The following is a 144,179-nucleotide window of genomic DNA, read 5'->3' on the forward strand; positions in this document are numbered from 1 at the left end:
GTTTGGCTGGCATTTGAGGATTATCCAGTGAACAGATGTATTGACTGACGAATGGCTGCAATATGAGGGCTCGTCATGTGATTAAACCTCCAGGAAGACATTTAATCACAGTTGGCAATCATAGTCTGTCTATCCTTGGCAGAGGCACAGGATCCTACAGACCAGCAGAGCACAGAGGGACAGAAAAGACCAGAAGCACTGGGGAAGCAAGAGGATCAGGGTTGGTGGGGTGGGAGCAGTGGTTGGGGGTTGGACGAGGTCAGCAGAGCAGGGTTACCAAATGTCTAACTGTTCTGCATTTTAAGGAATGTGCCTTATTTTGACTGACCAAGTATATACATTTATCGAGCACCTTGAACACGTGAAAATATCTGAAAGTGCTTCACTGCCAGAGTCAAGCCATATATATTTATATATATATATATGTGTGTGTGCAGAGTGCAAGATGACTGAAGTCATCATCAAAGAAGGAAGTTTTAAAGATTTTTTAAAATGAGAGGAATTTAAGCACAGAGTTCAGGAGCATGGGTTAAAAAAAAGGCTATCAATAACTGGAGAATGAGGGAGGGAGGGGAGATGGAGAAAATATACATAGGCCCATGTTAGATGATACAGCAAGAAGGACTGTGGGAAGTTGCTGAATCAGACTGAGGTACAAGGATTTGCAGATGAGAATAAGGCAAGCCAGTGGCCTGAGGAATAGGCAGCCAGTTGAGATCAACAACAATCAAGGCGATTGATAAGCAGAATGCAAGCAGTAGAATTCTGCATGAGATGCATTGTTTAAGGACGAACCTGGAAGGCTGGCATGAAAAAGTCAACTCTGGAGACAGGAGAAGCAACAATACAGGTAGCGAGATGTATTATTTTACCAGTGGAATTCAGCATCCTTCAGATTTATTTTGGGAGCACAGACAAGGCAAGGGGATTCACAATGAATGGTAGGACGCTAGGAAGTACAAAGGACTAGAGGGATCTTGGGTTTATGTCCAAACAAAGGTTGCTGAAGGCAACAGAACAGGTAGATAAGGTGGTTAAGGAGGCATCTGGGATACTTGCCTTTATTAGCCTTAAGATCGAATATAAGAGCAGGGAGGTTATGATATTGCTGTAAACTTTAAAGTTTATTTATTAGTCACAAGTAAGGCTTACATTAACATTGCAATGAAGTTACTGTGAAACTCCCCTAGTCGCCACACTCCGGCGCCTGTTCAGGTACACTGAGGGAGAATTCAGCATGGCCAATGCACCTAATCAGCATGCCTTTTGGACTGTAGGAGGAAACCGGAGCACCTGGAGGAAACCCATACAGACATGGGGAGAACATGCAAACTCCACACAGACAGTGACCCAAGCCGAGAATTGAACCTGGGGTCCCTGGCACTGTGAGGCAGCAGTGCTAACCACTGTACCACCGTGCCGCCCCATATATAACATGCTCGTTAGATCACAGCTAGAATATTGTGTGCAGTTCTGGTTGCCACACTACAGGAAGAAAGTGATTGTATTGGGGAAGGTGCAGAGGAGATTCACCAGGATGTTACATGGGCTGGAGCCTTTCAGCTATGAAGAGAGGTTGGTTTGGCTGGGGTTGAACCTTTGGTGTGGAGATGCCGGCGTTGGACTGGGGTGAACACAGTAAGAATCTTTGAATCTTGAATCTTTGGAGCAGAGAAGGTTGCGGGGGGACCTGATTAAAGTGTATAAAATTAAGAGGAGCATAAATCGGAGGGTCAGTAACCAGGGGGCATCGATTAGAGGTAAAGGTGGTGGGAATCTTGAACTCACTGCCTGAAAGGGGGGTAGAGGTGGGAATCCTTACAATATTTAAGAAAAATTTAGATTAGCACTTGAAATGCCACAGTATACAAGGCTACGGACCAAATGCTGGAAAATGGGATTAGAATAGATGGGTGCTTGATGGCCGGCACAGACGTGATGGGCTGAAGGGCCTCATTCCATGCTTTCTCTCCTTTTTGAAATATCATACATGCATCCAATATATGGAATGGTACATTGCCTTAGATGTTATAACATTTTGACTGAATTTACCTTATTTACAACAAGATTGAAGTTAACAACTAGGAGAACATTTTAAAAATACTTTCAAAGGACATGGATGTGGTTGGTTCGAGCAGAATTTTCATTTCCCATCCCTAATTTCCCTCAAGAAGGTAATGGTGAGCTACCTTCTTAAACTGCTGCAATCCACGTGGTGTAGGTACATTAACAGTACTGTTGTGGAGGAAACTTCAGGATTTTGACCCAGCGACATTGAAGGAATAGTGATACAGTTCCACGTCAGGATGCTCTGTGGCTTGGAGGAGATTGTGGTGTTCCCATGCATTTGCTGCCCTTGTCCATCTACGTGGTAGAGGTCATGGGTCTGGAAGGTGCTGTCGAAGAAGCATTGGTGAGTATCTGCACGGCATCTTGTAGATAGTGCTCACTGCTACCATGGTGTGGTAGTGGTGGAGGGAGTGAATGTTTGTGGATGGAGCGCCAAACAAGCAGGCTGCTTTACCTTGTAAAGTGTCGAGCTTCTTGAGTGTTGTTGGAACTGCATTCATCCAGGCAAGTGGAGAGTAATCCATCACACTCCTGACTTGTGCCTTTTAGAGGGGGAAGAGGCTTTGAGGACTCAGGAGATAAGTTACTTGCTGCAGAATTCTGACCCTGTAACATGCTCGTGTAGCCTCCAGGATCATAGAAGGCTCCCCAAATGTCCAACAACCCTCCTTTGTTCCCTTGCACCTCCGGCCTTCCCCCCTACCATGTCATTCTTCTACAACTTGGTGCCAACTTAGTTCTGGAAAGACCTCAGACTCATCTGCTGGGCTGATCTGGTGTTACACACATCTTCACAGCTCCAGTGCGGCACCAGTGTGGCCATTCTTCCAGGCAACTCTCCCAGGGCTTCCTGTTTCTGAGGGGTGGATGTCCTGCCTAAACTCAATTAATGGCCAATAGACCATTTAATGGCTGCAGGAAGATATCTGAAGGGAAGTGGTCTACCCACTGACTTTTTAACCAGGCCAGGCAACTGGGGTCGGCGGAGCTGGGGTCGGGGGACTGGGGTCAAGGGGCTGCGTAGATGATGAAGGGAGATGGGCAGGGCCCACAACACCCAGTTAAATCCAACCCATGTTAGAAGTCAGTCATTTTTATATTTTACACAAACTAACAGTCACAGAATGAATTACAGGTATATAATTGTATTCCTGATCCCTAATTACCGACATATTTGTCCTCCTTCATTAACTTCCATCTCACAATTCCCTTCTTGTTTGCAAGATTCATACACAAACAAAACAAAGGTGGTCTGGTCTTTAATATACAATACAAAGAAGAAATGCTACAAAATGCAGAGTGATAAAAGTCCTACATATTATAAAACCACCTCCTTACAGAGACACTTATAGGCACTCGGCCTCAGAATAGGCCATGGAATACAAACTGTACTTTTTGTACTGTACTTTTTATAAAACCTACTTTAGAGCACACCCACCCAGCCCCCTCACGTCACCACCACAAGGTGCAATCCCTTGCATGCATTTTACACCTCCTCTGGTTATCTATCACATCCCACCTTAGTTTGTGGTTCTTCACGTGGGCAATTTTCCAAACTGAGTTGCCGTCTCTGTGCCTGAGGGACACGAATGGGTGTGGATGGTCTAATGTGTGCAGCCTCCTACCTTAACTTCCCTACTCCCTCCATTTCAGAGAGAATGTCATACTTCAAAAAATCTTCAGTCCATATAACCACCGCAATAAGCTCATCACTTCCTCAATCAGACTCTTTGCACTGGTGAAATAAGCTTAATGTGCAGCTGTCTGGAACCCACAAAGCTGAATGAGATCTTTTCTGAAAATAGTGTTGAGGTAAACTGATGTCAATAACATGATCCTTAACAAAGCATGTTCCCACCACCAACAACGCTCCCAATTCCAAATACTGAGTCCCTGCCTCTCCTGAAGGCACTGACCAGGTCTATGTTTCTGTAGGTGCTGGCTGGCAGGCATCAAGATTTACCACACCCCACCCCCCACTCCCCCACCTCCCTTCCCCCGACTCCCACATGATGTGGTTCATGGTGGTAGAGGTGGCCCGTCATTGGCCAGCAGTGGGAATTTCTTCTCCTCCGTTGTCAATGGGGTTTCCCATTTTTTATGCACATCTCCACCACCGGAAAACCTGCGGTGGGGGTTCGCTGTTGGCAGGACCAGGAAATAGCTGTACATTCCGGCCATTACTTCAGTGGTCACTTTTCTTTTAAGGAGCTTTTTCTTGGTATCTGAGTGAATTTTCCCTCCTTGAACCCGGGCTTCTGTCATTCTTAATGCAAAGTCTTCCAGCATGTTCCAGTTGATTTTTTTTCTCAATCCTGAAAGAATGCTAATCCAACCAATGTTCAGTTCTGATCAACTAATAAAGCAATGACCAAGAATTAAACCTGGATCCTTCCTGTTCTGTGTGATTTAGTATCACATTAAAATCCCAATTTTGTGACTGTGGCCTGTTTTTAGTTTGTGTTCGAGTTTATGGTGAAATGAGTAAACCTCCCTGTTTAATTGTGAGGCTCTGGTGTCCATGTAGGCCGTGCTTTATGAGGTGCCACAAAAGAGGGTAGATTTCTCTGGAGCAGAAGGCCATCGCCGTGAAAATAGAAATGTGAGCTAACTGGACCTGTGAATTTTACAGTGAATGAACGGGGTCACTGGACTTGGGAATCAATGAGAAAGAAGCTTTCAGGTATCAGGATAATCAAATGTAAAGATACATTGGCCTAGTATTTTAGCACCACCCAGGAATGAGGCACATTACTGGACTGGTGGCGGGAAGGAGGGATGGGAGGGGTGAGAATTTTGACCATCACAGACTGTCCCAATGATCCTGGCCAAATTTCTAAGAGTAACTTTCTCAGAGTAACTTTCATTACATAGTTAGTTTCTCTGGCCTTTATCAAAGAATGGACTTAAACACTTGAGTATGCAAAGCATGGGAATCTACCACAGGTGTGAATGAAGACTACCTCTGAGCTGTCTGTTAAGGGAACCGTTTCTTCAATAAACATTTTCCATCTCCACACCACCCCCCAACCCGCATGTAAAACCGTGCACCCTAATTGCTCACATAGATCTCAGTTGCTTCCCCTTCTGCCTACTGTTAAATGCTGGATGGTTGGATTTTAGTGACCAACCACGGCAGGAACCACAACAAATTTAACTGTTATGTTTAAAAGCCTACCCAGTATTGATGGGTGGAGATGGTGGCATAGTGGCAATGTCACTGATTGGTAATTCAGAGGCCCAGACTAATGCTTAGGGAACTGAAGATTTCTGTTTCAGAAAAACATGAAATAGGCTTTGTTGTCTTGAATATATTGACAGCAACTCATATCTTTGTACAGACATATGGTAGGGGCACAGGTGTGGATCTGACTCCATCCTAGATTTTTACACATCTCTGTACTTCTCTAGACTAACCCTGGCTCTGCGTCATGTATCTTCCTATATAATTGTATGGTTGGTACTGTACTCAGTCCCACACTAATCCTGTACTTACCAGACTACTACTACACCTACGCAAAGTCTTTATCCCATGATACAAAATTAATTTAGCTTACTTTACATCTTACATTTTTATAAGTTGTTTGTATTTATCTTTTCATTACAGCATTAATGCTATTCCAACATTAAAGCATTAGTATTAGCAACATTCTCACTACCCTATCACTCCACATAAGGGCCTTGAATTTAGAGATTCACTCAGTTTGTAGACCTTATAATCCTTCCACATCTCACTCATGGTTCTGTTGGGAGAGTGGTAGGCTCTGGTGGTTCTGGTTCTCATTGTCGGCTTGGAGGTAGAACTGGGGTTCATCCATTTCTTCCATTGCTTGGTGTTAAACCCTGCTGTTTGTTCTGACTGGTTTGGTGGTACATGGTTATCATTACTTTGAAATATTTGTTGCGCAGTGGATGAAAATTACACTCCATATTTCCTTCTTTTTTCTTTTTCAGCCATCGGGAAGTTTTCTGAGACTGAGGAAGGGCTTTCCTGTGGTGAGAAAAAGATTGAGTAGCCTGCTCACCTCTGTGTTTTGCTGTTGATGATGAGAGACTGCCTTGAGGTTCCACATACCTTTGGTTTTGACAGGTTGGCTGGAAGTTGCTGGATGTGTAATGGTTGGTGTGTCTACCAACTATACCATCATTGGAGTGAAAGATAGAGGCTGCTCAGACTGCTGACACTTTCCTGATACTACTTCCACTTGAGGTGCTGTGATAATCTCGTGTTCAGAAGGTTGGTCTAACCACTGGAGACTTACCTAGAACTGAAATGATGATTGACAAACGTGCTCCACAATAAGAGAAGAGAGATTGCAGGTGAAATCAGAGTCTGAATACACTTTCGTATTGGAGAACTTAGGACAATGCTGCGTTATAGACAGGAGAGTGATTCTCCTCTTACTATCCACCCATAAATAGAGAGGTCTTTGAATTACTTCCCTCTTTATAAGCAGTGGCATATTTCCCAACCCCTCAGTTTTGGTGGGATCTAATTTCCTTTTAGTACCTCCATAGCAAGCTCAAAATAGGATTGACTCAAAGGGTTAGTTTATTTGCACACATCCAAACCATGGGAAGAGGGCGGCAACATTGCCTCTTTTGCATTCATGGAGTAAAAGAAGAATAGGGAAAATAAAGATTCACAGGACAAAGACCACAGAGAAAAAGAAATATTGTTTCATGTGGGTCCAGAGTCCAGAATCAAAGTACATTCATGGAGATCGGTGGGTTGAAAACTGATGCTGTATAATTCACTTTTCTGGTGGTGTTGACTTCACACAATGAGATAAGCATGAAGAGATCCATCAGTCTTGTAAGCAAAAGTACAGGAGTTCCAGTCAAAACAGTGTAGATGGAGTCAGGTATTCAATTTGGGCAGAGTTCCTTTTCTGTGATGCTGCTAGTTAGATGCAAAAATGGCAGCCTGTGTTTGCAATACAAAGCAATATAACAGGTACCACCAGTTAAAAGTCCATGTCACTTGACTTCCAGCTCTCTATATTGTACTTGACAAGGGATGTGCATCCTTCATTTGGATCCCTGAAATATGTAAATGTCTCAATCATTAAGGAATGAAAGGAAGGTTGTCCTTTGTTCTAGCAGATGGGTAGAATCTGGTTGGCCAATTTGGGTTATGAAATGCAGATGGCTAACTCCCTTTGAATTTGGTCTGTGCAGCCGACAGGGGAAGTTGTTAGTCTCTCTTCAGGGTTAACGAGGCGCAAGTTTCTGTGATACTCCCAGCTAGCTTCTTTTCATCGAGGGTCACAGACAGATATATTTTCAGCCATTTTCCAAAGTATTTGTCCAATTTTTAAATTTTAGAAATAGGAACAAGATGTTTAGATATATTTCACAAAAATATATAGTGTATGGTCTTACTTCCTTCACAGCTGTTTTTTCTGGCGAATGAAAATGGTAGTCTTGACTTCTTCTGCCGTCTGGGGATCTAAGTAGGCTTCCCTGTTCAGAAGAGAGAAAGACTGATTCGAAACAACGTACATCAGTTCAAAGATCTGTTTGTTGCCATATCTCAGTGGTTCAAGGAACATGCCAATGATCGGGTGTCAGACTCATCCTGCTCCAAAATGTGGAGTACCCATCGTTTGAATGCAAAGGCCTTGGAGCTGTGATTCCTTATCTGACAGGACTGTCATGCTGACACCTGGATTTAATTTCAAATTTGTTCGATGACCATTTACCAGGATGTTAGCTATCCAAAACAAAGAACTGCATTTTCTCATGTCACCCAAGAAACATTGTTGCGTGTCCTCAGGATCTGCAGTCCGGTGGATAATCTTTGGGGTGTCCGTGTGATGCCGGGATTTTGATTTGCACAGTTTACTAAATTGTCCCTGTCAGTTGCAGTCAGAAGCATTGGGCTATGCTCACAGATCTTTCCTGTGAGGGTGCTTTTCACTGCAGCGCTGGCAAGGTCACTCTGCAAGACTGTTCAGGAGTTGCTTTCTTTGACTTGGATGGTCCCTGCATTTCTGTGACCACCTGAGGGTTGGTCCCTGCTCCAAGTAGTTTTCTGTCCTGTTTCTGAGTCCCACATTAACACTGTCTGTATCAGATGCTGCAACTGCATAGGGTATGTTCCTCTTGTTGTCTCAAGCTCGTGAATCACCAAGGGATTCTCTATACACTTTGATGTTTTGTCTTTGCACAGCTTTTGCAAGAGACCTATGTGGCTATAATAAAAACACAGCATTGAAATTACCAGAAATCGATTACTCCTTTGGAGGAGCTTTCCTCCACAGCATTGGCATGGTTTTCCATGTTTTTAATTTTCTGCTGCAATCTCTGTTTTGGCTTGTTCCCTTCATTTATTATGGTAGACATAGTTGTAATTGCTGCGAGCAATTGATGACCAACAAGGCAGGTAAATGGACAGGGGTTTCTTTGGGGGAAAATAACTATATACAAGACAGATAAGAATATTCCTGAACTTCACCACTATCGGACTCCAACTGCCAGAAAGCCCATGGTCCCATTCTCGATTCACAACTCCTTGCCGCAATAGGCCCAATGCATCATTGGTCCTGATAACTTGCCCCTTAAAGGGGCACCCTACCACATCCCCCACACTTTATGTCCTTACTTAATATTTCACAATAACAACAAAACTATTTACAATATTTTACAGAAAAGGGGAATCTTAATACAATCGCTCATAAAATAAGTCTATCTGGAGACTTTCTAATTATTTGGGAACATTGTGACTCTTTAGCAGCTGTTTCATCTGTCAAGGTAGTTTTCTCTTGAAAAACAGAGAATTTCAGCGACCCTTAAAAAAATCAGAGAGGCTCCAGATATTGGACTCACTGCTCTGTTTCAGGGTCAAATGGTTCCAACTTCCCAATAAAGTACATTTTTGCACTCATAAATTATTGCAGTAGTATTCCTCAAAAGGATTGCGTTTTGAGAACTGCTCTCCCGACCTGCAACAGATGACAGAAAAAACTTCAATTAACTTTATTGCCAAATGTAATAGCTGTGAGAAACGGACAACCAACAAGATAAATGAACATGTTGTATTTGGGCTCCTCATCTCGACTGACTCAATGGGTCATGTGATTCCCCCCAATACTTTTCCCCTTAAAGGGGCATGCTACCACAACATTCTTCGGTAGTTCAGCATTGATTAACTACTAATAGCCAGTACATCTACAAGTCTAAGCTGAGAGCTATCTCCACACTTGCTCCTACACATGGCTCTGTTGAGTACTACATTGACCATAAGGTGTGGGTCATGTGTTCTCTTACATCACTGTGTGAGTGTTACTGTACTTAGTCCCATGTTAACCCTTTATGTGTGAAACTCTTAAAAGACAGTCACGGCCTTTTGGCTAAGATCAAGTGTAGTATGGATCGGATGCTGCACTTGGTTGAGGTCATTAGGTTACATTTAAGCTTCATTTTCATATGAAGCAATTTTTTAAAGCGGCATCTCGGCCTATTGGCTAAGATGCAAATGAGATCAAGCCTTGGAGATGGAGATGTCTGCCTACTCCAATCAGCTTGGCTCATGTAGATCAGGCTCAAGACAGGGTAAAGGGTCACATACCCTGTCTTGTCAGCCTGGATCGGAAATGTCTCAACTTGTTGAGACTCTGAATTGGACTTGATTTGATTGAATTGGAAAAGTATTTTTAAAATTTTTTAAAAAGACAGAAGCTTTGTCAGTTTGCTTTGTGTAGTTCTTTGCAGCAGATCTGTGGTTCAGATGAGGCGCAGAGATATGTTAATGAGATACACCGACAAGCTAAACTGCAGGAAATTAGGAGGGTGACTGATGAACGGAAAACCAACTTTAGAACATGATGAAAGAGAGAATAGATTTGGCCATCAAGCAAATAAAATAACCAGGAGTTTGAAAGAATTAAATTTTTTTGGTGATGGCCACAAAGTCAATGCTTTCTGTGAAAAGCTATAGGGCAAACTTTTACCGGCTCAATGGGCGGAGTGAGCCGTAAAATTGCACAGAGCCGAGAAATCAGGATTACGCCAGATTTCTCAGCTCTCGCGATCTTACGAGAGCCGGATTTTAGGCAGGATCAGTCTCTCACCGGAAATGTGAGAGAGGCTGAATAATTTATTTAAATTCATGATAATATTCATTACCATGTGATTAGTGAGTCTGGTGCTGAAACGTCCAGGCTCACTTGCCTTTATGGCCTTGCAGGGAGAGGTTCTCTCCGGTGAGGAAAACACCTGCTCCCCATTAATGGGGAACAGTTGTGTTGGCCTCGCCAGTGGAACCGGAGGCCATTGAGGTCCCCTGGGAACGCTGAGGGCAAGGGGTGCCCCTTGGGCAGTGCAGGCCTGGCAGTGCCAGCCTGGCACCTTTAGCACTGCCAGGCTGGCACCTCAGTAATGCCCACAGGGCACTTTGGCACTGTCCAGAGGGGGCAGGAACTCTTGGGGTGGGGCCTGAGGGGCGGGACCTATGGGGTCAGGGACAATTGGCGTGTGGGGCCTATGGGGATGGGGACTGAAGGGGCAGTCCAAATGGGGGGGAGGTGGGCTGCTGCTGCTCTTAGGTGCGATCGTGGTGGGGAGGGAGCACAATCGGTCAGAGCAGCGGGGGCTACATCACTTGGTGGTGTGTGGCTTGCGATCGGCCATGGGCCCCCATGACTGTAGGCCAGGGGGCGAGTTTGTTGAGGAACGGAGATTCAAAGGTCTGCACATGTGCAGTAGCTTCCTCTGCAGTTGCTATTGCACATGTGCAGACACAGAGGTCTGTACATGCACAATAGCTCCATCTACAGGCTGGCTGAATTAAGCCCAGCCCACTGCTTGCAGCAGCGAGAAATTATCTAGACCATTTTTCCATGCACTATGTACACAAGATTGGGTGTGAAAACGGATCAGGAACTGTCCCATTTTCATGATAACTGGATACTTAGAATCATTCACATAAAATTCCGGCCATTGAGTCATAGAGTTACAGAACAGAAAGAGGCTTTCGGCCTAACGTGTCTGCACTGGCCATCAAGCACATATCCATTCAAATCCCATTTTCCTGCACTTGGCCCATAGATTTGTATGCTATGGCATTTCAAATGCTCATCTAAATATTTCTTAAATGTTGTGAGGGTTTCTGCCTCTACCATCCTTTCAGGCAGTGAGTTCCAGATTCCCACCACCCTCTGGGTAAAAAAGTTTTTCCTCACATCTCCTATAAACCTCCTGCCCCTTAACTTAAATCTATGCCCCTAGTAATTGACCCCTCTGTTAAGGAGAAAAGTTCCTTCCTATTCACCCTATCTATGCCCCTCATAACTTTATACACCTCAATCAAGCCCCCCTCTCAACCTTCTCTGCTCCAAGGAAAACAACCCTAGCTTATCCAGTCTCTCTTGATAGCTGAAGCACTCCAGCCCAGGTAACATCCTGGTAAATTTCCTCTGCACTTTCTCTAGTGCAATCACTTTCTTCCTAAAGTGTGGTGACCTGAACTGCACAAAGTACTCTAGCTGTGGCCGAATGAGTGCTTTATAAAGCTTCATCATAAATTCCATGCTCTTGTATTCAATATCTTGGTTAAGAAAGGCAAGCATCCCATATACCTTCTTAACCACCTTATCTACCTGTCTTGTTATCTTCAGAGATCTATGGACATGCACCCCAAGGTCTCTCTGATCCTCTGTACTTCCTAGGGTCTGACCATTCATTGTATATTCCCTCAAATGGAGAGAAATGTAAAGGAAACAGCCACAGCCAAAAAAAAAAGAACTGGGGGGAGGGCAGGTGCTGTTGTACAAAGCTGATCTACCTTATCAGATGTTCCACAGGGGCACAATAAACTCGCCTCTCCTTCACCACCTCCCTTCATAGAATTTAGACAGGAAGCTGACCACCTGAGGGGATATATACACTCTGCTTTTCAAAGAAATGTTAGATCTCTCACTTCAACGTGGAAATCTATTTTGAGAAAATGAAGCAAGTTCCTGTGCTGATTAGTCTCAATATCATCATCTTCACTGTGCCAGCAGGTGAGAGAGAATTCATTGCAATTCATTCCTTTTAATAGCCTATACGTAGAATATAAGAGCAGGGAGATTATGCTGAAACTGTATAAATTGTTAGTTCAGCCACAACTTTATGTGCAGTTCTGGTCACCTCATTACAGAAAGGATTAATTTGCAGAGGGTACAGAGCAGATCTACGAGGAGGTTGCCAGCATTGGAACAACGCAGCCACGAGGAAAGATTGGGTAGGCTGAAGTTGTTCTCCTTGGATTAGAGGAGGCTGCATAGAGATTTGATTGAGATGTACAAAATTGTGAGGAAGAGCCTATTTACTTTGGTAGAGAGATCAGTGATGAGGGGGCACAGAATTAAAGTGATGGATCGAAAGATTAGAGGTAAGAAAAGGAAAAGCAAGCACTTTCCTCAGAGCTTGGTCGGGGCTTGGAACTCACTGCCTGAAAGGAGTTTTTTTATTTATTCAAGGGGCATATGCATCACTGGCTGGCCAGCATTTATTGCCCATCCCTAGTCACCCTTGAACTGAATGGCTTGCTAGGCCATTTGAAAGCACAGTTGAACGTGAACCACATTGCTGTGGCTCTGGAGTCACATGTAGGCAGACCAGGTAAGCACAGTAAGAAGTCCCACACTACCAGGTTAAAGTCCAACAGGTTTATTTGGAATCATGAGCTTTTGGAGCACCGCTCCTTCATCAGGTGGGTCACCTGATGAAGGAGCAGCGCTCTGAAAGCTCGTGATTCCAAATAAACCTGTTGGACTTTAACCTGGTGTTGTGAGACTTATTACTGTGTCCACCCCAGTCCAACGCCAGCATCTCCACATCTTGACTATCATCGGGACCTGGTCAGGACAGCAGATTTCCTTCCCTAAAGGACATTAGTGAACCAGATGGGTTTTTTTGACAATCAGCAATGGTGTCACAGTCATCAGTAGATTCTTAATTCCAGATATTTTTTATTGAATTCAAATTCCACCATCTGCCGTGGCGGGATTCGAACCTGGGTCCCCAGAACATTGGCTGAGTTTCTGGATTAATAGTCTAGCGATAAAACCACTAAGTGATCACCTCCCCAAAAGAGGCAGAACCTCTCAATTCATTCAAAAAGTATCTACATCTGCACCTCAAATGCTGTAACCTTCAGGACCACGGACTAGGTACTGAAAAGAAGGATTAACAAGCTGCCCAGCTTGTTTTTTTGGCCGGTGCAGACATGATATGCCAAGTGGCCTTTTTCTGCGCCTTAAACTTTCTATGATTCTAAGATCTCTATTATTTTGTTCAGTTTACTGTCTGTTTTTATGAAACCTAGTCACTTAAGTAAATCTTATTATGGAACAACTTGCAGAATCCTGTCAAATTGTTTGACTTTAAGTCAGATTTGAATATTGTTCCGAAGCAAATTTCAATACCAATAACAATGCCACTTATAAGACTGTACCGACATATCAGTAAATGTAAATAATTTTGGAATGAAGGAGTGAAAATGTTTCACTCAATAGCCACAGAATATATTCTAATCCTTGGTTATGTTTTTCAATGGTTTCATATCTTTCATGGGATTGACAATTGATTGACAAACATGAAATAATTACTCGGAGGTAATAAAGTATTATAAATTTGTATACCATACAATTCAGTCATGTGTTATTGGAAGGGCAATATTGATTTAAAGCAATAATAATTGGTGGATGGAGATGGTTAGTTTGGTTACAACATTTAACCATGTATTTCGCAGCACACTAATTCTAATTAAACAAAGCCTACAAGAACTCCTTTAGTTCTCTTTAGAATTAGGCTGGAGGTTCACTGCATCATCTCCACTTGTGGAGTAATTAGCTTATCAATAGCCTGGCACAATGGCCTGTGTGGTTCCAGTAAGCTTCCCCTTCAGTACTGGTCTCTATTGTTGTGAAGAATTATTATAAGTCTTTGGCAAGAGTTGTAATGCGGGATTGGCAATAACCTTTGAAAGACGTAACTGATGGGTCATTTAACGAACAACCTTAATCAACACTAGAATTCAGATGTTCCACAATGCTTACATTTATATGCAAATGCGGTCTTACCATGTCGGGTAGAATCAAAACAAAACATTGAAATCAGAAGTCATCCTGTACCTCCATCAGTCCTACACTGAGTTTAAAAACTGTTCTTTAAAAGTGAACATAATCTAAACTAAGATTTTACAAATATTGATTAGTATTATATTATAGTCAAACTTTTCATGTTTATTATTTTTCTCCCTGTTGTTAAAAGAGAATTGGCAGTCCTGTGACTGTTCACCCATGTTTTCTAAAAAAATACAAGTTATGGTGGGGAATTCTCCAGCCTCCCAGACCCGTGTTTCTTAGTGCTGGGAGGTGGCGCGCTGTTCACAGGTGGTGGGATTCTCTGGGTCCTCGGCTGTCAACGGGATTTCCCATTGATGTCACCTCATGACCCGTGAAACCCGCAGGAGGGGATGCGCTGCCATTGTGATTGGAGAATCCTGTCAGCATGAACGGTCTGAGAATTCTCTCCTTGATCTTCTGAGTTCCATTCTGGGAATCTCCCATCCAGTAGAATCATCAACTGGGATTGTAACAGAAAATTGGGATTGTGTAAATAATGATTAGAAATGTGATCAACAATACATCACTCAGCAAATTTTTAATGGTCATTGTTGTAGGGAAAAATCCCTTGTACCAGTGCATTCAAGGAGGTCGAGTCGCAAGGCAAAGTTCAAAGCGTTTTTCTTTATTGTACAATTATTGGGATCCCAGGGAGAACCGCGTAACCAGCTCAGAAACAGTGGCTTGGCCACGTTGATCTCAATAGTTACACATTTGCTCTGGATATTTATAGGAATCCAAATTCGAGCGGGAACATTTGCTCATACATTTTTACAATACCTAAAAAGTGGCCTGTCTGGTCAGGAAGTTCCCTGGGAGGCTTGTCAATTTGCATCTGTATGGTGTGTGTCTGTGTTAATGGGACTGCCGGTTCTTGCCCTGGTGTTTTAATGTGTTTCCCATTATCCTCTCGATGTGTCCCCTTATCTAAATCGACCTCTGATGTTTTGTGTCTGTATTCTATGCTTGCGAGATTAGGTGTTAATGTCATTTTGTCCTGCTGTGTGTAGGGGGATTTAATCTAATCTTTTATTCGTTTTATCCTGGTTTATTAAGTTTCTTTGCCTGCCTTGGCCATTTTATTCCCGTAATATTTTATTGACAGTACAGTTATGCCATATATCCCACTGCCAGGTCTTGACTCGCAGATATCCCGATCTTCTGGCCAAGGGTCGGTTTAAAATGCAGCTTCGTGCTGTTGCTGGGCAGAATAAGGATCTTTTGTCAGCTTTGAAATTAAAGATCTCTCAGCTGTGCAGAGGGGGATTTAAACGAATGTCCATTCAGGTGTTCCCCTCTGCATTGTGGGCACGTTATGAATGGTGCCAATCAGTCCAATAAATGAATATGTTTAATGAGGTGAATATTGATGAGATAATAAAAATATGGCTTTTGGAAAATCGCCTACTTCAGTCCCTCCTCTCGTCCAGGGGGTCCCATTCATGGCTGACCCCCCATGGACGATCTTCAGAGGTACAGTGACTTGTGCAGATGTCGTCCTTGCCGTTGTTCCTCTTCCTCTGTGGTGTGTTTAAATTCTTGCATCTGGATACTGGCAGTGGGTAGCATTCTTGATGCAATATTTGCACATATCACTTTAATACAGGCTAGGCCCAGGCAGAGTGTGAACAGGATGGCTACTACTAAAATTAATCCCTTCATAATGTATGCTCCCCAAACTGTGTTAAACAGCCACCCTAACCACCCATCAGTCCCTGTAAATCCCTGTTTAAAGCTATCCAATTGCTTTTGTATCCCGGACATGGCTGCTGTTATGTTTAATGTCTCGTCGTGTACATATGTGATGCATTTTCCTTTGATGATGGTGCATACCCCTCCTTGTCTGGCTAGCTGATAGTCTATTGCATATCTCGTTTGCTGTGTGTATAGTCTGAGTTCTGCGAGTTCTTGGTCAATTGCACCCAGTGCTTGTAGGGTGTTGTTTCCTAAAATGGTCAGTCCACATATGAAGAAATTCCTATTACTGGCACTGATCACCCCTGCGGCGCCCCCTAGGGATAGTGTCCCCAGAAATTCATACCCCAAAGAAGATCCTAATGTGACAGGGGCCTGCCAGTCGGCGCAGAATTCTGCGCTGATGGCCCTGGTCACTATGCGTTTCTGGACACGCCCTTCGCTTGGGCACGGAACCGTGAGAGGTCTGATTGTCCCTACGGAAAAGAACCTTGGAGGCCTGTCTGTGGCCGTCATATATACATTTTTGAATAAAAACACATAACCTTCTTTAACCCGATAACATGCATTACCCCGGGGTCGTTTGACCACATGGTCCCATGTTGTGGAACCTTCCCTCCCCCGGGACTGTCCACTTGATTGTACCCCTTGGTGAGAATCAAATGGGTATGTCCCCGAGGCTGAGCTTACGTGGGTGCCGTTGCACTTGCCACACATAAGCTGCCTACCCGCGGTGACTGCAATGCATTTTTGTTGCTTGCAGTCACAAGTGAAGTGTCCTTCCCGGACCCGGCACTCCTGGAGAGCACAATGTGCCTCAGCGCACGAATCATTTTTAGGGACAAAGGCATGCACGCACCCCCATCCCTCTCCCTTAAAACATTGTGGGTAGTTCCCATGTGTCTCCTCCCGTTGGGGTCCCATCCCCCCTAGAATTCCCGGCTCAGTGAGCTCTACACACCTTCCTTGTATCCCTTGTTTAAAGTACCCAATATGTTCCTTGCAGGGTGCCCCCGATGTGTCAATAGTGAATAACTCTTGTGGGAGCCACCCTGGTGTTGCGATGAATAGGGAGTTTACTGATCGCGCTGAAGGGTAACAAGCGGTCCTATTCCCATAGATCTGGATGTGTGTTTTCAGGAATAGGTTTTCTTCCATGATTGGTGGTTCTGCTCCCCTAACCCCCATGTGTTGGAGCGTATTTACAATGGTCATGGTTATTATCAAATATGTCCCTGTTCCCATATCGTTTTTTTTTCAACAGTATTTTTACAGTTATAGTATATACAGAAAATAAACAGGCAATCAAATTAAAAGTAGTTTGTTCCGATGTCTTGATAGTAGATCTGGTCCTGGTTCCTGTGGAATTTGAACGAACGAAAACGGTATCTTTAGTTCATTTGTCTTCATACAGCTTTAATTGGGTCCAATGTTTCCAGACCCCCTGTCCCCTTATATCTATACAGGCACAGGTATCTCCGCTAATAATGACCTCGTAAGGTCCGTGCCATCTTGGGGCAAATTCTGGTTTTGCAGGAAGCACTTTTGTTAAGCTCCCGGCTTTTGGGACCTCTGGTAATATTTCTGAGTCCTCCTCTGTATCGACCTGTGCCTGATTAAAAATTACGGACCGGCGCATCCCCTTCAATTGGGTGCTAAGGTCTTGGATGTATTGACGGATCTTATCCTTTATCGGACCCACATCTGTCCAGCCTGTAATAATGTTTTTGGGTAAGTGCATTGCTCGCCCGGTCATCAGCTCGTATGGAGTCAAGCCGGTAGTTCGATTTGTGGTCGCCCTAAGCCTCATCAGAACTGCAGGTAGGCCTTCTGTCCAATTTCTACCTGAGGATTGCATTGCTTTTGCCATGGTTATTTTTAGAGTCTGATTCATCCTCTCCACCATCCCGGAACTTTGTGGGTGATAGGGGATGTGAAATTTCTGTTTTATTCCTAATAGTTGGCAAATGTTTTTCATACCTTTCCTGTGAAATGTGTTCCCTGGTCCGAATCAACTTGAATTGGCATCCCCCATCGGGGAATGACTTCTGCTGCCAATATCCTGGCTACCGTTAGGGCTGTACAATTGGTTGTGGGGAATGCTTCTACCCACCTGGTGAATTGATCTACTATTACCAGGCAGTATGTTTTCCCGTGAGAGGGGGGCAATGGTCCTATGAAGTCCATTTGTATCTGTTCCCAGGGTCCCTTTGGTCTGGGTTGGTGTCCCATCTTTACCTTTATGGGCTTCCCGAGGTTGTGCTGTGCACATATAGTGCATCTGCGGCAGTACGCGGCCACATCCCGTCCCAATCCTTTCCACCACCACTCTCTCCCCAGGCTCTGTATCATTGCATCCCTGCCTGTATGGGGAAGTCCGTGGTGTAGTTCTAGTAATGTGTTCTGGATGCATCCTGGTGCCAATACCCGGTTATCTTTTCTCCACACCCCGTCAGTCCCTTTAACTGCGCCAGCTCCTCCCATCTATCTCGTTCTTGTTGGGGAATGTCCCCATGTAATTTCTGTATGTCAATTTCTTCCGGTTCTACCACTATTGCTGCAAGGGGCAGGCTTTTAATGTCGCTGTTTTCTAGTGCTTGCTGTGCCGCTGTGTCTGCGGCTTGATTCCCTTTGAAATGAATCCACCCTGGGGTGTCCCTTCCGGGTTCCCGCTGGTGGGCTTTTATTTTAATTACTGCAGCCTCTGTAGGCTGTTCACTAGCTGCTAGCAGCGCCCTTATCTGCTGTTGGTGTTTAATGGGGGTACCTCCTGTGGTAATGAACCCCCTTCTCCCCCATGCGGACATGTAATCATGGATCACACCAAACGCGTATTGGCTGTCTGTATACACATTTACTGTTTTCCCTGCTGCTAATCTTAAGGCTTGGGTGAGGGCAACTAATTCTGCCACCTGAGCGGACTGACCCCCGTCGATCCGTCCTGATTCTAGGGTTTCCAGGTTCTGGTCTACTACTGCCCACCCTGTCCTTGGTGATCCGGATACATATTTGCGGGACCCATCCACATAGAAGGTCTTATTTGCTGTTGGAAGGGGTTCGTCTCTAACCTTTCCTTCCTTGCTATCTTCGTCAATTTCTCCACAGCTGTGCGCTTCCCCAATGGCTAAAATCCCTTCCGCGGGGTTTTCTCCCGTGTCCCTAATGATGGTGACTGACTTGTTAGGTGGTAGGAGTGTGGCCTCCCACCTTGCCCTCCTTATATTCGAGACTGTTTTGAGTTTGCCCGTGTTTAGCGTTTCTACCAATGTATGTTTTGTGTGTAGCACAATATCTCCTGTCATGACAATGGGCTCACTTATCCTCACAGCCCATGCTGCACAATCTAGGGCGGCTATGCACCTGGGCATCCCGGTGACTCCTGGTCCCTCAGCCGTTGAATAATACCCTACGGTTCTCTTTCTATCTCCATGAGTCTGTGCCACTACGGCAGAATAGAAGCCGTCCTGGTTATCACAGAAGATGTGGAACTTCTTGCTTCCATCTGGCAGTCCCAGCCCTGGGGCTGAAACTAACCTAGCTTTCAACTCTGCATATGCTGTCTCTTGCTCTTGTCCCCACTCTATACTTTCCAAGGCTGGCTTTCCTCCCTTCACTAGTCTCTGAATTGGCTCCGCGATTCTTGCGAAGTCAGGGATAAAACTCCTCCTGTAATTGAATAGTCCTAAAACTTTTCGGACCCCTCTTACTGTAACTGGTCACGGCATTTCTTTAATCGCGGTTTTGCGATCTGCGGGCATTTCTTTAATTCCCTGGGAAATTAGGTGTCCTAAGTACAGGACCTGGGGTTTTGCAATTTGTGCCTTATGTGGGCTGACTTTCAGCCCGGCTTTTGCCAATCCTTCTAGTACTGCATACAGGGCTGCCTTGTGCCCTTCTTCTGTTTTGGACGCTATTAACACATCGTCCACATACTGGAGGACCGTATTGTCCTCATGCAATTTCACCCTACTCAGGATATCGCTCATTGTTCTGTGAAATATGGCAGGACTGTTATGAAATCCCTGTGGGAGGCGAGTCCATGTATACTGTTTCTCTCCCACAGTGAAGGCGAATTTGTTTTGGGATTCTGTGTCCAGTGGAAGGGACCAGAACCCATTTGCTATATCTAGCACCGTGAAAATTTTGTGGTCTTGTGCCAATCCGTTTAAAATAGTCGAGGGGTTTGCCACAATGGGGTGTAATTTAGGTGTTACCTTGTTCAAACCTGTGTAATCGATGGTGAGCCGGTAGCTCCCGTCAGGTTTTATAACTGGCCATGTGGGGGAATTGGTGGTACTGGTGGTTTCCCTGAGGATTCCTTTTTCTATTAAACCCTTGACTATTTCTACCACTGCCCCTTGCGCTTCTCTCTTGATAGGGTATTGTCGGGGGGGGCTTGTGTTCCGGTCCTAGGACTTTTATCGGTTCTGTGTCGGTTAGTCCGGTATCTAATTTCGTCCGAGCCCAGGCTTCGGGAATGGAAGCGCAGATGGCCCCGAACCCTTCTTTTTCCTGATCCCAATCTCGGGCCACGATGGTGGCTACCCCAACCGTCCCCAGGTGGCTAGCTAATGTCCCTGTTCCGGTCTTCCTACCGTCAGGTTGTGGCCAAATTAGTTTCCCTTTCCCACAATCTATCAGCACCTGGTATTCCCTCATTAAATCGTTCCCCATGATTGTGCCCTCATTATTCTGACATACGTAAAATTGCATTGGAATATACTTGTGGTTGATTTCTACTAGTGTGGTCTCGCTAAGATAGGCGGGTATTCTCTCGCCCCCTACCCCGGTGATGTGTATTCTTTTGTTGGTCAGTGGCAGGGGTAGGTTTGTAATTGATATGGCTGCTCCCGTATCTACTAACATATGGCATTCCCTACCCCCTACCAAGGCTTCTACATATATTCTCTCCCCCTCTTTCCTGTTTTGGATGGGAGCTACGGGTTGTGAGATTTTGACCAGTGTTGGCCGATAAGTGGGGTGGACGGACACTGGCTTCTGTCGGGATTCACTGTCTTCTGTGGGCGCGGCTACACTAATCCTCTCTTGTCACCCATCTCCCTGGTTTGGGGTCTCTTCTAGTCACCCTAGTGGATTCCGGGAATGTGGTGCCCCGGGGTTGGTCTATAGTTGTCTTGGGGTCTCCCATGTTTCCCCCAACACGTTGCCTCGGTGTGCCCTGCCCGGTGGCAGTGGTCACAGCGGGGCCCGCCATTCTCGGGTTTCCCTTTGAATGGTGCTCCCCTGCAGAATCTAGCCATATGCCCTGGCTGGCCACACGTGTAGCAGCTGAGCCCGGTTCTCCCCTTATCTCCGTTATGGGGGGTTCCAGTTCTCTCTCGTCTGGGCTTTGTCTGGGCAACCTTCCCTTCTTTTATCCCGCTAGCCCACTCGACTAGCTCGTCATAGTCTTGAGATACTATCACCCCCATCTTAAGGATTTCTTGGTGTACCTCTGATAGCCCGTCCTTGAATGCCTGGATAAAAGCCCTGTCTCTCCTATCCACATTGTCCTGTCCTGAACACACCCTATATACCTGGAATAATCTCTCCCCAAATTCCAATGCACTTTCCCCCTGTCCTTGTTTAGTATTTGTGATCCTGCTCCAATTAGTGGGGGAGTTCCCTAAGACCCGTTGGATTTCGGTCTTAAATAATGTGAAGGGTGCCTGCTGGTCGTCTATCTCAGCCGTTGTAGGAACGGCATGTGTCCACCTTCCTCCATTATAGTCCTGTGCTGCTTGGGCCGCTGGCCCTCCTGCCACCAACCTCCATTTATCCGCTGGACAGGCTGCCCTGACCAGCTGGTGTATGTCCCTTAAATGTAACTGGTGTCCTACCCAGAGTGAATCTAATTCGCCCCAAAATCCCAGGTTTGCGCTTCTGAGTTTTAACTTCCCCAGGGATGCCATAATCTGCTGCCTTTCCCCTGGGGTAAAAGGCTTATAGGTTGCTTTTGGTTGTGCTAACATCCCTCCTCTGGTTACTGGCGCTAGATTATCATTTTTTATGTCTCCTTCTGATACTGGAGCGGTTGTATGTTTCTGCACTGACTCGTATGAGCGCCGAGGGTCCGTTTCCTTTGATCTCTGCGTTATCTCCACAGTGTGGCTTCTGTGTTCTAATTCCCTCACTCTCTCCTGCAATACCTTAATTTGTTCTGTCTCTTTGTGTCTCTCCTCCATGGAGGCATTTACCTTCTCAATTAGTCCAGCTAACTGGGTTACTAACATTACTCCCATTACTTTTGTTTTGTCCCGTTTAACTCCGTCTACCCACTTTCTCTGATCTTCTAAAGTTTGTGATGCGTTCCACCCGTTCCGTTTCATCTTTGCAACAATCGCTTCTCTGGCTAACAGATACTTAAAAATGAGAGCTACTGCAGTTTCTCCCTCAATAACGTGGTCTGCCATTTTTCTGTCTAGCAGTCCTGCAACCCCCGTATGCTGGTTCCAACAGTAAAAGTGCCCCAACTCTCTCTCTCTTATCTCCTGTCACTGATACTGCTCCAGCACCGTCTGTATTGCTGTAGGGTCTCGTAGTGGGGTCCCAGTGGGTCTCTGCCCCTGTGCTCCCCCAACTATTCCTGACACCTCACGCTTGGTCTGTTTTGTGTTGTCTTATTGGGATGTGGGCTGGTCTTTTAGTGGGTTTGTCGGCCCCTGTCCCCAGCCCCTTTAAATACAACGCCTCCTGCTTGGCCACCACCTCCCCTAGCAAGGTTGATCCGTTACCTCAAAAAGGGAGTTTCAGCTCCCTGGTACCCTGCTATGGACTGTGGTGTTCCCTACAGACGAACAAGGTTATCAAACTCCGCCCGGGTCCCTAATGGATTCTCCGTCGCTGTGTCTCTTGGTCAGGATGGATCGGGTCCCCTCTTCCTCAACACTTACACATATGTATCTGTTATCAAAGCCCCTGTTATAATTAGTAACTGTATCGACTCTGAGGTTGTTCGTCCCTTCAGAGTCTGTGTTGTCACCCGATTTACACTGTCCGTGCCTTGCACCCTGAGTGCCTGTGCCTCTTAGCGCCCGCTTCAAAACCCAACCTTAGCGTGGGAGATTTCTCCTCTTAACGTCCAGTTTAGGGTAGGGCACCTTGAGTCAAGCACTCCCTTGTCCTATTGCCTTGGCACAGACAGCGGTTTCGTTTACAATCCTGGGTTAGTTACACCAATTAGTTCTGCATGCGGTTCTTATCTTTATATTAGTCTTAATTCCTTATTTCCGTTATCAAATAGCCCAAAACCTGTTATCTTTACCTCTGGTTCTCTATTTCTATTAAAGTTACTTACCTTCTTCCACGCGGTCGTTCTGACCTATACCTCTTTAGTGCAGAATTCTGTTTCAATTTAAAAACTTAGGCAAGATTATACAGTTCTACAAGACAACAATATTTAAAAAGGACAAACCCTCGCCCTTAAAGGTACCTCACTTTGAACGGAGACTTGTACTCGACCTTGACTGCTCTGGATTTTTATCAGATTCATTTAAATTTGATCCCGGCTTCCAGACCGTGGCCACCAGTCAGAAGTCAGATATCAAATCCTGCCGACTACGCCATTTGTTGTAGGGAAAAATCCCTTGTACCAGTGCATTCAAGGAGGTCGAGTCGCAAGGCAAAGTTCAAAGCGTTTTTCTTTATTGTACAATTACTGGGATCCCAGGGAGAACCGCGTAACCAGCTCAGAAACAGTGGCTTGGCCACGTTGATCTCAATAGTTACACATTTGCTCTGGATATTTATAGGAATCAAAATTTGAGCGGGAACATTTGCTCATACATTTTTACAATACCTAAAAAGTGGCCTGTCTGGTCAGGAGGTTCCCTGGGAGGCTTGTCAATTTGCATCTGTATGGTGTGTGGCCGTGTTAATGGGACTGCCTGTTCTTGCCCCGGTGTTTTAATGTGTTTCCCATTATCCTCTCGATGTGTCCCCTTATCTAAATCGACCTCTGATGTTTTGTGTCTGTATTCTATGCTTGCGAGATTAGGTGTTAATGTCATTTTGTCCTGCTGTGTGTAGGGGGATTTAATCTAATCTTTTATTCTTTTTATCCTGGTTTATTAAGTTTCTTTGCCTGCCTCGGCTATTTTATTCCCGTAATATTTTATTGACAGTACAGTTATGCCATATATCCCACTGCCAGGTCTTGACTCGCAGATATCCCGATCTTCTGGCCAAGGGCCGGTTTAAAATGCAGCTTCGTGCTGTTGCTGGGCAGAATAAGGATCTTTTGTCAGCTTTGAAATTAAAGGTCTCTCAGCTGTGCAGAGGGGGATTTAAACGAACGTCCATTCGGGTGTTCCCCTCTGCATTGTGGGCACGTTATGAATGGTGCCAATCAGTCCAATAAATGAATATGTTTAATGAGGTGAATATTGATGAGATAATAAAAATATGGCTTTTGGAAAATGGCCTACTTCAGTCATCATATTAAGTCTTGTATTTCTATTGGTTCCAAACAGGGTTGTCCAATCCATTGCTCGTAGGTAACGGTGTGTGTCTGTGTGCGTGTGTGGACATGTGAGCAAAACACCCAGGCAAGCCCAGGCAGGGAAGATTGTTGTTTTTTTTTCCAAAACTATAAAGGAAATGGCAGGTATGAGTGAGAGGCCAGTTTGCTGCATTCGCTGTGGGATGTGGGAGTTCTTGGAGATGACTTGCCTCCCGGAGGTCCATATCTGTGCCAGATGCGTGGAACTGCAACTCCTGAGGAGGGACCGTGTAAAGGAGCTGGAGCTGCGGCTCGATGACCTCAGTTTAGTCAGGGAAAATGAGAAAATAATAGATAGAAGTTATAAGCAGGTAGTCACATCAGGGCCTCAGAAGGAAGACAAGTGGGTCACAGTTAGGAAGGGTAAAAGTCAGAAGGGTGATGTACCAGAAAGTACCCCAGTGGCAGTCTCCCATAATAGTAAGGGCTGGGCAACAGATGAGAGAGGGGAAGGGAGTGAGCAGTCAGTGGAGAGATCCCCTGTAGTTGCCCTCCAAAATAGGTATATTGTTTTGGATTCTGTGGAGGGGGATGACCGTCCAGGGGTAAGCCACAAAGACCAGATCGTCTGCACAGAGACAGGCACAGAGGCCCAGAAGGGAAAGAAGGGGATTAGGAGAGAAATAGTGGTGGGGGATGTGATGGTTAGAGGCACGGACGGGCGGTTCTGCGGGCGCGAACGAGACTCCAGGATAGCAGTCTGCCCCCCTGGTGCCGGGATACTGGATGTCTCCGTGAGGGTAGGAAGCATATTAAAAAGGGAAGGTAATCAAACCGATGTAATTGTACGCATTGGTGAAAATGACGTAGGTAGAAAGAGCAGGGGGGTCATACGAGAGCAATTCAGGGAGATGGGTGCTCGGCTAAAAAATAAGGCCTCTAGGGTAGCAATCTCTGGACTGCTCCCAGTGCCTCGAGAGGCCAGGAACAGGGAGATTCTACAATTGAACACGTGGCTAAAGGACTGGTGCAAGAGGGAGGGTTTCAAATTCATAGATTATTGGGAAGTCTTCATGAGAGGATGGCACCTGTATGGAAAGGATGGGTTACACCTTAACTGGAAAGGCACAAATATCCTGGCTGGGAGTTTTGGTAGAGTGTTTCGGCAGGGTTTAAACTAGTGTGGCAGGGGATGGGGATCAAAACAGTAGGTCAGTAAGTACTGAGGCTGGGGTCGAGCTGGGGGCCAGGGCAAGGCTAGATAAGAGCATTCAGAATGACCTGAGTGGGCCTGGAGGTCTGGAGTGCATCTACTTCAATGCGAGGAGCGTAACGGGTAAGACAGATGAACTTAGGGCCTTAATGCTTACGCGGAATTTGGATGTGGTTGCGGTGACGGAGACATGGTTAAAAGAAGGACAGGACTGGCAGCTGAATATTCCGGGGTATAAGTGTTTTAGGCGAGACAGAGGAGGGGCTAAAAAAGGTGGGGGAGTAGCGGTATTAGTTAGGGAGCATATTACAGCGGTGCAGAGGGTGGACAATTTAGAGGGGTCATGTAATGAGTCGCTGTGGGTGGAGCTCAGAAACAGGAAAGGTGCAATCACTATGCTGGGGGTATACTACAGGCCACCCAACAGCCCATGGGAAGTGGAGGAAGGGATATGTCAGGAGATTCTGGATATGTGCAGAAAAAATAGGGAACTTCAATTTCTCTTGCATAGACTGGAAAGTGCTTTGGGCTGGGGGTCTGGACGGGGAGAAATTTGTCAAATGCATACTGGAAAGTTCTTTGGAACAGCATGTAGATAGCCCAACTAGAGAGGGGGCTATGCTGGATCTAGTTCTGGGAAATGAGCCCGGTCAGGTCGTCAAAGTTTCGGTTGGGGAACATGTGGCAAATAGTGACCACAACTCTGTTAACTTTAGGATAGTGATGCGCGTCAATTGAACACGAGGCACGAAGCTTCGGTAACAGAAGGCTTTTATTGTCTAACAATGGAACTAATAGAACGTAAGCACACTATCCCAGACTGACGAGGTCCCGCCCGAGCAGGGGGTCTTATACCTCTCCCAGGAGGCGGAGCCCGACTGGGATGTGCCACAACAGTAACAACCACAGGTGTATTAATCCCACCCTAGCCCAACAACAACATTAGAACAATCCCACAGTGGGAACACCCTAGCCCAACAACAACATTAGAACAATCCCACAGTGGGAACCAACGATGGTTCACCACATTCACCCCTCCTTTGAGAACAAAGGCCAGCGGGGTACGAAAGCAGACTAAAATGTCAACAGATTATAAGTTCAGACGGTCTGGAGGACCGCACCGTCGTTGTGACCTCCTCAATACCGGCGGTGACACCGGAGTAGGTGCTTGCGGTGGCGTTCTCCCCAAAACAGCGTCCAGCTGTTCTCCCATGGACTCACAGGCCGGTTGACCCTGATGAAGCGGTAGTGCAGGGGATCCCGGTACATTCTGCGATGGCGCCGATCTCCGGGGCTCAGGCAAGCTGTGCATTGGAGTATAACTGTTAAGCACTGGTCCCGGTGCTGTCCGCGCCACGTCCGGGGGAGAAATAAGGGATTCGTCACTGGGGGTATGGGAGCGACAGGAGTTGCTACGTCCCCTGCGGGCGCCAGGTCTCGGATCGAGACTGTGTCCTCTTGCCCGTCAGGATATGCCACATAGGCATACTGAGGGTTGGCGTGGAGGAGGTGGACCTGTTCGACCAAGAGGTCGGACTTGCGGGCCCTTACATGTCGCCGCAGGAGGACGGGTCCTGGGTACGTCAACCAGGCTGGTAAAGATATCCCCGAGGACGACTTCCGAGGGAATGAGAACATCCTCTCGTGGGGAGTAGCATTGGTTGCCGTACACAGGAGGGAGCGAATGGAGTGAAGCGCATTTGGGAGGACCTCCTGCCAATGGGAGACTGGAAGGCCTTTGGACTTCAGCGCCAGTAGGACAGCCTTCCAGACTGTAGCATTCTCTCTTTCCACCTGTCCATTACCCCTAGGGTTGTAACTCGTGGTCCTACTAGAGGCAATCCCGTATGAGAGCAGGAATTGCCTCAAGTCATTACTCATGAACGACGAGCCCCTGTCGCTATGGATATAGCTGGGGTACCCGAACAGGGTAAAAAGATCACGGAATGCCTTGATCACCGTGGCAGCCGACGTGTCCGCGCAGGGGACAACAAACGGGAACCGGGAGTACTCATCTATTATGTTCAGAAAGTACACGTTCCGATCTGTTGAGGGAAGGGGGCCCTTAAAATCCACACTCAGCCTCTCGAAGGGGCGAGTGGCCTTGACCAAATGTGCCCGGTCAGGTCGGTAAAAGTGCGGTTTGCATTCCGCGCAAATCCGACAGCTCCTTGTCACCGACCTGACGTCCTCCACCGAGTAAGGCAGGTTGCGGGCTTTGATAAAGTGGTAGAGCCGAGTGACCCCAGGATGGCACAGGTCATTATGGAGGGCGTTCAAGCGATCCTCCTGCATAGTAGCGCATGTTCCGCGCGAGAGGGCATCCGAGGGCTCATTGAGTTTCCCTCGACGATACATGATATCGTAGTTATAGGCAGAGAGTTCAATTCTCCATCGCAAGATCTTATCATTCTTGATCTTGCCTCTCTGCGTGTTGTTGAACATGAACGCCACGGACCGCTGGTCCATGATCAGGGTGAACCGCTTCCCCGCCAGGTAATGGCGCCAGTGTCTGATGGCCTCCACAATGGCCTGGGCCTCCTTTTCCACCACTGAATGCCGAATTTCGGGGCCTTGGAGGGTGCGGGAAAAAAACGCGACGGGCCTGCCCGCCTGGTTTAGTGTGGCGGCCAGGGCGAAATCAGATGCATCGCTTTCCACCTGAAAAGGGATGGATTTGTCTACCGCGTGCATCGTGGCTTTCGCGATGCCGTGTTTCAATTCATTGAAGGCCAATTGGGCCTCTGGCGTGAGTGGAAAAGTCGTGGACTTAATAAGCGGACGGGCTTTGTCCGCGTAGTTGGGGACCCACTGCGCATAATAAGAGAAGAAGCCTAGGCATCTTCTCAGTGCTTTTGCGTTAGCGGGCAAGGGAAGTTCAGCAAGGGGGCGCATACGGTCTGGATCAGGGCCAATGACCCCGTTTTCCACCACGTATCCCAGGATGGCTAACCGGCGCGTACAGAATACACACTTCTCCCTGTTGTAGGTCAAATTCAGGCGAGATGCAGTGCGTAAAAAGTTCTGGAGATTTGTGTCATGGTCCTGCTGATCATGGCCGCAGATGGTGACATTATCCAGGTACGGGAAGGTAGCCCGCAGCCTGTTCTGGTCCACCATTCGGTCCATAGCACGCTGGAAGACCGAGACCCCATTGGTGACACCAAATGGAACCCTAAGAAAGTGATACAGACGACCATCCGCCTCAAAGGCCGTGTAGTGTCCGTCCTCTGGGCGAATGGGGAGTTGGTGGTAGGTGGACTTAAGGTCTATGGTGGAGAACACCCGGTACTGCGCAATCTGATTGACCATATCAGATATGCGCGGGAGGGGATACGCATCCAGCTGCGTATATCGATTAATGGTCTGACTGTAATCAATGACCATCTGGGGTTTGTTCCCGCTCTTGACCACCACAACCTGTGCTCTCCACGGACTAACACTGGGCTGTATGATCCCTTCTTTGAGGAGTCGCTGAACCTCAGATCTGATGAAGATCCGATCTTCAGTGCTGTAACGCCTACTTTTAGTAGCGATGGGCTTGCAGCCTGGTACCAGATTCTTGAATAAAGAGGGTGTGGTGATCTTTAATGTAGAAAGATTGCATGCGGGGCGCTTTGGACAATTTGGAGACTGCAGCTGTTCCCCTACTGTCAGCGAAGGGAGTGGCCCACCGTACTGTAGGATCACACTCTTCATGTGGACCATAAAGTTTAGTCCGAGGAGAATTGGTGCGCAAAGATGCGGCAACACAAGGAGCCTGAATCGCTCGTAAATTGTGCCTTGCACTTTCAAGGTTACCACACAACGTCCTAGCACAGGGACAGACCGGGACCTTGATGCCATAGAGATTGTCTGTTTGGCAGGTTGAATCTGGAGTCCACACCTCTTTACAGTGTCAGGGTGAATAAGCTCTCAGTTCTCCCGCTGTCAAACAGACAATAAATTGCACGACCATTCACCTGTATATCCATCATTGAACAGTCAAGCCTGTGGTGCTTAGCCTGGTTTAGGGTGATCGACGCCACCGTTGGTCCGTGAATGTCACTGCAGGCAGCTGAGGTCGATGCTGAGGACCCCTGCTGGTCGCTCATGGTCATCGTCGACCAAAATGGCCGCCCCCATGAATCGCACATGGTTGAGGGCGCCAAACATAGCGACTCCTGGTGGTCATCCTCCTCCGACTCCGCCGACCACAATGGCGTCGTCCTGGACTCGCACGTGGACGAACCCCGTGAGTACTTCGACGTCGATGGTGATGATCACTGTTCCGAAGGGTCACAGGCTGCACTGCCGTTCTTGGGCTTCGATCTGCACACCTTCGCATAATGCCCCTTTTTACCGCATAGGTTACAGACCACCACTTTAGCGGGACACTTTTGTCGTGGATGCTTGGCTCCTCCGCAGAAGTAGCACCGCGGGCCGCATGGGGCTGCAGCTGTCGTCGGGTCTACATGGGAGCACGCCATAACACTGCACTTCGAGCCCGTGGGGCGAGGAGGGGTCTCCATGTGGTCCTCCGGATACAGGACCAAGCTCTTCGAAGCCGCCTCAAGCATTTCAGCCAATTCCATAGCTTGGGTCAGGTTGAGATTCCCCTTTTCTAGCAGCTTGAGACGGATGTATGAAGACCCTACCCCTGCCACAAACGCATCTCGGGCGAGGTCATACATGTACTGCTCAGCCGACACAGCTTTGCAGTCACAGCCCCTGGCAAGCTGCAAGAGCTCATTGGCGTAATCCTCCATGGTTTCGCCCGACTGCCGACGTCGTGTAGCGAGGAGGAACGAGCGTGGATCTCGTGGGGAGGTATCGTGTAGCGCTTTTTTAAAAGCTCGAGGGCCCTCGGGTAAGTGGTGGCCGCATGGATTGCGAGGTAGACTGTGTCGCTTACCCTCGCATGGAGGACCCGGAGTCTGTCATCATCTGTGGTGACCGCTGCGGAGGCTGCCAGGTAGTCTTCAAAACACTTCAGCCAGTGGTCGAAGCGCCCACCGCACGTGGATCTAGCGTCAGACGTTCTGGCTTTAGGATTTGCTCCATACTCTCCTTTCTTTTTCCCTTCCGTCGAGAGCTTAATGTTAGACAATAAAATTGATGCGCGTCAATTGAACACGAGGCACGAAGCTTCGGTAACAGAAGGCTTTTATTGTCTAACAATGGAACTAATAGAACGTAAGCACACTATCCCAGACTGATGAGGTCCCGCCCGAGCAGGGGGTCTTATACCTCTCCCAGGAGGCGGAGCCCGACTGGGATGTGCCACAACAGTAACAACCACAGGTGTATTAATCCCACCCTAGCCCAACAACAACATTAGAACAATCCCACAGTGGGAACACCCTAGCCCAACAACAACATTAGAACAATCCCACAGTGGGAACCAACGATGGTTCACCACAGATAGTAATAGACAAGGACAAGTGTTCTCCTAAGGGTAGGGTGCTAAATTGGGGGAAGGCGAACTATAGCCGGATTAAGCAGGAATTGGTGGCCGTTGATTGGGAGAGGCTGTTCTGGGGTAAGTCCACGTCTGGCATGTGGGAGTCTTTTAAGGAACAGTTGATAAGGCTGCAGGACAGGCATGTGCCTCTGCACCGCTGTAATATGCTCCCTAGGATTCGAGAGCCATGGATAACCAGGGAAATTGAGGATCTGATCAAAAAGAAAAGAGAGGCGTACGTTAGGTCCAGGCGACTGAAAACAGATGGAGCTCTGGAGGAATACAGAGAGAGTAGGAAAGAACTCAAACGGGGAGTTAGAAGGGCAAAAAGAGGTCACAAAATGTTCTTGGCAGATAGGATTAAGGAGAATCCTAAGGCATTTTATTCATATGTTAGGAACAAAAGAGTTGTCAGGGAAAAAGTCGGATCTCTCAGGGACAAAGGAGAGGAATTATGCTTAGAACCCAAGGGAATAGGGGAGATCCTAAATGAATACTTTGCATCGGTATTCACAAAGGAGAGGGACTTGTTGACTGGGAGTGTCTCAGAGGGAGGTGTTGACCCGTTAGAGAGAATCTCCATTACAAGGGAGGAAGTGTTAGGTTTTTTAGGTAACATTAAAACTGACAAATCCCCAGGGCCTGATGGCATCTATCCTCGACTGCTCAGGGAGACAAGAGATGTAATTGCTGGGCGTCTGACGGAAATCTTTGTCTCTTCATTGGACACAAGTGAGGTCCCTGAGGATTGGAGGATAGCGAATGTGGTACCGTTATTTAAGAAGGGTAGCAGGGATAACCCGGGTAATTATAGGCCAGTGAGCTTGACGTCCATGGTAGGGAAGTTGTTGGAGAGGATTCTTCGAGACAGGATGTATGTGCATTTAGAACGGAACAATCTCATTAGTGACAGACAGCATGGTTTTGTGAGAGGGAGGTCGTGCCTTACAAATTTGGTGGAGTTTTTTGAGGAAGTGACAAAAACGGTTGACGAAGTAAGGGCCGTGGATGTCGTCTATATGGATTTCAGTAAGGCATTTGACAAAGTCCCTCATGGCAGGTTGGTTAAGAAGGTTAAGGCTCATGGGATACAAGGAGAGGTGGCTAGATGGGTAGAAAACTGGCTTGGCCACAGGAGACAGAGGGTAACAGTCGAAGGGTCTTTTTCCGGCTGGAGGTCTGTTACCAGTGGTGTTCCGCAGAGCTCTGTACTGGGTCCTCTGCTATTTGTGATATTTATAAATGATTTGGAAGAAGGTGTAACTGGTGTTATCAGCAAGTTTGTGGATGACACGAAGATAGCTGGACTCGCGGATAGCGATGAACATTGTCAGACAATACAGCAGGATATAGATAGGCTGGAAAATTGGGCGGAGAAATGGCAGATGGAATTTAATCCAGATAAACGCGAAGTGATGCATTTTGGAAGAACTAATGTAGGGGGGAGTTATACAATAAATGGCAGAGCCATCAAGAGTATAGAAACACAGAGGGACCTAGGTGTGCAAGTCCACGAATCCTTGAAGGTGGCAGCACAGGTGGAGAAGGTGGTGAAGAAGGCATATGGTATGCTTGCCTTGATAGGACGGGGTATAGAGTATAAAAGCTGGAGTCTGATGTTGCAACTGTATAGAACGCTGGTTAGGCCACATTTGGAGTACTGCGTCCAGTTCTGGTCGCCGCACTACCAGAAGGACGTGGAGGCTTTAGAGAGAGTGCAGAGAAGGTTTACCAGGATGTTGCCTGGTATGGAGGGTCTTAGCTATGAGGAGAGATTGGGTAAACTGGGCTTGTTCTCCCTGGAAAGACGGAGAATGAGGGGAGACCTAACAGAGGTGTACAAAATTATGAAGGGTATAGATAGGGTGAACAGTGGGAAGCTTTTTCCCAGGTCAGAGGTGACGATCACGAGGGGTCATGGGCTCAAGGTGAGAGGGGCGAGGTCTAACTCAGATATCAGAGGGTCATTTTTTACACAGAGAGTGGTGGGGGCCTGGAACGCGCTGCCAAGTAGGGTGGTGGAGATAGACACACTGGCATCGTTTAAGACTTACCTGGATAGTCACATGAGCAGTCTGGGAATGGAGGGATACAAACGATTGGTCTATTTGGACCAATGAGCGGCACAGGCTTGGAGGGCCGAAGAGCCTGTTTCCTGTGCTGTACTGTTCTTTGTTCTTTATCTTCACTCCTGGATTCATGTGCAGAGATGGAATAATTCCCAAATCTCCAAAATCAACCTTTAAAAATGGCAGTCTGCAGTTCCATTTCCCATTCTAGCCTGGAATGGGAGCAGGCTGAATTAGAAGTTGGAGGCTGCCTGGTGCACAGACAAGCTGGGCTTCCTCTATGCTCCAGAACTTTGTTTACGTTCTTTTAAATGATTGAACAAAAATATCCCTCCATCCCTCATCCCCTTCACACTTCCCATTCATACCAATCTAAGCAATCTAATGCATCTCCACCCATTCCCCATAGCTTTTCATACTCCCATGCCAACCCATGCACATGCCCCTTTACCCACATATCTACTCCCCCATTGTCCCTATACCAACACAAGAACCAAACAAATCACCTTTGCCCTGACCCCCTTCATACCAAATCATCTAATATCCTTTGGTCATTTGACAGATTTGAATTCATGCACTTTTTATGCAAAATCATGTTTATTTTTAAAAATTCCATAGAGTGCCTTAACTCTTCCAAATGTATCTCAGGACCATAGTCAAAGGATATCGTACTTCTCCAAAAGAGTATCCTGGCTGTCCAAAAGAATCCACCAAGTTCAAACCAGCTGTTACCTGGTCTAATCTGCACAAGCCAAGTTTCATATTCCTGACCTACCAAAATCCCACTTCAGTGGAGGCAGCTGATGAATTAACTGCCCAGCTTCCACCGTAAACCACACATGTGTGAACCGTAGCACAACTCAAGATCCGCTTCTGTGAAAATAGAAATGGTGGGTGGGACGATTCTCCCAAAAGTGCTGAATTGGTGAGAAAACTGTTCTCGATCATGACTGTTTTTTCAGTGCAGCTTCAGATCTGAATCTCCCCACTTTGTGTAATGCAGGGGTCACAATCGGGAAATCTCATTTAAAAACCCAGGAGTGCGGGGCCTATTCGCGCCAGCGTCTGACAGCTCCAGAACTCTGCGCATGCGCAGTGATCCTGATTTGTCAGTCTCCCCGTTTGCGGGCCAGCTCGATTGCTAGCCAGCTCGGGACCCCCACGGTGCTGCCTCGCCAGCCCCCCCCCAATGGCCCGATCACGGCCCCCACGACAATTCCCGGGCCAGCCCTGACCTCCCCCGCCCCGGAGCGCCCCAATGTCCAGCCCACCCCCCCAGTAGTGGCGGTCCCCCCACCCCCCACATCCCGGCTGACTCCCCCCCCCCCGCCCCAGGTGGCAGGCCACCACCTTCCCCCAGCCTGCCCCAATCACTGGCCTCCCTCCAGCCCAGACCAATTACCATGCAGAGTGGCAGCAGGATCCCCCACCCCCATTGATCACCCCTAGGCCCCACCCACAATAGGCCCTGCCTCCTTGGCACTGCTCGATGCCCGATGGGCAGTGCCAAGATACCCACTGAGCATGGGCACTTTGCCCCTTGGGCAATGCCAGGGGGCGCAGGCTGGCACTGCCAGGGTGCCCATGCCCAGGGGGAACCACCCCCCCGGTGCCTGACACCCTGGGGGGCCCCGATTGCCCCTTCCTTCAATCCGGCGGGGTCTCCCGTTAGTTCCCCGAACGTGGAGAGCTACTCTAAACCCTGCCAGAATTAAGTACTCTTGGTGGGGTGGGAGATTCAATTGGGCCCGGCAAGTTCCCAATTACCATAGGCAAAACATATTACAAAAAGATTCAAATGACTTAACTGCCTTCCCGCCGGTTTCCAGGGTGGTCTGGACTCCGACTGTTCTCCAGCTCTGGGAGCTGCGCATGTGTTCCCGGCGTATCCGCAAATCCCGGAAAAAGGCCAATGACACGATTCTCCAGACCGGACCCGCCAGAAAATTGCGGGTCGCGATGGGAGAATCGGGCCCCATGATTTCTGGATTTATCCACCATTTTCACCAGCCATTATTGTGTGCATGCGTGCGTGCACGTGCATGCGACCAACTGTGTGCCTGTGAGTGATGTATATGTGGGAGTGTGTATGAGAGATAGAGCAAGTATACTGATACTGGGAGTGCGCCATACACATGCACTTGCACATACACACATGTGCACATGCAGGCACATGCATTTACACACACACACATGCGTGCGCGCGCACACATACACACGCGCTTTTTCCTCCTCCTCCCTCCCCAAAAACCTATCCCAAAAGCAGGCTGGAAGAGGAGGCAACCTACATCCAACTCCTACTTTCATAAGAATTCCACTGTGGTCAGCTCGAGATCTGCACCACCAGAGGTGAATGCAAGTTCAGTGTCAGTTAAACTAAACACCTTAGCTCAGCCACAGTCACCATCCCCTGGCGATCACAACTTGGGACTTAATCTGTCTCCCTTTCTAGCTCTGTTTCTTAAGGCAAAAAAGTTTTATTGGTCAGCTCTGCTGTTGGCACTTTTTAATGGACATTCCTATTAATTACTTTTTAAGCTATTAATTTATTGCTTTGGCACTATTTTTGTTTAATGATTCTGTTCAATCTCGTGCCAAACCTGAAATTTGCTCATCGGCCGTTTGAGTGAGAGAAAATAATCAAAATGTGGCTCTCATGCAAAATTACCTGGTAAAAAAGAATCATCATATTGCTTCCAAGGATCATCAGTACTGATTTTCCTTTTGTTTAGTACAAGAGAAAGCAAAATATGTAAACGCTTGTTCATTAAAGTAACAATGCCTTTCAAATTTAGTGTTTCGACAATTGACAATTTCGGATTTCAGGAAACGTGTGCCAGTAAGTTTTTATTTATTATTGTCACAAATAGGCTTACATTAACACTGCAATGAAGTTATTGTGACAATCCCCGAATCACCACACTCCGGCACCTGTTCGGGTATACCGACGGAGAATTCAGCATGGCCAATGCACCTAACCAGCACGTCTTCCGGATTGTGGGAGGAAACCAGAGGACCTGAAGGAAACCTATGCAAACACGGGGAGAATGTGAAAACTCCACACAGTGATGACCCAACTTGGGTCCCTGGCGCTGTGAGGAAGCAGTGCTAACCACTGTGCCACCACTGTGCCCATGTATCAAGCTATCAGATGCAAGACAACCAATCCATCGGTCTGATCTTATTTGGTTGATCCAAACTTTTGCGTTTCTTTCATTGAAGCAGGGAATCACGTTTTTTAAAACTTTAATTTCCAGGTCCTCATCTAATACTGAAGAGCTGCTGCCGGAATTACTCAAGTACAATCCCTCGGTTCGAGAGAATTCAGGAATATGCCATTCAGGAAAAAGATAGTCGCTGAAGAATTAAAGCTGTGGTGTAACTATTGAGTAAGAAGTTTAACAACACCAGGTTAAAGTCCAACAGGTTCATTTGGTAGCAAAAGCCACACAAGCTTTCGGAGCTCCAAGCCCCTTCACCTGAAGAAGGGGCTTGGAGCTCCGAAAGCTTGTGTGGCTTTTGCTACCAAATAAACCTGTTGGACTTTAACCTGGTGTTGTTAAACTTCTTACTGTGCTTACCCCAGTCCAACACCGGCATCTCCACATCGTAACTATTGAGAACAGGGACTCTCTCTGGAATCTGGTATTACATGCCATTATTAAGAGCCTGAATCATATATAATTCACACTGTAAATCTATTCTGATACTTTTCAGATTCAAAATAAAGAAGGGATGGATCTGCTCGAATCCAGATAATTCCTCCTCCTTGCCTCAGTTTGGGCCAGGTTAGCTACAAGGGTGTGCTCCAGTTCTTTGCAATTAAAAGCCTGTTATTTCACTCACTCGCTGGAGTCCTCGTATCGTAATTGATAGTGCATCAATCTGCTCGCAATTCCTGTGCCATGTGGAAACTCAGGATACTTCATGTGCTTTTGGGACCACATGTACAGGGAATATCGCCAGGGGATTGATCTCTAACCCAGGATTACTGAACTGGAGTCACTTCGGCGCAATAGGGAGGATGAGCATTTCCTTGAGTGTTCGTTCCACAAGCAGTGAAAGTTAAGGATAGTTGTTGGGTGGCAATAGGGAAGAGCAGGAAGAAACTGGATGTGTAGGAGTCTTTGGGGTGTGAGTCATTCATGTACTAGTATTCAACTTTGGAGACTGCTGGGAGAGTCAACACATTGAAGAAGTTCAGTCCAGACCATTAGTCGATCAAATATAATCCACACAGGAATTTTCCAGAAGGTGGTCACTTTGCATTCTCATTCATCTTTGGCTCAATGTCTTTGCTTATCTTTCTTTTAAAAAACACATGTACCCCTTAAAAAAGTTCAATATGCCCATAAGTTACAGAAGATGTTATCATATTTTCTTAACAATTCTAGCAGTGCCCTGCTCCTGCTTGAAAGATCTCAGGCCTTGTTCTTCACCCGACACTATTATTACCGGGATCTGGGCAGACTGCTACCCAGAGCTCACATGTTTTATTGTGATGCCTTTTACTTTTATTGATTCTCCCATGTATATAATCAGAATCTGCTTCATGGCTGCCACAATGCTTTTGGCACCACAGCTGGCTGCAGGTTCACACTGCAATTGGTGTATGGTGCCACTTTGTGCGCTCTGCAACTCCTGTGAATCATTTTCCGTGCTTTCCATGGTCAGCACTATCTCCATTGTCTGTTTGAAATTTATGATGACTTCTCTAGCAATTGGCACTGTATGGTTCTCTTGCTCATGCCTCAAACTAACTGATCCTGCAGCATGTCGCTTAGGGTCACTCCAAAATAACAATGATATGATAATTACTTTAGTTTAGCAATGTAAGTCATGATCAATACATCTGGGGCACTCACCCTTGAATTAAATTTGAATTTCTGGATTATGACTGATGATTTGGGATGAAAATGACCCTTCACTAAATCCACAAGCTCATAGAGATTTACAGCACGGAACCAGGCCCTTCAGCCCAACTTATCCATGCTGTCCAGTTTTCACTATTAAGCTGGTCCCAATTTCCCATGTTTGGCCCATATCCTTCTGTACCAGTTTTACCAATGTAATTGCCTAAATGCTTTTTAAAAGACAAAATTGTACCCACCTCTACTATTACCTCTAGCAGCTTGTTCCAGACACTCACCACACTCTGCATGAAAATATGGCTCCCCTGGACCTTTTTATATCTCTCCCCTCTCACCTTAAACCTATGCCCTCTAGCTTTAGACTCCCCTACCTTTGGGAAAATATGTTGATTCTCTATCTTATGTATGCCCTTCATTATTTTATAGACCTCTATAAAATCACCCCTAAGCCTCCTATGCTCCAGGGAAAAAAGTCCCAGTTTATCTAGCTTCTCCTTATAACTCGAACCTTCAAGTCCCGGTAGCATCCTTGTAAATCTTTTCTGCACTAGTTCGATTTATCAAAATGCATCACCTCACATTTTTCTAAATTAATCTCAATCTGCCATTCATCAGCCCACTGGCCCAACTGATCAAGATTCCATTGCAATCCTAGATAACCTTCTTCATGGTCCATTATGCCACCAATCTTAGTGTCATCTGCAAACTTACTAACCATGCTTCCTAAATTCTCATCCAAATCATTAATATAAATGACAAATAACAGTGGACCAAGCACTGATCCTCATAGGATCCTACAGTACAGAAGGCCATTCGGTCCATCAAGTCTGCACCGACCACAATCCCACCCAGGCCTTATCCCCATAACCCCATGCATTTACTCTAGCTAGTCCCTCTGACACTAAGGGGCAATTTAGCATAGCCAATCCATCTAACCCGCACATCTTTGGACTGTGGGAGGAAACTGCAGCACCCGGAGGAAACCCACGCAGACACAGGAAGAATGTACAAACTCCACACAGAAAGTTACCCAAACCTGGAATCGAACCCGGGTCCCTGGCGCTGTGGGGCAGCAGTGTTACCGTGCCACCCATACTCCTGAGGCATACCACTGCTCACAGGCCTCCAGTTTGAAAAACAACCCTCCACAACCACCCTCTATCTTCTGTCATCAAGAAAATTTTGTATCCAATTGGCTACCTCACCCTGTACCCCGTGAGATTTAACCTTATGCAACAACCTACCATGCAGTACCTTGTCAAAGGCCTTGTTAAAGTCCATGTAGACAATGTTGACTGTGCTGCCCTCATCTACCTTCTTGGTTGCCCCTTCAAAGAACCCAATTAAATTCTTGAGACATGATTTTCCACCCACAAAACCATGCTGACTGTCCAAAATCAGTTCTTGCCTCTCTAAATGCCTGTAGATCCTATCTCTCAGAATACCTTCCAACAACTTACCAACCACAGATGTGAGGCTCTCCGGCTTGTAGTTCCCAGGCTTTTCCTGCAACCCTTCTTGAACAAAGGCCCAACATCTGCCAATCTTCAGGCACCTCATCTGTGCTGTTGTTGATTCAAATATCTCTGCTGGAGGACCCACAATTTCCTCCCTAGCCTCCCACAACGTCCTGGGATACACTTCATCGGATCCCAGAGATTTATCTACCTTGATGCGCTTTAAGACTTCCAGCATTTCTTTCTCTGTAATATGTACACTCCTCAAGACATCACTATTTATTTCCCCAAGTTCTCTAACATCCATGCTTTTCTCAACAGTAAATACTGATGAGAAATATTCATTTAGGATCTCACCCATCTTTTGTGGATCCGCTCATAGATGACCTTGTTGATCCTTAAGAGGCCCTACTCTCTCCCTAGTTACTCTTTTGCCCTTTATGTATTTGTAGAAGCTCTTTGGATTCTCCTTTGCTTTATCAGCCAAAACAATCTCATGTCCCCTTTTTTGCCATCCTGATTTCTCTCTTAACTCTACACAAAGAACAAAGAAAATTACAGCACAGGAACAGGCCCTCCGGCCCTCCAAGCCTGCATTGATCATGCTGCCTGACTGAACTAAAAGCCCTTACACTTCCGGGGACCATGTCCCTCTATTCCCATCCTTCTCATGTATTTGTCCAGATGCCCCTTAAAACTTACTATCGTATCTGCTTCCACTACCTCCCCACGCAGCGAGTACCAGGCACCCACCACCCTCTGTGTAAAAATCTTGCCTCGTACATCTCCTTTAAACTTTGCCCCTCGCACATTAAACCTATGCCCCCTAGTAATTGACTCTTCCACCATGGGAAAAAGCTTCTGATTATCCACTCTGTCCGTGCCCCTCATAATCTTGTCGACTTCTATCAGGTCGCCCCTCAACCCCCGTTGTTCCAGTGAGAACAAACCAAGTCTCTGCCATCTCTCCTCATAGCTATGCCCTCCATGCCAGGCAATATCCTGGTAAATCTTTTCTGTACCCTCTCCAAAGCCTCCACATCCTTCTGGTAGTGTGGCGACCAGAATTGAACACAATATTCCAAGCCTAACGAAGGTTCTATAAAGCTGGAACATGACTTGCCAATTTTTAAACTCAATTCCCTGGCCGATGAAGGCAAGCATGCCATATGCCTTCTTGACTACCTTCTCCACCTGCGTTGCCACTTTCAGTGACCTGTGTACCTGTACACCCAGATCCCTTTGCCTATCAATACGCTTAAGGGTTCTGCCATTTACTGTATATTTCCTATCTTTAATAGACATTCCAAAATGCATTACCTCACATTTGTCCAGATTAAACTCCATCTGCCATCTCTCCGCCCCAGCCTCCAACCGATCCATATCCTGCTGTGTCCTTTGATAGTCCTCATCGCCGTCAGCAAATCCACCAACCTTTGTGTTGTTAGAGGAAGTTTTTGCTTCCTAACAGCATAAAAGACAAGCAGACATGAGTACAGTACAAAAGGCAACACAACTTTATTCCCTGTCCAAAATAACAAACCACAGGCCTGGGGGAACACAGCTGCTCGCCAACTGCTTCCCCTGGCCATTGTGCACTTTACAATTTATGGGGTTTTGAACTTCGCGTCAAACATATGGTAATGGGCTCATTCAAAGCGGTTGCTGATAGCATGAATGGGACCCACGTGGGTTATTGTCATTTACTACAAGTTACGCGATCAGTATCTACTAAAACAATCAGCAATTAACACAAAGCGGTGACACAATAGCGAAGTATTGAAAAGCCATTATAGATAGGTGGGGTTGATCTGTGGCTAATGGTGAAGTGATCTTATTTCTTCTGGGCCGATCTCTTTCTGGAGAGTTCCCTTTGTGATTTGAACTCCTTGCATAATCTAATCAGTTGAGTTATTGTCTACGTTTCCCTGCCTGGAGTCCAAAGTGATTAAAACTGTCTGTAGTGATTAGAGGGTGCAAGGAACCTCTCCATGAGTCATCGCATTGCTGTGAGCTGCTGACAATATTTCCATCATTCATTGCCGGGCAAAATAAATGCGATATAAACACGTAAAAATGTCCATGATATTAAGCATAGCAGTCGTCCCCTTCAACCCCTCCTCTTGCTCCTGGGCGCCATCCTTGCGCCCCAATGAGCACACCATCTTGATTGAAGAGTTCGATGATTTCTTAGTGGAGATTCCGGAGTGTTTAAAAGATGTTCAGTAGTTTATCAAAGAGTCTTTGCTTTCCTTTAGTTGACAGACCTGGCGTGATCCGTGCTCCTCCGAGCTCCAACGATGGGTGTCAGCTGGGGGTATCTCCATGGTGGTCTTTAAATAAATGTTGTCGCTGCCTGGGCAGTGTGGTTGCAGAGCTGCGGTGGAGAAGGGGTCTTGGTGCGATACACGGCGACAGCAGTTAGCCTGGGCACAAAACCTTTATAAATTGCACTTATACAGACTGTCAGCACACAGCAAGCAATGACTATGCCAATTAGAACTATGACTCCCTGCATTAAAAATGTCCCCCATGAGCCCCCCATCAGCCATTCCATCCAGCTGCTGTTGGCGATCTCATGTAGTTTTGTCATTTCATTGTGAATGTGTTCCACTAAATTTGTGAGGTTCTCTGAGGCGTCAGGGATGTATGTACAGCATTCTGTTCCTATTAAGGCGCAGGTTACAGGTTAGAGTAAGGCTCCCTTACTCGCAAGGAGATATTCTAAGGCTAGGCAGTTCTGTAGGGCTACTGTCCTAAAGGCTATCAGCTCGCTGTTTACCTCTGCCACAGCCTCCGCAGTAGCATTAGCAACTTCTTCCAGAATGCGAGATTCTTTTTGCACTCGTGCTGTGAGTTCGCCCATCTGTAATCCTAGCCCTCCCAGGGAAGGAAGAAGGGCCCCAGGAACGGAAGGACCCCCCTCCTCTGCCTACCCCCCTTTCCACTGGGGATGGTCTTTTAGGGTGGGGATGTGGTATATGTAGGGAATAGCATAGCCTAGATAGCATGTCCCTGTCCAATCATGGAATAACCAAGGGCATACCCTTTGTCACAGGGCATTATGAGCAGCAGGGCTGTTTAAAATTCCTGGCTGCAGAAGGATCTGCACCGTGCTGTTTGGTGCACACTGGACTCTAAGGGAAATATCAGGTGCTGCTGGCGTAATGTCGAAGGCCTGGTTACAGTCGCTCTTCCCTACTCTGAGGGCCCTGTCTGTCCCTGTTTTGGATATACAGACTGACCCGATTGGGCACCCTATCCCAGTGGTGTTTGTCAGGGTCAGGGTGGGTGGCTGGTGTGTGCGGTCGTAACCCGGCAGTCGCCATTTACCGAGTGTCCCTGCCTTGCACCCGGCAGACTAGTTTCTCCTGTATAGATTTAAGGTGGTGCGTGAGGCTCCTGCCTGCTTCCTGTATAACCCTCTCTATGGTCTCTTGGGCTGTTAAAGGGATTGGCCTGAGGGGGATTCCACCTTTGGAATGTATTGGAATGTGGGCACATATCCAGCATTTAGATGCATTCCATTTCTCAGCATATACACGTGACATATACAAGTACGTATTTACATTCAACTCGTGTCGGTAACGGTTTGAGAGACAATCTCCCCTGCTAAGCAGTAAAGCACAAAAACAAACAGCGATATACATCTTCCTGTCCGGTGCTGTGACCTGCCTGAAAAACAGGTACAATGAGCTTGGAGGTACAATTATTATTATTAGACTCACGTTACTGGATCATTGCTGTTCTTACATCTTTTTAGTTGTGTAAAATGCTTCCATTGCCCCTTTCCCCTGATTTGAACGCAGGCACAGGTATCCCCACTAATGAGGACTTGGTGTGGCCCCGACTACTGGGGCGCTAGACCAGGCCTTTCAAGTAGCAATTTAACCATTACTTGGGATCCTGCTTTTGGCACCGTGGCCTATTCAGGGTACTGCTCTTTTTTATCTTTAAGTTCCTGCTGTTCTCTCGCCTGCTGTCCCATTTCTTTTAGCTGCTCACTCAGTTCTGAGACATATCTGCTGATTTTGTCTTTTAAGGGTCCCAAATCTTCCCCTCCGGTAATTATGCCTTGGGGCAATTGCATGGCCCACCCGGTCATCAGTTTGAAAGGGGTTAATCCCGTAACACGATTTGGGGATGCCCTGAGTTTCATAAGCACAGTGGGTAGGACCTCTGTCCACTTGCTGTGTTTTCCATGTAAAGCCTTTGCGAGTGCGGACTTCAGGGTCCGATTCATCCTCTCTACCATACCTGAACTCTGTGGATGGTAGGGGATGTGGAACTTCTGGTTTATTCCCCTCCACCCGCACGTCTTTTTCATAATTGTTCCCGTGAAGTGGGTGCCCTGATCGGAGTCGATCTGCAAAGGGACCCCCCCATCTGGGAATTACTTCAGTCACTAGGATTTTTGCCACAGTGGAAGCGGTGCAATCCCGGGTGGGGAATGCTTCCACCCAGCGGGTGAATTGGTCAATTATGACTCAACAATATCTCTTGCCCCCTGAAGCAGGAAGTGGTCCTGTGAAATCTATCTGGAGATTTTCCCACGGCCCCCGGGGTCTTGGCTGGTGAGCCATTCGGATCTTTATGGGTCGCCCGGGGTTATGCTGCGTGCATGTGAGACATCGCTGACAGTATTTAGCTATGTCTCTTCCCATCCCCGGCCACCACCAATCCCTACTCAGGAGATCGTTCATGGCGTTTCTGCTGGTGTGATCATGGCCATGGTTTAACTGCAGCAGGGTGCGCCTGATGCAGTCTGGGGCTATTACCTTTCTTTCCTTCCTCCAGATGCCCTGGGCATCTGGTTTCCCGCCCCTTTCTTCCCAGACCTGCTTCTCTGCCTCGGGGGTGTCCCGGTGTAACTGGACTATGTCCACACTATCTGTGGTGATACTAGCTGTTGGGAGAGCATGACTTAAAACCTGCTGTGCTGCCTTATCAGCTGCAGTGTTACCTGCTTGTTCTGGAGTTTCTATTTTTCTATGCGCTTTGATTTTAATTACTGCTGCTTCTTTGGGCAGCTTTGAGGCGCGGAATAGAGCTTCAATCCTTTCCTGGTGCTTTATCCTGTCCCCTCCCGATGTGACAAACCCCCTGCGATCCCAGGCGGTCATATAGTCATGTATGACTCCGAACGCGTACTGGCTGTCGGTATATACATTCACGGTTTTGCCCTCTGCCAGGGTCAGGGCCTGTGTTAAAGCCTCTAATTCTGCAACTTGAGCTGACAGGGTGCTGTCTAATCGTCCTGAGGCTACCACTTCTAACTTGTCATTAACTACTGCCCACCCTGTTTTGGGGGTACTGTCAATATATTTTCTGGACCCATCTACATAGAATGTTAAATCTGCCTGTCCTAAGGGGAGCTCTTCTACTGGGGCTGCGTCTACCTCCAGGTCGATCTCAGCGCGCACATGTGACTCACCAGTGGCTAAAATCCCTGCAGCGGGGTTTACTCCTGTGTCCCTTATTATGGTGACTGATCGATCTTTGGGGAGCAGAACTGCTTCCCACTTAGCTCTCCTTACATTAGAGACTGCTCTGAGCTTACTATTGTTAAGCATTTCAACGATGGTATGCCTGGTGTGGAGGATGATTTCTCCCGTCATGACCGTGGGCTCGCTAATACTAACTGCCCATGCAGCACAGTCAAATGCTGCAACGCAGCGGGACAAGCCGGCTGCCACTGGTGACTGCTGTGTGGAGTAGTAAGCTACGGGTCGCAGGGTGTCCCCATGTGTTTGGGCTATTACTACGGCATAGAATCCCTCCTCATTCTCACAAAAGATATGGAAGGGCTTCCTCGGGTCAGGTAAACCGAGGCTCGGAGCTGATATCAGGGCTTGTTTTAACCTTGCATAAGCTTCCTCCTGTTCGGGTCCCCATTCTATCAGTTTGACCCCCCCCAGGCAATAGCCTTTACTAGCCGCTGTATGGGCTCGGCTAAGGTTGCGAAATTGGGGATAAAGGTTCGGCTGTAGTTGAACAGTCCAACACCTTGCGGACTCCCCTCAGGGAGACTTGCCTGGGCATGACCTGGATGGCAACCCTCCTCTCGTGAGGCATGGTCCTAGTACCCTGGGATATCTCCTGTCCTAAGTACAGGACAGTGTCTCTTCCTATCTGGGCCTTTTTGGGGTTCAGCTTCAACCCGCCCCGTTCTAAGGCTCACAGCACCTCAATCAGGGCTGCAGCATGTCCTTGCCTGTCTTCTGAGGCAACTAGGATCTCGTCTACATACTGAAGGGCAGTGCAGCGGTAGGGGGTGAGATCTACTCCCTCTAATATCTTATTCATAAACCTGGTGGAAGATGGCGGGGCTGTTATGGAACCCCTGAGGGAATCTCGTCCAGGTATATTGCTTTTCACCCACAGTGAATGCAAATTTGTCCTGAGACTCTGTGTCTAATGGCACCGACCAGAAGCCATTTGCTATGTCTCACACCGTAAAAATACTATACTTAGGGCCCAATCCATTCAGGATTGTGGAGGGGCTTGCCACTATGGGATGTACTTTTGGGGTGACTTTGTTTAGCTCCGTATAATCGATTGTTAAACAGAAGGTTTTATCGGGCTTTGCTACTGACCATACTGGGGAGTTCGTGGTACTAGTAGCTGGGTGTATTACCCCCCTCTCTTCTAGGTCCTGTACAATAGCCCGCACGGCTTGGTATGCCTCCGGCTTTATGGGGTATTGCCTGTGGGGTTTGTGGTCTGGGCCGGGGACGTGGACCGGATCCATAGGGATCTTTCCTGTGTCCTGCTTATCTCTGGCCCATACTCCTGTCAGTACTTTGCAAATTATTCCAAAAGGCTGGGGCTCTGTGTCCCAGTCCCTCTGAAACGTTTTAACACTCCCGATCGTTGCGATGTTTTGGCAGGGTTGGTGGAACTTACGTTTGTTCCCATTACTGTGGGGCCAATGAATCTTATGATTCCTTGGGTCTATGAGTATGCTTAATTCCTCTAAAATATCCATTCCTAGCACGGTTCCCTCGTTATTCTGGCATACAAAGAACTGGACCGGCACCAGTCGCCCTGCTACCTCTAAGACTCCCGTCTTGCTCTTGTAAGCCTTAATACGAGTTCCCCCCATCCCTACTATGTGGATGTAATCCTTGGTTATGGGAAGGGGTAGGTTGGTCAGGGATACAGAGGCTCCTGGGTCACTAACCTGGTGGAGCTTTTTGAAGAAGTGACCAAAATGGTTGACGAGGGAAGGGCCGTGGATGTCGTCTATATGGACTTTAGTAAAGCGTTTGACAAAGTCCCTCATGGTAGGCTGGTGAAAAAGGTTGGATCTCATGGGATAAAGGGGGAGGTGGCTAGATGGGTGGAGAACTGGCTTGGTCACAGAAGACAGAGGGTGGTAGTGGAAGGGTCTTTTTCTGGCTGGAGGCCTGTGACTAGTGGTGTTCCGCAGGGCTCTGTATTGGGGCCTCTGCTGTTTGTGATTTATATAAATGATCTGGAAGAAGGTGTAACTGGGGTGATCAGTAAGTTTGCGGACGACACAAAATTGGCAGGACTTGCAGATAGTGAGGAGCATTGGCAGAAGCTACAGAAGGATATAGATAGGCTGGAAATTTGGGCAAAGAAATGGCAGATGGAGTTCAATCCTGATAAATGTGAAGTGATGCATTTTGGTAGAAATAATGTAGGGAGGAGCTATACAATAAATGGCAGAACCATAAAGGGTGTAGAGACGCAGAGGGACCTGGGTGTGCAAGTCCACAGATCCTTGAAAGTGACGTCACAGGTGGAGAAGGTGGTGAAGAAGGCATATGGCATGCTTGCCTTTATAGGACGGGGCATAGAGTATAAAAGTTGGGGTCTGATGTTGCAGATGTATAGAACGTTGGTTCGGCCGCATTTGGAATACTGCGTCCAGTTCTGGTCGCCACACTACCAGAAGGACGTGGAGGCTTTGGAGAGAGTACAGAGGAGGTTTACCAGGATGTTGCCTGGTATGGAGGGGCTTGGTTATGAGGAGAGATTGGGTAAACTGGGGTTGTTCTCCCTGGAAAGACGGAGGATGAGGGGAGACTTAATAGAGGTGTATAAAATTATGAAAGGCATAGATAGGGTGAATGGTGGGAAGCTTTTCCCCAGGTCGGTGGTGACGTTCACGAGGGGTCATAGGTTCAAGGTGAAGGGGGGGAGGTTTAACACAGATATCAGAAGGACATATTTTACACAGAGGGTGGTGGGGGCCTGGAATGCGCTGCCAGGCAAGGTGGTGGAGGCGGACACACTGGGAACGTTTAAGACTTATCTAGACAGCCATATGAACGGAGTGGGAATGGAGGGATACAAAAGAATGGTCTAGTTTGGACCAGGGAGCGGCGCGGGCTTGGAGGGCCGAAGGGCCTGTTCCTGTGCTGTATTGTTCTTTGTTCTTTGTACTAACAGTTCGCAAGGCAGACCCCCCAGGAGGACAGGCACGTAGACACGGTTATCTCCCTCTGTGTCTATGGGAGCTGCCTTTGCTCATGCCTTCCCCTGGTCCCTCAGCCAGTTCAGCAAGGCTTCCTGCATGGCTAAGTGGGTTTCAGGCTTGGGCTTGGGCTTTAACCTGCACTGCTCAGCTGAGTGACCTGTTCTGCCACAGGTCCCACAAGTTTGTCCAGGTTCTGATCGACAGTGCCTAGCTATGTGCCCGGGTCTTCCGCAGCGGAAGCACTTCGCTGTTGGTTTAAAGTTCGGGGCATCTATTTTTGCAGAGGCTGTCCGGGACCTGGGTGCGGTTCAGTTGCTCCCTGCCCTGGCCCTCGTGTCTACCCGGCTTGCCCACTGCACTGTGGTATCGTAGGTGTCCGCAGTGACGATTCCTAATTTTAAAACTTCCTGATGTGTCGGGGAAAGCCTGTCTAAAAACATTTGGATGTACGGGGCATTGTTAGGGTCGGGGTTTTCCTGCCCGGACGACTCACAATAAGCCTCATACAGGCGAGCAGCATAGTTGCTGCTGCATTCTCCCTTTTCCTGCCTACAGGATTGGATTTTTCCCCAGTTGGTGGTAGGGTTTCCCAGAGCTGTACAGACTGCGCGTTTAAAGGCATTGTATACTTCCCTTTGGATCGCTCTGGAGGCATTGTTAGGGACTCCGTTCGCCCATACCCCATCCTGGATGGTGGAGGTGGCAGGGTTCTCCAGGTCAGTGCTGGTTAGAGTCCTCCATTTATCTGAGGGGCGCTTCGCTCTGACTATCTGGTGGATATCACGGGGGTGGAGATCGTGGACATCCCACATCTCCTCAAGGGTCCTCCAGAACTCTGTTTCTTACCTCGGATGCACAGAGTACCTAGCTCCTTTAGGATAGTCTGCTTTTCTAAGGGAGTGAATGTTTTATAGCGATCCTGGCCATTAGCTGTCCTCTGTACCGGGGCACATTCCTGGACGCTGCCGGGTTCGTACTCGGGTGGTGCACTGGGAAGTGCGGGGCACACCGAAGACATGGTGGTCTCCGGGGCACTAATTTTACGGGGTTCGGCTCGTAACTCTGTGATCTGAGCCTCTAAACTTGCAATACTCTTGTTCTTTTCCTCTATCGTTTACTGGTAAACCTGGTTCATACGTACCGTTATCACTAACTGTTTAACTAAAATTATTGCAGCCTTTTTAGAAGCGTCCCGCTGGCTATTCCACCATTCCCTTTGTAGGGGGAAGGACGCACAGGGGTCCCATCCCTCATTGCACATTTTCCTGATTAGTTTCTGCTGTCGCATCCCAAATGCTCGGTTAAGAGATCCTTCTGGCCCCCATTCTAGGGAGAGGCTATCCTCTTGCTCCCTTCCTCCCCCTACGTATGCGCAACCTACTTCGGAATCTCTGTCTTGGGGTAATCTTTCCTCGGGCTTTCCTTCATGGGGCATTCTGTCTCTCTTTCTCTCTCTCTTGTCTTTCTGTACCTTTCGCGCTCCCCCTAGCCCGTACCCCGCTCCTATTGTGAGTGCTTCTAGAATCTGTCAACCCTTTCGGTTCCCTAAGTTCATGGCTCGCAGAGGTATGCCATCCAATAAGGCCTTTTTCTTTATCCCCCTTATTGGCGCACCGGGTGGTTAGCAGGGACATGAAGGCCTGCCATGACAATGGTCCACCTCTTGCAGACGCTTACAAGTCCCTCTCACAATAGGTAGCTGACCAATAGGTAGCCGACAGCAGTGTACCTAACCGTGTCACAAATTTAAAGTTCTCAATCAGTGAAATTTTGTGCAGTAGCCAATCAGTGTAAGTGCATGTTTTGTACCCACTCGGTCTACAGCTGGTATCCAGGTTGGAGGAAGTCCCCTCGTGGTCCCGACGGCGCTCGGAACCTTCCGGACTCTAGCGGTCTGAAATTGACTTCTCACCCACTTGACCCTTGTCACTGTGGGTCCAGCGAGTGGTCTCTTCCTCCTGGGTTTCGGCACCAAACTGTAAGGGGAAGTTTTTGCTTCCTACCAGCATAAAAGACACGCAGACATGAGTACAGTACCAAAGGCAACACAAGCTTTATTCCCTGTCCAAAATAACAAACCACAGGCCTGGGGGAACACAGCTGCTCGCCAACTGCTTCCCCTGGCCATTGTGCGCTTTACAATTTATAGGGTTTTGAACTTCGCGCCAAACGTATGGTAATGAGCTCATTCAAAGCGGTTGCTGATAGCATGAATGGGACCCACGTGGGTTATTGACATTTACTACAAGTTACGCGATCAGTATCTACTAAAACAATCAGCAATTAACACAAAGCGGTGACACAATAGCGAAGTATTGAAAAGCCATTATAGATAGGTGGGGTTGATCTGTGGCTAATGGTGAAGTGATCCTATTTCTTCGGGGCCGATCTCTTTCTGGAGAGTTCCCTTTGTGATTTGAACTCCTTGCATAATCTAATCAGTTGAGTTATTGTCTATGTTTCCCCGCCTGGAGTCTAAAGTGATTAAAACTGTCTGTAGTGATTAGAGGGTGCAAGGAACCTCTCCATGAGTCATCGCATTGCTGTGAGCTGCTGACAATATTTCCATCATTCATTGCCGAGCAAAATAAATTCGATATAAACACGTAAAAATGTCCATGATATTAAGCATAAAAGTCCTCCCCTTCAGTGTCATCCGCAAACTTACTAATCAAACCAGTTACATTTTCTTCCAAATCATTTATATATATTATGAACAGCAAAGGTCCCAGCACTGATCCCTGAGGAACGCCACTTGTCACGGCCCTCTATTCAGAAACAAACCCTACCACTGCTATCCTCTGTCTTCTATGACCCAGCCAGTTATCCACCTTGCCAGCTCACCTCTGATCCCATGCAACTTTACCTTCTGCACCAGTCTGCCATGAGGGACCTTGTCAAAGGCCTTACTGAAGTCCATGTAGACAACATCCACTGCCCTACCCTCATCAGTCATCTTCGTCAGTTCTTCCAAAAACTCGATCAAGTTAGTGCGACATGACCTCCCCTTCACAAAAGCATGTTGCCTCTCGCTAATACATCCACTTATTTCCAAGTGGGAGTAAATCCTGTCTTGAAGAAACATCTTCAATAATTTCCCCACCTTTGACGTAAGGCTCACCGGCCTGTAATTACCTGGATTATTCTTGCTACCCTTCTTAAACAAAGGAACAACATTGGCTATTCTCCAATCCTCTGCGACCTCCTCTGCAGCCAGTGAGGATACAAATATTTCTCTCAAGGCCCCAGCAAATTCCTCCCTTGCTTCTTTCAGTATTTTGTGGTATATCACTTCGCTGTTGGTTTAAAGTTCGGGGCATCTATTTTTGCAGAGGCTGTCCGGGACCTGGGTGCGGTTCAGTTGCTCCCTGCCCTGGCCCTCGTGTCTACCCGGCTTGCCCACTGCACTGTGGTATCGTAGGTGTCCGCAGTGACGATTCCTAATTTTAAAACTTCCTGATGTGTCGGGGAAAGCCTGTCTAAAAACATTTGGATGTACGGGGCATTGTTAGGGTCGGGGTTTTCCTGCCCGGACGACTCACAATAAGCCTCATACAGGCGAGCAGCATAGTTGCTGCTGCATTCTCCCTTTTCCTGCCTACAGGATTGGATTTTTCCCCAGTTGGTGGTAGGGTTTCCCAGAGCTGTACAGACTGCGCGTTTAAAGGCATTGTATACTTCCCTTTGGATCGCTCTGGAGGCATTGTTAGGGACTCCGTTCGCCCATACCCCATCCTGGATGGTGGAGGTGGCAGGGTTCTCCAGGTCAGTGCTGGTTAGAGTCCTCCATTTATCTGAGGGGCGCTTCGCTCTGACTATCTGGTGGATATCACGGGGGTGGAGATCGTGGACATCCCACATCTCCTCAAGGGTCCTCCAGAACTCTGTTTCTTACCTCGGATGCACAGAGTACCTAGCTCCTTTAGGATAGTCTGCTTTTCTAAGGGAGTGAATGTTTTATAGCGATCCTGGCCATTAGCTGTCCTCTGTACCGGGGCACATTCCTGGACGCTGCCGGGTTCGTACTCGGGTGGTGCACTGGGAAGTGCGGGGCACACCGAAGACATGGTGGTCTCCGGGGCACTAATTTTACGGGGTTCGGCTCGTAACTCTGTGATCTGAGCCTCTAAACTTGCAATACTCTTGTTCTTTTCCTCTATCGTTTACTGGTAAACCTGGTTCATACGTACCGTTATCACTAACTGTTTAACTAAAATTATTGCAGCCTTTTTAGAAGCGTCCCGCTGGCTATTCCACCATTCCCTTTGTAGGGGGAAGGACGCACAGGGGTCCCATCCCTCATTGCACATTTTCCTGATTAGTTTCTGCTGTCGCATCCCAAATGCTCGGTTAAGAGATCCTTCTGGCCCCCATTCTAGGGAGAGGCTATCCTCTTGCTCCCTTCCTCCCCCTACGTATGCGCAACCTACTTCGGAATCTCTGTCTTGGGGTAATCTTTCCTCGGGCTTTCCTTCATGGGGCATTCTGTCTCTCTTTCTCTCTCTCTTGTCTTTCTGTACCTTTCGCGCTCCCCCTAGCCCGTACCCCGCTCCTATTGTGAGTGCTTCTAGAATCTGTCAACCCTTTCGGTTCCCTAAGTTCATGGCTCGCAGAGGTATGCCATCCAATAAGGCCTTTTTCTTTATCCCCCTTATTGGCGCACCGGGTGGTTAGCAGGGACATGAAGGCCTGCCATGACAATGGTCCACCTCTTGCAGACGCTTACAAGTCCCTCTCACAATAGGTAGCTGACCAATAGGTAGCCGACAGCAGTGTACCTAACCGTGTCACAAATTTAAAGTTCTCAATCAGTGAAATTTTGTGCAGTAGCCAATCAGTGTAAGTGCATGTTTTGTACCCACTCGGTCTACAGCTGGTATCCAGGTTGGAGGAAGTCCCCTCGTGGTCCCGACGGCGCTCGGAACCTTCCGGACTCTAGCGGTCTGAAATTGACTTCTCACCCACTTGACCCTTGTCACTGTGGGTCCAGCGAGTGGTCTCTTCCTCCTGGGTTTCGGCACCAAACTGTAAGGGGAAGTTTTTGCTTCCTACCAGCATAAAAGACACGCAGACATGAGTACAGTACCAAAGGCAACACAAGCTTTATTCCCTGTCCAAAATAACAAACCACAGGCCTGGGGGAACACAGCTGCTCGCCAACTGCTTCCCCTGGCCATTGTGCGCTTTACAATTTATAGGGTTTTGAACTTCGCGCCAAACGTATGGTAATGAGCTCATTCAAAGCGGTTGCTGATAGCATGAATGGGACCCACGTGGGTTATTGACATTTACTACAAGTTACGCGATCAGTATCTACTAAAACAATCAGCAATTAACACAAAGCGGTGACACAATAGCGAAGTATTGAAAAGCCATTATAGATAGGTGGGGTTGATCTGTGGCTAACGGTGAAGTGATCCTATTTCTTCGGGGCCGATCTCTTTCTGGAGAGTTCCCTTTGTGATTTGAACTCCTTGCATAATCTAATCAGTTGAGTTATTGTCTATGTTTCCCCGCCTGGAGTCTAAAGTGATTAAAACTGTCTGTAGTGATTAGAGGGTGCAAGGAACCTCTCCATGAGTCATCGCATTGCTGTGAGCTGCTGACAATATTTCCATCATTCATTGCCGAGCAAAATAAATTCGATATAAACACGTAAAAATGTCCATGATATTAAGCATAAAAGTCCTCCCCTTCAGTGTCATCCGCAAACTTACTAATCAAACCAGTTACATTTTCTTCCAAATCATTTATATATATTATGAACAGCAAAGGTCCCAGCACTGATCCCTGAGGAACGCCACTTGTCACGGCCCTCCATTCAGAAACAAACCCTACCACTGCTATCCTCTGTCTTCTATGACCCAGCCAGTTATCCACCTTGCCAGCTCACCTCTGATCCCATGCAACTTTACCTTCTGCACCAGTCTGCCATGAGGGACCTTGTCAAAGGCCTTACTGAAGTCCATGTAGACAACATCCACTGCCCTACCCTCATCAGTCATCTTCGTCAGTTCCTCCAAAAACTCGATCAAGTTAGTGCGACATGACCTCCCCTTCACAAAAGCATGTTGCCTCTCGCTAATACATCCACTTATTTCCAAGTGGGAGTAAATCCTGTCTTGAAGAAAAATCTTCAATAATTTCCCCACCTTTGACGTAAGGCTCACCGGCCTGTAATTACCTGGATTATTCTTGCTACCCTTCTTAAACAAAGGAACAACATTGGCTATTCTCCAATCCTCTGCGACCTCCTCTGCAGCCAGTGAGGATACAAATATTTCTCTCAAGGCCCCAGCAAATTCCTCCCTTGCTTCTTTCAGTATTTTGTGGTATATCCCATCAGGCCGTGGGGACTTGTCTACCTAAATGTTTCTCAAGAACCCCAATACCTCCTCCTTTTTGATCTCAACATGGCTCAAACTCTCTACATATCCTTTCCCAGATTCATCATCCACCAAGTCCTTCTCTTTGGTGAATACTGATGCAAAGTACTCACTTAATACCTCGTCCATTTCCTCTAGCTCCATGCATAGACTTCCTCCCCCCCCCCTCCCCCCCCCCCCCCCCCCCGCCCTCCTTGAGTGGGCCAACTCTCTCCCTGGCTACCCTCTTGCTCTTTATATATGTATAAAAAGCCTTGGTATTTTCCTTAATCCTGCTGGCCAATGATTTTTCATGACCCCTTTTAACCCTCCTTACTCGTTGCTTAAGTTTCTTTCTACTTTTCTTGTATTCCACACTTGCTTCATGTGTTCCCAGCCTCCTAGCCTTTACAAATGCTTCCTTTTTCTCTTTGACTAGGCTCACAATATCTCTTGTTATCCAAGGTTCCCAAAACTTGCCATACTTATCCTTCATCCTTACAGGATGAAGGATACTCCCTCTATACTCTTTAAGGGATCCTAGCTATGTGCCCGGGTCTTCCGCAGCGGAAGCACTTCGCTGTTGGTTTAAAGTTCGGGGCATCTATTTTTGCAGAGGCTGTCCGGGACCTGGGTGCGGTTCAGTTGCTCCCTGCCCCGGCCCTCACGTCTACCCGGCTTGCCCACTGCACTGTGGTATCGTAGGTGTCCGCAGTGACAATACCTAATTTTAAAACTTCCTGATGTGTCGGGGAAAGCCCGTCTAAAAACATTTGGATGTACGGGGCATCGTTAGGGTCGGGGTTTTCCTGCCCGGACGACTCACAATAAGCCTCATACAGGCGAGCAGCATAGTTGCTGCTGCATTCTCCCTTTTCCTGCCTACAGGATTGGATTTTTCCCCAGTTGGTGGTAGGGTTTCCCAGAGCTGTACAGACTGCGTGTTTAAAGGCATTGTATACTTCCCTTTGGATCGCCCTGGAGGCATTGTTAGGGACTCCGTTCGCCCATGCCCCATCCCGGATCATGGAGGTGGCAGGGTTCTCCGGGTCAGTGCTGGTTAGAGTCCTCCATTTATCTGAGGGGCACTTCGCTCTGACTATCTGGTGGATATCACGGGGGTGGAGATCGTGGACATCCCACATCTCCTCAAGGGTCCTCCAGAACTCTGTTTCTTACCTCGGATGCACAGAGTACCTAGCTCCTTTAGGATAGTCTGCTTTTCTAAGGGAGTGAATGTTTTATAGCGATCCTGGCCATTAGCTGTCCTCTGTACCGGGGCACATTTCTGGACGCTGCCGGGTTCGTACTCGGGTGGTGCACTGGGAAGTGCGGGACACACCGAAGACATGGTGGTCTCCGGGGCACTAATTTTACGGGGTTCGGCTCGTAACTCTGTGATCTGAGCCTCTAAACTTGCAATACTCTTGTTCTTTTCCTCTATCGTTTACTGGTAAACCTGGTTCAGACGTACCGCTATCACTAACTGTTTAACTAAAATTATTGCAGCCTTTTTAGAAGCGCCCCGCTGGCTATTCCACCATTCCCTTTGTAGGGGGAAGGACGCACAGGGGTCCCCTCCCTCCTTGCACATTTTCCTGATTAGTTTCTGCTGTCGCATCCCAAATGCTCGGTTAAGAGATCCTTCTGGCCCCCATTCTAGGGAGAGGCTATCCTCTTGCTCCCTTCCTCCCCCTACGTATGCGCAACCTACTTCGGAATCTCTGTCCTGGGGTAATCTTTCCTCGGGCTTTCCTTCATGGGGCATTCTGTCTCTCTTTCTCTCTCTCTTGTCTTTCTGTACCTTTCGCGTTCCCCCTAGCCCGTACCCCGCTCCTATTGTGAGTGCTTCTAGAATCTGTCAACCCTTTCGGTTCCCTAAGTTCATGGCTCGCAGAGGTATGCCATCCAATAAGGCCTTTTTCTTTATCCCCCTTATTGGCGCACCGGGTGGTTAGCAGGGACATGAAGGCCTGCCATGACAATGGTCCACCTCTTGCAGACGCTTACAAGTCCCTCTCACAATAGGTAGCTGACCAATAGGTAGCCGACAGCAGTGTACCTAACCGTGTCACAAATTTAAAGTTCTCAATCAGTGAAATTTTGTGCAGTAGCCAATCAGTGTAAGTGCATGTTTTGTACCCACTCGGTCTACAGCTGGTATCCAGGTTGGAGGAAGTCCCCTCGTGGTCCCGACGGCGCTCGGAACCTTCCGGACTCTGGCGGTCTGAAATTGACTTCTCACCCACTTGACCCTTGTCACTGTGGGTCCAGCGAGTGGTCTCTTCCTCCTGAGTTTCGGCACCAAACTGTAAGGGGAAGTTTTTGCTTCCTACCAGCATAAAAGACACGCAGACATGAGTACAGTACCAAAGGCAACACAAGCTTTATTCCCTGTCCAAAATAACAAACCACAGGCCTGGGGGAACACAGCTGCTCGCCAACTGCTTCCCCTGGCCATTGTGCGCTTTACAATTTATAGGGTTTTGAACTTCGCGCCAAACGTATGGTAATGAGCTCATTCAAAGCGGTTGCTGATAGCATGAATGGGACCCACGTGGGTTATTGACATTTACTACAAGTTACGCGATCAGTATCTACTAAAACAATCAGCAATTAACACAAAGCGGTGACACAATAGCGAAGTATTGAAAAGCCATTATAGATAGGTGGGGTTGATCTGTGGCTAATGGTGAAGTGATCCTATTTCTTCGGGGCCGATCTCTTTCTGGAGAGTTCCTTTGTGATTTGAACTCCTTGCATAATCTAATCAGTTGAGTTATTGTCTATGTTTCCCCGCCTGGAGTCTAAAGTGATTAAAACTGTCTGTAGTGATTAGAGGGTGCAAGGAACCTCTCCATGAGTCATCGCATTGCTGTGAGCTGCTGACAATATTTCCATCATTCATTGCCGAGCAAAATAAATTCGATATAAACACGTAAAAATGTCCATGATATTAAGCATAAAAGTCCTCCCCTTCAGTGTCATCCGCAAACTTACTAATCAAACCAGTTACATTTTCTTCCAAATCATTTATATATATTATGAACAGCAAAGGTCCCAGCACTGATCCCTGAGGAACGCCACTTGTCACGGCCCTCTATTCAGAAACAAACCCTACCACTGCTATCCTCTGTCTTCTATGACCCAGCCAGTTATCCACCTTGCCAGCTCACCTCTGATCCCATGCAACTTTACCTTCTGCACCAGTCTGCCATGAGGGACCTTGTCAAAGGCCTTACTGAAGTCCATGTAGACAACATCCACTGCCCTACCTCATCAGTCATCTTCGTCAGTTCTTCCAAAAACTCGATCAAGTTAGTGCGACATGACCTCCCCTTCACAAAAGCATGTTGCCTCTCGCTAATACATCCACTTATTTCCAAGTGGGAGTAAATCCTGTCTTGAAGAAACATCTTCAATAATTTCCCCACCTTTGACGTAAGGCTCACCGGCCTGTAATTACCTGGATTATTCTTGCTACCCTTCTTAAACAAAGGAACAACATTGGCTATTCTCCAATCCTCTGCGACCTCCTCTGCAGCCAGTGAGGATACAAATATTTCTCTCAAGGCCCCAGCAAATTCCTCCCTTGCTTCTTTCAGTATTTTGTGGTATATCCCATCAGGCCGTGGGGACTTGTCTACCTAAATGTTTCTCAAGAACCCCAATACCTCCTCCTTTTTGATCTCAACATGGCTCAAACTCTCTACATATCCTTTCCCAGATTCATCATCCACCAAGTCCTTCTCTTTGGTGAATACTGATGCAAAGTACTCACTTAATACCTCGTCCATTTCCTCTGGCTCCATGCATAGACTTCCTCCCCCCCCCCTCCCCCCCCCCCCCCCCCCCCGCCCTCCTTGAGTGGGCCAACTCTCTCCCTGGCTACCCTCTTGCTCTTTATATATGTATAAAAAGCCTTGGTATTTTCCTTAATCCTGCTGGCCAATGATTTTTCATGACCCCTTTTAACCCTCCTTACTCGTTGCTTAAGTTTCTTTCTACTTTTCTTGTATTCCACACTTGCTTCATGTGTTCCCAGCCTCCTAGCCTTTACAAATGCTTCCTTTTTCTCTTTGACTAGGCTCACAATATCTCTTGTTATCCAAGGTTCCCAAAACTTGCCATACTTATCCTTCATCCTTACAGGATGAAGGATACTCCCTCTATACTCTTTAAGGGATCCTAGCTATGTGCCCGGGTCTTCCGCAGCGGAAGCACTTCGCTGTTGGTTTAAAGTTCGGGGCATCTATTTTTGCAGAGGCTGTCCGGGACCTGGGTGCGGTTCAGTTGCTCCCTGCCCCGGCCCTCACGTCTACCCGGCTTGCCCACTGCACTGTGGTATCGTAGGTGTCCGCAGTGACAATACCTAATTTTAAAACTTCCTGATGTGTCGGGGAAAGCCCGTCTAAAAACATTTGGATGTACGGGGCATCGTTAGGGTCGGGGTTTTCCTGCCCGGACGACTCACAATAAGCCTCATACAGGCGAGCAGCATAGTTGCTGCTGCATTCTCCCTTTTCCTGCCTACAGGATTGGATTTTTCCCCAGTTGGTGGTAGGGTTTCCCAGAGCTGTACAGACTGCGTGTTTAAAGGCATTGTATACTTCCTTTTGGATCGCCCTGGAGGCATTGTTAGGGACTCCGTTCGCCCATACCCCATCCCGGATCATGGAGGTGGCAGGGTTCTCCGGGTCAGTGCTGGTTAGAGTCCTCCATTTATCTGAGGGGCACTTCGCTCTGACTATCTGGTGGATATCACGGGGGTGGAGATCGTGGACATCCCACATCTCCTCAAGGGTCCTCCAGAACTCTGTTTCTTACCTCGGATGCACAGAGTACCTAGCTCCTTTAGGATAGTCTGCTTTTCTAAGGGAGTGAATGTTTTATAGCGATCCTGGCCATTAGCTGTCCTCTGTACCGGGGCACATTTCTGGACGCTGCCGGGTTCGTACTCGGGTGGTGCACTGGGAAGTGCGGGGCACACCGAAGACATGGTGGTCTCCGGGGCACTAATTTTACGGGGTTCGGCTCGTAACTCTGTGATCTGAGCCTCTAAACTTGCAATACTCTTGTTCTTTTCCTCTATCGTTTACTGGTAAACCTGGTTCAGACGTACCGCTATCACTAACTGTTTAACTAAAATTATTGCAGCCTTTTTAGAAGCGTCCCGCTGGCTATTCCACCATTCCCTTTGTAGGGGGAAGGACGCACAGGGGTCCCCTCCCTCCTTGCACATTTTCCTGATTAGTTTCTGCTGTCGCATCCCAAATGCTCGGTTAAGAGATCCTTCTGGCCCCCATTCTAGGGAGAGGCTATCCTCTTGCTCCCTTCCTCCCCCTACGTATGCGCAACCTACTTCGGAGTCTCTGTCCTGGAGTAATCTTTCCTCGGGCTTTCCTTCATGGGGCATTCTTTCTCTCTTTCTCTCTCTCTTGTCTTTCTGTACCTTTCGCGTTCCCCCTAGCCCGTACCCCCCTCCTATTGTGAGTGCTTCTAGAATCTGTCAACCCTTTCGGTTCCCTAAGTTCATGGCTCGCAGAGGTATGCCATCCAATAAGGCCTTTTTCTTTATCCCCCTTATTGGCGCACCGGGTGGTTAGCAGGGACATGAAGGCCTGCCATGACAATGGTCCACCTCTTGCAGACGCTTACAAGTCCCTCTCACAATAGGTAGCTGACCAATAGGTAGCCGACAGCAGTGTACCTAACCGTGTCACAAATTTAAAGTTCTCAATCAGTGAAATTTTGTGCAGTAGCCAATCAGTGTAAGTGCATGTTTTGTACCCACTCGGTCTACAGCTGGTATCCAGGTTGGAGGAAGTCCCCTCGTGGTCCCGACGGCGCTCGGAACCTTCCGGACTCTGGCGGTCTGAAATTGACTTCTCACCCACTTGACCCTTGTCACTGTGGGTCCAGCGAGTGGTCTCTTCCTCCTGAGTTTCGGCACCAAACTGTAAGGGGAAGTTTTTGCTTCCTACCAGCATAAAAGACACGCAGACATGAGTACAGTACCAAAGGCAACACAAGCTTTATTCCCTGTCCAAAATAACAAACCACAGGCCTGGGGGAACACAGCTGCTCGCCAACTGCTTCCCCTGGCCATTGTGCGCTTTACAATTTATAGGGTTTTGAACTTCGCGCCAAACGTATGGTAATGAGCTCATTCAAAGCGGTTGCTGATAGCATGAATGGGACCCACGTGGGTTATTGACATTTACTACAAGTTACGCGATCAGTATCTACTAAAACAATCAGCAATTAACACAAAGCGGTGACACAATAGCGAAGTATTGAAAAGCCATTATAGATAGGTGGGGTTGATCTGTGGCTAATGGTGAAGTGATCCTATTTCTTCGGGGCCGATCTCTTTCTGGAGAGTTCCCTTTGTGATTTGAACTCCTTGCATAATCTAATCAGTTGAGTTATTGTCTATGTTTCCCCGCCTGGAGTCTAAAGTGATTAAAACTGTCTGTAGTGATTAGAGGGTGCAAGGAACCTCTCCATGAGTCATCGCATTGCTGTGAGCTGCTGACAATATTTCCATCATTCATTGCCGAGCAAAATAAATTCGATATAAACACGTAAAAATGTCCATGATATTAAGCATAAAGGTCCTCCTCTTCAGTGTCATCCGCAAACTTACTAATCAAACCAGTTACATTTTCTTCCAAATCATTTATATATATTATGAACAGCAAAGGTCCCAGCACTGATCCCTGAGGAACGCCACTTGTCACGGCCCTCTATTCAGAAACAAACCCTACCACTGCTATCCTCTGTCTTCTATGACCCAGCCAGTTATCCACCTTGCCAGCTCACCTCTGATCCCATGCAACTTTACCTTCTGCACCAGTCTGCCATGAGGGACCTTGTCAAAGGCCTTACTGAAGTCCATGTAGACAACATCCACTGCCCTACCCTCATCAGTCATCTTCGTCAGTTCCTCCAAAAACTCGATCAAGTTAGTGCGACATGACCTCCCCTTCACAAAAGCATGTTGCCTCTCGCTAATACATCCACTTATTTCCAAGTGGGAGTAAATCCTGTCTTGAAGAAACATCTTCAATAATTTCCCCACCTTTGACGTAAGGCTCACCGGCCTGTAATTACCTGGATTATTCTTGCTACCCTTCTTAAACAAAGGAACAACATTGGCTATTCTCCAATCCTCTGCGACCTCCTCTGCAGCCAGTGAGGATACAAATATTTCTCTCAAGGCCCCAGCAATTTCCTCCCTTGCTTCTTTCAGTATTTTGTGGTATATCCCATCAGGCCGTGGGGACTTGTCTACCTAAATGTTTCTCAAGAACCCCAATACCTCCTCCTTTTTGATCTCAACATGGCTCAAACTCTCTACATATCCTTTCCCAGATTCATCATCCACCAAGTCCTTCTCTTTGGTGAATACTGATGCAAAGTACTCACTTAATACCTCGTCCATTTCCTCTGGCTCCATGCATAGACTTCCTCCCCCCCGCCCTCCCCCCCGCCCTCCTTTAGTGGGCCAGCTCTCTCCCTGGCTACCCTCTTGCTCTTTATATATGTATAAAAAGCCTTGGTATTTTCCTTAATCCTGCTGGCCAATGATTTTTCATGACCCCTTTTAACCCTCCTTACTCGTTGCTTAAGTTTCTTTCTACTTTTCTTGTATTCCACACTTGCTTCATGTGTTCCCAGCCTCCTAGCCTTTACAAATGCTTCCTTTTTCTCTTTGACTAGGCTCACAATATCTCTTGTTATCCAAGGTTCCCAAAACTTGCCATACTTATCCTTCATCCTGTAAGGATACTCCCTCTATACTCTTTAAGGGATCCACTTGATCCCAGCTGCCTATGCATCTCCTTCTTGACCTGGGCCTCAATATCCTGAGTCATCCAGGATTCCCTACATCGATTAGCCTTGCCCTTCACTCTGAAAGAAATGTGTTTACCCTGAACTCTGGTTAACACACTTTTGAATGCCTCCCACTTACCAGCTGTCCCTTTGCCTGCCAACAGACTCCCACGATCAATTTTTGAAAGTTCCTGTCTAATGCCATCAAAATTTGCCTTGCTCCAATTTAGAATTTTAACTTTTGGGCCAGACCTATCATTCTCCACAGCTATCTTAAAACTAATGGAATCATGGTCACTGATCCCAAAATGATCCCTCACTAACGCTTCTGTCACCTGCCCTTCCTTATTTCCCAAGAGGAGGTCAGATTTTGCCCCCTCTCTAGCCAGGCCGTCCACATACTGAATGAAAAATTCCTCCTGAATACACTCAACAAATTTCTCTCCATCCAAGCCCTTAGTACTATGGCTGTCCAAGTCAATGTTGGGAAAGTTAAAATCCCCTACTATTACCACCCTATTTTTCTTGGAGCTATCTGTAATTCCCTTACACATTTTCTCCTCAATTTCCCACTGACTATTTGGGGGCCTATAGTACAACTCTATCAAAGTGATTTTCCCCTTCTTATTTCTCAGTTCTACCCATATAGACTCAGTGGGCGAACCCTCAGAAATATCTCCGCTCAGGCCTGGCTGCTGCTGGTATTTTCCCCTCAGAGGCTATCCCCCTCCATATTATCTAAAACGGTAAACATGTTTGAAAGGAGAACAGACACAGGAGACTCCTGCACTACCTGCCTGCCTGTCCTGGGAGTCACCCATCTACCTGACTGAACCTGTGGTGTGACAACCGCCCTATAACTAGTGTCTATCACACTCTCTGCCCCCCTGTATGCTCTGCAGTGTGCTCCAACCGAGCCATGCAGTCTGTGAGGAGCTGCAGCCAGTCACACTTCTTCTAGACAAAGTTGCCAGGGAGACTAGATTGCTCCCTGATTTCCCACATCTGGCAGGAGGAGCATATCACTGCCCTAACTGCCCTTTTACAGTTAAAAGGATAACTCAGGGAATGATTTGGAGCTGGTCATACTGAGGGCTGTGAGACTGAAAATAAGATTGTAGGTCTGATTTCTGCAGACACTCAGGAGAATTGCTTTGCACTTTGCCTCCACCCCTCATTAATTTGCCGGGAAATAAAGTCTGGTGCTCAGTGTATTGACCCCAATCCTCCGTGAAAGAATCAAATGGGTCTATTTGCCTGAAGAGAAGCATTCTGGTGAGTATGTATGCTTTCCTTCAGTCTTTATTTAAAACATGATACTCACAGGTGTAGGGCTAGAGGCAGCACAATCATAGCTATCCTTGTTGCTATATGTGAAGATGTTCTCCCGGAACCTTCTTAAGTTGAATAAAAGAACTTTATATACACAATTGCTTTTCAGCTGCATGCTTTGAGCTGGTTGATAGCACACTCGTTCGAACTAGGAAAAGTCCTCCCCTTAGAGAGATGCCCCACATTATGTGTTGATTGGTTCTTCTGACCATGTGACACTTACTCTGTCAGGCTGGTCTTAAAGTGACAATCGCTACCGTTCTGCACCTCTCTCTCTCCCTGGCTCCACAGCCCCTCTCTTTCCGAGGGCCCCACAATCACTTTCTCCCCAGGCTGTGGACAGTTCGTGCTGCATGCAGCATATTTATCAAGAAAGCCTTCTTTGTTTAATTTTATGTTCGTCAAACAGAGGCTTGTCAGTGCTGGGAAATTACCTTTTAATTTACATCTGCAGGCTACAGAACTGTGGCTAAATTAGTAACTGGCTTGAAACCAGGATGATAAGAGCCCCGCAAACTTGGCTGTTGCATTTTAAGTGCTCAGAAGCTGCTCAAATTGCACAGTTTAGACTGGTGACAAACCTGTAGCCACCTGGGGGGTAGATTTTCCAACGTGCCACCGCTGCAGTAAACTAGCTTCATTGATCAGGCACCCACTATATATATAAAATAAAGTCAAATTTTCATTATGGTCTGCTTTGATTTACAAAGGATGATTGCACAATAACAAACCCACTGACTCTCCATTCTAGTGCCCCTCAACTCAAGCTGCCTTGTTTCTACACTCTGTTATTTTTAAAATTTAAGAGTATAGTCAGGAAACAGGGTTAATTTTTAAGTAATTTACCTTTGTATTTGTGTGCATTACAAATAAGGCATAGCATTAAGTAAGTATAATTTTCCATTTCAGTATCATTAAGGGTTAAAATGTTGATTAGCTTCACACTAAAACCAAGGTCCCTGCATGTCTGTGGGTTTTGTTCAGTTTAAACTGTGTGTGCATTGTAATTAAAAGGTTTACAATGTGAAAGTCAACAAGATTTAAAGGAAAACTAGATTGTTGCTTCGCAACCAGGGTCCACACTAGGTTAGAAACAACTTTTAAATTTAATTTTAAGCTGGACCAAGGAGGAGCTGGACAGGTCCAGGGAACTGGAAAAAATAAATAGATTTGCAAAAGAATGAAATAAAGACCGGAAACCAGGGAGTATGGATAAAAACATTTGTTTCAGGAAGACAGTTAAGTTAAAGAAACAAAAAAGCAAGAATCCCTATCGGGTGAATTTAAAGTAAAAAGCTGAGAAAGTGCTTTGAGTTAAAGAGACAACAACAAGAATCAGATTTAAAGTAAGAAGCCAAGCATTTGAGGTAAATCCAAAGTTTGGTGACATCTTCATACAGTCTGTCAAGCAATAGTGTTCCGTAGGCATGGCTGGGTACTTGAGAGATAGTGTGGAAGCTTGAATGCAAGTGGTAATCTAAGGTAGTGGAATACTCAAAGGAGAGATTGAAACCCTGGAGGTGGTGCCTTGGTGAAGGCATCCAAGATACACACTGGAATTCTACCACCCCGCCCGCCATGGGAATCAGAGTGGGCGAGGGGTGGACAATGGGAAGGTCCAGTGACCTCGGGCAGGATTTTCCAGTCTCAGGTCGAGCGAGGAATTAAAATCCTGCCCATAGTATTTTTTGGGAGAAAAATCTAAGGCGAGAGTGAAGTTTTGAAACACTCATGTGGAAGTCAGAGTCCCAGTGAGACCAGTTGGCTTACAGTGTGACAAGCATCTGAGGGAATTCGATGAGAATCCACAGAAGTTATATTGGTTGGCATCTGCCACTTGGTTTCAGAGTATGGTGCGTTTGACCACATATCGCCTATTGGCTTGCATGGACTGTGTACTTACCGAGACTATTAGAATTTAAGATATTTTGTAACTTGTTTAATCCTTATAAATCTGTATATAACTGTTAAGGTGTGTTGGGAGTGAGGGCATAGTGTATTATAGTTTTCTGTAATACACTATATTTTCTTGTTTAATAAATGTTTTATTATTTTGTTAAAAGTTACTTGGTAGTCCTGTTACTGTGTTCATCCACATCTCAAAACAAAAAATAAAAGTCACAGTCTATAGAGTCAGCGTTCTGTTCTGGAACCTGACTGTCCAATAGTAATGTCAGCTGGATCGTAACAACATTCATTTCACCTTAATGCTGATAAAGTTATGTTCGATAACTGTAAGTCTGATTTGTTGAGTGCAAGTTTTGAAATGCAAATAATGTCATTTGAACTAATCAGTAAAGGTGGACAAACCTTTTGTGAGCTTTCGACAACAGTACCTAATGACATCAAATGTAAATTTACAGCTCACAAAGCCGTTCTGATACTGTCTTCAGCACAGCGTTTCTGCTGCTAGAGGCCTTGCACGTAGCAGGGCTCCTTCTACTGACAGAATTTCAGATTGCATTACAAGTCCATTGATTTAATATTCGATCCACGTTTCAGAAATAACCACCTATCAATGTTGGTATAGTTTTACAGCCTAATTCTGTTTATCAACAAAAAGAATAATTGGCATCTTGCGTGGGAAAAAAATTCACACAAAGTCACTGTGGTGGCCTCTTTAAGGGGTGTTCCCTGAGGGCCATATGGTTGGGCCAGACCCTACAGAGTGTCGTGGCGGGAAGCTGAGCCAATGGAGTGTGAGGGTGCACATCCCAGGTTGGGAAGGATTAGCAGTTGGAGACAGGGAGAAGTAATGCACAGTCATATAGTTATTCTGTTAGACCCTATTTGTATATGACATTATTCGTTGCTTTAGCAATAAAGCCTGTGTGCTCTTAAGCCTCATTGAGTGTACTCAATTATTACAGTCACTGACAAAGAAAAGAAGACTACCCTCTGACCTTTTAGTTGGGGGGCTCGGGGGTTGGGGGAAGGGGAGGGGAGGTGTTGGTGGGGGTGAGGGAGGGTTGTGGAGGAAGGTATGCAGGGCCTACAACACCCTATTAAATCCAACCACTAGGTTGCATGATTGGTACAGAGACAAGGCAAAGCCAATCAGGCCTTCAAAGGTGGTCGGTAAATGTAACCCTGGTCACTAAACACAATGCAAAGAAGAAATGCTGCAAAACACAGAGTGATAAAAATCCTACACATTATAAAACCACCTCCTTACAAAGACACTTATAGACACTCGGCCTTAGAGTGGGCCATGGAATAAAAAACTGTGTTCTTTCTGTACTGTACTTTTTATACAACCTTCTTTCGAGAAGCACACCCACTGGGCTTCCTCACATCATCACCACAAGGCGCAATCCCTTCCAGCATTTTACATGTCCTCTAGTTATCACGTACCGCCTTAGTTTGTGGGACTTTACGTGGGCAATTTTCCAAACTTATTGCCGTCTCTGTGCCTGAGGGACACGAATGGTTGTGGATGGTCTAACGTGTGCAGCCTCCTACCTTAGCTTCCTCACACCCTCCATCTCAGAGAGAACGCCTGAGTTCAAAAAATCTTCAGCCCACATAACCACCGCAATAAGCTTATCACTTCCTTAATCAGACTCTTTGCACTGGTGAAATAAATTTAATGTGCAGCTGTCTGGAACCCACAAAGTTGAATAAGATCTTTTCTGAAAATAGTGTTGAGATAAACTAGTATCACTAACTTGATCTTTAACAAAGCACGGAACAGTCAACCGGTCAGGAACTATTCCTTTATTTCTCGCCACCACCAACAATGCTCCCAATTCCAAATACCAAGTCCTTCTCTCTCTCAAAATTACTGACCAACAGGCCTATGTTTCTGTAGGTGCTATGCTGGTTGGCAGCCATCAGTGGTTGTTTTGCATTTAAAGAGTTAAATCTTGGTATCTGAGTGGATTTTCCCTTCCTGAATCTGGGCTTCCGTCATTTTGCATGCAAGTTCTTCCAGCATGTTCCGGCTGATATTTTCTTGTTATTGGAGGAATGCTAATCCAACCAATTACCTGAAAGTTACCCGGCAGCCATGAAATGGCTTAAATAGGCCATTAATACTAATCCAACCAATGTCCAGCTCTGAGCAACGAATAAAGCAATGACCAAGGATTGAACCTGGACCCATCCTGTTCTGTGTGGCTTAGCATCACACTAAAATCCCAATTTTGTGATTGTGGCCTGATTTTAGTTCGTGCTTGAGCTTATGGTGAAATGAGTAAACCTCCCTGCTTAATCTGCCACAAAAGAAGGGTAGGCTTCTCTGGAGCAGAAGGTTATCACTGTGAAAATAGAAATGTGAGCTGACTGGACTGGATTTTCCAGTGAATCATAGAATCCCTACAGCACAGAAAGAGGCCATTCGGCCCATCAGGTCTGCACCAACCACAATCCCACCCAGGCCCCACCCCCATACCCCCCCACATTTTACCCACTAATCCCTCTAACCTACGCATCTCAGGACACCAAGGGGCAATTTTAGCATGGCCAATCAACATAACCCGCACATCTTTGGACTGTGGGAGGAAACCGGAGCACCCGGAGGAAACCCACGCAGACACGAGGAGAATGTGCAAACTCCACACAGACAGTGACCCAAGCCGGGAATCGAACCCAGGTCCCTGGAGCTGTGAAGCAGCAGTGCTAACCACTGTGCTACCGTGCCGCCCTAACCACTGTGCTACCGTGCCGCCCTATGAATGAATGGAGTCACTGCACTTGGGAATAAATGAGAAGAAGCTTTCAGATATCAGGATAATAAAACCTAAAGATACATTGGCTTAGTATTTTAGCACCACCCAGGAATGGGGAACATAGCTGGACAGGTGGAAGGAAGGAGGGATGAGCAGGGTGAGAATTTTAACCAGACTATCTTATTGATCTTGGCCCCTTTTCCAGCCTCAGAGTAACTTTCAGTATGTAGTTGGGCTCTCTGGCCTTCATCAAAGAGTATAAAGTAAAGTTTATTTATTAGTCACAAGTAGGCTTATATTAACACTGCAATGAAGTTACTGTGGAAACCCCCGAGTCGCCACAATCCGGCACCTGTTTAGGTACACTGAGGGAGAATTTAGCATGGCCAATTCACCTAACCAGCACATCTTTGGAGCATGGGAGGAAACTGGAGCACCTGGAGGAAACCCATGCAGACACGGGGAGAACGTGCAAACTCCACACAGACAGTCACCCAAGCCGGGAATCAAACCCGGTACCTGGCGCTGTGAGGCAGCTGTGCTAACCACTGTGCCACCGTGCCGCCCCAGTAGATGCAGCCTAGGAGTCTACCATAGGGTGTGGAGGAAAACAGCCTCTGACTACCCATTAAAAAACTATCTTCTATAAATAAACACTTTCTCTGTATCTTCTTAAAACTGTGCATCCTAAGTACTTGCATAGGCCTTGGTTTCCAAACAATTTCTTCCTGCTCTTCTGCCTACAATTAAATATTGTATGCTTCAGTTTTTGTATCCAACCTTGGCAGGAGACACAGCAGATTTTACTGCTATGATTACTGCTATATGTTCAATTTTACTGTCCCCCAATGGAACCAGGCGCAATAAGATGGAGGGGAGAGCAGGTGCATGGCTTTGCTCATCCCTCAACACATTTCCATCCCCTACCATCTCTGATGTGTGGAAAAGTTGGCAGCAATAATCAAGGTCATTATTACTACTGGCAATGGATATATGCAGCACATAAAATTGTAAACTGTAAAGCACTCAGAAAGGTAACATGTAAAACACAAAGGCAAACTTTCCAAGCACATTATTCCTGCAGAATATTGTCAGAATGCTTTTTATGGAGTACACAAATAGTTTGCACTGTGACATTTACATATTGAAAGATGTGCTCAGCACCACAATTTCCACCTGAAACTACAAGCACGTTGCTTTGTAATGGACTCACAGATGTAGTAATATAGTCTACTCCGAACAATGACTGTTTAAGTCCTCTAAATCCTGGGGGAAATTAGCACATAATTATAGTATTCTGAAACCCACGACATCTAGTGAGCGGGTGGGGGCGCAGACTGGGATTTGTCCACGTTGCCGCCATCTCATTGGATCATGTTTCTGGCTGCCATATTTATACAGCACCCTCGCACTCATTCATTCTCTACAGCCCAGGACTTGTTGTGTCAAGCACAATAATGGCCCCTGGAAGGAACAAACCATGTGCGTCAAAGTTCAGCAACAAGGGACTGACAACATTCCTCCAGACAGTTGAGGACTACTGGGATGTCCTTTAACCCTGTGATGGAAGTCAGAGCTCCATCAACCTCACCACCAAGGCTTGGGAGGAGATGGGCAGTGCAGTCAGTGCCTGTGGACCTCAGAAGAGGATCACTGTCCAGCACAAGAAGAGGATGAATGACCTGATCCACTCTGCCAGGGTAAGTCAAACTCCTCACTCTCTGTCCACACTCTCACAGGACCCATCAGGCATTCGCAGGGTCATAGTTCACAGGGATCTCGCACACTACCAGCACAAGGGAGATTATCACTGAATCTCTCCACATGCACTTTTACATCTACATCTCTTTTCCCACTCTGCACAAGTCATGCTCTCAGTCATTGCATAGATTCACTCAGCACACACTGAAGACAAGTATGCTTATCATCTGCTTTGATATCTGTCCTGCTCAAAGTCTGTCCATTTGTCTTTATGAAGAACAAAATCAGCCACAACAACAGGGTGAGATCCCAGACACAAGATGGGATGATGGAGCTCAGGCCACACATCCCCATTGCAGAGCAGGTGACAGAGCTTTTTGACGAGGACATTGACTATTCATCTTTGCCCAACTACTGAAACTGTGAGTGCTCTTTAATGTAGGTGACTATCCAGCCAATCATTAATTACCTCTTCTGTTTATTACAGACAGTAGCAAGAAAAAGAGACACAACGCCAGCCAACTCACCAGTCCCAGTATCCAGAGCAGCTCAGGTGAGGATCCTGAGGACCCACTGAATGTAGAGCTGTCACTGCATTTGTTTGTACCCTCCACCAGTAGAGGGCCACACACCTCGGTGGGACCAAGTTTCAGAGCAGGCTCAGGGTCACTACCTGGCGAACATAGCACTGATCTGGGTCCACAGCAGGCCGAGGCAGTGACAGTCAAGGTCACTGGCACTCAGAGGACTGCAGGAGAGCAGGCTCCTGCTGGTTCTGCTGGCAAGCCTCTAAAATCAGCCCTCAGAGAGATGTTGAATCTCCAAAGACAAGCAGGGGAACAGCAGGGAGGATTGTTAGACTCTGCAAACAGATTAAAATGAAGGAAGTAGTCCATCCACACTCTGCCTGATGTCATGGTACTGACAAACCAGCGCAGCGAGGTCGCCATTAGTGGCAACTATCATGGAGACCCTGCTCAGTTTTTGTCAGATATGCACTCGGAGCTGCACCCCATCACTGTAGACATGGGTGGGGTCAATCAGAGGCGATGCAAGAGGGGGATAGGATACCTCAATCTCCCTTCCGCAACTCCCTCTCCTCAGGAAGTAAGGGAGGGGTCTTCGGGCACCGACAGGGAAGAGAAGCATCAGCTGCACACCCTGAGGCAATCCACACAGGCTTCTCCTGGGCTGTCCCCTCTGCCTGTGGCCCCAGCAACTCCTGCTTCTCTGGCTGAGAAGGATGCACCTGCCCCATGGCAGGAGACCCAAAGTAGGTTGGTCCCGCCATGTTTTGGCCCTCTAGAGGACAGTCAATCAGTGATAGCAGTTAGCAAGCTGTCTCCACCTCTGCTGTGGATGCACCCAGGTATGGAGGAAGAAAAATTAAAATAATTTAAGAACACAATGGTGTTCAAAAACTGTATCTACTTTGCACATATGTAAATATATTTTGCTTATCTGTAACTCTCATCCAGTGATGGCTCTTCTATCTGATGAAATGTTCTGAGGTCCATTCTAGAGTGTAGGATTGAAACAGCTGAAGGCAAGGTTGCCAATGATGGAGCTATTAAAATCAGGAATGTGCAAAGGAACAGAATTGAAGAGACCTAGTTGCATTCTGGGGATGGGAGTGGCTGCAGAAATAAGATGGGGTGAGATCGTGGAGGGATTTGAAAGCAAGGATCAAGCAAGAATTAATTTTTTGAGAAAACCCTGTTATATGCGTGGAGGACGCGGAAAGTCTGCAGAGAGATTTGGATAGGCTGAGCGAGTGGGCGAGGATCTGGCAGATGGAATATAACGTGAGCAAATGTGAGGTTATCCACTTTGGAAGAAATAATAGTAAATTGGAATATTATTTAAATGGAGAAAAATTACATCGTGCGACTGTGCAGAGGGACCTGGGGGTCCTTGTGCACGAATCGCAAAAACTCAGTCTGCAGGTGCAGCAGGTGATCCAGAAGGCGAATGGAATGTTGGCCTTTATCGCGAGGGGGATAGAATATAAAAGCAGGGAGGTCTTGCTGCAACTGTACAAGGCACTGGTGAGGCCGCAACTGGAGTACTGTGTGCAGTTTTGGTCCCCTTATTTGCGAAAGGATATATTGGCCTTGGAGGGAGTGCAGAGAAGGTTCACCAGGTTGATACCGGAGCTGAGGGGTGTAGCTTATGAGGAGAGATTAAACAGATTGGGTCTGTACTCGTTGGAGTTTAGAAGGATGAGGGGTGATCTTATAGAGACATATAAGATAATGAAGGGGCTGGATAGGGTAGAGGTGGAGAGATTCATTCCACTTAGAAGGGAAACCAGAACTAGAGGGCACAGCCTCAAAATAAGGGGGGGCCGGTTCAGAACAGAGTTGAGGGGGAACTTCTTCTCTCAGAGGGTAGTGAATCTCTGGAATTTTCTGCCCATTGAAGTGGTGGAGGCTTCCTCGTTGAATATGTTTAAATCACGGGTAGATAGTTTTCTGATCGATAAGGTAATTAGGGGATATGGGGAGCAGGCAGGTAAGTGGAACTGATGCGCTTCAGGTCAGCCATGATCTTGTTGAATGGCGGGGCAGGCTCGAAGGGCCAGATGGCCTACTCCTGCTCCTATTTCTTATGTTCTTATGTTCTTATATCTGAGTATATAACCCTGTTATACCTGTTATATCTCACTGGAGGGGATATGCAACTCCATCTGGCAACTTACTGCTTCTTTGGTGCGCCAGGTTATGCAGAGCACAGCTAAGCACGTTGATGGAGGACATCCTTTGGAAATAGTACTGGAGAGCATCGTCTGACTGGTCCAGACATTTGAAATGCATCTTCAGCATTCCAGTGCTCTGCTCAATCAAGAAATCACACTGTAGTTTGTATTTTGTAGTTAGTATTTGGCTGCGGAACAGGCCACATTAGCCACGTCTTTTGGAGGTAGCCTTTGTCAATGAGCCAATCCTGAATGCATTGAGGGTGCTCAAAGATCTGTAGCACCTGTAAGCAGCTCAAGATGTAAGAGTTCTGTGAGCTGCCAAGGTATTGCATAAACCTCATAAGCTGCTTTTGGTGATCACAGATCAGCTGAACATTGAGAGAGTGAAAGTCTTTTTTATTGATGAATCATAGCGGCTGCTGCCAGGGAGCTCTTCATAACACATTTGTGCAGTAGATGGCACCCTATCTCTGGGAAGCCAGAGATCACTGCAGGTTCCAATGTTCTGGCAGTTTGGCTGGCTTCATCCAAGGAGAATTAGACATAATTGTGTGCCTTACTGAATAGGGTATCAGTGATCTCTTGGAAGCATTTATGAATGAAGGATTGTAATATTCAGCAGTGCTCCCCAGCCCTGGAAAAGCTACTCAATAGTTGAGTGCGGTGGTTACTTTTAGAGCCACTGGCAATGGGTCGTCTCCCAGGTCATGCAGCGTGAAATTCTCTCGAACAATTTGGCAGATATAAGCCACCACATCCCTTGACAAGCAAGGCATGTTCAGCATTGTTTCTCTCTCATATGAAAGTATGAGCGATGTCTTTGGTACATCCTGCATCGCACCAAATGCCTCCATGGAATTGGTCTCTCTGCCTCTGCCTCTGGGCCTTCATGGGGCCTCGCTGGTCCATGTTCTTCAGATGAGGCTCTCCTCTTGGCCTTGCCTGTCTTCGATAGACCTTTCTTCTCCTCCCCAGAGATATGAAAAAGATAGTGCTACCTGCTGCCTCCATTGTGCTCCCTTCTCTCTGTGGAAAAATTGAACAGATGTATTAATCAGCATAACCCTGCAATGATCGTCTTCCATCACAAAGCTAGGGAGTCAGTGTAAAGCCCTTGGGCTGTCCTTATTCCGGGAATTCCATCCCCAGATCCTCCCTTGCAACTTTAGCACAGCCTGAAAGACCACTGGACGCTGATCCTTCTCCCACCCCAGCATCTACATGGCCACTTCATTTGGAGTGGGAGCATGTTTCTCACAAGTTGAGTTTTAATGAGCATTCATGCAATGTAAAAGCATGCAAGTGCAGTTCCCGACATGATGCGGCAATCAATCCCACCAGCCATAAAAATTGCAGCTCAAAATATCATTAACTGTGGTCATACAATCACCAGAAGCAGCCAGCACCTATGGCTCTAGATTCTTCTTCCGATGATCAGTTAGCTCTCCCTTTTAGATCTCCTTCTGAAAATTAGCAGGGTATTCTTACTTTGATTGCAGTACAGGTTTCTGATGTTTTCAATCCTTTATACCCTTTTTCATGGCATAGTTTATTATATTCACAGGTCATACCATCCAGTGATTGTGGCACAGTGGTTAGCATTGCTGCCTCACAGCGCTCGGGACCCGGGTTCAATTCCAGTCTCGGGCTTCTGTGTGGAGTTTGCACATTCTTCCCGCGTCTGCGTGGGTTTCCTCCGACTGCTCCAGTTTCCTCCCACACTCCAAAGATGTGTAGGTTAGATGCATTGGCCATGCTAAATTCTCCCTCAGTGTACCTGAACAGTCACCGGAGTGTGGCAACTAGGGGATTTTCACAGTAACTTCATTGCAGTGTTAATATTAGCCGACTTGTGACTAATAAATAAATAAACAATAGCTTCTCTGGATGTGTCATACAATTCAGAGAAACCTTCAAGCATAATAGTACTGCCAGCCAGTCACCACAGGATAGATAATCCTGGACACAAGATAATTGTACTTGTGTCGTACCCTTTAACATATTAACATTTCCCAAGACACTTGACAAGAGCATTTCCAAACAAGATTTGACACAAATCATAAAGGACAGGTCACTAAAAGTTTGCTCAAGAAGGTAAGTTTTAAGGAGTATAAGGCAGGAGGGAGGGATAGATAAGTGGAATGTTTTAGGGAGAAATTCTGGAGTGTAGGATCGAAACAGCTGAAGGCAAGGCTGCCAACAGTGGAGCTATTAAAATCAGGAATGCGCAAAGGAACAGAATTGAAGAAACCTAGTTGCATTCTAGGGCTGGGAGTGGTTGCAGAAATAAGATGGGGTGAGATCGTGAGGGATTTGAAAGCAAGGATCAAGCAAGAATTAATTTTTTGAGAAAACCCTGTTATATCTGAGTCGTTTGAATTTGCAGTTGAGATCGAAAGCAGGATGGCTATTTGCCCTCTTCATGCACTGCCTCCATCTGCGCTGTGCCTCCCCAACTACCTACACCCTTTGGGTAGAAGATGCAGTTGTGGTTGTAACATCTGGCACGAGTGGTGTACATTCTCTGAGGAGCTGACATTTTGTGAGGTGTGGGCATGTTGACACATTTGATCTTCTGGGAATGCAACTAGAAGGTATATGAGGCAGAAATAGAAGGGTGAGAAAGGTCAGCGAGATGTTTCACGCTGCATCACTCTTTGACAAAATGTACCCTTTAGGGATTACCATGTCATTTATTTCTTGTTTTCATTGCAAAGCTTTATTTAATGATGTGCTTTTCATTTTGATTCTTTGACGTTTGGTAATAGTAACTCAAAAAAAGCATAAAAGTCCAAAACTGATTAAAGTTTCGGCAGTAACTGATTTTGAATTGTTTTGTCATCGATCAAACAGAGTGAGGACATATTCCAATATATGTACTAATGTTTTCCCCTCCCCAGTATCAGTGATTAAACATGACACAATGTGTTTACCAGCCTCCTGTTATTTCTGACGCTTCATCAAGTGCTGACTAATACAGACAGTGAGCTTGGTGAAAAAACTTTCTCCACTTTGGGCAGACTATGCGAAGAACAGCTCCAGGCTGTGTATAAAGTTTCCTTCCTTTGAATATCAAAGATCAGAAAAATCCATAGTTTATATGATCAAAATAGATTTTGTAATAAAGGCAAAACTGGTTTTGCTGTGACCCATGTCACGTTCTGGTTGTCACTCTACATCTGGATCCCAACCTGCTGTCAAATCCACCTGTGATTCTGCTTCCAGTCTCCCTGTGATCCTGTTACCATTTCTGTCAAAATCCTGTTGCAATTTCAATTGTGATCCTGGCACCTGAAAGAGCAGTGAAAATATAGATGGCCCCTCAGGGCATTGCAGGTTATCATAATCCCAGAACGCTGTGTTATTTACACAGGTCTTTCTTCAGATCCATTACGTTATAGAGTCAAGTCAACAATCCCATGCTCCTGGAGTGAGTGAGGGGGAACAGTAATAGAGGAGGGTGGAGGTGACTGTGATGGGGAATTGCTGCACTCACAATGCATATTCGTGTGGCCTTAAAGTGACAATCACCACATTCAGTAAAAGAATATTTTATTCATAAAATATCTAAAAGAGCGTTGCAAAACATTTCAAAATGGCCATCACAGAAACTGCAATGATATCCAAATTTTCTACATCAATCATGCTGCATTCTGAGGTGTTTCAATACAATTGTGATACATGTAAAACTTACTGTATGTATTCAATGTTAGACATTCAGCCCGAGGGGTTCTGTACAATTCCCAGCTCCTTGGTGCACTATGACTGAAAGGCCTTGGACAGTGACCTTTCACCATTGTATCTCCGCAGCAACTGCCCCAAGCTCAGTGTGTTCCTCTTTGGAATGCACCAGTCTACAATACTTGGTCATGGACAACATTTTGCACTGGAAGACCAAGGAGTTTCAGGTAGACCAAAGAGCGTCATTCACAAAGTTCATGATCTTCAAACTGCAGCTGATGTTTGTCTTGGTGTGTGTCCCTGGGAACAGCCCTTTGAGCACAGAGTCCTGTGTCACAGAAATGCTCAAGATGACCTCCTGAGAAAAACTACTACATCTCTCTCCAGACCTGCTTTGCAAAAGCACATTCCACAAGGGGGTGGACAACAGTCACCTCCACACCACAGCCAACATGAGGGCAATGTACAGATGGAGTGAGACTCGGGTCATGTAGAAAGGATCTAATGGGCTGGGCCATTCTCACTACCATCAAGTTATGTTTTGCTGCTTGTTTGAAAGCTCTGGTGATGAGGCATTCTCCCAAATAACTTTGACAGTCTGCTCAGAGAAACATCCGACAGGATCCAACGTCTCTTTTTTCATAGGGCCTCTAGGATGTTACGTGCAGAAACAGCCTGATGGACTTGTGGTCTCATGCACCATCAATTTACAAGGACTCCAGCGAGTGAGTGAAATACAACAGGCTTTTAATCGCAAAGAACTGGAACACACCCTTGTAGTCAGCCTGGCCCAGACTGAGGCAGAGGGGAGGAACCGTTACCTTTATACCTCGATCAGGTGGAAAGGGAGGAGTTTCGGGTCAGGCGCAGCAGGGGTGTATCCAGGCATATAATACGTAGTTACAGTGGGTCACCACATTCACCCCCTGTTTAAAAAAGAGTCCGGCGGGGGTGAGATGGGTGGAACAATATATACAAAGGCACGAAATATATACAAAAGTCACGGCTGAAGTAAGACGTCGACACCTCACAGGTTCAGCCTGTCGGGCGGTTTGATCCGTCGCTGCGACCGCCGTAGTACCGGTTGTGGTGTTGTTTCAGGTGGCAGGGTGAAACCGCTCGAGTCCGCCGTCATCCCGTCTGGTTGGGTACTGCATGGTGTCTCCGGGGGCTCAGGCGAGCTGTATACAGGGGACAAAGAAGTAAGCGGACCTGGTGCTACCTGAACAACAGAGGGGTCTAGGGATGTGGGGTCTAGGGATGTGGGGTCTAGGGATGTGGGATGGGGGGTCATAGAGACCGTGTCCTCCCGCCCATCGGGGTACGCCACATAGGCATATTGGGGGTTGGCGTGGAGGAGCTGGACCCTTTCGACCAGGGGGTCCGACTTATGGGGCTGCACATGCCTCCGGAGCAGAACGGGGCCTGGGTACGTCAGCCACGACGGTAGTGAGATCCCCGAGGAGGACTTCCTAGGGAAAGCAAACATCCGCATTGGTAGCCGTACACAGGAGTGACCTAATTGAATGCAGTGCATCAGGGAGGACCTCTTGCCAGCGGGTGACTGGAAGATCTTTAGACCGTAGCGCTAGTAAAACAGCTTCCAGACTGTCGCATCCTCCCTCTCTACCTGTCCGTTTCCCCTGGGGTTGTAGCTGGTAGTCCTACTCGAGGCTATGCCTTTAGAGAGCAGCTACTGACGCAGCTCATCACTCATGAAGGAGGATCCCCGGTCGCTATGGATGTAGCTAGGGAAACCGAACAGGGTGAAGAGGCCATGCAGGGCCCTGAAGACTGTGGCTGAAGTCATATCCGGGCAGGGAATGGCGAAAGGGAATCGGGAGTACTCATCTATAACGTTGAGAAAATAGATGTTGTGGTCAGAAGAAGGAAGGGGCCCTTTGAAATCAATGCTGAGGCATTCAACGGGGCTGGTGGCTTTGATGAGGTGTGCCCTGTCCGGCCGATAGAAGTGCGGCTTACACTCCGCGCAGACCGGGCAGTGTCTGGTTATAGACCAGACGTCCTCAACAGAATAGGGCAGGTTACGGGCCTTAATAAAATGGTAGAGTCTGATGACGTCCGGGTGACAGAGGTCATTGTGGAGAGTCTGTAGCTGGTTCACTTGTGCGCTGGCACATGTTCCGCGAGACAGAGCGTCCGGAGGCTCATTGAGCTTCCCGGGCCGGTATAAGATATCATAATTGTAGGTGGAGAGCTCAATCCTCCACCTCAGTGTCTTATCGTTCTTAATCTTGCCCCTCTGCACGTTGTTGAACATAAAAGCCACAGAACATTGGTCCGTGAGCAAAGTGAACCGTCAGCCAGCTAAGTAGTGGCGCCAGTGTCACACCACTTCGACAATGGCCTGAGCCTCCTTCTCGACAGAGGAGTGTCGAATTTCCGAGCCTTGGAGGGTTCGTGAAAAGAAGGCCACGGGTCTGCCCGCCTGGTTAAGGGTGGCGGCCAGGACGAAGTCAGATGCATCACTCTCCATCTGGAAGGGGATTGACTCATCCACCGCGTGCATCGTGGCCTTCGCGATATCCGCTTTGATGCGGTCAAAGGCCAAGCGGGCCTCTCCCGACAGGGGAAAAGGGGTGGATTTGATAAGCGGACGGGCCTTATCCGCATAATTAGGGACCTACTGGGCGTAGTATGAGAAGAAGGCCAGGCATCTCCCCAGTGCTTTGAGATTGGTGGAAAGGGGAAGTTCCAGGAGGGGACGCATGCGGTCAGGATCGGGGCTGATGACCCCGTTTTCCACTACATACCCCAGGATGGCGAGGCGGTGAGTGCGGAAGACACACTTCTCCTTATTGTAGGTCAGGTTAAGGAGAGCGGCCGTGTGGAGGAATTTATTGAGGTTTGCGTCGTGGTCCTGCTGATCATGGCCGCAGATGGTGACGTTATCCAGGTACGGGAAGGTGGCCCGCAGCCCGTTCTCGTCCACCATTCGGTCCATCTCACGCTGGAAAACCGAGACCCCGTTGGTGACGCCAAAGGGGACCCGAAGGAAGTGATAGAGGCGGCCATCCGCCTCGAAAGCAGTATATTTGCGGTCCTCTGGGCGGATGGGGAGCTGGTGGTAAGCCGATTTAAGGTCAATAGTGGAGAACACCCGATATTGCGCAATCTGATTAACCATGTCAGATATGCGCGGAAGGGGATACGCGTCCAGCTGTGTGTACCGATTGATGGTCTGGCTGTAATCGATGACCATACGGTGTTTCTCCCCAGTTTTGACCACCACCACTTGTGCTCTCCAGGGGCTAGTACTCGCCTCAATGATCCCTTCCTTCAGGAGCCGCTGGACCTCGGACCTAATGAAGGTCCTGTCCCCCGCACTGTACCGACTGCTCTTGATGGCAATAGGCGTACATTCGGGGATGAGGTGTTCGAATAGTGAGGGAGGGGTGACTTGAAGGGTCGAGAGGCTGCAAGTGGTGCGCGGTGGGCAGTCTAAGAACTATGGGTTGCAGACGGAGAGCGGGGGAAGAGGCCCGTTGTACTGCAACGTGACACTCCTGAAATGGGTCAGGAAATCGAGCCCCAGGAGTACAGGAGCGCAGAGGTGTGGCAGCACCAGGAGCTTGAAATTTTCGTACTCGGTACCCCGAACCGTAAGGGTCACCACACAGCACCCGAGGACATCCACCGAGCGGCACTGTGAGGCCAAGGAAATTGTTTGTTTAACTGGTCGCACGGAAAGGGTGTAGCGGCTCACCGTATCGGCGTGGATGAAACTCTCTGTACTCCCGCAGTCGAACAAACAATTTCCCACATGGCCGTTTACCTGGATGTCCATCATGGACCTGGCGAGTTGATGCGGACGGGATTGATCCAGCTGGACAGCTGCCACCGTGGATCCTGGAGGGTGGTCGACCGCAGTTGCCGGTGTCCAAAATGGCGGCCCCCTGGTCTCACACGCGGCCGATGGCGTCCAAAATGGCAGCCCCCTCGTCTCACACGCGGCCGATGGCGTCCAAAATGGCGGCTCCCTCGGGTCGCACGCGGCACTGTTGGGCTTCGAGGACGACTTTGCCCTGCAGACTTTAGCATAGTGGCCCTTCTTCCTGCACCCGGAGCAGAACACCTCCCTCGCCGGGCAGCGTTGTCGGGGGTGCTTCGCCAGGCCGCAAAAATAACACTTCGGACCTGCAACAGCCGCAGCAGTCGAGTCGTTGGTGAGGCGCTGTGTGGCGTAAGTCTGCGGCCCTCCTAGATACTGGGGTGGCAGCGGCTGTGGTGCCCACGATGCAACCGCGTGATCAGGTGCGTAAGCCTCGAGGTTACGGGAGGCCACCTCTAAAGATTCTGCGAGCGCCACTGTTTTCGGGAGGTCCAGCCCACCCTGCTCCAGCAGTCACTGCCGAATGTAGTTGGACACGATGCCTGTAACATAGGCATCGTGGATTAAGTCCTCCGTGTACTGCGCGGCGAATACAGCCTTGCAATTACAGGCCCTGCCGAGTATCCGTAGTTCGTGGAGAAATTGTGCACTCGATTCTCCCGGCCATTGTCTTTGTGTAGCCAGACAGTGTCTGGCGTAGACTTCGTTCGTCTGTTTACTATATTGGCTCTTTAGGAGCTCTAGCGCGTCCCTGTACATCTCAGCGTTGCAGATGGTGGAATATACCACATCGCTTACCCGGGCGTGGAGCACGTGCAGCTTGTCTGTTTTGGACTGGACGACAGTGGAGGCTTCGAGGAAGGCTTCAAAGCACTTCAGCCAGTGATCAAAGCTGTTGGAAGCTCCCACAGCTTGAGGATCCAGGTCTAACTTGTCGCACTTCAAAATTTGTTCCATCCTATGAGTTCTGTTTTTCTTTGCGATTAAAATTGATGCACCATCAATTTACGAGGACTCCAGCAAGTGAGTGAAATACAACAGGCTTTAACCGCAAAGAACTGGAACACACCCTTGTAGTCAGCCTGGCCCAGACTAAGGCAGAGGGGAGGAACCGTTACCTTTATACCTCGATCAGGTGGAAAGGCAGGAGTCTCAGGTCAGGCGCAGCAGGGGTGTGTCCAGGCATACAACCTGTAGTTACAGTGGGTCACCACATGGTCAAAGGTGTTTCTCTTTTCCATGAGGGACAGGTGATACAGCACAGTCCGTGACTTGGAGTATCCTCTGGCAATGTGGCCAGACCCATCCTTTTCAACACTCGGAACTCCAACTCATACTGACAGTTGGTGTTTACATAGCAAGGGTTTGCACACAGGTGCTGCAGCCACACACAAAGGTGGCCATCAGGATGAGGTTGATGTTGGGCATGTTTTTCCCCCTTTATTTAGAGGTTTGTACATTGTGTCCCCGCAACCACGGTCCTTTTCACCTCGAGATAAAGCGGAAATGGCTTGGGTGATTGCCACAGCGCAGGAGTGAGGAATGGGCCAGATCTCTGTCACATCACGTACAGTAACACCAAAAGTGACTCACACCTGGTGACCACTTCTTACCCGTAATGGAGAAGGAGTGTTGCCTCCACATGCCCAGTTTTTGTTTGACCATAGCTACTCGCTCCTTGAATCCTACTCCCTCTGAATCCTACTCCCAGTACCTTCAGGCAGACTGATCTGACAGTGAAGGGTGCAAAGGATCAGTCAGCTCAGTTCCCAAGGAACATGGTGGGATAATAACCAAAACTGATAATCCGATTTAAGGTATTACTTTATATGCCAAGGCCCAAGGCCAGGAAGATGTACAAAGCCACAGGCCTTAAGGACATTTTGACTGCAGTAGGTAGAATCGCACTGGAAGATCTGTTGAAGGACTGACCACTTGGGATGGACCTAGCTCGTAGGATTCCTAAGCAACCAGTGGCATTGTGAGTATGCACTATTACTGTGAGATTGATCACACTGAGTGAAACAGAATCCAAATTATTGTGCACTGTTATCTCAAGAGTTAAGATAAGAACCTTCAGAGCAGAAATGCGGGGTCTCACACTGTCTTGTTCCTTATAATGGTGAACAGACCTTGGGAGTGAGGAAGTGCGTTGCTCACCACAGAATTTCCATTTCTGACCACAGTGTCTACATGTCTTGTCGAGTTCCGTTTCTGACCAATTGTAACCTGAGGATGTAGATGGTGGGGGCGGCACAGTGGCACAGTGGTTAGCACTGCTGCCTCATAGAACCAGGGAACCGGGTTCAATTCCCAGCTTCAGTCACTGTCTGTGTGGAGTTTGCACATTCTCCCTGTGTTTGCATGGATTTCCTCCGAGTACTCCAGTTTCCTCCCACAGTCCAAAGTTGTGCGGGTTACATGCATTGGTCATGCTAAATTCTCCCTCAGTGTACCCAAACAGGCGCCGGAGTGTGGCGACTAGGAGATTTTCACAGTAACTTCATTGCAGTGTTAATGTAAGCCTCCTTGTGACTAATAAATAAACTTCACTTATTTTAATGGTAATGCCCTTGAACATCAAGGGGAGATGGTTCGATTCTCTCCTATTCAAGATGATCATTGCTTCACACTTGTGTGGCATCAATGTTACTAGCCATGTATCAGGCCAATCCTGTCTTGTTGTATCTGGTAAGAAGTCTCACAAAACCTGGTTAAAGTCCAACAGGTTTATTTGGTAGCAAATACCATAAGCTTTCGGAGCTCTGCTCCTTCGTCAGATGGAGTGGAAACAGGCAAAATCAAGTTGCAGAATACTGATTAGAATGCGAATCCTACAGCCAGCCAGGTCTTAAAGGTACAATACAAGCCCTCCAAATACACAGGATCTGCACAGATGAGGAGGATCACAACAGACATCTCCAGACGCTGAAAGATGCCCTCATAAGAACAGGATATGGCGCTCGATTCATCGATCAACAGTTCCGACGCGCCACAGCGAAAAACCGCACCGACCTCCTCAGAAGACAAACACGGGACACGGTGGACAGAGTACCCTTCGTCGTCCAGTACTTCCCCGGAGCGGAGAAGCTACGGCATCTCCTCCGGAGCCTTCAACATGTCATTGATGAAGACGAACATCTCGCCAAGGCCATTCCCACACCCCCACTTCTTGCCTTCAAACAACCACGCAACCTCAAACAGACCATTGTCCGCAGCAAACTACCCAGCCTTCAGGAGAAGAGTGACCACGACACCACACAACCCTGCCACAGCAACCTCTGCAAGACATGCCGGATCATCGACACGGATGCCATCACCTCACGTGAGAACACCATCTACCAGGTACACGGTACCTACTCTTGCAACTCGGCCAACATTGTTTATCTGATACGCTGCAGGAAAGGATGTCCCGAGGATGTAATCAGCAAGTTTGCGGATGACACAAAGATGGCTGGACTTGCAGATAGCGAAGAGCATTGTCGGACAATACAGCAGGATATAGATAGGCTGGAAAATTGGGCGGAGAGGTGGCAGATGGGAGTTTAATCCGGATAAATGCGAAGTGATGCATTTTGGAAGAAATAATGTAGGGAGGAGTTATACAATAAATGGCAGAGTCATCAGGAGTATAGAAACACAGAGGGACCTAGGTGCGCAAGTCCACAAATCCTTGAAGGTGGCAACACAGGTGGAGAAGGTGGTGAAGAAGGCATATGGTATGCTTGCCTTTATAGGACGGGGTATAGAGTATAAAAGCTGGAGTCTGATGATGCAGCTGTATAGAACGCTGGTTAGGCCACATTTGGAGTACTGCGTCCAGTTCTGGTCGCCGCACTACCAGAAGGACGTGGAGGCGTTAGAGAGAGTGCATAGAAGGTTTACCAGGATGTTGCCTGGTATGGAGGGTCTTAGCTATGAGGAGAGATTGGGTAAACTGGGCTTGTTCTCCCTGGAAAGACGGAGAATGAGGGGAGATCTAATAGAGGTGTACAAGATTATGAAGGGGATAGATAGGGTGAACAGTGGGAAGCTTTTTCCCAGGTTGGAGGTGACGATCACGAGGGGTCACGGGCTCAAGGTGAGAGGGGCGAAGTATAACTCAGATATCAGAGGGATGTTTTTTACACAGAGGGTGGTGGGGGCCTGGAATGCGCTGTCAAGTAGGGTGGTGGAGGCAGGCACGCTGACATCGTTTAAGACTTACCTGGATAGTCACATGAGCAGCCTGGGAATGGAGGGATACAAACGATTGGTCTAGTTGGACCAAGGAGCGGCACAGGCTTGGAGGGCCGAAGAGCCTGTTTCCTGTGCTGTACTGTTCTTTGTTCTTTGTTCTTTGAGGCATGGTACATTGGGGAAACCATGCAGACACTACGACAATGGATGAATGAACACCGCTCGACAATCACCAGGCAAGACTGTTCTCTTCCTGTGGGGGAGCACTTCCGCAGTCACGGGCATTCAGCCTTGGATCTTCAGGTAAGCGTTCTCCAAGGCGGCCTTCATGACACACGACAGCGCAGAGTCGCTGAGCAGAAACTGATAGCCAAGTTCCGCACATATGAGGACAGCCTAAACCGGGATGTTGGATTTATGTCACATTATCAGTAACCCCCACAGCTTGCCTCCTGGGCTTGCAGAATCTCACTAGCTGTTCTGTCTGGAGACAATACACATTTCTTTAACCTGTGTTTAATGTTCACTCCACCCACATTGTCTGTACCTTTAAGACCTGGCTGGCTGTAGGATTCGCATTCTAATCAGTATTCTGCAACTTGATTTTGTCTGTTTGCACTGTTTGAGAGCACATTTCCACTCCATCTGATGAAGGAGCAGTGCTCCGAAAGCTTATGGTATTTGCTACCAAATAAACCTGTTGGACTTTAACCTGGTGTTGTGAGACTTCTTACTGTGTTCACCCCAGTCCAACGCCGGCATCTCCACATCTTGTTGTATCTGGACATGGACTGTATGATTATCTGAGGGTGATCATGCTTCCTGTAAGGACTGCATTCCATTCTCCCAGTTTCTCCATCTGTTCTGATGACACTACCTTCCATAATGATGCTTCTGTCATGTCTTCCTTTTTCCTCAGCCGAGATCCCCCTACACACTATGGTTGACAGGACCCTTAACTGTGTCCAATGTATTTCCCACACTTCTGCCCTCACCCCTTCCCCTCTGCCCTAGAACCACAATAGGTTTGCCCTTGTCCTCACTTACTACTCCACCAGCCTCAGGTTCAAAGGATCATTCTCTGTCATTTCCACCAACTCCAGCATGATGCCACCACCCAACTTGTCTCCACCTCACCTCCCCTGTTATCATTCTGTGGGGACTTTTCACGCTGTGATACCAGGGTCCACTCCTCTATCACTCTAACACCTCATCCCTTTCCCAAAGCACATTCCTATGCAAAGGCAAGATGTGTAACACCCATCCCTTTACATCCTCCCACTTCAACGTCCAAAGCCCAAATCACCAATTTCAAGTGAAACAGTGATTTACTTGCACTCTTTCAATTGAGTCTACCATATTTGGTGTTTACAATGTGGTCTCCTCTACAATGGGAGACCAATTGCAGACTGGATGACCACCATCGACAAACCTTCACTCAATCTGCAAGCATGACCCAAACCTTCAAGTTGCTTTCCCGTTCATTTACCATCTTGTTTCCATGCTCACATTTCTGCCCTCAGCCTACTGCAATGTTCCAATGGATCCCAATATAGCAACTCATCTTCTCAACAATCTTCTAGACTCAACATTGAGCACAATAACTTCAGGCCACAAACTCTGCCGCCCCCCCATTTTGAATTTATCCCCCAAGTGTCAGTCCATATCTTAATCTCATGTTTTGACTTTCAGACAGTGCTGACCTTTATTCTGCTATTAACACCTACTCTGGATCAAATCTTTATCTTCAATACTATCATTACCAGTCCTTTTGTCTTGTGTTCCATGACATCTTGCCATTTAATCTCTCCTATCCTCTGATACATCCCTGACCTTCTATTTTGCTTCACCTTCTCCTTCCCCCTTTTTCAACAGAATAAAACCCATCACCTTTCTACCTCTCCCTGGTTCTGAAGAAGAATCATATTGGACTTGAAATGCTAACTCTGTTTCTTTCACCACTGATACAGCCAGACCTGCTTGGGTCTTCCAGCATCGTTTGCTTTTATTTCAGATTTTCAGCATCTGCACTGTTTTCACAACTTTCTGAGAGGTCACAAATGAAACTGAACACCATGAAGATGTCAATGCACATCCTGACTTATGGTCTTATGATGGAGCAAAGATCATTGATGAAGCAGCAAAAGGTGGCTGGTCCTAAGACATTGTCCTGAGGAACTCCTGCAGTGAGGTAGTGAGGTACCAGGGCTGAGACAATTGGTTGCCAACAGTCACAACCATCTTCTTTTGTGCTAAGGATGATCCCAAAAAGATTGAGAGTTCTCCACCTCCCCCATACCGCCGCCACCCCCCCCCTCCCCCCCACCCCCCCCCCCCACCAATCCTCACTTACTTCAAATTTGCATTGGGTTCCCTGATGCCACGCTTGGTGAATTGTTGAAATGTTGCCTGATGTCAAGGGTCATCTCACCTCAGGGCTTCAGCTCAGGACCAGAGCTGTAAGGAGGTTCCCTTAATCTTTGAAATCTTGAAATGAGAATCCCATAAGTTTGATTTTATTTTCAATTTGTCATAAATGTTCATATCCTCTAATAAGTAACTGTTATCTTGCTAAAATACACAAAAGGTCTTACACACAATGTAGACCTTTGGAAATTTTTCCTCCATGTCACACGCCAGTCAACAGAATTCATTGACTGATTGAGAGGAATCTCTTGCAAATCAGAATTGGAGAAACTATGAAGCTATGAAACGCTTAAATAACAAGTGAGGAAAGTAGCTAGAAAAATAAGTCTCTCAAATAATACTTCTTGTTTTATTCATTCAAGGGATGTGGGCAGCACTGGCTACATCAACATTTATTGCCCATCCCTAATTGCCCTTGAGAAGGTGCCCTCTTGAATTACTGCAGCCCATGTGGTGTAAGTACAACCAGGGTACTGTTAGAGAGGGAGTTCCAGGATTTTGACCCAGTGACAGTGAAGGAACAGTGATGTTTTTCCATGCCAGGATAGTGAGTGGCTTAGAGGAGAACCTCCAGGCGGTGGTCTTCCCATGCATTTGCTGATCTTGTCTTTCTAGATGTTAGTGGCTGTAGGTTTGGAAGGTGTTGTTTAAGCAGCCTTGGTGAGTTCATGGCATAAAGTTCCTTCTGTTATAAAAAGCGCATTGTTATAAATGTGAGGCGATTCTGTTTTAAACCACCACTTTTAATTCAAGGTAAAATGGACCTCATATGGTTATACCAGAGAAATGTTGATGTGACCTGGTTTCCATTAGGGATGGGTCCCAAGGCAAGTCCTATTTAATCTCAAGTACCAGCTTTTACACCTGGACACAAAGAAAGGAATAGTTGGCTTGTAGTGGAAAGAATTTCAGAGTTTCGTATTTACTGATTCAGAGGCTGTGGGAATTGAGAGTTCTGATGAAAAGACAGGAAAATGCAGCTGCTACAAACAACGGGGAAAAGACTGTTCTTGGTAGGCCACCAGGCAGAATATGGCTTGGAGCTGGTTCTTTGCTCAAAGAGATGGGACCAGTCGAGCATTTGGACCTACTCACAACCTGTCTTCTGCCGACCGATCAACCTTCTGCAGCTCTCTCTCTCATCTCCTCCAACACTATTCTCTCAATCAGGCCATTCTCCCCCCTGCCTCTGAATTGGGCCTCTCAGCTGAGATTCAGTTTTCCTTCTGCTTGGTATCATTAACACGCTTAGTGTGTTTTTACTATACTTGATAACAAAAGGAGTAGTTGCACACTCCTAGCTACAGGAACCACCTCTTCCTCCTTGGCCCTATCCTTCTCGATTTCATTATCCTTCCATCATCACACAACCAATGTATTAACAATCTTCTCCTAATGCTGGCACATCCTAGACTCCTTCATAAATCACAGTACCTCTATACCCCACTAGCCCTCACTTTGCTTACAGACAGAATGACCACCTCCTCTAAAGATCCCAGATTCCTCCCCTGCTCCCACATAGCATGGCCACAATTCTATATTCTGCATTCCACTCCCAGAGCTCAAACATGCCTATCAGCACCCCATCTCCCAATCCTGGAGTTCCCTTCCACTCCTTCTAGGTCACACCCTCCACCAACCAAGGCATGTGACATATCACCTCATTTCCGACAAGGACAATATAATCTGTTGCATATCTACAATCTTATCTCCATCTTCTTCCTCTACGTCCAGGGCTTTAGAAAAAGTTAAGATATAAAATTCTGTAAATATATTAAAATGGCATAAAATAACGTGCTGCCCGATTTACATTGAGCAAATGCCAGTCGGGAATCTATTAAATGCTGAAGTTTTCCTTTTGGGATTGGGAGTCAAATCAAGGCTGTGCTGACTGTAAGAGTTCTGCCTCACCCCATTCTGAACATTCTCTAGAAGAAGCTAGAGGCAATGACAAACAAACAGGAAAAACAAAGTTTAAATTCATGCTATGTTTGAAAAAACATACGTCAGGAAAAACTATTTTTATTAGTCTGTGCCTGGAGGATATATATTTATGTTTGTCACCAAAGGAACGTAGCAGGCTAAGCAGAGATCGTTTTCTGTAGGAGTGTTGTAAGAATATTGAATGGAGCAAACACAGTATTACAATAGGTTTTTCATAAAGATAGGTATACCAAAAGTCTGTGGCTGAAAAGCGGAGGAATGGAACAAATTGGATGGATATTTCAATGATGGACCAAATGACCTTTACTGTGCTGTATTATTTAATCATTCTGAAAGGCCACAACTCTCAATAGCTCATCTTACTCAGAATGAATACAAATTGTCAATTGGTGTAAATGGAAAAACTGCAGCAGAGTATGTACTGTTTTGAGGTTGGGAAAGAGTAAAGGAAGCTTTACTCGTCATATACATGCATTAATATTTGTCGTGGGAGTAGCTAATTTTAACATAGGTTGTGGATACAGTCTCATTCTGAACATCACATGGAGGGAAAATGCAAAACAGGATTGGTCAGAGGTGCCTGCAGAACATTGCAATGGGGAGATTGCTGATGCTGGCAAGGCATGTCCTTCGCCTCCCTGCCAGAGTGGCAGTATAGTGGACACCACCAGGATGGGTCGGCCAAAGAAGACCTAACAAAGTACATTCAAGGAGGACCTCCAAGAGGGGTGGAGGGAAAGAGATTGCAATGGACCAGGACCAGAGGCAGGTTGCTGCCTATTGTCCCACATGGGACTGGAGGACCGAATTTTAAAGGATGTGGGCATCACCGGCAAGGCCAGCATTTTTTGCTCATCCCTAATTGCACTTGAATTGTATGGCTTGCTGGGCCATTTCAATGGATAGTTAAGAGTCAACCCCATTATTGTCTGGAGTCACATGTAGGCCAGGCTAGGTAGGGATGGCAGATTTCCTTCCCTAAGAGGCAGATGGGTTTTAATGACAATCACTGCTATTTCATGGTCACTATTATTATATTCCAGAATTATTAATTGAATTTAAATTCCACCAGCTGCCATTGCTAGGATTTGAACCAATGTCCCCAAAGCTTCAGCCTGAGTCCCTAAAAGTAGGAAGAGGGGAAGGAGGAGGTGAGAGAGGAAAGGGACTCAGTGAGGGGCATCAAAGGCACTTCAATCGGAATGGCTTGTCAATGAGCGGATACTCTGACTCCCATTCCTCTAAGATCTCAGCCTAACACCACAGCTTCCTCCTGAGAGTCAAATCCTGAAACAAAAACCAGCACAAGAATCCATTTTATAAAAACGCGATCAAACAATATGATTTACAAAATGAAGCTAATCACCGTTGGGGTACCATTGCCATGCCTACCTTGTGTGTGCCTTTGCCTGTCTTAGTACTCCCACGCAAACATCTGCTCTGTCATGGCTGGGTCTGCAAGTGCTGTCATGGAATTGACCACCACTTACACACTGGAGAGGATGGATTCTACATTCCAAGCAAAGCTGTGTGCCAAGCTAAAGCTAGACTATTCCATGCTGCTTGACAATGACAACAGCTTGTTAGCAATGTAACAGAAGGATTTGGTACCTAAACATACCAGACTGAGAACATAGGAACAGAGGAATTAGGAGCAGAAGTAGGCAAATTCAGCCCTTTGTGCCTGCTCTGCCATTCAATCAAATCTTGGCTGATCTCTCCCTAGTCTCAAATCCACCTCCCCACCTGTTCCCCATATCCCTTTATTCTTTTTTTAACCATCCACACAGTGATGTAAGAAGGCACATGACCTGTATATAAGTCTAGCCTAGAGATAGGTCGCAGCATGTGAGGACCTCATATGGGGTTATCTCCATACCTTTACCCTCTACTGTAAATATGTACCTAGTTCAGTGACGTTAATAAAGACTGACTTGTAAATTCAACAAGATTGCTTCATGTTGTCCAGGCAGTACACATCATAGGTAGCAACAACAGAACAGATCACCTGAGGCCTGCCAACGCACCAATCATCTTCAATGTTCTTCTGTATCCCGCCCCACCCTACACCAACCCCCTTTGAAGTCCTCATCTAAGTCCTCTGCAATAGAACACATCCTCCAGGGAAATGGAATACAAACTGTTCTTTCCCCCTGACCTGGTTACAGGATTCGGGAAGGCAGTGCTGTAGTGGTATTGTCACTGGATTAAGAATCCAGAAACCCAGGGTAATGCTCTGGGGACTCGGGTTTGAATCCCACCATGGCAGATGGTGAAATTTGAATTCAATAAAAATTAAAAGTCTAATGATCGTGAAACAATTGTCAATTGTTGTAACTAGCCTTCTGGTTCACTAATGTTTTTTAGGGAAGGAAATCTGACATCCTTACCTGGTCTGGCCTACATGTGACTCCAGATCCACAGCAATGTGGTTGACTCTCAAATGTCCTCAGGGATGGGCAATAAATGCTGACCCAACCAGCACCACCCACATCCCCTGAATGAATGAAAAACTCACGCCTGCTTAGTAACTCAGAATGTGCAGCTCCCTGTTCTATACTACCCTCCGGCTCTGCTTTTCTCCTTCCCTCCTGTCATGGGCTACTTTGGTCTGCAGGAAAGAGGGGAGAATATGAGTGGTTGTGCGCTGTTGTGTTTGGGTGATGTGTCTGCCACAGCTGAATAGTTAGAGGTTTGTAGGAGAGACGAGAGGCAAATGTGAAGCTGGCACCTTTTGTACATGACTGAGGGCGAGATGGATGTCAGGCCTTAGCCATGATTGCTAGAGGTGGCAGATGGATGGGTGATGGGCTGCGGTATATTGAGAAGTTTGAGAGGCTGGTGAATAGATGGGTAAAAGATGTAAGGTTAAGATACATTCACTGACCTTGTTCACTCGTTGTTGAACTTCTTCCAGCAATCTTTGCAAGGTCCTTGAGATCAGACTCTGGGAATTGAACACCCATGCCCATTCTCCTCTAGGAATTGCCCCTAGATCCTCTAGACTAGCTCCAAGCGGAGATATTATCTCTCTCTTCCTTTCCACGTCCTGTTCTAGTGCCTCCAGTGTGGCATCAGAAAACCTGGGAGCAGGCTCTCTCACCCTTTGCTCCATTCTTTGCTCCTCTCCAAGTCTTCCTCAGAGAGTTTGCACAACCTTGGTAAATCATAGTTTGCAAATCATAGAATCTGCAGTACAGAAGGAGGCTATTTGGCCTATCGAGCCTACACCGACTACAATCCCACCCAGGTCCTATCCCTGTAATCCCACATATTTACCTTCCTAATCCCCCTGACAATAAGGGATAATTTAGCATGACCAATCAACCTAACCTGCACATCTTTGGACTGTGGGAGGAAACTGGAGCACCTGGAGGAAACCCACGTAGACACGGGGAGAATATGCAAACTCCACACATACAGTGACCCGAGGCTGGAATTGAACCCGGGTCCTTGGTGCTGTGAGGCAGCAGTGCTAACCACTGTGCCACCGTGTTGCCACATCCCCTTTAAGAAGGCCGGATTATCTCTCAAAGAAGTTAAAACAGACTTTAGCCACAAATGTGCTGCTAGTTTGGGTGCGGTCTATTTCAATGGAATCAGGTAAGGGATGATTGCACATCGCAGCCCCTTTGGGTTGAAAAACGGCCTTGACGAATATTTCTTCGAACAGTGTTTTGTTAATAAAGATTTTGTCTCAAAGTTCATGTGACCAGAAACCACTCAACAGAACTTCCTGATACCATATATCCTGTTGCTATTAAGAGTATAATTTCCTTGTAATCTTCTGTGTTCACAGATAATCAGTGGTTAATCCTTCCCATATCATTACACTTTAATTATGTGAGGCCTGACAGTAAAATAATGAGATGAAAACTAGAATAATATTGCCCAGTAGGCTTAACGGTATAAATGTTGTTAGAATTAACAGATATATAAAAATGATTTGAAGTCTGCAGATGCAGATCAGTTATGAAACGCTAGAATTTTGTGATGTGAACCCCTCAAAGAATTAACAGTTTCTCTGATCATTCCTGAACATCCTTTATTCTGTGTTCAGTGAGATCTGTTACTGGGAATGTAGTGTGTATGTAAGGGATTGCTACATTGCAACAGTGAAATGACTTCAAACATATTTCATTGACTGTAAAATGTTTTGAGATATCCAGAGTTCATGTAAAGCACAGCAAGACTGTTTGCCTTCCTTTCTGAAAGCTCTCATGTAGAACTGGTCGTGTGCTCTATGTTTCCCAGCCCTTTTTCTGTTTTGGCACTGAATAACGTATCAGAAATTGACCTGATCCGATCCGTAGTATTGAATAACCATTGGCACCATTGTGAGAGCACCCATGGTACACACATTGCAATAGTTTAAAAAAAGTACAACCAATAACATTTGCAGAAGTTGTCAGCATTACCCATAATCACCAAAACGGTTTCTTTATATTTATATAGAACAGATCCTGAAGCCGGATTTAGTCACTAAGATGCCTTTCTAAACATATTGTTTCTCTCCAATTTCTTATCACCTGTCCTTTTCCTTACAGTGTTAACTGCTTTCTAAGGGGTACTTAATACTTAAATGTCCTTTGAAATGAAACAGAAAGCCATTAAGCTCATCAAACTGCACCAGCAGAAGGCTCACCGCCTTCTTTTCAAGGCAACCAGGGATGGACAACTTTTTTAGCGTATCTTCACACCCATACTGTTTTGTTACACAATTGATGGGGGAGTGGTGGAAGGATTCCTGAGCTGATTAACAGCCTGATGAACGCTCCTTCCTTGACCAACAAGTCCTGACATTAGACTCAAACCTAGAGCTTTTGGTCCAGCGATAATAGTGATGCCACCGCTGTGGCATCTCCCGGATGCTTGAGGTCGCTTGAGGTCTCCTGGATGGGCAATAAATGCTAGCCTTGCCAAAAATGACAACACCCTCAAAATGGACAAAAAAGCAACATGACCTCTCCTGATATCTGCATTGAGTAGGATTTACTCAATAACCCTCAGGAATAAGAATGAGTTTAGATTTGTTCCCTCTTTAGTTCAAGAACATGGTTTAAGTTTTCCATTACTATAAGGCTAAGATAAGGTAATCAACACAGACCAGAGACTAAACCTTTCTGCTATGGTTTAAGGAGTGCAATTTAGGAACAGTAATCCCATTCCCACTGCGAACTGAGTTCGAGACTACACAAAGTTTGTTTCACGTAGGACCCTGTGAAGCCAGGAGACAAAAGGGCTGCAATCTCATCAGTGTGAACAAGATTTGAACATAAGCTCCAGTGCTAGAATGCCAGTGTCCAAACCAATATTCCACCAGCTCCTTAAGGTTAAAATGCCTGGTTTAGAGGAACTTGATGAAAGACAGATCAAATATGGTCTTAAAGTGAGTATGTAACTGAATTATCTTGCATGTTACATGTAAGGAAAATGACAATGACTAAAGCATGAGGTGATTACACTTTCACGCTCAGTCATAATGATTCATTCATTGGTGACCACTAGGATCGACACAATATCTTTCTCCATGGTAGCGTCATAGAAACTGTGACTACCAGTCGGTAGTCACCAACAAAGTTGTAATGCAGGCAACAGTTGTAGACAGCAGGTCCTGCAACCTTTGTGGTCGCATAGTACACAGGAAACTGTTTCTATAATGGTACAATAGACTAATGTTGCGGCGCCTCGTGTGGGTGCAAGAAAAAAAACCTTCCTTGGCAAAAGGTTTTGCATTATGCAGCAGCTATGTACAAATGAAAGGATTTGCAGCCCATTTGCTTCACAATGAACACAGCTTTTTAATCTAGTTTGAAAATACCTGTCTGTCATGGAACAAACCTTATGCTTTTTAAGGAAAAAGTTTTTAAATTTTAATTGTGCTAAACTCATAAAGTTCTCATTTATGAACATCTTACTAGTTTTTAACATTTTTGAAGCACTCAAGCAAAAGTTTACTTTTCTGTTCCTGCATCAATCCAATGATCAATTATCCTTCTTTTCTATTCCCGACTGTTGCAGGAGGGAAGGTCAAGTTGTGCGCAATGGTATTTAGAGTGGATATATTAAGGATTTTTGAAATTTCTGCACACAATACATTCACCAGTGTGTTAATCCACTCATTTTATATGGGTCAATCATTCTGTAATTGTAGAATACAGAGGAATTCAACTTGACCACTTACGGAAGGCAGGTTTCATTGACCAGGTGTGTATCCCACTGAATATGCTAAGATGAAGGGTTGATCTAATTGAGCTGTTGAAGAAAATCACAGGAGCTGATACAGTAGGTAAAGATAACTTATTTTCTTTGGTGTTGGGTGGGGCACTGGAGGAATATGGGGGGTGGGGAGGAATGTTCCAGAACAATGGCATAACCTTAGAACTAGGTCATTCAGGAGTGATGACGGGAAGCAACTTTTCATGCAAAGGATACTGGAAATCTGGAACTCTCTCTCTCTTTCTCTCTCTACCACCTCCCCCACCATCCCAGCAATGCTGTTGAGACTCAGTCAATTGAAAATGCTAAAACTGAGATTGATAGATTATTGCTAGGCAAAAACATTAAGGGTTAGAGAATCAAGACAGGTTGATGGAGTTGAGTTATTGATCAACCATGATCTAAATAAATGATGCAACCCTCGAAGGGTTGAATTGATTATTCCTGTTCCTTTGTTCTTATATTTCCAAACTGCTGGCAGCAATTTCACCCTTTAACTCTTCATTCACATTAACAGAACACAGGAGGTAGGAGTAGGCCACTGGACCCATCGAGCCTGCTCTCCCATTCGATAAGATCATGGCTGATTTGATTGTGGTCTCATCTCCTGTCTTGCCCCCTATAATCTTTTACTCCATTGACTATCAAAAATATATCTGTCTAGCAAAAATCTATCTAACTCAGCCTTGAATAAATTCAATGAATGCTGTCTGGGGAAGAGAATTCTTTGATTAAAGACCCTTTGAGAGAAAAGGTTTATCCTCATCTCCATTTTATTCTTAAATTGTGTCACTAATTCTAAGCTCGCCCAATGGAGGAAATATATATCCTCCTGGTATTTACCTGAGCAAGTCCACTCAAAATTCTTAAATGTTTCAGTGAGATCACTTCTCATTTTTCTAAACTCCAGTGGGCATAGGCCTAATCTGTTCAACCTTTCTTCATAAGATAAGCCCCTCATTCCAGGAATGAGTTGAGTGAACATGATTTGTAACAGTGCTCCAAGCTCGGACTCCAGATCATTAACTCTGAGCTGAGATTCCACAAGCTGAAAACACTTACTGCCGGTGTGGTTGCTGTGAGTCCCACGTGCTACACCTTTAACACATCAGATATACAGCCATCTAATAGCCTTTTTATTTAAATAAAAATGTTTCAAATATTAATTTCCCAGCACTTAATTTAAACAAATACTGTAGTTTGGAAAGCAGAAAGAGAAAGAAATACTCAACAAGCATCCATTTACCTTCTTTCCTATTACGTCACACTCTGATTTTCTTCAGAATGCAAATGGTCCACTCCTAGCACATAGATTCATCCCAAAGCTCTCTCACTGCTCCCTCTCACATTCTTTAAAGTCTTGCCAATGTCTGCCATTGTATAAATGCAAGTTTTTCTTTTCGTAAATGTACAAATAGTTTGGTTACTCATGCAAAAAATAAACCTCAAAGTTGATTTCCCAAGGGGACACACATGATTATTTTATCTAAGTAATCTAGTGTGAAGGAAGGATGGTTGATTGACTCATTAGCAACATGAGTTCCATGGTTGCTTATATTCCTGTATAAGCACCATATTTATTATAGGACAGAGATGTATGGATAACTGGGACATTCATTAAGTAAAAACTTGGAGGTAAGCTGATATCTTAAAGGTTTGGTCTAATTGGAAGTGAGATAAGGACTATTATAAGTCCCTAGTGTTTTCAAAATTGTTAATAGTGTGCTGCATGCTGCGTAATATTGCCATGGAGTGAGGTTACGCCAAGAATTTAAATGAGGAACAGTCACAAACCATGGACTATGTATGCTGGACTGCAAATTCTCCATAGCAGCTTTAAGAGCACTTGTACCAAGTTCTATGTACTGTGTTGTTGGGGTCTCCACTGAAGATAAGATTTGGCGTAACCACATGTTAAAAGGCTGCCTGCAGCGACGGCAGACATCCATTAGTTCAGTCTAACCACACTGCTGTGTATATGCAGACAGGTGACTGGTGAATATTTTACCACAAGTTCTGGAGCACTCTAATACAGAGCCCTCCAGTGCTCAACTGGACAATATCTGCATAAAGAATGGCTTATGCCCAAATAATTACTGCAGCCTATTGAACAGTAGTCCAAGGCATTAATCACCATCTTCAGGAAAGGAGGAAGACGGATAGTAAATTGCCGGAAACTAATGACCCTCTCTAACACTTTGAGAACTGAGAGTTCTTTGTGGCTTTTAAAACATATATATTTTCACTTTCACCCAGTGTCTGAAAAATGATCTTCTGCACCTTGTACATATGAATATATCATTAGCATTTGAAAAACATACTGAGGTGTTATTTAAAATAAACAAAACATAAAATGGAATATCTGATAAACTTCTCAGTATAGTGCAGGAATATAACCAAAGGAACAAAAACTGGTTGTCACTGTGAATTCACAATAAATTACACAGGGTGTGTCCTTGTTAAGTGCTTGATATATTGATAGTCTCAGGTTTACCAGTATATTTAGATGTATTGCTACCAAAATTAATCATTTGTTGGAAAGAAACACAGAACTCAATGAACCTAAAACAAGAAACATCCGTTCAGTCCATCCACTTCACAGTATCGCCCAGTTCCTGTTCCTGTTTTTAACATGTGCACTCCATCAAGAGTACAATTGAAATACAACTTCAAAATCCTCTGAATCTCACTTGTGATATTCAGCTTGCTTTGGTATTTCTCTGATTAACATGAACATGAATATGAATATGCAAAAAAGACAGCAAGGAGAAGTCCAGCTGTTCCAGAGGCGTGCCCCACACTCGATACCTGGAAGATCCTGGCTAGACAATTATAATCCCCAGCCCCAACCTTGGAAGCCAAGTAATCTCTGGGGAGAGGTTAAAAACCAGACGGGCTCAGGTCCTATAAGGAAGGTGTGGTACCATGGCCCCTTTAAGGGGCGATCCTTGGTGGGCCATTTGACCGGGCCGGAGCCAAGGGAACACGAGTGTGAGAACCTGGCCCAACCAGGAGTGAGGGCGAGCAGTCCTGGGGCTGGAGGGGTTTGGAGTTGGAGTGTTGTTAGGAATAGACCTGTATTAATTGTGCTGTTGAACTCTTCGTATATATATATAGTTCTTCTTATCAATAAACCTTTAAAGTATTTTTTTGCTACATTGTGTCACCTCAAGTTATTATAGAAGGGAAAGAGAATGGCTCACCCTCCAAAAATACAGGAAGTGAAAACACACAGAATTTAAAGCTACTTTTCTGTTGATTAATAAATGGCTCTGGAAATAGTTTTTATGCCAAGCGCTGTGTGCGAGCTTTCTTTTAATCAGTATTTGTAACACCAACAGGATGAAGGCTATAAAACAAAAAATTCTAGATAAACTCAGCAGGTCTGGCAGCAACTGTGGAGAGAGAAACAGTCCTTATTAGACCTAAGTCTGTCTGGTGTCACTCCATCTTTGAAGTGATTGCATTATAACACATCACCCACCAGCCCCCTCTCACACCATTCAGGCATGAGGGTGATCCGACCTGACCCTTCCATCAGCCCCCCCCCGTCAGACCCTTCCCCCTCAGACATGCACTCATTCCCCCTCAGCCCCCCCATTAGACCGCTCCCCCCTTAGATGCCAATTCATGCCCATCTTCAGGTCATGTGCCTCAGCAGTGTTAACGGTGCCCTGCCCCCTGCCATCGTGGCATTGACCTAGCACCTTTAGGCTCCAAGGAGCATCAAGGAGGTATGTCCAGTATCCATATGCTCCCTGCCGCTGCCAAGGGTCCTAGGGGTTAGGTGGGCTTGGACAGGGGACAAGGGTTTGACCATGGTACTCTCCCCCAGGATAGGGGTCTCATTGCTGGATTTCCCCTTCTAGCCCTGGCAGACCTGAAGATCACCCCTGACATAGTGATTTCCTGTTAACCTCGTGTTGTTAAAACTCTTATAGTGATTTCAGGCAGCTCTGTGATCAACAGCTTCATTCTGCTTGTCAGCTGTAAATATTTGAAGTGGCCAGGTCACTTTATTCTCCCTGCCTCCCAGTCAGCTAGCAGGCTTTTAAATTATTGCAGCATTTGTCCCTGTCAGAAGGTATAGGCGTGAGCAGACCCTTCGAATTCTTCTGACAGAGAGGAGATGCAAATTTCACTGTGGGGGTGCAGGGGGGAAGGGAGTTGCTCACTCAGCCTCAATGTATTCACACAGCTTTTATTTCTGAGCCTCACGAGAAAGCTGAAACCTTTGATATCCTCTCTATTCCATTGAAAACCTTTGACCTCTTTCAATGTCATAGTGCAGTGCTTTGAAAAATGCTTTCATTGACAGCTTACTGGATTTCTACTCAGCCTCCAGTCAGCTGTGCTTATTTACCTTTCCCTTCATGCTTGAATGTATCTCTGTCATTGTGCCTAACCGTGATGTTTACAAAAACTCTAAGCCTAATTGACAACTATGTTTTTTTCAAAGGTATAAGTGGCTTGCAAAACAGGAAGTGAAACCACTTAATCCCTTTGAAGAAACCATAGCCTTCGGGTTGGGGTTTCATAGAATCATAGAATCATAGAAACCCTACAGTGCAGAAGGAGGCCATTCGGCCCATCGAGTCTGCACCGACCACAATCCCACCCAGGCCCTACCCCCACATATTTACCCACTAATCCCTCTAACCTACGCATCCCAGGACTCTAAGGGGCAATTTTTAACCTGGCCAATCAACCTAACCCGCACATCTTTGGACTGTGGGAGGAAACCGGAGCACCCGGAGGAAACCCACGCAGACACGAGGAGAATGTGCAAACTCCACACAGACAGTGACCCGAGCCAGGAATCGAACCCGGGACCCTGGAGCTGTGAAGCAGCAGTGCTAACCACTGTGCTACCGTACCGGGTCACCCTTATGCCTGCCTGGTGTGGGGTCGAGTGGAGGTGACATATTATTTCAGTGGTTGGGAGGGGTGGGGTGGGAGGATATGCCCCTCTTTGCTGAGGGGTTGATGGTGCTACCCTGTTCAGTGGGCGGGGGATGGGTGGTGGCACCACTTACATTTTTGGGGTGAGAATTGTTGAACAGCGGACTGGCAGTGGGTTACATTAAGTTGCATTTTTCAGGTGGGTGGGTTCCACCTGAGAGACGTTGCCAGCACCAGCAGGAAACACTTTGGTTTTCCCAATGTCATGGACATTTAGTTCCAATTTGGGAGAATCACACCCAATCTCTTGTCAACTATGATTAGATTAACCTGAACCATCTATGTCTCTGTAATGGCTATCATTGCATACTCATTTAGTTCTGTTTTACCTGTCTTGTTATTAATGCTTTGTATATTCAGATAAAGAGTTTTTGATTCTGAGCAGGATTTTTCTCCCTCAACATGATGAGATTAGTGGTGGCTGGATGTGGCGTGGCAATGATTGGTGGCGGGATCTTATGGTCCCACCATTGTCAACAGGGTTTCTTGTTGAACACACCCTCAGTGTCGGGAAACCCATGGAAGGGGTACGCCATCAGTAGGACAAAACAAATCCCACCAGCGTGAATGATAGCAAGATTTTGCAATTATTCTGACCTTATTTGCTAGTGAACTCTTATATTTGCATGCTTTGTCCTTTCGTGTCACACTCTGGTTATCATTACTGCTATCACTATCTTGCACTGTTTCATTGTCCTTTCCTTTTTATCTACAAGTTATTGAATGTCTCTTTTACATTATCTTGACTCAGGCAAATTCAAAATAATTCAATAGAATTATCTGGTCAAGTTCATTTTGATTTGAAAAAACCTGAGTGGTTGTGACAAATATCAGGCCCAATAGGATTCTTGCTATTTGTTCTGAACACCCTGGAGGTTTTTGTTGATTCGATTTGTATTTTTTCTTTGTTGATGGTTTTAACTGATACATTAGCATAGTTTGATGGTTTAGTTTTTTTACTCACATTCTTTCCTACTTTATTCTCAAACACAATCCACTCACAAAAGTAATTTTGCTTACTCCAAACTGGCCAGCAGTAGACAGTACCATCACCTACAGAGTGATTACTTTCTTGCAATCTTACATATACAGCCGGTTCTACATTTAACCTTTTCATGATAGGGTTTCCCAGTGCAGGTGCGAGCAGAACAATGTTTGTAATATTGCATCATTTAGATAATGTGCACATTTCCATCCTTGGATGACTCAAAGTTACATTTTGCACACACTTGTCTCTCTTCCATTACCTCTATCTTTTTTTACCAAAGATAAATTACCTTTACACCTGGGTGCCCATTTTTTCAGAGCTTTCATTACTGTCAAATGGACATGCCTAATACCACTCCTTAGAGCTTATTTCAGTTTCACCCATTTTCCCAGCTAGGTGACCTCCAATGAACATCAATCAAGTTTGGAGGGCATACTTTTGCACTGCACCATTCCCAGGAAGAGGGTTAATACTCTTCGACTTTTCTTTCTTTCCCTTCTCTTTCTTGTAAAATAAGATAAACAGAAGTTTAATTCTTCAATGGCCCTTCTACACCAGCCCGGCTAGCAAGTCTGATTGGTTAATAAAGCAACTTTTTCATTGACAGAGTTTACCTGCATTTCTCAGGATCTGCAGTTCTTGTCTGTGCAACAGTTTTGGGCTTGGCACAAGGGAAAATTAAAACAATTACCCTTCATACATTAAAGAGGTTACTGAGGTGAAGAGTGAGGGAAATGCTCGACTAAAAATTGATTGATTTCCAACATTTGAACAGGTTATGGTGAGGCAAACAGCTTAAGCAATGAAGGCAATGGATTTCAAAAATGTAACATGACAGTTTTCAAGAACAACATGGCACCGACAAAAGAGTGGAACAGGTCATACCAGATATAGGGATGAGGAATGAACCAAAATTACTCAACAATCCAATGGCAATGGGGCAGCATGGTGGCACAGTGGTTAGCACTGCTGCCTCACAGCTCCAGGGACCTGGGTCCGATTCCCAGCTTGGGTCATTGTCTGTGTGGAGTTTGCACGTTCACCCCGTGTCTGCATGGGTTTCCTCCAGGTGCTCCGGTTTCCTCCCACAGTCCAAAGATGTGCAGGTTAGGGAATTGGCTATGCAAAATTGCCCCTTACTGACATGGGGACTAGCTAGGTTAAATGCATGGGGTTATGGGTAGAGGGCCTGGGTGGAATTGTGGTTAGTGCAGACCCGATGGACTGAATGGCCTCCTTCTGCACTGTATGGATTCTATGGATTCTATGACAAGAGAATGTCTTACAGATAGCAAACATAATGAGTGAATTTAATAGTAGGTTTGATGAGGAAATCCTAGTGTCCAAAATTGTAAATTTAGGGAAGGTCAATTTCAAAGGGATGATAAATGAATTGATTATCGTAAACTGTTTGATCTGAATCCACTTCAAAAAAGAGTTGTTACACTTCCTCAGAAAACATCAGGTGATTTGCGTATGTCTTTGAGTAATGAATTAACCACCTTCCAGGATTCTCTTCATGCTCCCGATTCCAGCATCAGCTCCTTTATTCAAACATAACAGAGAGATTAGGACTTCAAACCTCTGCCTCTGTGCCAGGGCCCCCTGCGATATCACTACCCACCTCCCTACCCATCCCTCCACACACCCCCTCGTGGCACCAAGCCCCACCCACCAGTGATGTTAAGACCTTCCCAAATGACATTATTGCCGTCCTGACCCCACCCAAGCTCAGCTCACACACTGCAAGCCACAAAAGTACAGAAAAGTACACAAATCACGGCTTCACTAGTTCAGTGCTTTGTAACTTATGAAAACAAGCCTCTAATTAATTAATTCAAATCCATAATGCAAGTCACAAAAATACAAAGAAAATACACAAATGACAAATAACTGCTTAACTATTGTGGTGCTTTTCAAATTATGAAAACAGCCTGTAATTCATTAATTGAAATCCAAGCCTACCTGTTGTCAGCATGACAGTAGAGATGGTAAATACTCCAATCTATCGGTGGAATTTTCCCGTCCCATCCGGCACGGGACTTATAGCATGCGGTACAGGACTATGCAAAGGTCCATTGACCTCCGATGTGATTTTCCGGTCTCGGACTGGGTGCAGCTGAAAAATCCCGCCACTGTATCTTGAGGTGAACAAACATAGAATTAGCTGATGAAATCAAGTTGGAGAAATCAGCAGATAATATATCTGCAGAACAGCACAGGTCAGTGCAGGACAGAATGAGCCCTAAAATATCCAGTGCAGCAGCAAATACTCCAATCAAGTGGAGACCAGTGAGTCCATATTTAATATAAGTGGCTTTACTGGCAACTATTTGGCAGGATTCCATTCTTTGTCCAGAAGCTGCAAACCATCATGTACAAGTCTGTACAAATTAGTTGGTGATCTTGAAGCACAGAGCTCATCATGAACAATGTAATGAATTGTTGCATCTTCAAAAAGATTTGTGTCAATGTCCTCCTGGAAGAATTCAGTTAATTTTTTACTACAGGAGCTCTTAGCATTCTCATCCAAATTCTGTCGAAAAGCATGAAAAATAATTCAACGGTTTTCTTCAGAGATTCACTTTTACTCAGCGACTGACCATTATTATGTTACAAATAATATTGACAGTCTCAATGATGATCTTCTCTTTCTCTTTTAGAGTGATTTCATTATCTTTAGTTTCATCAAAAAATAACTTCTTGCATCTTGTACACATCATCACAGGGGCCTGTAGTATTCTTTGTTAATGTCAGTGCCTCTGCATCCACTGAGATATAGAAAATGCTAACAATTTTGAAGCATTCAATAAAGTTGTATCAACATTTTGCAGTGATTTGATGATGGCATAGATTCTTTGAAGCAAATGGTTCCACAAAACCATTCCAAATGTGGAAACCATTCTGAAAATACTTTTAACAATACCTGCCACAAATGCTTCTGGTGAATGTTCTTTCCCTGTATTGAAAAGAGTTAAAAATTATCTGCGAAGTATGATGAGTTAGTAACATTTGACAAGTTCCGCAATACTGACGATTGAAAATGCATCCAAGATTTTATCTATGATGATGTTTTTGATAATTTTTGTGAAGAAAAATTGCAGAAGGAAAACTATCTAAATTGCCATAGATTGCAAACAATTGATGAAGAAAGAACCTTTAAAAAAATGACCTTCTTCTATAGTCTCTTGTTCAGAGTAGAGAGTGTAATATTTTACCTTTCAAACTTCTCTGCTAAGGATTTTGCTTCAGCTTTCACACGTGGTTTCTCTGAATTTAACGTGGCTTTGTCTGATAAGCAATCCTTTATATTGGCAAAGTTCAGTTTCAAAACCAAAACAGCATCTGGTGTCACAAATCCTTTTGGCCGCCAAATATTTTCCATATACTTGCTCCAAGTTTGATGGCAGTCTATTTCAGCAAAGTATGGAAATTGAAAAAAAGGCATGCAAGTTTGGAACAAAGTCAAAAAAATGTACGGCTGCCTCACCCAATTCAGCTGCTGCATTGCAAATTAAATTCAAGGGGTGACTGGAACATGCATTGAATAATACACAGGGGCTTGCATTGTTCAGTCTTGCTTGTAGACCTGAATTATTCCTGCCACATTTGCAGCATTATTGAAGCTCTGCCCATGAGAATTTTTGGTCAAAACCTAAATTTACAATGATTTCCAAAACAGTTGCCTCCAGGCACTCAGAAGTGTGGGATTGTAGCTGGACAAAACAGAGAAATCGTGCTACGACTTCATCATTGCTTGTCACATACCTTAAAACTAATGTTAATTGGTCCACATGACACACATCTGGTGTTGAATCAACTATTACGCAATAGTATTTGGCATCTTCAACTTTGTTAATGAATTGGTTTCTGAGCCACTGTGCCTTATAGTGATCAAGTCATTGCAGGTTCTGTGCATTAAAAAAATTAGCCTTTCCTGAGTCACAATATTGATAGCTGTTCAAATGCTGTTTGAGAAGTTCGTCAAATTCACTGAGGTATTCAAGACAGGCTAAAAAATAACTCTTCGACTTGACACCGATGACTCATCATGTCTTCTTAAAGAAAGTCCCAAGGAAGACAGCAATTTGATTGTAGCAACAATACGTCTCATCACTTTCTTCCAGTAAGAACACCCCATAAGACCGTAAGACTGCAAGAAATAGGAACAGGAGTAGGCTGTTCAGCCCCTCAAGACAGCTCCATCATTCAGTGGGATCATGGCTGATCCACCATTCCTCACATCCACTTTCCTGCCTTTTGCTCATAATATTTGATTCCCTTACTGATCAAAAATCTACCAATCTCAGGCTTAAATACAGTGGCAAGCACTGTTGCCTCACAGTGCCACAGACTCGGGTTCGATTCCCGGCTTGGGTCACTGTCTGTGCAGAGTTTTCACATTCTCCTCGTGTCTGCGTGGGTTTCCTCGGGGTGCTCTGGTTTCCTCCCACAGTCCAAAGACATGCTGGTTAGGTGCATTGGCCATATTAAATTCTCCCTCGGTGTTACCGAATGGGCGCCAGAGTGTGGCGGATTTTCACAGTAACTTCATTGCAGTGTTAATGTAAGCCTACTTGTGACACTAATAAATAAATTTAAATTAAATACACAGTCCTTATCAAACTGAGCCAATAACACAGAATCAATTATTTCCGACTATTTAGATCCTTGAACAAATGCACACATAGTCTTAATATGACTTTTGGAAATTTGATGATCAGCAAGATCTCTTTCAACATTTCTCCAGTTAGAATACCTGTCAACTATTGTATGTTTCTCTTTACTAAGGTCAGGGAATAATTTGCAAACATAACAGTAGACTGTGTTAGAGGTCTTGAAAAGAATCAACCACTTCCTCCTTACTGTCCTGCCACTTCTCTTCACCCTCAGAAAATGGGACTCATGAAGACGGCTAAACTGCTTTCGGCCTCGAATCTTAAACCCTGTTCTCAAATTGTACGTATTACCTATGTTCCCTGGTCAATTTACTACAAAATATTCAATCATACACACAGTGGAACAGATTTTGGCCATAAGGCAATATCTTCAGGGTAGCTTTCTTCCCTCACTTCAGCTGCAGAAGAATGAGCTTGAGCAGTATCTTATAGTTCCATTCCCATTTCAGAGTCCACTTTATTTAAAGATTTTCAGGCGATGCCTTATCTTCGGAAATCAGCAAAGTGAAGACATCAGACAAGTTACCAAAACGTTTGGTGGATGTTTCTGTTGAGGATGAATGTGCAGCTTGGGCACTGCTCAATACTTAAAGTAAAGAGCCAAACTGTCCTTTTGCCTAGATTCGTCTTCTTGCTTCATCTTCAACTTTCTGTATTTCTGACTGCCAGATTGATTTACTTCATGTTGACCGATGTATCTTGATTTCAATGAATATGAATTTTCAGAAAGAGCAAGATTCTTTGCCCTCCTTCACCCTGGGGGTCAAGTTGCCTTTGCTGACCTCGACAACCTCGCCTCACTGCTGGCTCAGATTGCCTGTCTATGGTATGGCCTCACCATTGCTTGCCCAGCCTTCCTCAGCCCTGGCCTGGGGGTTGAGTCATCCCTGAGGCTGCTCCCCTTGATGACCTAAGCTTGTAGGTGTGCTGGTGGCTCACTGGCTGCCTGGCTGCTGCTGCTGGTTATCTAGCCTGGCCTCTGCTCTCACCCTCGCCAGTCCTGTTGCCCAGTCCTGTTCACTGACAACCCTGGCCTCTGGTCGAGTCACCTTGCTGCTTCCCCGAAAACCATGCCGGTGCCCACCTAGCCCTCGCACCTCCATAGTGCACATGCTTAATCCATGGCATCTAGTACATTTTAGACATGAGTGTTTGGTGATTGTGCCTTGGCCAGGACTCTGTCCTTTCTTTGGTTGGTTGGTTCCCCACTCGGCTCCTCAGCCCTGACCTGCAGGTCAATGGTCATCCTGCTGCTCCCCTCAACAGCCATAGGCCAACGCCTCCTCCTCGGTCCTCGCTGAAAGCCTCACGCTCACCCCCGATGTAAGGTTGCGGACCTCACTATTGCCTCAGGCTGCCGGGCCCAAATTTCGGAAATGTGTTTGCTGCTTTATTAACAGGATTTTCAGAAACATCAGGCCAGACAATCAGGAGGTCTGCCCAAACTGCTGTCATGTCAACACCATCCCTCAATGTCAGAAACAGCGTTTTCCCGCTCTAAGGGTCTCCACCAATCAGAATCTGATGTTGTTTTGCATTGACTGCTTATAGGCTCAAGAAATTTGAATGAGCCTATCAGCAAATATAGAGCTCTGACTGGTGCTCCCAAAGCCACCTCTCTGTATGGGCCTCCCCCATTGGCCAGGGCCTTGCGCTGCTGTGCAGTATGCTTCACTGTGAGTCCGCCTCTGCTTCGCACAGCCTAATTTTCAGGATTTGATGGTCTTCACATCTGCTATTGAAAAGAATATTAGGAAATTGCCGGTGTTGTCATATTTTCAAAACATTCTCTAGATTCAGGGTTGGAAAATGTCAAATGTCACTTCATTAATGAAGAAGGAATGGACAGGGAAACTAGGGCCACAATTTTCCCAAAAGTGCTGAATTGGTGGGAGAACTGTTCTAAATCCCAACTGTTCTGTCAGTTCAGCTTCTCACCTGAACCTCCGCACTCTGTGCACTGAAGAGGTCCTAGTCGTGAATCTCATTAAAACCCAGGGGGGTGGGGCCTATTCATGCCAGAGTTTGACAGTTCTGGAACTCTGCGCATGCACAGTGGCCCCGATCTGTCAGTCTCCCCGTTTGCTGGCCAGCTCGATTGCTGGCCAGCCTGGGACCCCCACAGTGCTGTCCCTGCAGCTGTCCCCCACGTCCCAATCGCGGCCCCCACAACAATTCCCGGGGCAGCCCTAACTCCCCCGTCCCGGAGTGCCCCGATGCACAGCCCAACTCCCACCCCCCAGCAGTGATGATCCCCCCACTCCCCTCACCCCGGCAGACCACCCCCAGCTGACCCACCCCTGGGGTCAGACCCCCGCCTTAGGCAGCCCACCCCCCAGCCCACCCCAATCACTGTCCTCCTTCCATCCCAGACCGATCCCCATGTAGAGTGGCAGCGGGACCTTCCACCCCCACCAATCGTCCCTAGACCCCGCCCATTTGGCACTGCCCGATGCCCTATGGGCAATGCCAGGGTGCCCCCTGGGCATGGGCAGTTTGCCCCTTGGGCAGTGCCGGGGACACAGGCTGGCACTGCCGGGGTGCCCATGCCCAGGGGGCTATTCCCCCCACCGCCCAACCCTCTGGGGGCCCCGATTGTCCCGCCTTCATTCCGGTGGGGTCTCCCGCCAGTTCCCTGAACGTGCAGAACTAGTCTGAACCCCGCTGGAATGAAGTACTCCTAGCGGGATGGGAGATTCAATCGGACCTCAAAGATCCCAATAATTAACTAACAATTATTAATTTCAAATACATGCAAAAAAGATTTAAATTGCTTATCTGCCTTCCCGCCAGTTTCCAGCGTGGTCTGACCGGCGACTGTTCACCAGCTCTGGGAGATGTGCCTGCATTCCCGGCGCATTCACAAATCCCTGTTCAAGGCCGGAGACGCGTGTCTCACACTGCGACCCAACAGAAAAGTTGTGGGCCGCAATGGGAGAATCGCGGCCTAGATATCTACAGGCCCATCAATTTATCATCGGTTGTCGGGTGGTTACTTGAAGCTGTCATCAGGGACAAAGTGACCAAGTACTTAGACAAGAATCAGCTGAACAAAAAGAATCAACAAGGTATTGTGAAGAGTAATTCATGCCAGGCTAATGCAGCTTTTGTGGAGGTCACTATGGATAGGGACTATTTAATGATGTTGTCTGTATGGATACAGAGCAAAGGTGGGTAAATTGAGATGTGGGTAAATGTAGGCAAATCTACGGGTCAAATCTTCTGAGGCGTGGCAACCGTCATCAGTTTGCCACTTGTCCTATATTTTTACACAATGTCGGAGCTCCATATTTCTGGCCCAGACTTCCAAACTTCTTCAGAAATGAGGAGTGTACCTGTTCTCAGAGTCCTTGCTCGTAGGGCAGAATTAACAGGGAGGCCCAGCCATGCTCCCTTTTTAGTTCAGTAGCTGTTGTATTTTGGTGCGTCTTCTCAATTGCTAACACACTGAAAAGTTATGGGACATTTAAATAGATGGTAGGTGGCAGGATGTCATTTTGGTAGATGGCAGGGTGGCAAGGTGAGTAGGCTGGTAAGGGGCAGGTGACAATGTGGCATTATCCAATGTGACAGGGTGGGTAGGATGGCAGGCTGGGTAGGGCAGTGAGATTAGGTCATGTCAAAGGACTTTGGAGGGTTGGGGGAATCAGAGAGTCGGGAGTAAGTCAGATAGTCAGAGGTTCAAGGAGACTCAGCGGGTTGGAGATCAGTGAGGATCTGGATGGTCAATTGTATTGTTACCCAGGAGTTATATATGATTTTTTTCTTATCTAACCTCTCCTCGATAACTATCCAAGTAAGTGAGTCAGAATCCTTCAAAGGCTCCGACTCTAATTCAGTATTTGAGACACTTTCAGAGGGTACTCGATGTAGGGCAATTGTCCATTGGAAGTTTAAACATCCCGGGCAATCCCCATGGAGTTCTTGCATTGGGACTTCCAAGGAGTCCCATAGCACATCTTCCGGGGTACATCTGGGGCACACCAATCTTGAGACTGGAAGATCTGAGCCTCTCTGACTCCATCTTTCATGTTTCTGACAAGTCAGAATAACTTCACTCAGCGCTGCAGTGTGTTTGTAATGTTGACTGATTTGGTTTGGTCAACAACATGCGCTAGGATGACAATGTTAGTTAGGATTTCTGCTATGCTTCTAGTGAAGATCCTCAACAAAATGGTGCAATTCCAAGGAATTTGTTAGCCAATCTTTCAGCCTATGGAGAATTATGTAAATAACTTTAGCTGAGCTTATTCAAACATGGTACATGTAACCCTAAACATAATGTTAGATCGTAATCTAATTTTCTATCAAAGGTATCGTTGAAAGGGGAAGAGGAAGTTCATCTCATACCAAATGGTATAGGTTATCTATTAAGATCTGTCACCACAATATTTCCTGTATATTGTGAGTATGATGCAGAGTTTACTGATCACATTTTCTCATGGCATTCTGTGCGATGGGCATTGGCCCTTTACTTTCATGTCTCAATGATTGAGACATTAGAAGAAAGTATAGCTAAACGTATGAGACAGAATAACTAAACCATCAGAATCCACAAGCAGTAACTTGTGTCTGAAGGGGAAATATAGCAAAATCAAATACAGCTTCATTTTAAATGCAGATGCAAATAAAGAATATATTAGCTGCAACATTAGGTTGCGCATCCCTCCCTATTTTCATTGTTCCAGGAGCTATTTTGGATCTAAAATGGCATCCACACAATATATGTATATTTCCAATCCTAGCCACACTGAGGTTCATTTGAGCAAATGTCATTACAGGGGCTGTTCTATGTGATGATGTGGAGATGCCGGCGTTAGACTGGGGTAAGCACAGTAAGAAGTCTCACAACACCAGGTTAAAGTTCTCCAAGACGGCCTTCACGACACACGACAGCGCAGAGTCGCTGAGCAGAAACTGATAGCCAAGTTCCGCACCCATGAGGACGGCCTAAACCGGGATGTTGGATTTATGTCACATTATCAGTAACCCCCACAGCTCGCCCCTGGTCTTGCATAATCTCACCAGCTGTTCTGTCTGGAGACAATACACATCTCTTTAACCTGTGTTTAATGTTCCCTCCAACCACATTATCTGTACCTTTTAAGACCTGGCTGGTCTTAAGAGATTTGCATTCTAATTAGTATTCTGTAACTTGATTTCTGTGTCTGTGCACTGTTGGAGAACAGAGACCACTCCATCTGACGAAGGAGCAGCGCTCCGAAAGCTTATGGTGTTTGCTACCAAATAAACCTATTGGACTTTAACCTGGTGTTGTGAGACGTCTTACTGTGCTCTATGTGACCCAGAATGTGGTGTCAGTCAGCATCTAACAATGATTTGATGGCAGTTGTTGTAAAGATTGTTTTGTGTTTCAGGGAGATATCTGAAGGCTTGTCTGGCTGAACATAACCTGTTTATTGGTAACCTATTATTATATACATATTCAAGGTAGTGTCATATATGGGAGCTGTCTACATGCTGCCTCCTGCCAGATGCTACTCCACATTAGTTTCTGATTGTCTGGCTGTTGCTGAGTTAGTGGAGTGTTTGATGATTTGGATTGCTGCTGAAGTCTGCAGCAAGGTTCTCAATCGTTTTGATTCTGAAGTATGCTTCCCATATCAAAAAGCTCAACTCACACACTGTAACATCCTTTTCCATATAATAATTAGATACTCAATTAAACATATTTATTACTATTTCTGTTTTACTTACTTAATGTCGAACATGTTGGTGCTGAGCAGCAATTCTTTCAAACATGGATATGTCGAGCTGCGTTTCCTGGGGGCCCGTGTTAGGGAGCTGGAACAGCAGCTCGAGGATCTTAGGCTGTTAAGGGAGAATGAGGAGGTGATAGACAAGAGCTATCATCAGGTGGTCACACGAGGGCCACGGGAGGAGGCCAAGTGGGTGACGGCCAGGAAGCTCGGGTGATTGAGAGCACCCCGGTGGGTGTGCCCCAACACAACAAGTACTCCTGCCTGAGTACTGTTGGGGGGGACAGCCCATCTGGGGGAAGCAGCAGTGGCCGTGTCTCCGGGGTGGAGTCCGGCCCTGTAACTCAGAGAGCTAAGGAAAAGAGGAGGAAGGCAGTGTTAATCGGGGACTCGACAGTCAGGGGGACGGACAGGCGATTTTGCGGAGGCAGGCGGGAGTCTCGCATGGTGGTCTGCCTCCCTGGGGATGGGATCCAGGATGTCGTTGGGCGAGTCCCAGAAATCCTGAGGTGGGAGGGAGAGGAGCCGGAGGTAGTGGTACATATTGGTACCGCTGATGTGGGTAGGAAGGGGGAAGGGGTCATGAAAAGAGAGTATAGGGAATTAGGGAGTCAGCTGAGAAGGAAGAAAGCAAAGGTAGTAATCTCAGGATTGCTGCCTGTGCCACGGGAAGGTGAGGACAGGAATGGAGTGAGGTGGAGGATGAATGTGTGGCTGAGGGACTGGTGCAGGGGGCAGGGATTCAGGTTCCTGGACCATTGGGACCTCTTTAGGGGCAGGTGTGACCTGTACACAAAAAACGGGTGGCACTTGAATCCCAGGGGGACCAATATCCTGGCGGGAAGGTTGGCTAAGGCTAGTGGGGAGAGTTTAAACTAGATAGGTTGGGGGGAGGGGATCAAAATGAGGTGACTGAGAGTGAGGAAGGTAGCTCGCAAACAGAGAAGGGTTATAGGCAGTGCAAGAGGGCGGATGGACAGGGAATAGAGAAGGGGAGAGCTCAGACCAAAGGATTGAGATGTGTTTACTTTAATGCGAGGAGTATAGTGAATAAAGGGGATGAGCTCAGAGCGTGGATCGATGCCTGGAAGTGTGATGTGGTGGCCATTATGGAGACTTGGATGTCTCAGGGACAGGACTGGATGCTACAGGTGCCGGGATTCAGATGTTTCAGGAAGGACAGGGAGGGAGGCAAGAGAAGGGGTGGAGTGGCACTGCTGATCAGGAATAGTGTCACAGCTGTAGAGAAGGTCTATGCTGTGGAGGGATTGTCCACCGAGTCTCTGTGGGTGGAAGTTCAGAGTGGGAAGGGGCCGGTCACTTTGCTGGGAGTTTTCTATAGGCCGCCCAATAGTAACAGGGAGGTGGAGGAGCAGATAGGGAAACAGATCCTGGAGAGATGCAGTAATAGCAGAGTTGTTGTGATGGGAGACTTTAATTTCCCAAACATAGATTGGAATATCCCGAGGGTAAGGGGATTGGATGGGGGAGAGTTCATTAGGTGTGTTCAGGGGGGTTTCCTGACACAGCATGTGGACAAGCCTACAAGAGGAGAGGCTATACTTGATCTGATACTGACCAATGAACCTGGACAGGTGTCAGATCTCTCAGTGGGAGAGCATCTTGGGGATAGCGATCATAACTCTATCTCCTTTAGGCTTGCATTGGAGAAAGAGAGGATCAGGCAAGCTAGGAAAGTGTTTATATGGAGTAAGGGGAAATATGAAGACAGTAGGCAGCAAATTAGAGGAGTAAATTGGAAGGAGGTATTCTCGGGGAAATGTACTGAAGAGAGGTGGCAGTTTTTCAAGGAATGTCTGTCTTGACTTCTACAGGACAATGTTCCGAGCAGACAGGGAGATGTTGGTCGGTTAAAGGAACCGTGGTGCACGAAAGCTGTGCGGGCCCTAGTTGAGAAGAAAAGGAAAGCGTACAAAAGGCTCAGAGAGCTTGGCGAAGATAGGGATTTAGAAGAGTATACGGCTTGTAGGAAGGGACTAAAGAAGGAAATTAGGAGAGCCAGAAGGGGTCACAAGAAGTCCCTGGCAGGTAGGATTAAGGAGAACCCTAAGGCGTTCTATAAATATGTGAAGAGTAAAAGGATGAGACGTGACGGAATAGGGCCTATAAAAGGTGAAGGCGGGAAAATCTGTACGGAACCAGTAGAAATGGCAGAGGTGCTCAATGAGTATTTTGCCTTGGTTTTCACAGAGGAGAAGGACCTGGGTGGATGTACTGCGGGCGTGCGGTGGACTGAAAGGATTGAGTATGTGGACTTTAAGAAAGAGGTTGTGCTGGAATCTTTGAATGGCATCAAGATAGATAAGTCGCCGGGTCCGGATGGGATGTACCCCAGGTTACTGTGGGAGGCGAGGGAAGAGATTGCAGAGCCTCTGGAGATGATCTTTGCGTCGTCAATGGAGACGGGAGAGGTGCCGGAGGATTGGAGGATTGCGGATGTGGTTCCTATTTTCAAGAAGGGGAATAGGGATAGCCCAGGTAATTACCAACCGGTGAGTCTAACCTCAGTGGTTGGTAAACTGATGGAGAAGATCCTGAGGGACAGGATATATGAGCATTTAGAGAGGTTTAGTATGCTCAAGAATACTCAGCATGGCTTTGTCAAGGGCAGATCGTGCCTTACAAGCCTGGTGGAGTTCTTCGAAAATGTGACTAAACACATTGACGAAGGGAAGGCAGTAGATGTGGTTTATATGGATTTTAGCAAGGCGTTTGATAAGGTCCCCCATGCAAGGCTTCTAGAAAAAGTGAGATGGCATGGGATCCAAGGGGCTGCTGCCCGGTGGATCCAGAACTGGCTTGCCCAAAGGAGGCAGAGAGTGGGTATAGATGGGTCTTTTTCTAAATGGAGGTCAGTCACCAGTGGTGTGCCCCAGGGATCTGTTCTGGGACCCTTGCTGTTTGTCATTTTCATAAATGACCTGGATGAGGAAGCGGAGGGATGGGTTGGTAAGTTTGCCGATGACACGAAGGTTGGTGGGGTTGTGGATAGTCTGGAGGGATGTTAGAAGTTACAGAGGGACATAGATAGGATGCAAGACTGGGCGGACAAGTGGCAGATGGACTTCAACCCAGATAAATGCGTCGTGGTCCATTTTGGTAGGTCAAATGGGATGAAGGAGTACAATATAAAGGGAAAGACTCTTAGTACTGTAGAGGATCAGAAGGAGCTTGGGGTCCGGGTCCATAGGACTCTAAAATCGGCACCGCAGGTGGAGGAGGTGGTTAAGAAGGCATATGGTGTGCTGGCCTTTATCAATCGAGGGATTGAGTTTAGGAGTCCGGGGATAATGATGCAGCTGTATAAGACCCTCGTCAGACCCCACTTGGAGTACTGTGCTCAGTTCTGGTCACTATAGGAAGGATGTGGAAAAGATTGAAAGGGTGTAGAGGAGATTTACAAGGATGTTGCCTGGATTGAGTGGCATGCCTTATGAGGATAGGCTGAGGGAGCGCGGTCTTTTCTCCTTGGAGAGACGAAGGATGAGAGGAGACCTAATAGAGGTGTATAAGGTGTTGAGAGGCATAGATCGGGTGGACTCTCAAAGGCTTTTTCCCAGGGTGGAAATGTCTGCTACGAGAGGACACAGGTTTAGGGTGCTGGGGGTTAGGTACAGGGGAGATGTTCGGGGTAAGTTTTTCACACAGAGGGTGGTGGGCGAGTGGAATTGGCTGCCGTCAGTGGTGGTGGAGGCGAACTCAATAGGGTCTTTTAAGAGACTCCTGGATGAGTACATGGAGCTTAATAGGATGGAGCCTTAATAGGTAGGTCTAGAAGGTAGGGATGTGTTCGGCACAACTTGTGGGCCGAAGGGCCTGTTTGTGCTGTAGATTTTCTATGTTTCTATGAACAAATGTGGATGTCAAATTGTTTTCATCCTGGCTTGGTTATGGTGGAGTTAGCAGCTTGTCACTGAGGTTGCTGGAGTTATGCTGAAGTTAATGAACTGTCATTGAGGATGGGAGACAATCAGTGAAATTAATAAACTCACTGAGGTTAGCAAACTGTCACTGAGGTTAGTGGAGTTAGACTGAAGTTAATGAACTGCTTGATGCGCGATTAAATCACTCGGGAGCCTGGATCGTACCCGGGAAATAAAGGCTTTTATGAGTAACAAGAATGGAGCATACTGCTTAACAATACAATCCCAGACTAAAGGGTCACCAGGCAGTGCAGTGACCTTTATACTCCTACAGGTAGGTGGAGCCAACCGGAGTGTACCACAGAACAATATCAACAGGTAGAACAGCCCAACCCTAACCCCAACAGTGACAACAGTAGCATATGTACAAGTACCCATAGTGCTAACCATCTATGGTTCAGTACCCATAGTGGTAACTGATGCGCATCAATTGGACACGAGGCTCGAAGCTTCGGTAAAAGAAGGCTTTTATTAACTAACAATGGAACTATCAGAACTTTAACACACTATCCCAGACTGAAGGGGTCCCGTCCGAGCAGGGAGTCTTATACTTCTCCCAGGAGGCGGAGCCCAACTGGGATGTGCCACAACAGTAACAAACACAGGTGTATCAATCCCACCCTAACCCAACAGCAACATTAGTACAATCCCACAGTAACCTATATACATTCCTGTAGTGCTGGCCAGCCCTGGCTCAGTACTATCCAGTGGGAACCAACAATGGTTCACCACATTCACCCCTCCTTTGAGAACAAAGGCCGGCGGGGTACGAAAACAGACTAAAATGTCAGCAGATTATAAGTTCAGACGGTCTGGAGGACCGCACCATCGTTGTGACCTCCTCAATACCGGCGGTGACACCGGAGTAGGCACTTGCGGTGGCGTTCTCCCCAAAACGGCGTCCAGCTGTTCTCCCACGGACTCACAGGCCGGTTGACCCTGATGAGACGGTAGTGCAGGGGATCCTGACACGCCCTGCGGTGGCGACCATCTTCGGGGCTCAGGCAAGCTGTGCATTGGAGTAAAACTGTTAAGCACTGGTCCCGATGCTGCCCGCGCTACATCCGCGGGAGAAATAAGGGATAACGGATTCGTCTACCCCGTGCATCGTGGCTTTCGCGATGTCGTGTTTCAATTCCTTGAAGGCCAATTGGGCCTCTGGCGTGAGTGGAAAAGTCGTGGACTTAATAAGCGGATGGGCTATGGGAGCAACAGGAGTTGCTACGTCCCCTGCGGGCGCCAGGTCTCGGATCGAGACTGTGTCCTCTCGCCCGTCAGGATATGCCACATAGGCATACTGAGGGTTGGCGTGGAGGAGGTGGACCTGTTCGACCAAGGGGTCGGACTTGCGGGCCCTTACATGTCGCCGCAGGAGGACGGGTCCTGGGCACGTCAACCAGGCTGGTAAAGATATCCCCGAGGAAGACTTCCGAGGGAATGAGAACATCCTCTCGTGGGGAGTAGCATTGGTTGCCGTACACAGGAGGGAGCGAATAGAGTGAAGCGCATCAGGGAGGACCTCCTGCCAACGGGAGACTGGAAGACCTTTGGATTTCAACGCCAATAGGACAGCCTTCCAGACTGTAGCATTCTCTCGTTCCACCTGTCCATTACCCCTAGGGTTGTAACTCGTGGTCCTACTAGAGGCAATCCCGTATGAGAGCAGGAATTGCCTCAAGTCATTGCTCATGAACGACGAGCCCCTGTCGCTATGGATATAGCTAGGGTACCCGAACAGGGAAAAAAGGTCACGGAATGCCTTGATCACCGTGGCAGCCGATGTGTCCGCGCAGGGGACAACAAATGGGAACCGGGAGTACTCATCTATTACGTTCAGAAAGTAGACGTTCTGATCCGTTGAGGGAAGGGGGCCCTTAAAATCAACACTCAGCCTCTCGAAGGGGCGAGTGGCCTTGACCAAATGTGCCCGGTCAGGTCGGTAAAAGTGTGGCTTGCATTCCGCGCAAATCCGACAGCTCCTTGTCACCGACCTGACGTCCTCCACCGAGTAAGGCAGGTTGCGGGCTTTGACAAAGTGGTAGAGCCGAGTGACCCCAGGATGGCACAGATCATGATGGAGGGCGTTCAAGCGATCCTCCTGAGTACTAGCGCATGTTCCACGCGAGAGGGCATCCGAGGGCTCATTGAGTTTCCCTGGACGATACATGATATCGTAGTTATAGGTGGAGAGTTCAATTCTCCACCGCAAGATCTTGTCATTCTTGATCTTGCCCCTCTGCGAGTTGTTGAACATGAATGCCACGGACCGCTGATCCGTGATCAGGGTGAACCGCTTTCCCGCCAGGTAATGGCGCCAATGTCTGACGGCCTCCACAATGGCCTGGGCCTCCTTTTCCACCGCTGAATGCCGAATTTCGGGGCCTTGGAGGGTGCGGGAAAAAAATGCGACGGGCCTGCCCGCCTGGTTAAGTGTGGCGGCCAGGGCTAAATCAGATGCATCGCTTTCCACCTGAAAAGGGATGGATTTGTCTACCGTGTGCATCGTGGCTTTCGCGATGTCGTGTTTCAATTCCTTGAAGGCCAATTGGGCCTCTGGCGTGAGTGGAAAAGTCGTGGACTTAATAAGCGGACGGGCTTTGTCCGCGTAGTTGGGGACCCACTGCGCATAATAGGAGAAGAAGCCTAGGCATCTTCTCAGTGCTTTTGCGCTAGCGGGCAAGGGAAGTTCAGCAAGGGGCCGCATGCGCTCTGGATCAGGGCCAATGACCCCGTTTTCCACCACGTATCCCAGGATGGCTAACCGGCGCGTACGGAATACACACCTCTCCCTGTTGTAGGTCAAGTTCAGGCGAGATGCAGTGCGTAAGAAGTTCTGGAGATTTGTGTCATGGTCCTGCTGATCATGGCCGCAGATGGTGACATTATCCAGGTACGGGAAGGTAGCCCGCAGCCCGTTCTGGTCCACCATTCGGTCCATAGCACGCTGGAAGACCGAGACCCCATTGGTGACACCAAATGGAACCCTAAGAAAATGATACAAACGACCATCCGCCTCAAAGGCCGTGTATTGCCGGTCCTCTGGGCGAATGGGGAGTTGGTGGTAGGCGGACTTGAGGTCTATGGTGGAGAACACCCGGTACTGCGCAATCTGATTGACCATATCAGATATGCGCGGGAGAGGATACGCATCCAGCTGCATATATCGATTAATGGTCTGACTGTAATCAATGACCATCCGGGGTTTGTTCCCGCTCTTGACCACCACAACCTGTGCTCTCCACGGACTAACACTGGGCTGTATGATCCCTTCTTTGAGGAGTCGCTGAACCTCAGATCTGATGAAGATCCGATCCTCAGTGCTGTAACGACTACTTTTAGTAACGATGGGCTTGCAGCCTGGTATCAGATTCTGAAATAAAGAGGGTGTGGTGATCTTTAACGTAGAAAGATTGCAGGCGGGGCGCTTTGGGCGATTTGGAGACTGCAGCTGTTCTCCCACTGCCAGCGAAGGGAGTGGCCCACCGTACTGTAGGATCACACTCTTCATGTGGACGATGAAGCTTAGTCCGAGGAGAATTGGTGCGCAAAGATACGGCAACACAAGGAGCCTGAAACGCTCGTAAATTGTGCCTTGTACTTTCAAGGTTACCACACAACGTCCTAGCACAGCGACAGACCGGGACCTTGATGCCATAGAGATTGTCTGTTTGGCAGGTTGAATCTGGAGTCCACACCTCTTCACAGTGTCAGGGTGGATAAAGCTCTCAGTGCTCCCGCTATCAAACAGACAATAAAGCACATGATTGTTTACCTGGATATCCATCATCGAACAATCAAGCCTGTGAGGCTTAGCCTGGTCCAGGGTGATCGACGCCACCGTTGGTCCGTGAACGTCACTGCAGGCAGCTGAGGTCGATGCTGAGGACCCCTGCTGGTCGCTCGTGGTCATCGTCGACCAAAATGGCCACACGGATCGCGAGGTAGACAGTGTCGCTTACCCTCGCATGGAGGACCCGGAGTCTGTCATCATCTGTGGTGACCGCTGCGGAGGCTGCTAGGTAATCTTCAAAACACTTCAGCCAGTGGTCGAAGGTGTTAGAAGCGCCCACCGCACGTGGATCTAGCGTCAGACGTTCTGCCTTGAGGATTTGCTCCATACTCTCCTTTCTTTTTTTTCTTCCGTCGAGTGTTTAATTTTAGTTAATAAAATTGATGCGCATCAATTGGACACGAGGCTCGAAGCTTCGGGAAAAGAAGGCTTTTATGAACTATCAATGGAATTATCAGAACTTTAACACACTATCCCAGACTGAAGGGGTCCCGTCCGAACAGGGAGTCTTATACCTCTCCCAGGAGGCGGAGCCCGACTGGGATGTGCCACAACAGTAACAAACACAGGTGTATCAATCCCACCCTAACCCAACAGCAACATTAGTACAATCCCACAGTAACCTATATACATTCTTGTAGTGCTGGCCAGCCCTGGCTCAGTACTATCCAGTGGGAACCAACGATGGTTCACCACAGTAACCATCTATGGTTCACCACACTGCTGTAACTGAGGACCTAGGGGATCCTTCCTCTGGGCTGTTGTGTTATGACTGAGGTTTCTCCCTGCTCCTGATGTGCTTCCCAGCCACTCAAATGAGCTGCTGCAGCCAGAATGTGGCTCCCCTTTAATAAATGTAGGCTGATTTGAAGGAGAGCACACTAGCTTCGATTGGTGTGAATCACTCATGAGCTTGGGAAACCTGCTGAATGTGCAGCCATTCTGCGCACCTTTGACCCTGAGTCGGACGTTGCTGCCATGGAAATATGCAGTCAGCATAAGGTTTGTTTGCTACCTGAGTTGCTTTCAGTGGGCGCAGGTTAATTGCACATTGCGAACCCCGGTATTGAGAGACTTATTGAATTTTTAGACCCTAATCTATGAAGATAATAAAATCAGTGACTTAATGAGAACAATTACAGCAAACTGAAGATCAGCCCTTGTAGAGCACCTTGTAGAGAAAGTAAACCAAACAGTACACAAAAACCCGATCAAGTTCATGGAGTGATATGTCAAAAATGAACTGGATCTAGCATGTCACAAATATATGTTTCACAACATATCTCAAACATAAAGCACAAACTAACAAAAAACTGTAATTCTCAACCTGTAATTACTCATGGAAAATACAGTAAAAGTATCTAATACACTCAGACTAAGTAGCCACAAGATGAATACAATATATGACTGGTTTCTCCCCTTTGGAAGATGATTAACACAGAAAGCAAAAAAAAGTACAATAAAATTACTTTGGTTTCTTATTTGCTCAAAGTTCCAGCGAAAACTCCCCTGTTGGGTTATTGAGTGATGTGGCACTAAGGCGTGCATATCAGGGACATCCCCACATCTCATGACTGGCCAGTATCTAACTATCTGATTTTACTCAAACTGGGATGACAGCAATTAACCTTAGCATCACAGGGGAGGGTGGGGGGGATTAAAAAATAAGCCCGCCATGCACTCTACTCCTGAGCAACGTCCAGTATTCTGTTTAGAAAATCGCTCATGGAGTTGAGGGCAGTAATTGATAAAAGTGGACAAGTGGGTTCAGTTATGATGTGTAGCTGGCATTCTATTGGCAGAATTTGCCTTGGTGCTTCAGGAACCCGACTTTGGGACCAAGTCAGGATCCCAAACCCACACTTGCTGGCAGCGTGGCATCACTTTCTTCCAAGAGGTGACCTCCTAATGGGCTGGCTCTGAGTTTACTATTATCTCTCAGACAGTGTTTAAAGTTTTAAAGTTTATTTATTAGTGTCACAAGTAGGCTTACATTAACACTGCAATGAAGTGACTGTGAAAATTCCCTAGTCGCCACACTCCGGCGCCTCCGATACCCGTTCAGGGACACTGAGGGAGAATTTAGCATGGCCAATGCAATCGATAGTGCCCACCCATTTAGATGGCACTGTTAATGCAGCTCCACAACCATTGGCAGCCCCACTACGAGAGACAGAATCATAGAATCATAGAATTCCTACAGCGCAGAAGGAGGTGATTCGGCTCTTTGAGTCCCACCAACAACAATCCCACCCACGCCCTATCCTTGTAACCCCACGTAGCGACTCTGCTAATCCCCTGACACTAATGGTCAATTTGGCATGGCCAATCCACCTAACCTGCACATCTTTGGACTGTGGGAGGAAACTGGAGCACCCAGAGGAAACCCATGCAGACATGGGGAAAATGTACGAACTCCACACAGTCAATCACCCGAGGCTGGAATTGAACGCTGGTGCTGTGAGGCAGCAGTGCTTGGGTGCTGCTAATGCAGGGTGGGGTCTGCGAAGCCAACACAACACAGAGACACCATCACCAGTCTGCTCATGAAGTATCTACAAGCCACGATATATACCAGTAGCCGAGTAGCCAAGGAGGGGAAATCCCTCTGCTGCTTCTTTGCTGCAATTGTGGCATTTCATGTTTGTAACCTCTGTTAACAGTATGGAGTTTGAAATTCTGATGGACCACAAGCCTGCCATAATGAGACCAACTCCATGGAACAAGCAGCCTAACACATGGTGGGGATGCCATTCCACCACTGACACAATGCCAGCTGTGCTGCAAAGTTGCCCCTAACTGGGGCCCTAAGTGTACAAATTGGCTGCTGATTTCCATGGAGTAGGTAGTTGTTCCCCTTCCCCAAAAGTAGAAATGCGTCGAGGAGCCTCCTTGTCAACATACCCCCGCCCCAAGCCCCTCACCACTATTTACCTGGACCCCCTCAACCACGACACCAAGCCCAACATGACATTCCTGTGAAAATTCAGCCCTATACACAGGTTCACAGATGAGGAATAGAGGGTTAACTGTTTGCCGCTACCAGAGGATAGCCAGTGCCTATGGACAAAGCAGTAAAGTATAAAATGCTGGAAATACTCAGTAGATCTGAAGAAAGAAACAAAGTTAATGGGCAGAATTTTACGGTCCCTTTCCCAGTGAGATCTTCCAGTCCCACCAAAGCCAATGGAGCTTTAGACAACTTGCTGCATTTTCTGGCCCCACCCAGATGACTGCGCTGTCAAATTCCGCCCAATGATTTGAATATAACCCTTCTTCAGAACTGTTGATGGTTGAGTGATTGGGGTGTGCTGCATTGAGCAATGGGTACTGATATGATAAATGAACAGTCAGTTCAACTAACCCTGCAACACCCTCATTACTGACATATGGGGACTTACATCAAAGTTGGGAGAGCTGTCCCACAGATGCATCAAAAAACAGCTAGACATGCACAGATTTGTACCTATCAGTCAACATCCCATGTACCTCCAACAACATCCCTGAGTAGGTCCTGTGCCACCAGCAGGTCGACCCACCAGCTATACATTTGGGAAGGAGTGGATCTATTAGTTCTCATCATTGACGGCAGACCCCATGAAGTTTCATGGCATCAGGTCAAACATGGGCAAGGAAACGTCCAGCTGATTATTGTTGTAGGGAAAAATCCCTTGTACCAGTGCATTCAAGAAGTCGAGTCTCAAGGCAAGGTTCAAAGTGTTTTTCTTTATTGTACAATTACTGTGATCCCAGGGAGACCCACGTAGCCAGCTCAGAAACAGTGGCTTGGCCACGATGATCTCAACAGTTACACATTCGCTCTGGATATTTATAGGAATCCAAATTCGAGCGGGAACATTCGCTCATACATTTTTACAATACCTAAAAAGTGGCGGGATTCTTTAATTGCTGCCCTGAAGATTTGGCGGGCAGTTTCGATTCGAACAGATTAACACTAAGAATATGTATCCTATCCGGTCAGGAAGTTCCCTGGTAGACTTTGTCAATTTGCATCTGTATGGTGTGTGTCTGTGTTAATGGGACTGGCTGTTCTTGCCTCGGTGTTTTAATGTGTTTCCCATTATCCTCTCGATGTTTCCCCTTATCTAAATCGACCTTCGATGTTTGTGTCTGTATTCTATGCTTGCGAGATTAGATGTTAATGTCATTTTGTCCTGCTGTGTGTAGGGGGATTTAATCTAATCTTTTATTCTTTTTATCCTGGTTTATTAAGTTTCTTTGCCTGCCTTGGCCATTTTATTCCCATAATATTTTATTTACAGTACAATTGTGCCATATATCCCACTGCCAGGTCTTGACTCGCAGACATCCCGATCTTCTGGCCAAGGGCCGTTTTAAAATGCAGCTTCGTGCTGTTGCTGGGCAGAATAAGGATCTTCTGTCAAATTTGAATTAAAGGTCTCTCAGCTGTGCAGAGGGGGATTTAAACGAATGTCCATTCGGGTGTTCCCCTCTGCATTGTGGGCACGTTATGAATGGTGCCAATCAGTCCAATAAATGAATATGTTTAATGAGGTGAATATTGATGAGATAATAATAAAAATATGGCTTTGGAAAATGGCCTACTTCATTATCATCGACCACCCTCCCTCAGTTGATCTTCCATGTTTAACGCTACTTAGAAGAGGCACTGAGGGTAGCAAGATCACCAAATGTACTCTGGGTGGGAGATTTCAATGTCCATCACCAAGGGTATTTCGGTAGCACCACTACTGACGAAGCTCGTTGAGTTCTGAAGGATGTAGCTGCGAGACTGGGCTTGTGCCCACAAACTTAAAAACTTATGTGACATCAACTACATTAAACTACCTGTTGCAGATAGATCTGTCCAAGAGAGTATTGGCAAGTGGTCAGTCATAGGTCACATTGCATTATCCTTGTGGAGATAAAGTCCACACTGAGAACACCCTGCATATATTATTTGGTATCCTCACAGAAGAAAATAGGATGAATTCAGAACATTTTTATCAGCTCAAAGTCTTATCCAGCTGCAATTGGAAAACGATGTTGCTGCTGTATAAGACTTTGGTTATGCCGCATTTGAAGATTCTATACAATATTGATCGCCACACTACCAGAAGGATGTTGATGTGTTGGAAAGGATGCAGAAGAGATTCAGCAAGATGTTGCCTGGTTTGTAGGATATGGACCATGAAGAAAGGTTGGACAAACGTGGATTGTTTTCATTGGAGTGTCAGAGGATGGGGGGGGGGGGGGGGGGGGGGGGGGGGGGGGGGACCTGATAGAGGTTTACAAGATTATGACAGGCTTGGATATAGTTGATAGAGTCTTTTTCCCAGAGTCAAAGGGTCAATTATTCAGGGGCATAGGTTGAAAGTGAGAGGAGGAAAATTTAAAAGAGATTTAAGGGGCAAGTTTTTCACAAAGAGGGTGGTGAATGCCTGGAACGCACTGCTGGAAGAGGTGGTGGAAGCAGATTCTATCATAACATTCAAGAGGCATCTGGATAGATACATGAATAGGCAGGGTTTAGAGGGATATAGGCCACATAGGGGCAAGAAAATATTAGATCAGTGAGGCATCCGTGCTGGCACACACTTGGTGGGCCGAAGGGCCTGTTCCTGTGCTGTACTGTTCTTTGTTCTTTGTTGAAATCTTGACGTCGACGAGGCTTTGTGGGTCAGCAGCAGCAGAATTGTGTTCAGTCGCAATCTGTAATCTCATAACCTGGAGTATCTCTCACCCCACTATTGACATAAAGCCAAGTGGAAAATGTTAGTTCAATCAGGAGTGTGGAAGAGCATGCCAGGAGTTCAGACGAATGAGGGGGGATCCCATAGAGACTTATAAAATTCTAACAGGACTAGACAGGATAGATGCAGGGAGAATATTCCCGATGGTGGGGGAGTCCAGAACCAGGGTCACAGTCTGAGGATTCAGGGGAGACCATTTAGGATGGAGGTGAGGAGATATTTCTTCACCCAAAGAGTGGTGAGCCTGTGGAATTCATTACCACAGGAAGTAGTTGATGCCAAAACATTGAATGTATTCAAGAGGCAGCTTGCACTTGGGGCAAATGGGATCAAAGGTTATGGGGTAAAGCACGATTAGGCTATTGAGTTGGATGATCAGCCATGGTCGTAATGAATGGCGGGGTAGGCTCGAAGGGCCAAATGGCCTCCTTCTGCTCCTATCTTCTATGTTTCTATGTTTCTATACAACACAGGACTAAATGCATGCTAAACAGTGCAAGCTGCCTGAGATAAATGCGAGGTGATGCATTTTGGTAGATCGAACCGGGGCAGGACCCACTCAGTTAATGGTAGGGTGTTGGAGAGAGTTATAGAACAAAGACACCGAGGGGTACAGGTTCATAGCTCCTTGAATGCAGAGTCACAGGTGGACAGAGTGGTGAAGAAGGCATTTGGCATGTTTGGTTTCATTGGTCAGAATATTGAATACAAGAGTTGGGATGTCTTGTTGAAGTTGTACAATGCCGGAGTTGGACTGGGGTGGGCACAGTAAGAAGTCTCACAACAACAGGTTAAAGTTCAACAGGTTTATTTGAATCACGAGCTTTTGGAGCACTGCTCCTTCATCAGGTAGGTTATTCAGTCTGAAGTTGTACAAGACAATGGTAAGGCCACACTTGGAACACTGTGTTCAGTTCTGGTCACCCTATTAGAGAAAGGATATTATTAAACTAGAAAGAATGCAGTAAATATTTACTAGGATGCTACTGGGACTTGATGGTTTGAGTTATAAGGAGAGGCTGGAAAAAGTGAGACTTTTTTCCCTGGAGAGAAGGAGGTTTAGGGGTGATCGTATAGAAGTTTATAAAATAATGAGGGGCATAGATCAGGTAGATAGTCAACATCTTTTCCCAAAGGTAGGGGAGTCCAAAACTAGAGGGCATATGTTTAAGGTGAGAGGGGAGAGATACAAAAGGGTCCAGAAGGGCAATTTTTTCACACAGAGGGTGGTGAGTGTCTGGAATGAGCTGCCAGAGGTAGTAATAGAGGCGGGTACAATTTTATCTTTTTAAAAGCATTTAGACAGTTGCATGGGTAAGATTGGTATCGAGGGATATGAGCCGATATGCGTACAATTGGGACTAGTTTAATGGTAAAAACTGGGCGGCATGAACAAGTTGGGCCGAAGGGCCTGTTTCCATGCTGTAAACTTCTATTATTCTATGATTTTATGAGTGACAGGAAACTGAATGGTGGTGAACAATTATTTTTACAGACTGAAGGATGATAAACAGTGGAGTTCCTCTTGGGATCAATACTAGGACCTCTACATGGCATATACTAATGGCGTCGGTTTGGGTGTGTGAGGAACAATTTAAAGTGCAGATTTAAAACTGGGAAGCATTGTGAATTGTGAGGAGGATAGTAATACACATCTGGAGGATGTAAACTGGTTGGTGAATGGGTCGATGCATGACAGGTGAAATTTAATGCAGAAATGTTTGAAGTGCTACATTTTGGAAGGGAGAATGAGGAGGCACAATATAAAATAAAAAGCATAATTTTAAAAGAGGTACAGCAGCATGGGTTGCCTTGAGGTAAAAGTATAAATATTGGTGAAGATGACAGGGCTCATTGATAAAGTGGGTAAAAAGGCACATTTGAGGCACATAGGATGCTGGAGTAGGCCACTCAACCTTTTGAATCCGTGATCAATAAGATCATGGTTGATCTAGTTGTGATCTTAACTCCGCTTTCCTTTCTGCTCCCCCCATAATGGTTGATTCCCTTGTCTATCAAAACTCTGCCCGCTCTGCTTTGAATAAATTTAATGTCCAAACATCCACTACCATCTGGGAAAGAGAATTTCACATGTTAATGAGCCTCAAGAAAAAAATTCTCCTCATCTTAAAAAGGAGACCTCTTATACTTAAATTGTGTCCTCCACTTATAGTTTCCCCCCAAGTGGAAACATCCTCCCAGTAGCTACCCTATCAGGTCCCCCCAGGATCTCATGAGTTTCAATAAGATCACCTCCTATTTTTCTACTCCAGTAGCTGTAGGCCCAAATAATTCAACCTTTTGTCATAAGATAAAACCTTCATCCCAGGAATGAGTCAAGTGAACCTTCTCTGAATTACTTCTAATGCAATGATTTTACAAATAAGGAGATCAAAACTGATCACAGTATTCCAGATGCGTTGTCACCAAGGCCCTGTACAGCTATAGTAAAACTTCCCTGCTTTTATACTCCATTGCTGTTGCAATAAATGACAATATTCCATTTGTCATCCGAATCATTTGCTATACCTTCCTACTAACTTTTTGTAATTCATGTACCTGAACACCCAGATCCCTCTGTACCACCAAATTCTGCAATTTCTATCCATTTAAATAGTACACTATATTTGTATTCTTCTTGTCAAAGTGAATAAGGGACTTTAGTTAGGAGGATAGATTGCAGAAGCAGGCATTGTTTTCCTTGGAAAGATTGAGAGGGGATTTGATAGAGGTGTTAAAAATCAGGAGATTCTCAGACAGATGGCAGGATTTTCCAGCCATGCTTATCCCAAGTGTAGAAAATCCCACCCAAGGTCAACAGACCTTTGCATGGTCTGTCCCCGCCCGCTACGATTCCCGTGGCAGGTGGGATGGGAAAATTTCGCCCAGAGTACCGAGAGAGAAATTGTTCCCATTGGTGGAAGGATTGAGAAATGGACATAAGGGATTGGCAGAAGCAGGAACAATGGAATCAAGAAAAACTTTATTTGCACAATGAGTGTAGGTTAGTGTAATAAATCTACTTCAGCAGTTAAGGGAAAAACAACAAAACATTTATTTACAGGTAAAGCCTATACAGAGGCTTGCAACCAGCTCCCAAAAAGGTTCTGGAACAGGTACCAGAGCTCATCAGGGTTTTCCCCCAACCCTGCTCCCCGATTGGTTCCGTGGGTCATGTGACCCTTACACTGCAGCTGGATTCTAAAAGGGACAATCACCACAGTTAGGATGTAGAATGCATTGCCTGAGGGTGTGGTGGAGGCAGGTGCAATCTAAATTTCAAAAGGGAATTGGATTATCTGAAGAGAAAGGATATGGAGTGGAACTAATTGTTGTCCTTTTAGAGAGTCACCGTGGACATGGTGGGCCAAGTAGCATTTTTCTGTGCAGTAACTGTTCCAAATATGCATAAGGAGCAGAAGTAGGCCATTCAGCCCCTCAAACCTGCTCCACTATTTAATGAAAGCATTGCTGATCTGATTGTAACCTCAAATCTGCATCCCGACTATCCCCGATTCTATGATTCCAAATGTGACGATAACACACTATTCACCTCAGCACTATTAGCTTGAGGCTGTCATAAGAAAATCAGAAACCCTCCAGATCTGAAACTCTCCATAAAGGAAGATCATTGAAAGATCCAGTTCCTGGTTCTCTATTTCCCAGAACTCAAACACATTAAATCCATTGAAAGAGTAGGTCAGACATTAGACATCAACATAAATATACACAATGGTCATGGGACTCTGGGCTTTATAAATAGAATTTATAATCTTATACTTCCCTTGGGTATATTGGCAAATGGGGGAGGGTGGCGGGGATGCAGAAAATTGGATGTACTGCCATGGGCACCATTTTAGGTGCCCACTCACCTGCCCAATCCTCCCACCACAATTTTACTCATGGCAGGGGAGGCATTGCATAGCCTGCCAACCTGTGGGTCAATTGAGGTCCATCAGTGGTGCATTAATGAACATTTAAGGACATCGTCCCACTGCTCTCCCCCAAGCAATTTTCCCATGGAGAGCAGGGGCCAAATGTGAACCATGAAGGCCTTTAATGCTCGAGATGATGGCAGTCAATTGATCTGTCGCCTGTATCAGCCCCCTGAATCCATTGGACGCCATTCCCCAAGATCTTCCCCCCCACACTTTTCTCTCCTCACCAGCCAGTCCATCCTGCCCACCCATCCTCTTGGCCCCATTGCTGAGGTCGGCCAGCCTGACCCCAGAAATAATTCTCCCTTCCCTCCAACTTACATTGTATCTGGCTCCAGTGATGATCATCCTTGGCAACAGACTGCAATCCAGGTAGTGGTCACGGGTCCCGGGGATGCTCCTGGGACCAGACAGCTGCCAGCTACTTGACTGGCCAGAAGCTCTAGGAGGCAGGGCATCCTCTTTAGATGGGAGCAGAAGGCCTGATTTGAGCCAATTGGGAGCCCATTGTACTCTAAGTGGCCATGAGGCGAGATGGTAGAACAGAGAGTAGGCTTTCATCAGATAATTATGCTAGGGAGCTGGGATCGTAGCCCACTGTAAAACCTCGACCATAGAGTACGAAAGCAAAAGAATTGTGATGGACCTTCATAAAGCTCAGTTTGGCTCCAACTGAAGTATTGTGTTGTAGTCCTTCGCACTGCATATCATGGGCTGTATCACAGCCATAAAATACAAAGAGATGTTCAACGCTCCATTAACTTCAGTGGGACCGAAAAATTCCACCGGCATAACATTCTGAAGAATGCGAAGGTTTCAGAGAAGGTGCAAAAAAGAATATGAGAATTTTTCCAGGGATGAGTGAATCCAGTTACATTGGAAAGACTGGGGAAAGTGGGGTTGTTCTGCTTAGAGAAAAGAAGGCTCAGAAGGGATTTTAATTGATGTTTTCAAAACCTTGAGGGATCTAGACAGAGTAGATAGAACCGTTCACATTGGTGGAAGGGTCAAGAACTAGAGTTCACTGATTTAATGTGATTGGCGAAAAAAATGAAAGCTGCATAAGGAAAATCTTTTTTACACAGCGAGCATTTAGGATCTGGCATGAATTGTCTGAGCGAGTGTTGGAGACAGATTCAATTGGGGATTTCAAAATACCTGAAGAGAAAAAATACAATCTCCTGTCATTATTTTAAAGTTCTTATGATGCATGTCAATTATGTCTGCCAACTGAACGAATCGAATTTGGTGCAATGGATTTTTGATTCTTGGTGACAAACCTCCTGGACTTTGCTGAAACTTCTATCTGCAGCAGGTATGGACACTCTGAATCAGGTCAGTTTGGGGATTCAGATCAGGTTGCAGCTTTGACTTTTACATCGGGGCCCGGTGGCACATTGGTTAGCACTGCTGCCTCACAGCAAGGAGTCTAACAACACCAGGTTAAAGTCCAACAAGTTTATTTGGTAGCAAACGCCACTAGCTTTCGGAGCGCTGCTCCTTCCCACTTGCAGCCGGCAGTTTGCGGTGTCGATGATAGTCATGATGTGGACATCATGACTACCATCGACGCCTCACAGCACCAGGAATCCAGGTTCGACTCCTGGCTTGGATCACTGTCTGTGTGGAGTCTGCACGTCCCCCCTGTTTCTCCAGGTGCTCTAGTTTTCTCCCACAGTCTAAAAGACGTACTGGTTAGGTGCATTGTCATACTAAATTCTCCCTCAGTGTACCTGTGGTGAACCATTGTTGGTTACCACCAGGAGTGCTGAGCCATGGTTTGGCCAGTACTATGAGTCTGTAGATATGTTACTGTTGGGGTTAGGGTTGGGCTGTTCTACCTGTTAATATAGTCCTATGGTACACTCCAGTTGTCTCCGCCTTCTGGGAGAGGTATAAAGGTCACTGCTCTGCCTGGTGACCCTTTAGTCTGAGATTGTATATTGTATATAGTAGCTCCGTTATTGTTGGCAATAAAAGCCTTTATTTTCCGGGTACATCCTGCCTCCCATGTGATTTATCGCGCATCAATTTTATTGCCAACAAGAAAATTCTTTTTTTGACAAAAAAAAACAAAAGAAAACCATGGAGCAAATGCTGAAACCCGAATGGCTTACGTTGGACCCACGTGCGGCGGGAGCATCGAACACTTTCGACCACTGGTTGAAGTGTTTCCAAGATTACCTCGACGCCTCCACAGCGGTCAACAACGACGCCGACAGACTCCAGGTCCTCCATGCGAGGGTAAGCGACGCTGTATACTTAGCGATCCGTGAGGCCCAAGACTACAAAGGGGCCCTCGAGCTTCTCAAAAAGCGATACAACAAACCGCCGAATGAGATCCATGCTCGACACCTTCTAGCCACTCGACGGTGGCAGCCCGGCGAAACGACGGAACAGTACCTGTGTGAACTTCAGCAGCTAGCCAGAGCCTGCAACTGCAAGCCAGTGTCGGCGGCCCAGTACATGAGCGACCTAGTTCGAGATGCGTTCGTGGCGGGAATCGGCTCGTCGTACATCCGCCTTCGGCTGCTGGAGCAAGGTAACCTCGACCTCACTAAAACCGTAGAGTTAGCTGATGCTCTAGAAATGGCCTCCAAAAGTCTGGAGATGTACCCCGACGACCGCGTGGGGACATTGTGGCAAGTGCAGCCACAGGCTCCACTTTATTCAGCGGGATCGAAAAACTGCGCGATTGCGTTTCCAGCCTCGGACCTGATGACGGCAGCAGCTCCAGGTGGCCCGCGGTGTTACTTCTGTGGGGGGGTGAAACACCCTCGGCAGCGATGTCCAGCTAAAGCGGTATTGTGCTCCGCCTGTGGCAAGAAGGGACATTATTCCAAAGTATGCCGGACCAAACCACTCTCCAAACACAGCAGTGCGGCGTGTGACTCCCCGGAGCCGGCCTCCTTGTCTTCTGCGTCTTCGAGGTCTTCCACCATGTGCGATTCCAGGGCGTCGCCATTCCTAACGATGGAGTCGCAAGACACGTGCGACCTGCAGGGGCCGCCGGTTTTGGCGCCATCGACCACGTGCGACCTATGGGGGCAGCCATTTTGGTCGGCACCGACCGCAAATGACCAGCAGGGGCCGTCATCAACCATCTTAGCTGCCTGCTGTTGCACCCACGATCCAACGGTGGCGTCAATCATCCTGGACCAGGCCAAGCCTCACAGACTTGACAAGTCCATGATGGACATACAGGTAAACGGACGCCAGATTTATTGTTTGTTTGACAGCGGGAGCACGGAGAGCTTCATTCACCCTGACACCGTGAAGTGGGGCGGTCTCCAGATTCGGACTGTCAAGCAGACAATTTCGATGGTGTCAAGGTCCCGGTCTGTCGCCGTGCTAGGGAGCTGCGTGGTCAACCTGACGGTGCAGGGCACGGTTTACGAGAACTTCAGGCTCCTTGTGTTACCACACCTTTGCGCGCCGATACTCCTAGGACTAGATTTTATGGTCCACCTGAAGAGTGTAACCCTGCAGTATGATGGGCCACTCCCTCCGCTTTCAGTGGGAGCTCTGCAGCCTCTAAATTGCCCAATGCGCTCCACATGTAGTCTCTCGACGCTCAGGATTACCACACCCTCCCTATTCCAGAATCTCGTGCCAGGCTGCAAGCCCATCGCAACAAAGAGCAGGCGTTACAGCGCTGAGGATCGGATCTTCATTCGATCTGAAGTTCAGCGGCTCCTCAAGGAAGGGATCATCCAACCTAGCGCTAGTCCATGGAGAGCGCAAGTCGTGGTGGTTAAGAATGGGAACAAACCCCGATGGTCATAGACTATAGTCAGACCATTAACAGATACACGCAGCTGGATGCGTATCCCCTCCCGCGCATATCTGACATGGTCAATCAGATTGCGCAGTACCGGGTGTTCTCCACCATCGACTTAAAATCTGCTTAACACCAGCTCCCCATTCGCCCAGAGGACTGACAATACACGGCCTTTGAGGCGGATGGTCGCCTGCACCACTTTTTAAGGGTTCCCTTTGGTGTCACGAATGGGGTCTCGGTCTTCCAGCGTGCTATGGACCGAATGGTGGACCAGAACGGGCTGCGGGCTACCTTCCCATACCTGGATAATGTCACCATCTGCGGCCATGACCAGCAGGACCACGATTCCCACCTTCTTAGATTCTTACGCACTGCATCTCGCCTGAATCTGACCTACAACAGGGAGAAGTGTGCATTTCGCACACGCCGCCTAGCTATCCTCGGATTCATGGTGGAAAATAGGGTCCTTGGCCCTGATCCAGACCGTATGCGTCCCCTCCTCGAACTCCCCCTGCCCACTAGCATCAAAGCACTGAGAAGATGCTTAGGCTTCTTCTCATACTATGCACAGTGGGTTCCCAATTATGCGGACAAAGCCCGTCCGCTCATCAAGTCTACCTCCTTTCCCCTAACAACAGAGGCTTGCTTAGCCTTTGCAGGAATAAAAGCCGACATCGCGAAAGCCACGATGCACGCTATTGATGAGTCCATCCCCTTCCAGGTGGAGAGTGATGCATCTGATTTCGCCCTGGCCGTCACACTTAACCAGGCGGGCAGGCCCGTCGCCTTTTTCTCTCGCACCCTCCAAGGCCCTGAAATTCGGCATTCTGCAGTGGAAAAGGAGGCCCAGGCCATTGTGGAGGCCGTTCAGCATTGGCACCATTACTTGGCGGGAAAACAGTTCACGCTGCTCACGGACCAGCGGTCCGTGGCGTTCATGTTCAACAACACGTTACGGGGTAAGATCAAGAATGATAAAATCTTGAGGTGGAGAATCGAACTCTCCACCTACAATTATGATATCATGTACCATCCAGGGAAGCTCAACAAACCCTCGGACGCCCTGTCGCGTGGAACATGCGGTAGTGTGCAGGAGAATCGATTACAGGCTCTCCACAATGACCTCTGCCATCCGGGGGTCACTCGGCTCTTCCACTTCATAAAGGCCCGGAATCTACACTACTCGGTGGAGGATGTCAGATCCATAACCATAAGCTGCCAGGTATGCACGGAATGCAAACTGCACTTCTACCGACCTGACAGGGCACACCTCATTAAGGCCACTCGTCCTTTCGAAAGACTGAGTGTGGACTTCAAGGGCCCCCTTCCCTCGACAGATCGGAACGTGTACTTCCTCAATGTGATTGATGAGTACTCACGATTCCCTTTTGTCATTCCCTGTTCTGATATGACCGCTGCCACGGTTATCAAAGCATTACGGGATCTTTTCACCCTGTTCGGTTACCCCTGTTATATCCACAGCGATAGGGGCTCGTCGTTCATGAGCGACGACTTGAGGCAATACCTGCTCTCATATGGGATTGCCTCTAGTAGAACTACGAGCTACAACCCAAGGGGTAACGGACAGGTTGAACGAGAGAATGCTACGGTCTGGAAGGCTGTCTTACTGGCGTTGAGGTCTAAAGGTCTTCCAGTCTCCCGTTGGCAAGAGGTACTCCCTGATGCGCTCCACTCCATACGCTCACTCCTGTGTACGGCAACCAACGCTACTCCTCATGAGAGAATGTTTTCATTCCCTAGGAAGTCTTCCTCTGGGACCTCATTACCGTCTTGGTTGACGTACTCAGGACCTGTCCTCCTGCGGCAGCATGTTAGGACCCGCAAGTCCGACCCTTTGGTTGAACAGGTCCATCTCCTCCACGCCAACCCTCAATATGCCTATGTGGCATATCCTGACGGGCGAGAGGACACGGTCTCGATTCGAGATCTGGCACCAGCAGGGGGCTTGGAAACCCCAGACGCTCCCACACCCCCAGTTAGGGACCCCCCGACCATTATCTCTCCTCCTGACACGGCGCGGGCAGTATCGGGACCACCACTTAACCCTCTTACTCCCGTGTACAGCTTGCCTGAGTCCAGGAGATTGTCGCCACCTCAAGGCGTGCTCGAGTCCAGCGGATTGTCACCACCTCGTGGTCTACCGGCCCGTGAGGAACTGGAGGAGTCACTGGACACCGCCTTGGAGAGAAGGTCACCGTGATTGCCTGAACCGGCGTCATCGCCGGTGTTGAGGAGGTCGCAGCGACGGTGCGGTCCCCCAAACCGTTTGAACTTATAGACAGATGAACAGTTGTTCTGTTTTTTTTGTGCCCCGCCGGCCTTTGTTTTCAAAGGAGGGGTGAATGTGGTGAACCATTGTTGGTTACCACCAGGAGTGCTGAGCCATGGTCTGGCCAGCACTATGAGTCTGTAGATATGTTACTGTTGGGGTTAGGGTTGGGCTGTTCTACCTGTTAATATTGTCCTATGGTACACCCCAGTTGGCTCCGCCTTCTGGGAGAGGTATAAAGGTCACTGCTCTGCCTGGTGACCCTTTAGTCTGGGATTGTATATTGTATATAGTAGCTCCGTTATTGTTGGCAATAAAAGCCTTTATTTCCCGGGTACATCCTGCCTCCCGTGTGATTTATCGCGCATCAGTACCAAAACTGGTGCTGGAGTGTGGTGACTAGGGGATTTTCACAGTAACTTCATTAGAGTGTAAATGTCAGCCTACATATGACACAAATAATTAAACATAAAACTTAACTTTGATTTGCATCAGAACAAGTCTTCCATCCATCTCTGATACAAAAGTTTAGGTCAGGTGAGCTTGGGTCTGCTGCAATCTCAGTTACCTGCTAAGCTTACAGGTTCCATAGGTCCTATTGTATAGGATAATCAAGGTTTCATAGCTTGAGATAAAAGATAATCAAACTGTTTATCCATTGGCTGAATTTTAACTGACCTTCATACAAAGAACCAGATATATGTTCTTTATAAGGTGGTCATACTTTTGCAATGAGTATGGAAGCTTGACAGTTTGTTCCATTTAGTCCTTTGGAGATAGATCTGTGGTTTAGATGGGGTTTAGATATGTTAATGAGATACACTGACAAGCTGAACTGCAGGAAATTAAGAGGTCGACTAAAGAACGGAAAACCAACTGTTCTGAACATGCTAAAAGAGAGAATAGATTTGGCCATCAAGTAAATAAAATAACCAAGAATTTGAAAGAATTAAATGGCCACTAATTCAATACTTTCTGTGAAAAGTTGTTTCAAATGGAGAGAAATGTAAAGGAAACAGAGGAACCGGGGTGGGGGTTGTTGCACAAATCTGATCTCCTTATCACATTTTCCACAGGGGCACAGTAAACTCACCTCCCCTTCACCACCTCCCTTCACGGAATTTAGACAGGAAGCTGACCGCCTGAGGGGATATATACACGCTTCTTTTCAAAGAAATGTTAGATCTTTCAATCTGTCCGGCCAGAGAGGAAATCTATTTGGAGAAAATGAAGCAAGTTCTTGTGGTGCTGGTCTGTCTCAGTATCGTCATCTTCACTGTTTCAGCAGGTGAGAGAGAATGTCATTGCGTCTCATTGATTATTTTGTTCTGTTTATTGCCTGCTTTTATGAAACCTTGTCACTGAAGTAAATCTTGTAAAGGAACAACTTGCAGATACTGCAGTCCTGTCAAACTGCTCACCTCTAAGTGAGATTTGAAAATTGTTTCAAATCAAATGTTTAGTAGTTGTAGCAATGCCACTTGTGGGACTCTATTGAACATATGACCAAATGTGAATAATACATAGCTGGATAGGTTTACTCTCAACAGCCACAGAATACATTCTAATTCTTGGTTGTTTGCTGATAGTTTCATTTTCTTCATGGGATTAAATTGATTGACAAGCGTGAAAAAAATTACCGGGAGGAATTCATAGTATTATAAAATTGTATCCAACGCAACTCAGTTTTGTGTTATCCGAACAACAATTTTGATTTAAAGTAATAATAATTGGTGGTTGGAGCTGGTTAGAATGGTTACAACGTTTCACTGTGTTTCAAAGCAACAAAACCCACAAGAACCACATTAACTTAAGAATTCGGTATTGGAATAGTGCTGGAGGTTCATTGCACCTTCTCCACCCATAGAGTAATTAACATACCAATATCCTGACACTGGTTTGTATGGTTCTAGTGTACTTTCCTTTCTGTATTGCTCTCTACTGACATCAGCAAGGATTATTCTACGTCTTTAGCAAGTGTTGTAATGAGCCATCGACAATGACCATTTCAAGACACTACTGATGGGTCATTGGACAGATAACCTTAACTAACACTGTGATTTCAAATGTTCTAATGTCCATACATATATATGCAAATGCTGTCTTATCATATCAGGTAGAATCATGACAAAGTATTGAAATCAGAATTCAGACCGTACCTCCATCAGGCCTACACTCAGTTTAAAAACTGTTCTTTAAAATAGGCATGATCCAAAAAATTAGATTTTGTAATTAATGATTAACAAAGTGATCAATAATATATCACTAATCAAAGGTTTAATGTTTATCTCATTACATCCTGTAGTTTGAGAATAGAGCCAATGTTTCGAGACAGAATGACCTGTCAGCAGAGTTGTGACTCGAAACATTGCCTCTATTCTCTCTCCACATATGCTGGCAGACCTGCTGAGATTTTCCAGCATTTTCTGTTTTTGTTTCAGATTCCAGCATCCGCAGTAATTTGCTTTTGACGTCCTGTCGTTTTATTTGTTAAGAACAATCGTTAGATTAGTTTATAAGGATGTCCCGCGTAGATTTTCCCTTTAAAAATTGCTTCTTGTACAAGAAAAAGCAAGATAGGTGTTTGCACATGTTCCTGAATATAATAATGATATTTTAAAGTTAATGTTGTGGCAATAGACTTGCAAGATATTTAGCACTGGAAATGGCACCATTTCAGGCAACATGTGCCAGTATCAAGCTGTCAGATGCAACGCAGCCAATCCATCAATCTGGTCTTAATTTGGTTGCTCCAGAATGTTCCTTTTCTTTCATTAACGCAGGGCATCACATGCTTTTTAATTTTAATTTCCAGTTCCTAATCCAATACTGAAGAGCTGCTGCCGGAATTACTCAAGTACAGTCCCTCGTTTCAAGAGAATTCAGGAATATGCCATTCAGGAAAAAGATGGTCGCTGCAGAATTAAAGCTGTGGTGTAAGTATTGAGAACAGTGGCTCTCTCTGGAATCTGGTATTACATGTCATTATTAAGAGCCTGAATCATATATAGTTCACACTGTAAATCTATTCTGATTCTTTTCAGATTCAAAGTAAAGAAGGGACGGATCTGCTCAGATCCAGATAATAATGAAGTGAAGAAGCTTCTGGAAAAACTTTCCAAAAAGGAACAGAGAGGATGAAGATTGATATTGATTCTCTGACTGATGAGGACACCACAATGGTCCAAAGAGGAAGAAAGTTTTCAACAAACGTTTTACTTCAAGTTCACTTTTTCACATTTTATGCCAGTTTCCTTGTCATCAGACAGTTCACAAATTCTATGAAGGTTCAAAGACGCCATTTGCATTTCTTGAATGGACGTCAATCAAGTTTGATGCCATTCTTTATTGTTGGTGCTGCTTTTACACATTACTGATTTGCTCATTCATTTTTATTAGTGCTGCAGATATGGAAGTTGTTAGAATATGTCAGACGCTGTATGGACAATTTACATTTTCCCACCGATTAAGAGTTGACATTTTCCCACTGCGCACCCAATGTTCTAACTTAGTTGACTGAAGACCGTGACCAATGTGGGGCATCAGTCTACAGCAATGGCAGAACTTGGGGGGTGGGGGGGTAACTTAGTTCAGTGACTTTTCAACCTGCGTGAGTACACAGAGTATTCTCAGGTTATTCCCTGGTAACGCAGTCACGTCATCAAATTCTGATTTTGTAAGAAAAATTAACTTCTGCCTTTCTGAAGTAGGGCTAACCTTGTCTCATTTCATTAGAAAATAACACTGGAAGATGAAACCCCTGTAATTACTGATACTTGGAGAAATACCCCATTTTAGCTGTGTGCACTTACAGAATGCTAGTCTGTTAAAATAATGACTTTGTAACGTATAATTGACACAACATATTAATGCTGTTCTATGTAAAACACAGAATTATAGCCAAAGTAACCCATTGTCAACAAAATAATAATCCTTTACTACATCTCAAATGTCTCCACTGACATGCATGAATAATCATTTTTATCATGTTATCATACTTCAGAAGGAGATCGAATGCAATCTGCAATGCAGATTTAAATGATCGTTGAATGTTTAAATTATTGTTTAGTATTACTTCTATTTAACTGTATTTTTTAATGTTTCTCAAAATCAGGGACTGCCATTAAAGTTTGATACATTCTATTATTTATTTTGCTTGTAATTTGCCTACATCTGTTTATCAGATTTCTAAAATATATGTATATTATGACCATAATATATATATATATATAAAATTTCTTCAATGACTTGTCTTCGTTCTCCATTATTAGCCTTTGCTATAACACAATCTGGGAGTTCACGCATTTCCAAAATATTTATGGCTCAATTTAAGTTTAAAATACATCTATAAAACACATATACCCCAAAGAGTTTGAACATCTATTTACCTGCTTGATTTATAACACTTGAACTAATTGTTTCAATTTCTTTTCTTAGTTGACACGTATGCCTAGATTCAATGTAATGATAAAACTATTCTGCTGAATGGGAACTTCAATTAAATGTAATTAAGTGGAAGGCAACCTGGCTGCTTGTTCTCATCTGTTTGGAAGATTGATTGGAGGGGGGATTGGAGAGGAGGAAGGAGAGGGAATGTTTATTCAGAAATTTCTTACAGAATTGGCACCATTTGGCTGAAATGTCATTGACCGCTGGAAGCTGAGGGGGCAGTTGCAATGCTGAAGCACCTAAACACATAACAGCACAAGAATTTTCCACTCTGATGTCCTTTTCTTTTTGATGCATGAAGTAAAATTAATAGTTTACACAAGGTATTAACTAGGTTCTAAAAGACATTTTTAGAATGCGGATGGATAGAAGAGATCTGTTTGCAATTTCACAGAATCCCTGCAGTGGGCTATTTGGCCCATCGAGTCTGCACTGCCTCTCCTGAAGATCATCTTACCCAGGCCCACCACCCTGCCCTATCCACATAACTCCACACGTTTACCATGGCTAATCCAGCTAATCTACACATCCATGAACAATAAGGGGCAATTTAGCGCAGCCAATCCATCTAAGTTGCACATCTATGGACTGTGGGAGGAAACCGGAGCTCCCGGAGGAAACCCAATTCAGACATGGGGTAGAATGTGCAAACACCACACAGATAGTCACCCAGAATCGAACCCGGGTCCCTGGAGCTGTGAGGCAGCAGTGCTAACCGCTGTGTCACCGTGCCACCCTATGCCAAGTGGGAACTCAAGATACTTCATGTATTTTGGGACCACATTGCAGGAAGTATCTGCTGGAGCTGGATCGCAAACTCAAGCGGTGGGATTTTCTACACCACCCCCCCCCCCCCCTCCTCCCTGGCATGTTTCTCAGTTATAGTTGGTCAGTGGGAAGATCTTCTGGTTCCGCCACTGTCAATAGGAATTCCATTAAATCCACCCCCACCACGGGAAACCTGTGGCAGGGGTGTACCGTTGGTGGGACCAGAAGATCCCGTCATCGGGAAAGGCAGGAAAATTCCACACAAAATTCCTGAACTTGTGGGGCAGCTGGAGTCACTTCGGAGCAATAGGGAGGATGGGAGTTTCCTGGAGTGTTCCACAGGCAGTGAAAGTTAAGGATAGTTGACGGGTGGCCATAGGGAAGAACAGGAAGAAACTGGATGCGTAGGCTCTGTGAGCCATTCTCAAACTAGTGTTCGGCTTTGGAGACTGATGGGAGAGTCAATACATTGAAGATGTGCAGTCCAGACCATGACACCAATGGACAAGAACTACACTGGAGGGAACAACAAAGAGTAGAAATCCAACTGTTCTGAATTTCCATAGTTAGAGGGGTAGACAAGCGTTTCTGTAACAGTTCCACATGATGTGTTCGCTCCTCAGTGTCTTGGCAAAGAACGTCACAGAGCAAAATATCCAGGAGGAGGATGGGAGTAAGGGAAAAGTTGTCAACAACACAGAAACAGCAGGTATTCAGGTCATCAGGTTAGATTTGCAGGAGCGGTGGAAGATATTAAAAACCGGGACCTCAAAGGTAGTAATTGCAAGATTGTTTCTAGTACCATGTTTGGCGAGAATAGAAATAGCAAGGCATGGAGTTGGAGTTGGAGGGAGAGCTTTAGATTCTGAGGGCACTGGGACCAGTCCTGGGACAGGAGACACCTACTCAAAAGTGACAAGGCTGGGGAACCAAGGTCCGTGAGGTGATGTTCATTAGCATAGCGGAGGCAGCCAGCCTTTAAGAATCCTCAGCTTTGAGTCGCTCTGAGGACAGTTTGGAAGTAAGTGGGAGTAAGGCAGGGGAAAAGAAAACTTTATGAAGGTTAATGGCATGTTATAAGATGGAGAATTTAGAGCAGTACACAATGTGGAAAAGATGGAAGGACTATTCACTATTGCAGGAAGGCTCACACTGGGAGTTTATCATATGGAAGTACAAACATAGGAAAATGTCTATGCACAAGGGTTGCCTTAAACTTCCAATATAACGGATACACAGCAATGATCTCTTGAATATTGGGTCTGGGAAAAGCAGGAGGGAGTTCAGAAAGAAAATTATGCATGTTAATAATTGGCTGACAACATGGTTTGAAAGCAACAATTCTGCTGTTTTAGACATAGGAACATTTACAGAGCCTTTCTACTTGCACCTATTCATCTTGCTCTGGAGGCAGCCTGCCTCTATTCCCCATCCTCTCAGCCAAGTGTATAGCAGACCCAACCTTTCCCAACTCAAGGAACATCACTGCTGGTTCTGGCTTGGTGATAGAGATGGATTAGCATTCTGGAATCAAATCTGTCTCCTGTTTCCCATCTCAGATGAGGAAATCTGACCCAAAGTGTTGAGAAAAGATAAGGAAGGAAAAAGGGAGGTGACATGGCAGTGCTGATTAGGAAAATATTGTAATGTTGGAAATGGAGGATGCTTTTGAAAGTTGTGGTAGGGTTTCAGGGCTGAAAAGATTAATGTGGGTCTGGGGAAACAATACTGCTCAAATGTTCAGACCCAGTGCCTCTGAACCTACTTGTTAGACAACCACAACAACATATAACATGGTGGCAGCAGGTGAAGGGTCTCGAAAACTCCAAACATAAAAAATTGAAAAACATGCAGTTTGATCCAAAAAAAGTGCCAAAAATGATGACTTTGATGAAACAGTTGGAAATTGCCAGAAAAGCTCCATAACAGATATGGATGCTGAGAGGCAGAGAGGAAAGCAACTGTGCAGCTCAAGAGGAATCCACCATAGCACAAGGGGATCTGTTGAAAATTCTGATTTTAAAAAAAGCAGAGTCAAAGAACTGAGTGATGATCATGGGAGGGTGAGCAAACTTTTTTAAAAAGTCTTTCAAAAGCTTCGAAACAAGGGAAGGTAACCAGGCAGCACAAAGAGAGAGTTCATTTATGTGTGCAGAGCTTGAGACATACCATAACCTGGGCCCAGACACGACTCCATAGTATACGACAACCACCTGGTGAGGAAAAAAAAATATTGGCTACGAAATTTGATTCCCGAGTGACAATTATGGGTTGGACTTGCGGATAGCGAAGAGCATTGTCGGGCAATACAGCAGGATATAGATAGGCTGGAAAATTGGGCGGAGAGGTGGCAGATGGAGTTTAATCCGGATAAATGCGAAGTGATGCATTTTGGAAGAAATAATGTAGGGAGGAGTTATGCAATAAATGGCAGAGTCATCAGGAGTATAGAAACACAGAGGGACCTAGGTGTGCAAGTCCACAAATCCTTGAAGGTGGCAACACAAGTGGAGAAGGTGGTGAAGAAGGCATATGGTATGCTTGCCTTTATAGGACGGGGTATAGAGTATAAAAGCTGGAGTCTGATGATGCAGCTGTATAGAACGCTGGTTAGGCCACATTTGGAGTACTGCGTCCAGTTCTGGTCGCCACACTACCAGAAGGACGTGGAGGCATTAGAGAGAGTGCAGAGAAGGTTTACCAGGATGTTGCCTGGTATGGAGGGTCTTAGCTATGAGGAGAGATTGGGTAAACTGGGGTTGTTCTCCCTAGAAAGACGGAGAATGAGGGGGGATCTAATAGAGGTGTACAAGATTATGAAGGGTATAGATAGGGTGAATAGTGGGAAGCTTTTTCCCAGGTCGGAGGTGACGATCACGAGGGGTCACGGGCTCAAGGTGAGAGGGGCGAAGTATAACTCAGATATTAGAGGGATGTTTTTTACACAGAGGGTGGTGGGGGCCTGGAATGCGCTGCCAAGTAGGGTGGTGGAGGCAGGCACGCTGACATCATTTAAGACTTACCTAGATAGTCACATGAGCAGCCTGGGAATGGAGGGATACAAACGATTGGTCTAGTTGGACCAAGGAGCGGCACAGGCTTGGAGGGCTGAAGGGCCTGTTTTCTGTGCTGTACTGTTCTTTGTTCTTTGTCTTTGTTCTTTGGATTTTCCACCATCCCCATCCCCCCAGCATGTTGGCAGTGATGGAGGTGGCCCGCCATTGGCCAGTGGAAGGATCTCCTGGTCTTTCCATGGTTGACAGGGTTTCCATTGTTCAAACCCATCCCGTGGTGGGGGGTTGCCATCGGTGAGACCCTGAGATCTGCTCAGTGGAAACGGTAGGGAAATCCCAACAAAAGTAACTAACTGGCTGTGGTGAACCATCGTTGGTTCCCACTGGATAGTACTGAGCCAGGGGCTGGCCAGTACTACAAGGATGTACATATGTTACTGTTGGGTTGTGCTATTGTTGCTGTTGGGGTTAGGGTGGGGTTGTTACACCTTTGTACTGTAGTGTTGTGGCACATCCCAGTCGGGCTCCGCCTCCTGGGAGAGGTATAAGAGTCCCTGCTCTGGCCGGGACCCCTTCAGTCTGGGATAGTGTATATAATTACTGGCTGCTTCATTACTGTAAATAAAAGCCTTTCATTTACCGAGCTTCAGGCCTCGTGTTTGAGTAGCGCATCAATTTTATTTACTGTAATTAAACTCTCGTCGAAGAAGAAAAAAAAAGAGAGAGAGTATGGAGCAAATTCTGAAGCCGGAACGCCTCACACTAGATCCACGTGCGGTGGGTGCTTCTTACACCTTCGACCACTGGCTGAAGTGTTTCGAAGACTACTTGGCCGCCTCCGCAGCGGTCACCACAGATGATGACAGACTCCGGGTCCTCCATGCGAGGGTAAGCGACACTGTCTACCTCGCGATCCGTGCGGCCACCGATTATACTAAGGCCCTCGAGCTTCTGAAGAAGCGCTATATCAAACCACCCAATGAAATACACACTCATTACCTCCTAGTCACTCGACGACGGCAGTCTGGCGAAACGATGGAGGAATATGCGAACGAGCTCCTACAGCTAGCCAGGGGCTGTAACTGCAAAGCTGTGTCGGCTGAGCAGAGCATGAACGACCTCGCCCGAGATGCGTTTGTGGCGGGGGTCGGATCGTCGTACATTCGACTTAAACTGTTGGAGAAGGGTAACCTTGATCTTACCCAGGCCATCGAGCTAGCGGAGATGCTCGAGTCGGCCTCCAAAAGCTTAGTATTATATCCGGAGGACCATGTGGAGACAACGTGGCAGGAGCAGTCGCCAATCCCTTCTTGTCCCTCGGGTTTGAAATGCTGCGTAATGGCGTGCTCACACTCGGGCCAGACGACGGCAGCAGCCCCGGGCGGCC

At 46.5% G+C, this 144,179-nt stretch overlaps 2 protein-coding genes across 2 annotated transcripts; one reads left to right on the forward strand and one right to left on the reverse strand.

Annotated features, from left to right (window-relative positions):
* Positions 1-17,051: 17,051 nt before the first annotated feature.
* On the reverse strand, positions 17,052-73,267 carry LOC144485499 (uncharacterized). The gene is made up of 9 exons (XM_078203646.1): positions 73,103-73,267; positions 72,432-72,564; positions 66,822-66,844; positions 59,983-60,168; positions 56,335-56,520; positions 52,686-52,871; positions 49,637-49,822; positions 40,695-40,838; positions 17,052-17,240 (listed from the first exon to the last, which is right to left on the reverse strand). The coding sequence occupies exons 1-9, from the start codon at positions 73,265-73,267 to the stop codon at positions 17,187-17,189; spliced, it is 1,263 nt and encodes a 420-aa protein (XP_078059772.1). The 3' UTR covers positions 17,052-17,186.
* A 62,501-nt stretch (positions 73,268-135,768) lies between these two features.
* On the forward strand, positions 135,769-138,641 carry LOC144484341 (C-C motif chemokine 28-like). Its single transcript, XM_078202882.1, has 3 exons — positions 135,769-135,849; positions 137,377-137,497; positions 137,606-138,641. Exons 1-3 carry the CDS (start codon positions 135,789-135,791, stop codon positions 137,700-137,702), a joined length of 279 nt encoding a protein of 92 aa, XP_078059008.1. The 5' UTR covers positions 135,769-135,788; the 3' UTR covers positions 137,703-138,641.
* The last annotated feature ends 5,538 nt before the right edge of the window (positions 138,642-144,179 follow it).

This window comes from Mustelus asterias, chromosome 3 (genome assembly GCF_964213995.1).
Source record: "Mustelus asterias chromosome 3, sMusAst1.hap1.1, whole genome shotgun sequence".
NCBI classification, from domain to species: Eukaryota; Metazoa; Chordata; class Chondrichthyes; order Carcharhiniformes; family Triakidae; genus Mustelus; species Mustelus asterias.

What these genes read in the sequence shown, in the direction of transcription:
- LOC144485499 (XM_078203646.1), bottom strand. Translation starts at nt 73,267, where the DNA reads ATGCAGGATGTACCAAAGACATCGCTCATACTTTCATATGAGAGAGAA. An exon ending in GAGGGTGTGAGGAAGCTAAG is followed by an intron (nt 60,169 to 66,821) that starts GTAGGAGGCTGC and finishes TTATGCTGGTAG; the next exon opens with GAAGCAAAAACTTCCCCTTA. An exon ending in GGATACCAGCTGTAGACCGA is followed by an intron (nt 56,521 to 59,982) that starts GTGGGTACAAAA and finishes TTATGCTGGTAG; the next exon opens with GAAGCAAAAACTTCCCCTTA.
- LOC144484341 (XM_078202882.1), top strand. Translation starts at nt 135,789, where the DNA reads ATGAAGCAAGTTCTTGTGGTGCTGGTCTGTCTCAGTATCGTCATCTTC. An exon ending in CATCTTCACTGTTTCAGCAG is followed by an intron (nt 135,850 to 137,376) that starts GTGAGAGAGAAT and finishes TTTAATTTCCAG; the next exon opens with TTCCTAATCCAATACTGAAG. An exon ending in TGCAGAATTAAAGCTGTGGT is followed by an intron (nt 137,498 to 137,605) that starts GTAAGTATTGAG and finishes GATTCTTTTCAG; the next exon opens with ATTCAAAGTAAAGAAGGGAC.